The sequence below is a fragment of the Oncorhynchus gorbuscha genome, linkage group LG13 (assembly GCF_021184085.1).
Source record: "Oncorhynchus gorbuscha isolate QuinsamMale2020 ecotype Even-year linkage group LG13, OgorEven_v1.0, whole genome shotgun sequence".
Lineage (NCBI taxonomy): Eukaryota > Metazoa > Chordata > Actinopteri > Salmoniformes > Salmonidae > Oncorhynchus > Oncorhynchus gorbuscha.
In genome coordinates this window covers 2,295,077-2,439,255 of record NC_060185.1, presented here as the reverse complement: position 1 = coordinate 2,439,255, position 144,179 = coordinate 2,295,077, and the positions used below count along the sequence as shown (strand labels likewise).

Genomic DNA, 144,179 nt, shown 5'->3' with positions numbered 1-144,179 from the left:
GTGCTGGCTAGCAGAGTAGAACACCTGTTTAGGAGAGGTGCTGGCTAGCGGAGTAGAACACCTGTTTAGGAGAGGTGCAGGCTAGCAGAGTAGAACACCTGTTTAGGAGAGGTGCTGGCTAGCAGAGTAGAACACCTGTTTAGGAGAGGTGCTGGCTAGCAGAGTAGAACACCTGTTTAGGAGAGGTGCTGGCTAGCGGAGTAGAACACCTGTTTAGGAGAGGTTCTGGCTAGCAGAGTAGAACACTTGTTTAGGTGAGGTGCTGGCTAGCAGAGTAGCCTGGTGGTTAGAGCAGGTATCCTAGTGGTTAGAGCAGGTAGCCTAGTGGTTAGAACAGGTAGCCTAGTGGTTAGAGCAGGTATCCTAGTGGTTAGAGCAGGTAGCCTAGTGGTTAGAGCAGGTATCCTAGTGGTTAGAGCAGGTAGCCTAGTGGTTAGAGCAGGTAGCAGGTATCCTAGTGGTTAGAGCAGGTATCCTAGTGGTTAGAGCAGGTAGCCTAGTGGTTAGAGCAGGCATCCTAGTGGTTAGAGCAGGTATCCTAGTGGTCCTTCTGTAGCTCAGTTGGTAGAGCATGGCGCTTGTAACGCCAGGGTAGTGGGTTCGATCCCCGGGACCACCCATATGTAGAATGTATGCACACATGACTGTAAGTCGCTTTGGATAAAAGCGTCTGCTAAATGGCATATATATGGTTAGATCAGGTAGCCTAGTGGTTAGAGCAGGTAGCCTAGTGGTTAGAGCAGGTAGCCTAGTGGTTAGAGCAGGTATCCTAGTGGTTAGAGCAGGTATCCTAGTGGTTAGAGCAGGTATCCTAGTGGTTAGAGCAGGTATCCTAGTGGTTAGAGCAGGTATCCTAGTGGTTAGAGCAGGTAGCCTAGTGGTTAGAGCAGGTATCCTAGTGGTTAGAGCAGGTATCCTAGTGGTTAGAGCAGGTATCCTAGTGGTTAGAGCAGGTAGCCTAGTGGTTAGAGCAGGTATCCTAGTGGTTAGAGCAGGTAGCCTAGTGGTTAGAGCAGGTAGCCTAGTGGTTAGAGCAGGTATCCTAGTGGTTAGAGCAGGTATCCTAGTGGTTAGAGCAGGTATCCTAGTGGTTAGAGCAGGTAGCCTAGTGGTTAGAGCAGGTATCCTAGTGGTTAGAGCAGGTATCCTAGTGGTTAGAGCAGGTAGCCTAGTGGTTAGAGGGAAAAAAGGTTCCAAAAGGGTTCCATGTAGAACCTTCAGTAGAAAGGGTTCTACAGGGAACCCTAAAGGGTTCTACTTGGAACCAAAAAAGTTATACCGGCAACCAAAAAGGGTTATTCAAAGGGTTCTTCTACAGGGAGAGCTGAATAACCCACTAAGGCTCTAGAGAGTTGTTTTTTTCTAAGAGTGTAAGACTCAGCCATAGTTATTTAAGACTGAACAGCCATAGTTATTTAAGACTGAACAGCCATAGTTATTTAAGACTGAACAGCCATAGTTATTTAAGAATGAACAGACATAGTTATTTAAGAATGAACAGCCATAGTTATTTAAGACTGAACAGACATAGTTATTTAAGACTGAACAGACATAGTTATTTAAGACTGAACAGCCATAGTTATTTAAGACTGAACAGCCATAGTTATTTAAGAATGAACAGCCATAGTTATGTCCGACTGTGTGAGTCTGTGTCCGACTGTGTGAGTCTGTGTCCGACTGTGAGTCTATGTCCGACTGTGAGTCTGTGTCCGACTGTGAGTCTGTGTCCGACTGTGAGTCTGTGTCCGACTGTGAGTCTCTGTCCGACTGTGTGAGTCTCTGTCCGACTGTGAGTCTGTGTCCGACTGTGTGAGTCTGTGTCCGACTGTGTGAGTCTGTGTCCGACTGTGAGTCTCTGTCCGACTGTGTGAGTCTGTGTCCGACTGTGTGAGCCTGTGTCCGACTGTGAGTCTGCGTCCGACTGTGTGAGTCTCTGTCCGACTGTGAGTCTGCGTCCGACTGTGAGTCTCTGTCCTACTGTGTGAGTCTGTGTCCGACTGTGAGTCTCTGTCCGACTGTGTGAGTCTGTGTCCGACTGTGTGAGCCTGTGTCCGACTGTGAGTCTGCGTCCGACTGTGTGAGTCTCTGTCCGACTGTGAGTCTGTGTCCGACTGTGAGTCTGTGTCCGACTGGGAGTTTCTGTCCGACTGTGTGAGTCTGTGTCCGACTGTGAGTCTGTGTCCGACTGTGTGAGTCTGTGTCCGACTGTGAGTCTCTGTCCGACTGTGTGAGTCTGTGTCCGACTGTGAGTCTGTGTCCGATTGTGAGTATCTGTCCGACTGTGTGAGTCTGTGTCCGACTGTGAGTCTGTGTCCGACTATGAGTCCCTGTCCGACTGTGTGAGTCTGTGTCCGACTGTGAGTCTGTGTCCGATTGTGAGTATCTGTCCGACTGTGTGAGTCTGTGTCCGACTGTGTGAGCCTGTGTCCGACTGTGAGTCTCTGTCCGACTGTGTGAGTCTGTGTCCGACTGCGATTCTGTGTCCGACTGTGAGTCTCTGTCCGACTGTGTGAGTCTGTGTCCGACTGTGTGAGTCTCTGTCCGACTGTGAGTCTGTGTCCGACTGTGAGTCTGTGTCCGACTGTGAGTCTGTGTCCGACTGTGAGTCTGTGTCCGACTGGGAATTTCTGTCCGACTGTGTGAGTCTGTGTCCGACTGTGAGTCTGTGTCCGACTGTGTGAGTCTGTGTCCGACTGTGAGTCTCTGTCCGACTGTGTGAGTCTGTTTCCGACTGTGAGTCTGTGTCCGATTGTGAGTATCTGTCCGACTGTGTGAGTCTGTGTCCGACTGTGAGTCTGTGTCCGACTGTGAGTCCCTGTCCGACTGTGTGAGTCTGTGTCCGACTGTGAGTCTCTGTCCGACTGTCTGAGTCTGTGTCCGACTGTGTGAGCCTGTGTCCGACTGTGAGTCTGTGTCCGACTGCGAGTCTGTGTCCGACTGCGAGTCTGCGTCCGACCGTGAGTCTGCGTCCGACTGTGAGTCTCTGTCCGACTGTGTGAGTCTGTGTCCGACTGTGAGTCTCTGTCCGACTGTGTGAGTCTGTGTCTGACTGTGTGAGCCTGTGTCCGACTGTGAGTCTCTGTCCGACTGTGTGAGTCTGTGTCCGACTGCGAGTCTGTGTCCGACTGTGAGTCTGCGTCCGACTGTGAGTCTCTGTCCGACTGTGTGAGTCTGTGTCCGACTGTGAGTCTCTGTCCGACTGTGTGAGTCTGTGTCCGACTGTGTGAGCCTGTGTCCGACTGTGAGTCTGCATCCGACTGTGTGAGTCTCTGTCCGACTGTGAGTGTCTCTGTCCGACTGTGAGTCTCTGTCCGACTGTGAGTCTGTGTCCGACTGTGAGTCTGTGTCCGACTGTGAGTCTGTGTCCGACTGTGAGTCTCTGTCCGACTGTGTGAGTCTGTGTCCGACTGCGAGTCTGTGTCCGACTGTGAGTCTGCGTCCGACTGTGAGTCTCTGTCCGACTGTGAGTCTCTGTCCGACTGTGAGTTTCTGTCCGACTGTGAGTCTCTGTCCGACTGTGAGTCTCTGTCCGACTGTGTGAGTCTGTGTCCGACTGTGTGAGCCTGTGTCCGACTGTGTGAGTCTCTGTCCGAGTGTGAGTCTCTGTCCGAGTTTGTGTGAGCGTGTACTGACCACTAGCGGGGCTCATGATGTTCTGCTGCTGGACTGGTACTGGGCTGGTGGGAGGGGCCTGGTTCATCTGTAGGAGGGCCTTACGAGGGTCCAGCCAGGTGGTCGACTGGTCCAGATGGCTGCACAGAGAGAAGAGAAGAGTTGAACGAAATGAGCATGTTTGATGATGAACTTGCCTTCGCAGAATTCTACTGTCAGTTTCATGGAATTAATGTGAGGAGTCACTTATGTCACTTATTTAACCAGGCAAGTCAGTTAAGAACATATTCTTATTTTCAATGACGGTCTGGGAACAGTGGGTTAACTGCCTGTTCAGGGGCAGAACGACAGATTTGTACCTTGTGAGCTCGGGGGTTTGAACTCGCAACCTTCCGGTTACTAGTCCAACGCTCTAACCACTAGGCTACACTGCCACCTCTACACTCTAACCACTAGGTTACCCTACCTCCTCTACACTCTAACCACTAGGCTACCCTGCCACCTCTACACTCTAACCACTAGGCTACACTGCCACCTCTACACTCTAACCACTAGGCTACCCTACCTCCTCTACACTCTAACCACTAGGCTACCCTGCCACCTCTACACTCTAACCACTAGGCTACCCTGCCACCTCTACACTCTAACCACTAGGCTACCCTGCCACCTCTACACTCTAACCACTAGGCTACCCTGCCACCTCTACACTCTAACCACTAGGCTACACTGCCACCTCTACACTCTAACCACTAGGCTACCCTACCTCCTCTACACTCTAACCACTAGGCTACCCTGCCACCTCTACACTCTAACCACTAGGCTACACTGCCACCTCTACACTCTAACCACTAGGCTACCCTGCCACCTCTACACTCTAACCACTAGGCGACCCTGCCACCTCTACACTCTAACCACTAGGCTACCCTACCTCCTCTACACTCTAACCACTAGGCTACACTGCCACCTCTACACTCTAACCACTAGGCTACCCTGCCGCCCCCGTGGCGTCACTTATGAGGAATCACTTATGAGGAATCACTTATGAGGAATGAGGAATCATTTATGAGGAATCATTTATGAGGAATCACTTATGAGGAATCATTTATGAGGAATCATTTATGAGGAATCACTTATGAGGAATAATTTATGAGGAATCATTTATGAGGAATCACTTATGAGGAATCATTTATGAGGAATCACTTATGAGGAATCATTTATGAGGAATAACTTATGAGGAATCACTTATGAGGAATCACTTATGAGGAATCATTTATGAGGAATCGTTTATGAGGAATCATTTATGAGGAATCACTTATGAGGAATCATTTATGAGGAATCACTTATGAGGAATCACTTATGAGGAATCATTTATGAGGAATCACTTATGAGGAATCACTTATGAGGAATCACTTATTAGGAATCATTTATGAGGAATCATTTATGAGGAATCACTTATGAGGAATCACTTATAAGGAATCATTTATGAGGAATCATTTATGAGGAATCATTTATGAGGAATCATTTATGAGGAGTCACTTATGAGGAATCATTTATGAGGAATCATTTATGAGGAATCACTTATGAGGAGTCACTTATGAGGAATCACTTATGAGGAATCACTTACAGTTCCAACAAATGTCTGGAAAGGTTCCAGTTGAAGCCGGGTTGGACCAGATAATGGAAGCCTATGAGGCTGTGGCAGACGCTCTCAAACCATGAACAGCTCTGTAGCCTAAATGATGGTCTGTATCAGTGGATGACCCATCCCACGTGGTGTTTATAGATACCTAGAGGTTACGACCCATCCCATGTGGTGTTTATAGATAGCTACAGGTTACGACCCATCCCATGTGGTGTTTATAGATAGCTACAGGTTACGACCCATCCCATGTGGTGTTTCTAGATAGCTAGAGGTTACGACCCATCCCATGTGGTGTTTATAGATAGCTAGAGGTTACGACCCATCCCATGTGGTGTTTATAGATAGCTACAGGTTACGACCCATCCCATGTGGTGTTTATAGATACCTAGAGGTTACGACCCATCCCATGTGGTGTTTATAGATAGCTACAGGTTACGACCCATCCCATGTGGTGTTTATAGATACCTAGAGGTTACGACCCATCCCACGTGGTGTTTATAGATACCTAGAGGTTACGACCCATCCCATGTGGTGTTTATAGATAGCTACAGGTTACGACCCATCCCATGTGGTGTTTATAGATACCTAGAGGTTACGACCCATCCCACGTGGTGTTTATAGATACCTAGAGGTTACGACCCATCCCGTGTGGTGTTTATAGATAGCTACAGGTTACGACCCATCCCACGTGGTGTTTATAGATACCTAGAGGTTACGACCCATCCCACGTGGTGTTTATAGATACCTAGAGGTTACGACCCATCCCACGTGGTGTTTATAGATAGTTAGAGGTTACGACCCATCCCACGTGGTGTTTATTATAGATACCATACGTGGTGTTTATAGATTAGAGGTTACGACCCATCCCACGTGGTGTTTATAGATACCTAGAGTTTACGACCCATCCCACGTGGTGTTTATAGATACCTAGAGGTTACGACCCATCCCACGTGGTGTTTATAGATACCTAGAGGTTACGACCCATCCCATGTGGTGTTTATAGATAGCTACAGGTTACGACCCATCCCATGTGGTGTTTATAGATACCTAGAGGTTACGACCCATCCCACGTGGTGTTTATAGATACCTAGAGGTTACGACCCATCCCGTGTGGTGTTTATAGATAGCTACAGGTTACGACCCATCCCACGTGGTGTTTATAGATACCTAGAGGTTACGACCCATCCCACGTGGTGTTTATAGATACCTAGAGGTTACGACCCATCCCACGTGGTGTTTATAGATAGTTAGAGGTTACGACCCATCCCACGTGGTGTTTATAGATAGTTAGAGGTTACGACCCATCCCACGTGGTGTTTATAGATACCTAGAGGTTACGACCCATCCCACGTGGTGTTTATAGATACCTAGAGTTTACGACCCATCCCACGTGGTGTTTATAGATACCTAGAGGTTACGACCCATCCCACGTGGTGTTTATAGATACCTAGAGGTTACGACCCATCCCACGTGGTGTTTATAGATAGTTAGAGGTTACGACCCATCCCACGTGGTGTTTATAGATACCTAGAGTTTACGACCCATCCCATGTGGTGTTTATAGATAGTTAGAGGTTACGACCCATCCCATGTGGTGTTTATAGATACCTAGAGGTTACGACCCATCCCACGTGGTGTTTATAGATAGCTAGAGGTTACGACCCATCCCACGTGGTGTTTATAGATACCTAGAGGTTACGACCCATCCCACGTGGTGTTTATAGATACTTATAGATACTTTTAGTTCCCTTTAGGGAGGGAACCCCACAAACTGAACTACTGTATAGAGTGTCCCTTTAGGGAGGGAACCCCACAGACTGAACTACTGTATAGAGTGTCCCTTTAGGGAGGGAACCCCACAGACTGAACTACTGTATAGAGTGTCCCTTTAGGGAGGGAACCCCACAAACTGAACTACTGTATAGAGTGTCCCTTTAGGGAGGGAACCCCACAGACTGAACTACTGTATAGAGTGTCCCTTTAGGGAGGGAACCCCACAAACTGAACTACTGTATAGAGTGTCCCTTTAGGGAGGGGGGAGGGAGGGAGGGAGGGGGAGGGAGGGAGGGAGGGAGGGAGGGAGGGAGGGAGGGAGGGAGGGAGGGAGGGGGAGGGAGGGAGGGAGGGAGGGAGGGATGGAGGGAGCTGATGATGGAGGGGCATATGATGGAGGGAAGGTCAGTCCTATGCCTCTGGATGGAGGGATAGAGGGAGGGGCTGATGATGGAGGGAAGGTCAGTCCTATGCCTCTGGATGGAGGGATAGAGGGAGGGGCTGATGATGGAGGGAAGGTCAGTCCTATGCCTCTGGATGGAGGGATAGAGGGAGGGGCTAATGATGGAGGGAATGTCAGTCCTATGCCTCTGGATGGAGGGATAGAGGGAGGGGCTAATGATGGAGGGAAGGTCAGTCCTATGCCTCTGGATGGAGGGATAGAGGGAGGGGCTAATGATGGAGGGAAGATCAGTCCTATGCCTCTGGATGGAGGGATAGAGGGAGGGGCTAATGATGGAGGGATAGAGGGAGGGGCTAATGATGGAGGGAAGGTCAGTCCTATGCCTCTTGATGGAGGGATAGAGGGAGGGGCTAATGATGGAGGGAAGGTCAGTCCTATGCCTCTGGATGGAGGGATAGAGGGAGGGGCTGATGATGGAGGGAGGAATGGAGGGATAGAGGGAGGGGCTGATGATGGAGGGAGGGATGGAGGGATAGAGGGAGGGGCTAATGATGGAGGGATAGAGGGAGGGGCTGATGATGGAGGGAAGGTCAGTCCTATGCCTCTTGATGGAGGGATAGAGGGAGGGGCTAATGATGGAGGGAGGAATGGAGGGATAGAGGGAGGGGCTAATGATGGAGGGAAGGTCAGTCCTATGCCTCTTGATGGAGGGATAGAGGGAGGGGCTAATGATGGAGGGAATGTCAGTCCTATGCCTCTGGATGGAGGGATAGAGGGAGGGGCTGATGATGGAGGGAGGAATGGAGGGATAGAGGGAGGGGCTGATGATGGAGGGAGGGATGGAGGGATAGAGGGAGGGGCTAATGATGGAGGGATAGAGGGAGGGGCTGATGATGGAGGGAGGGATGGAGGGATAGAGGGAGGGGCTAATGATGGAGGGATAGAGGGAGGGGCTAATGATGGAGGGAAGGTCAGTCCTATGCCTCTTGATGGAGGGATAGAGGGAGGGGCTAATGATGGAGGGAGGAATGGAGGGATAGAGGGAGGGGCTAATGATGGAGGGAATGTCAGTCCTATGCCTCTGGATGGAGGGATAGAGGGAGGGGCTGATGATGGAGGGAGGAATGGAGGGATAGAGGGAGGGGCTGATGATGGAGGGAGGGATGGAGGGATAGAGGGAGGGGCTGATGATGGAGGGAGGGAGAGGGAGGGGCTGATGATGGAGGGAGGAATGGAGGGATAGATGGAGGGACTGATGATGGATGGAGGGAGAGGGAGGGGCTGATGATGGAGGGAGAGGGAGGGGCTGATGATGGAGGGAGAGGGAGGGGCTAATGATGGAGGGAGAGGGAGGGGCTAATGATGGAGGAAGGTCAGTCCTATGCTTCGGCGCAGGGGGTTTGTGTTCGTGGAAGCGGCCTGGACATCACAGTGTCAGCATTTAAATCCCAAACGGCACCCTATCCCCTTCATAGTGCACTACTTTTGACCAGGGCCCATAGCGTAGTCGTGCACTATGTAGGGAATAGGGTGCCATTTGGGATGTAAATAGCCTCTTCAGGCCCTTTAACAATCTGGCGCCACATTTACAAAGCCTTCACCTTCTGGACAAAAGCTCAGTCTGAGCTACGACCCAATACCCTGCTGTCTGTCTGTCTGTCTGTCTGTCTGTCTGTCTGTCTGTCTGTCTGTCTGTCTGTCTGTCTGTCTGTCTGTCTGTCTGTCTGTCTGTCTGTCTGTCTGTCTGTCTGTCTGTCTGTCTGTCTGTCTGTCTGTCTGTCTGTCTGTCTGTCTGTCTGTCTGTCTGTCTGTCTGTCTGTCTGTCTGTCTGTCTGTCTGTCTGTCTGTCTGTCTGTCTCTCTCTCTCTCTCTCTCTCTCTCTCTCTCTCTCTCTCTCTCTCTCTCTCTCTCTCTCTCTCTCTCTCTCTCTCTCTCTCTCATTCTCTCTCTCTCATTCTCTCTCTCTCATTCTCTCATTCTCTCATTCTCTTTCTTTCTCTCTTTCTTTCTCTCTTTCTTTCTCTCTCTCTTTCTTTCTCTCTCTCTTTCTCTTTCTTTCTCTCTCTCTTTCTCTAAAATAAACTCCTTTCTTTATGCTAATGAGCCCTCCATGGAGACTGGGATTTGCAAGGCTCTAACATACTACATGTATATCACAACAGTGATGTCATTGTAATCACAACAGTGATGTCATAATCACAACAGTGATGTCATTGTAATCACAACAGGGATGCCATAATCACAACAGTGATGTCATTGTAATCACAACAGGGATGTCATAATCACAACAGTGATGTCATTGTAATCACAACAGTGATGTCATAATCACAACAGTGATGTCATTGTAATCACAACAGTGATGTCATAATCACAACAGTGATGTCATTATTCCAATCCACATAGCAGAGAAACAACCAACTGAAAAACTCAACCACTAAATGTAAAAACAAATGTTAAAGAATCCTCTCATTATCCTGCATTCAAGTTGTGGTTCATCATTCTGTGCTGTGTATAAAATGATGACATGCTATTCCTATCCCCATTGATTAGGTGTTCATTTGATCCCAAGTTGCCAACCTGCTCTCAGCCTGTCTGTCTGTCTGTCTACTCTGCTCTGTTCTCTATCCCAGCAGCCAGTCCGAGAGAGAGAGAGAGAGGAGAGAGACAGAGACAGAGAGAGGGGAGAGAGAGAGAGAGAGAGAGAGAGAGAGAGAGAGAGAGAGAGAGAGAGAGAGAGAGAGAGAGAGAGAGAGAGAGAGAGAGAGAGGGAGAGAGAGAGAGCAGAGACCTTTCTATCCTGACTCAACACTTCTCCCCACCACACAAAGCCTCCTCTTGTTTATGTTTTACTGATCAAAGGAGTTGCCAAATCCCCCCACCCACCCCCAGCCTTCACACACACACACACACACACACACACACACACACACACACACACACACACACACACACACACACACACACACACACACACACACACACACACACACACACACACACACACACACACACACACACACACACACACACACACACACACACACAAAGCGAGCAGAGCAGAGCAGAAAAGCTCCAGCCCAGCTCAGATGAGAGTGGGCCCCTTGAGAAGGGTCACAGGGAGGGGGGAGAGATGACTATTAACAGCAACAAAAAGAGAGAGAGAGGAAGAGGGGGGGGAGAGAAGAAGAGAAGAAAGAGGGGGAAGAAGAAGAGGGGAGGGAGAGAAGAAGAGGGGGGAAGAAGGAGGAGGAGAGAAGAAGAGGGGGGGAGAGGAAGAGGGGGAGGGAGGGGTGGGAGAGGGAGAGGGGAAGAGATGACTATTAACAGCAACAAAAAGAGAGAGAGAGGAAGAGGGGGAGGGAGAGAAGAAGAGGGGGGAAGAAGAGAGGGAGGGAGAGAAGAAGAGGGGGAGGGAGAGAAGAAGAGGGGGAGGGAGAGGGGTGGGAGAGGGAGAGGGGAAGAGATGACTATTAACAGCAACAAAAAAAGAGAGAGAGAGAGAGAGAGAGGGGGGAGGGAGAGAAGAAGAGGGGGGAAGAAGAGAGGGAGGGAGAGAAGAAGAGGGGGAGGGAGAGAAGAAGAGGGGGAGGGAGAGGGGGTGGGAGAGGGAGAGGGGAAGAGATGACTATTAACAGCAACAAAAAGAGAGAGAGAGAGAGAGGGGGGGAGGGAGAGAAGAAGAGGGGGAGGGAGAGGGGGTGGGAGAGGGAGGGAGAGAAGAAGAGGGGGAGGGAGAGGGGGTGGGAGAGGGAGGGAGAGAAGAAGAGGGGGAGGGAGAGTGGGTGGGAGAGGGAGGGAGAGAAGGATAGGGGGAGGGAGAGTCCTGTGTAGCTCAGTTGGTAGAGCATGGCGCTTGTAACGCCAGGGTAGTGGGTTCGATCCCCGGGACCACCCATACGTAGAATGTATGCACACATGACTGTAAGTCGCTTTGGATAAAAGCGTCTGCTAAATGGCATATATTATTATTATTATTATAGAAGAAGAGGGGAAGGGAGAGGGGGTGGGAGAGGGAGGGAGAGAAGGAGAGGGGGAGGGAGGTAAGAAGAGGGGGAGGGAGAGGGGGTGGGAGAGGGAGGGGGAGAGAGAGGGAGGGGGGAGAGAGAGAGAAGAAGAGAGGGGAGGGAGAGGGGGTGGGAGAGAAGAAGAGGGGGAGGGAGAGAAGAAGAGAGAGAGGAAGAGGGGGAGGGAGAGAAGAAGAAGAGGGGAGGGGGTGGGAGAGAAGAAGAGGGGGAGGGAGAGGGGGAGGGGAGAGAGGGAGGGAGAGAAGAAGAGGGGGAGGGAGAGAAGAAGAGGGGGAGGGAGAGGGGGTAGGAGAGGGAGAGAGAGAAGGAGAGAAGGGGAGGGAGAGGGGGAGAGAGAGGGAGGGAGAGAAGAAGAGGGGGAGGGAGAGGGAGAGGGAGGGAGAGAAGGAGAGGGGGAGGGGCAGAGAGAGGGAGGGAGAGAAGAAGAGGGGGAGGGAGAGAAGAAGAGGGGGAGGGAGAGGGGTGGGGGAGAGGGAGAGAGAGAAGGAGAGGGGGAGGGAGAGGGGGAGAGAGAGGGAGGGAGAGAAGAAGAGGGGGAGGGAGAGGGAGGGAGAGGGAGGGAGAGAAGGGAGAGGGGAGGGGGTGGGAGAGGGAGGGAGAGAAGAAGAGGAGGAGGGAGAGAAGAAGAGGGGGAGGGGGGAGAGGGGAGGGGAGAGAGAGAAGGAGAGGGGGAGGGAGAGGGGGGGTGGGAGAGGGAGGGAGAGAAGAGGGGGAGGGAGAGGGGGTGGGAGAGGGAGGGAGAGAGGGGAGGGAGAGAAGGAGAGGGGGAGGGAGAGGGAGGGAGGGAGGGAGAGAAGGAGAGGGGGAGGGAGAGAAGAAGAGGGGGAGGGAGAGAAGAAGAGGGGGAGGGAGAGAAAAAGAGGGGGAGGGAGAGGGGGTGGGAGAGGGAGGGAGAGAAGGAGAGGGAGAGAAGGAGAGGGGGAGGGGGTGGGAGAGGGAGAGAGAGAAGGAGAGGGGAGGGAGAGAAGAAGAGGGGGTGGGAGAGAAGAAGAGGGTGAGGGAGAGAAGAAGAGTGGGAGGGAGAGAAGAAGAGGGGAGGGAGAGAAGAAGAGGGGGAGGGAGAGAAGAAGAGGGGGAGGGAGAGAAGAAGAGGGGGAGGGAGAGGGGGTGGGAGAGGGAGGGAGAGAAGGAGAGGGAGAGAAGGAGAGGGGGAGAGAGAGGAGAGAGAGGGGGGGGGAGAGAAGAAGAGGGGTGGGAGAGAAGAAGAGGGGGAGGGAGAGAGACAGAAAAAAACAACAATGGCGGCAATCCCTCAGATATATACATATATATACATCCCCCTATACATATCTACCTCCATCACTCCAGTATCCCTGTCTCCTATACATATCTACCTCCATCACTCCAGTATCCCTGTCCCCTTCCCCCTATACATATCTACCTCCATCACTCCAGTATCCCTGTCCCCTTCCCCCTATACACATCTACCTCCATCACTCCAGTATCCCTGTCCCATTCCCCCTATACATATCTACCTCCATCACTCCAGTATCCCCCGTCCCCTTCCCCCTATACATATCTACCTCCATCACTCCAGTATCCCTGTCCCCTTCCCCCTATACATATCTACCTCCATCACTCCAGTATCCCTGTCCCCTTACCCCTATACATATCTACCTCCATCACTCCAGTATCCCTGTCCCCTTCCCCCTATACATATCTACCTCCATCACTCCAGTATCCCTGTCTCCTATACATATCTACCTCCATCACTCCAGTATCCCTGTCCCCTTCCCCCTATACATATCTACCTCCATCACTCCAGTATCCCTGTCCCCTTCCCCCTATACATATCTACCTCCATCACTCCAGTATCCCTGTCTCCTTCCCCCTATACATATCTACCTCCATCACTCCAGTATCCCTGTCCCCTTCCCCCTATACATATCTACCTCCATCACTCCAGTATCCCTGTCCCCTTACCCCTATACATATCTACCTCCATCACTCCAGTATCCCTGTCTCCTATACATATCTACCTCCATCACTCCAGTATCCCTGTCCCCTTCCCCCTATACATATCTACGTCCATCACTCCAGTATCCCTGTCCCCTTCCCCCTATACATATCTACCTCCATCACTCCAGTATCCCTGTCTCCTTCCCCCTATACATATCTACCTCCATCACTCCAGTATCCCTGTCCCCTTACCCCTATACATATCTACCTCCATCACTCCAGTATCCCTGTCCCCTTCCCCCTATACATATCTACCTCCATCACTCCAGTATCCCTGTCCCCTTACCCTCTATACATATCTACCTCCATCACTCCAGTATCCCTGTCCCCTTACCCCTATACATATCTACCTCCATCACTCCAGTATCCCTGTCCCCTTACCCCTATACATATCTACCTCCATCACTCCAGTATCCCTGTCCCCTTCCCCCTATACATATCTACCTCCATCACTCCAGTATCCCTGTCTCCTATACATATCTACCTCCATCACTCCAGTATCCCTGTCCCCTTCCCCCTATACATATCTACCTCCATCACTCCAGTATCCCTGTCCCCTTCCCCCTATACATATCTACCTCCATCACTCCAGTATCCCTGTCTCCTTCCCCCTATACATATCTACCTCCATCACTCCAGTATCCCTGTCCCCTTCCCCCTATACATATCTACCTCCATCACTCCAGTATCCCTGTCCCCTTCCCCCTATACATATCTACGTCCATCACTCCAGTATCCCTGTCCCCTTCCCCCTATACATATCTACCTCCATCACTCCAGTATCCCTGTCCCCTTACCCCTATACATATCTACCTCCATCACTCCAGTATCCCTGTCTCCTATACATATCTACCTCCATCACTCCAGTATCCCTGTCCCCTTACCCCTATACATATCTACCTCCATCACTCCAGTATCCCTGTCCCCTTACCCCTATACATATCTACCTCCATCACTCCAGTATCCCTGTCCCCTTACCCTCTATACATATCTACCTCCATCACTCCAGTATCCCTGTCCCCTTACCCCCTATACATATCTACCTCCATCACTCCAGTATCCCTGTCCCCTTACCCTCTATACATATCTACCTCCATCACTCCAGTATCCCTGTCCCCTTACCCCTATACATATCTACCTCCATCACTCCAGTATCCCTGTCCCCTTACCCCCTATACATATCTACCTCCATCACTCCAGTATCCCTGTCCCCTTACCCCCTATACATATCAACCTCCATCAATGACTTACCAAAGCCTATTCATTTATCAGACCTGGTCAATGACTTACCAAAGCCTATTCATTTATCAGACCTGGTCAATGACTTACCAAGGCCTATTCATTTATCAGATGAACCCTATAAAATCACTTCTTCTTGTTTTTCCAGGTTTCCATTTCACATTTTTGTTTTTATAGAAAAACAAGACCACTTTTGAGGTCTGGGAAAATGTAAGTTTAGATTGTTGGGTGTCGTTACCCTTTAATTACACTGTTCACCAATCAGAGACTGTTGTCTGGTTAGCTCGGTTTCTGTTCACCAATCAGAGACCGTTGTCTGGTTAGCTCGGTTTCTGTTCACCAATCAGAGACTGTTGTCTGGTTAGCTCGGTTTCTGTTCACCAATCAGAGACTGTTGTCTGGTTAGCTCGGTTTCTGTTCACCAATCAGAGACTGTTGTCTGGTTAGCTCGGTTTCTGTTCACCAATCAGAGACTGTTGTCTGGTTAGCTCTGTTTCTGTTCACCAATCAGAGACTGTTGTCTGGTTAGCTCTGTTTCTGTTCACCAATCAGAGACTGTTGTCTGGTTAGCTCGGTTTCTGTTCACCAATCAGAGACTGTTGTCTGGTTAGCTCGGTTTCTGTTCACCAATCAGAGACTGTTGTCTGGTTAGCTCTTTCTGTTCACCAATCAGAGACTGTTGTCTGGTTAGCTCGGTTTCTGTTCACCAATCAGAGACTGTTGTCTGGTTAGCTCGGTTTCTGTTCACCAATCAGAGACTGTTGTCTGGTTAGCTCGGTTTCTGTTCACCAATCAGAGACCGTTGTCTGGTTAGCTCGGTTTCTGTTCACCAATCAGAGACCGTTGTCTGGTTAGCTCGGTTTCTGTTCACCAATCAGAGACTGTTGTCTGGTTAGCTCTGTTTCTGTTCACCAATCAGAGACCGTTGTCTGGTTAGCTCTGTTTCTGTTCACCAATCAGAGACTGTTGTCTGGTTAGCTCGGTTTCTGTTCACCAATCAGAGACCGTTGTCTGGTTAGCTCTGTTTCTGTTCACCAATCAGAGACTGTTGTCTGGTTAGCTCGGTTTCTGTTCACCAATCAGAGACTGTTGTCTGGTTAGCTCGGTTTCTGTTCACCAATCAGAGACTGTTGTCTGGTTAGCTCGGTTTCTGTTCACCAATCAGAGACTGTTGTCTGGTTAGCTCGGTTTCTGTTCACCAATCAGAGACTGTTGTCTGGTTAGCTCTGTTTCTGTTCACCAATCAGAGACTGTTGTCTGGTTAGCTCGGTTTCTGTTCACCAATCAGAGACTGTTGTCTGGTTAGCTCTGTTTCTGTTCACCAATCAGAGACCGTTGTCTGGTTAGCTCGGTTTCTGTTCACCAATCAGAGACCGTTGTCTGGTTAGCTCGGTTTCTGTTCACCAATCAGAGACTGTTGTCTGGTTAGCTCTGTTTCTGTTCACCAATCAGAGACCGTTGTCTGGTTAGCTCGGTTTCTGTTCACCAATCAGAGACTGTTGTCTGGTTAGCTCGGTTTCTGTTCACCAATCAGAGACCGTTGTCTGGTTAGCTCGGTTTCTGTTCACCAATCAGAGACTGTTGTCTGGTTAGCTCTTTCTGTTCACCAATCAGAGACCGTTGTCTGGTTAGCTCTTTCTGTTCACCAATCAGAGACCATTGTCTGGTTAGCTCTTTCTGTTCACCAATCAGAGACCGTTGTCTGGTTAGCTCGGTTTCTGTTCACCAGCAGCTGAGAACCCAATGCTTAGTGGACTAGACCTCACCAGCAGCTAAGAACCCAATGCTTAGTGGACTAGACCTGACCAGCAGCTGAGAACCCAATGCTTAGTGGACTAGACCTGACCAGCAGCTGAGAACCCAATGCTTAGTGGACTAGACCTCACCAGCAGCTAAGAACCCAATGCTTAGTGGACTAGACCTCACCAGCAGCTAAGAACCCAATGCTTAGTGGACTAGACCTGACCAGCAGCTGAGAACCCAATGCTTAGTGGACTAGACCTCACCAGCAGCTGAGAACCCAATGCTTAGTGGACTAGACCTGACCAGCAGCTAAGAACCCAATGCTTAGTGGACTAGACCTCACCAACAGCTGAGAACCCAATGCTTAGTGGACTAGACCTCACCAGCAGCTGAGAACCCAATGCTTAGTGGACTAGACCTGACCAGCAGCTGAGAACCCAATGCTTAGTGGACTAGACCTGACCAGCAGCTAAGAACCCAATGCTTAGTGGACTAGACCTCACCAGCAGCTGAGAACCCAATGCTTAGTGGACTAGACCTCACCAGCAGCTGAGAACCCAATGCTTAGTGGACTAGACCTCACCAGCAGCTGAGAACCCAATGCTTAGTGGACTAGACCTCACCAGCAGCTGAGAACCCAATGCTTAGTGGACTAGACCTGACCAGCAGCTAAGAACCCAATGCTTAGTGGACTAGACCTCACCAGCAGCTAAGAACCCAATACCCAATGCTTAGTGGACTAGACCTCACCAGCAGCTGAGAACCCAATGCTTAGTGGACTAGACCTGACCAGCAGCTAAGAACCCAATGCTTAGTGGACTAGACCTCACCAGCAGCTAAGAACCCAATACCCAATGCTTAGCGGACTAGACCTCACCAGCAGCTGAGAACCCAATGCTTAGTGGACTAGACCTCACCAGCAGCTGAGAACCCAATTCTTAGTGGACTAGACCTCACCAGCAGCTGAGAATCCAATGCTTAGTGGACTAGACCTCACCAGCAGCTAAGAACCCAATGCTTAGTGGACTAGACCTCACCAGCAGCTAAGAACCCAATGCTTAGTGGACTAGACCTCACCAGCAGCTGAGAACCCAATGCTTAGTGGACTAGACCTCACCAGCAGCTGAGAACCCAATGCTTAGTGGACTAGACCTCACCAGCAGCTAAGAACCCAATGCTTAGTGGACTAGACCTCACCAGCAGCTGAGAACCCAATGCTTAGTGGACTAGACCTCACCAGCAGCTGAGAATCCAATGCTTAGTGGACTAGACCTCACCAGCAGCTGAGAATCCAATGCTTAGTGGACTAGACCTCACCAGTATAACCTCGCTACTGTTATTATTATTAGTTAGCCAGACTAACCGGTGCCTGTATATAACCCCTCTACTGTATATTGCCTCTCTACTGTATATAACCTCTACTGTATATAACCTCTCTACTGTATATAATCTCTCTAATGTATATAACCTCTCTACTGTATATAACCTCTACTGTATATAACCTCTACTGTATATAGCCTCTCTACTGTATATAACCTCTCTACTGTATATAGCCTCTCTACTGTATATAATCTCTCTACTGTATATAACCTCTCTACTGTATATAGCCTCTCTCTGTATATAACCTCTCTACTGTATATAACCTCTCTACTGTATATAACCTCTCTACTGTATATAGCCTCTCTCCTGTATATAGCCTCTCTACTGTATATAACCTCTCTACTGTATATAACCTCTCTACTGTATATAGCCTCTACTGTATATAACCTCTCTACTGTATATAGCCTCTACTGTATATAACCTCTCTACTGTATATAACCTCTCTACTGTATATAGCCTCTCTACTGTATATAACCTCTACTGTATATAACCTCTACTGTATATAACTTCTACTGTATATAACCTCTCTAATGTATATAACCTCTCTACTGTATATAACCTCTCTAGTGTATATAACCTCTCTACTGTATATAACCTCTCTACTGTTATTATTATTAGTTAGCCAGACTAACCGGTGCCTGTATATAGCCTCTCTACTGTATATAACCTCTCTAATGTATATAGCCTCTCTACTGTATATAACCTCTCTACTGTATATAGCCTCTCTACTGTATATAGCCTCTCTACTGTATATAGCCTCTCTACTGTATATAGCCTCTCTACTGTATATAGCCTCTCTACTGTATATAGCCTCTCTACTGTATATAACCTCTCTACTGTATATAGCCTCTCTACTGTATATAGCCTCTCTACTGTATATAGCCTCTCTACTGTATATAGCCTCTCTACTGTATATAACCTCTCTACTGTATATAGCCCCTCTACTGTATATAGCCTCTCTACTGTATATAACCTCTCTACTGTATATAACCTCTACTGTATATAGCCTCTCTACTGTATATAACCTCTACTGTATATAGCCTCTCTACTGTATATAACCTCTCTACTGTATATAGCCTCTCTACTGTATATAGCCTCTCTACTGTATATAACCTCTCTACTGTATATAGCCGCTCTGCTGTATATAGCCGCTCTGCTGTATATAACCTCTACTGTATATAACCTCTCTACTGTATATAACCTCTCTACTGTATATAGCCTCTCTACTGTATATAACCTCTCTACTGTATATAACCTCTCTACTGTAAATAACCTCTGTTATTTTCACTGTTGGGTTTTCATTCTGTATGTAACTAATGTTCACCTAATACCTATTTTTTAATTAAAAATTGCACTATTGCTTCGGGCCTGCATTTCACTGTATCAGGTTTCACGTGACAAACTTTGATTTGAAGTAGTCAATAGTAATGGTAAAAATGCATGTGTAGACATCAATGAAAAAAGTGACAAAAAAAATGAGTGGACAAATATTTAATAATGACCCCACCCCTCCCAAAAAGTGACGAAAAAATAATTTTAAAAAGTTACCAAAAATGTAAAAAGTGAGTATTGTTGTAAAACAGAGTATTGTTGTAAAACAGAGTATTGTTGTCATATGTAAAGCAGAGTATTGTTGTCATGTGTAAAACTGTAAACATATGTAAAACAGAGTATTGTTGTCATGTGTAAATTGTTGTCATATGTAAAGAGTATTGTTGTCATATGTAAAGCAGAGTATTGTTGTTATATGTAAAAACAGAGTATTGTTGTCATATGTAAAGCAGAGTATTGTTGTCATATGTAAAGCAGAGTATTGTTGTCATATGTAAAGCAGAGTATTGTTGTCATATGTAAAGCAGAGTATTGTTGTCATATGTAAAGCAGAGTATTGTTGTCATATGTAAAGCAGAGTATTGTTGTCATATGTAAAGCAGAGTATTGTTGTCATATGTAAAGCAGAGTATTGTTGTCATATGTAAAACAGAGTATTGTTGTCATATGTAAAGCAGAGTATTGTTGTCATATGTAAAGCAGAGTATTGTTGTCATATGTAAAGCAGAGTATTGTTGTCATATGTAAAACAGAGTATTGTTGTCATATGTAAAACAGAGTATTGTTGTCATATGTAAAGCAGAGTATTGTTGTCATATGTAAAGCAGAGTATTGTTGTCATATGTAAAACAGAGTATTGTTGTCATATGTAAAGCAGAGTATTGTTGTCATATGTAAAACAGAGTATTGTTGTCATATGTAAAACAGTACATCCAAAATAGGTTCCCCATCCAGAGTTAAGAACTGATGTCAGAGATGGGAGACAGATCAGTCAGAGAATGTTTTTGGAATGAGTTGCTTCGTTAGTGAGCCTGCCTGCTGATATGAGCCCCTCCACCCCAACAAAGAGAAACTTAAAGTCACAGTAGGGTCACATGGATTGGGCCAGTAATCTCTCTTGATGATGTCCTGCTGATGTAGAGTCCAGTCAGGCATACCGGGAAAGGAAGAGGTGGTCAGTCTGATTAGATCTGACCTCCGAAAGAAAGAAAGAAAGAAAGAAAGAAAGAAAGAAAGAAAGAAAGAAAAAAAAAAAGAAAGAAAGAGAGAGAAAGAAAGGAGAATAAGGCCTATACCAGCTAATTATCAAAATCCAGAAAAGAGCTGTTAAATTCTACAACCACCTAAAAGGAAGAAATTCCCAAACCTTCCATAACAAAACCATCACCTACAGAGAGATGAACCTGGAGAAGAGTCCGCTAAGCAAGCTGGTCCTGGGGCTCTGTTCACAAACACAAACAGACCCCACAGAGCCTCAGGACAGCAACACAATTAGACCCAACCAAATCTTGAGAAAACAAAAAGATAATTACTTGACACATTGGAAAGAACTAACAACAAAACAGAGCAAACTAGAATGCTATTTGGCCCTAAACAGAGAGTACACAATGGCAGAATACCTGACCACTGTGACTGACCCAACATTTAAGGAAGGCTTTGATTATGTACAGGCTCAGTGAGGATTGCCTTGCTATTGAGAAAGGCTGCCAAAGGCAGACCTGGCTCTCAGGAGAAGACAGGCTATGTGGAAACTGAGCTGCACTTCCTAACCTCCTAATTGTATGACCATATTAGAGACACAGAGTTTTTCTCTCAGATTACACAGACCCACAAAAGAGTTTGAAAACAAACCCAAATTTGATAAACTCCCATATCTACTGGGTGAAATTCTACAATGTTCCATCACAGCAGCAAGATGTGTGACCTGTTGCCACAAGAAAAGGGCAACCAGTGAAGAACATTGTAAATACAACCCATATTTATGTTTATTTATTTTAATTTTATTTTCTCTTGTGTACTTTAATTATTTGCACATCATTACAACACTGTATATATAATATACATAATATGACATTTGTAATGTCTTTATTCTTTTGGAATGTATGCAGTTAATTTTTTATTGTTTATTTCACTTTTGTTTATTATCTATTTCACTTACTTTGACAACGTTAACATGTTTCCCATGAAAATAAAGACCTTCAACTGAGAGAGAGAGTTTTGATTCACCGCTGCCAGGCTTGGCTAGTCTACTGAAACAGGGACCGATCCCAGGCTTGGCTAGTCTACTGAAACAGGGACCGGTCCCAGGCTTGGCTAGTCTACTGAAACAGGGACCGGTCCCAGGCTTGGCTAGTCTACTGAAACAGGGACCAGTCCCAGGCTTGGCTAGTCTACTGAAACAGGGACCAGTCCCAGGCTTGGCTAGTCTACTGAAACAGGGACCAGTCCCAGGCTTGGCTAGTCTACTGAAACAGGGACCGGTCCCAGGCTTGGCTAGTCTTCTGAAACAGGGACCAGTCCCAGGCTTGGCTAGTCTACTGAAACAGGGACCAGTCCCAGGCTTGGCTAGTCTACTGAAACAGGGACCGGTCCCAGGCTTGGCTAGTCTACTGAAACAGGGACCGGTCCCAGGCTTGGCTAGTCTACTGAAACAGGGACCGGTCCCAGGCTTGGCTAGTCTACTGAAACAGGGACCGGTCCCAGGCTTGGCTAGTCTACTGAAACAGGGACCGGTCCCAGGCTTGGCTAGTCTACTGAAACAGGGACCGGTCCCAGGCTTGGCTAGTCTACTGAAACAGGGACCGGTCCCAGGCTTGGCTAGTCTACTGAAACAGGGACCGGTCCCAGGCTTGGCTAGTCTACTGAAACAGGGACCGGTCCCAGGCTTGGCTAGTCTACTGAAACAGGGACCGGTCTCAGGCTTGGCTAGTCTACTGAAACAGGGACCAGTCCCAGGCTTGGCTAGTCTACTGAAACAGGGACCGGTCCCAGGCTTGGCTTGTCTACTGAAACAGGGACCAGTCCCAGGCTTGGCTAGTCTACTGAAACAGGGACCAGTCCCAGGCTTGGCTAGTCTACTGAAACAGGCTTGACTAGCAGGCAGGCAGAGAAGAAGGCAGGCAGAGAGGAAGGAAGGAAGGAAGGAAGGCAGGCAGGCAGAGGCAGGAAGGAAGGCAGGCAGAGAGGAAGGAAGGAAGGAAGGCAGGCAGAGAGGAAGGAAGGAAGGAAGGAAGGCAGGCAGAGAGGCAGGTAGGCAGAGAGTTAGGCAGGCAGAGAGGCAGGCAGGCAGAGAGGTAGGCAGGCAGAGAGGTAGGCAGGCAGAGAGGTAGGTAGGCAGGCAGAGAGGTAGGCAGGCAGGCAGAGAGGTAGGCAGGCAGAGAGGTAGGCAGGCAGAGAGGTAGGCAGGTAGAGAGGTAGGCAGGTAGAGAGGCAGGCAGGCAGAGAGGAAGGAAGGCAGAGAGGAAGGCAGGCAGAGAGGCAGGCAGGCAGAGAGGTAGGCAGGCAGAGAGGCAGGCAGGCAGAGAGGTAGGCAGGCAGAGAGGTAGGCAGGCAGAGAGGTAGGCAGGCAGAGAGGTAGGCAGGCAGAGAGGTAGGCAGGCAGGCAGAGAGGTAGGCAGGCAGAGGCAGGCAGGCAGAGAGGTAGGCGTTACCTACATCAGGATTTTTGTAAACATAGCTCTGGCTTTCCCACAGTCCCATTTGTGTACAGAAGCTCTGTGTTTGTGTGTCTGTGTGTGTCTGTGTGTGTGTGTCTGTCTGTGGAGTGGTCAATAAACCTAAAGTATGACAAACACAAACCTGCTCCAAATGAGGCCTCATTCACACAGAGCCAAGGCACACATTTCAACCTGCACAGTTTAATACATTTCAAAATCACTCAAATAGAAAAGTTCATTAATCATTTGAATAATAAGTCAATTCATTATTGCTAAATGCTTTATAAATAGCTAACCTGTGTGTATGTTTGTGTGTTGTAACAAATGGACAAACTAAGTTGTATTGTATGCAGGACCAGACCCAGGCATAAGCAACATGAATGGTCGCTTAGGGTCCCCTGGTCCACTAGGGGGCCCCCATCCACTAGGGGAACCGGTCCCAGTGAACTTACTATTGTGAGTATACTAGAATACACCAGTAGTTTCTCTTGTCATATCAGTCACTCAAATAGCGGCCTACCGAGTGGCGCAGCGGTCTGAGGCACTGCATCTCAGTGCTAGAGGAGTCACTACAGACCCTGGTTCAGCGGTCTGAGGCACTGCATCTCAGTGCCAGGAGCGTCACTACAGACCCTGGTTCAGCGGTCTGAGGCACTGCATCTCAGTGCTAGAGGAGTCACTACAGACCCTGGTTCAGCGGTCTGAGGCACTGCATCTCAGTGCTAGAGGAGTCACTACAGACCCTGGTTCAGCGGTCTGAGGCACTGCATCTCAGTGCCAGGAGCGTCACTACAGACCCTGGTTCAGCGGTCTGAGGCACTGCATCTCAGTGCCAGGAGCGTCACTACAGACCCTGGTTCAGCGGTCTGAGGCACTGCATCTCAGTGCCAGGAGCGTCACTACAGACCCTGGTTCCATTACAGGCTGTATCACAACCGGCCAGCTATCTAAACTAATAATGGGGGAGCACCGGCCAGCTATCTAAACTAATAATGGGGGAGCACCGGCCAGCTAACTAATCTAAACTAATAATGGGGGAGCACCGGCCAGCTATCTAAACTAATAATGGGGAGCACCGGCCAGCTATCTAAACTAATAATGGGGACATGCTATCTAAACTAATAAGGGCCCTGACTTCCATGGGGGGGAATGGGGTGCACCAGTCCCTCCTGCAGCAAAGCACCCCCACAACATGATGCTGCCACCCCCACAACATGATGCTGCCACCCCCACAACATGATGCTGCCACCCCTACAACATGATGCTGCCACCCCCACAACATGATGCCACCCCTACAACATGATGCCACCCCTACAACATGATGCTGCCACCCCCACAACATGATGCTGCCCCCTACAACATGACGCTGCCACCCCCACAACATGATGCTGCCCCCCCGTGCTTCACGGTTGGGATGGTGTTCTTTGGCTTGCAAGCCTCCCCTTTTTCCCTCCAAACATAACGATGGTCATTATGGTCAAACAGTTCTATTATTGTTTCATCAGACCAGAGGACATTTCTCCAAAAATACGATCTTTGTCCCCATGTGCAGTTGCAAACCGTAGTCTGGCTTTTTTATGGCGGTTTTGAAGCAGTGGATTCTTCCTTGCAGAGCGGTCTTTCAGGTTATGTTGATAAAGGACTCGTTTTACTGTGGATATAGATACTTTTGTACCTGTTTCCTCCAGCATCTTGACAAGGTCATATGCTGTTGTTCTGGGATTGATTTGCACTTTTCACACCAAAGTACGTTCATCTCTAGGAGACAGAACGCATCTCCTTCCTGAGCAGTATGACGGCTGCGTGGTCCCATGGTGTTTATACTTGCGTACTATTGTTTGTACAGATGAATGTGGTACCTTCAGTCATTTGGAAATTGCTCCCAAGGATCAACCAGACTTGTGGAGGTCTACTATTGTTTTCTGAGGTCTTGGCTGATTTATTTTTATTGTCCCATGACGTCAAGCAAAGAGGAACTGAGTTTGAAGGTAGGCCTTGAAATACATCCACAGGTACACCTCCAATTGACTCAAATGATGTCAGTTAACCTATCAGAAACTTCTAAAGCCATGATATCATATTCTGGAATTTTCCAAGCTGTTTAAAGGCAGAGTCAACTTAGTGTATGTAAACGTCTGACCCACTGGAATTGTGATACAGAGAATTATAAGTTGAGGTCGACCCATTATGGTTTTTCACCGGCGATATCAATACCGATTATTGGAGGACCAAAAAAAAAGCTGATACCGATTAATCGACCGATTCTTGAATATATATATATATATATATATATATGTAATAATAAAAATATTTATCTATTTGTAATAATGACAATTACAACAATACTGAATGAACACTTATTATAACTTAATATAATACAAAACTAAAAATCGACTGAGTTTCAAATAAATAATGAAACATGTTCAATTTGGTTTAAATAATGCCATAACAGTGTTGGAGAAGAAAGTAAAAGTGCAATATTGATGATTATGATTCTTATCTATTTTGTGCAGGTCATTGTCCTGTTGGAAGGTGAACCTTCACCCCAGTCTGAGGTCCAGACCGCTCTGGAACAGGTTTTCATCAAGGATTTCTCTGTACTTTGCTCTGTTCATCTTTCCCTCAATCCAGACTAGTCTCCCAGTCCCTGTCGCTGAACAACATCCCCGCAGCTTGATGCTGCCACCTCCATGCTTCACTAGTCTCCCAGTCCCTGTCGCTGAACAACATCCCCGCAGCTTGATGCTGCCACCTCCATGCTTCACTAGTCTCCCAGTCCCTGCCGCTGAACAACATCCCCGCAGCTTGATGCTGCCACCTCCATGCTTCACTAGTCTCCCAGTCCCTGCCGCTGAACAACATCCCCGCAGCTTGATGCTGCCACCTCCATGCTTCACTAGTCTCCCACGCTGAACAACATCCCCGCAGCTTGATGCTGCCACCTCCATGCTTCACTAGTCTCCCAGTCCCTGCCGCTGAACAACATCCCCGCAGCTTGATGCTGCCACCTCCATGCTTCACCGCACAGATTAGGGTGACTAAAGGCCAAAGAAATCAATGTGTGCAATCAATGACGTATGCTCTCAATGGGATTTGATAGGAGTGAAGCCAAATCCAAGATGGCTTCCATTGACACTTGTTTTATTTTTTGGTGTGCCAGGACCATTCACAGTTGAGCTCGTGCAGTTTAGCTCAACTCTGATTGGCTAATTTTTTAAAAACGTGATTTTGTTTTTTTGTCAAGGGAGGCCAGACGCTCGCTGGCTTCTCTTGCTTTGAACTGCTACGGGTGGCAACAATGTCCTACTAGTGTGGGCCAGACAGTATCAGATAGACGGTCTACAGACAGAGAGACAGAGGAACCCTGTTTATCTCTCTCTGATCATTTCTCCCGTGAGATACATTTCAGCCTCTTGCGAAATGAAGGAAAATTATGAAACTAAATATTTGTTATTTTTGTACATTTTTTGGCGAAGCCTGGCTTCCCTTAGCATCCATCAATACATGCCACTGAATGTTTTAGACTATGAAACCCAACTTTAGCTATAACGATTCAGCACATTCTCTTGGTAAAAATTATTTTATAACATAAGGAAGTGAAATTTAAATCCACAAAGCACGTTTTCACCCACTGTGAGCAGTGTGGGAGGACACCCTACATATAGACTAGCAGTTGAGCCAGGAGAAGAGGTGAATGAGGCAGGAGAAGAGGTGAATGAGGCAGGAGAAGAGGTGAATGAGGCAGGAGAAGAGGTGAATGAGGCAGGAGAAGAGGTGAATGAGGCAGGAGAAGAGGTGAATGAGGCAGGTCATATATAGGAGAAGAGGTGAATGAGGCAGGAGAAGAGGTGAATGAGGCAGGAGAAGAGGTGAATGAGGCAGGAGAAGAGGTGAATGAGGCAGGAGAAGAGGTGGATGAGGCAGGAGAAGAGGTGTGGATGAGGCAGGAGAAGAGGAATGAATGAGGCAGGAGAAGAGGTGGTGAGGTGGATGAGGCAGGAGAAGAGGTGGAGGAGAAGAGGTGGATGAGGCAGGAGAAGAGGTGAAGGTGAATGAATGAGGCAGGAGAAGAGGTGAATGAGGCAGGTGGATGAGGCAGGAGGAGGTGAATGAGGCAGGAGAAGAGGTGGATGAGGCAGGAGAAGAGGTGAATGAGGCAGGAGAAGAGGTGAATGAGGCAAGAGAAGAGGTGGATGAGGCAGGAGAAGAGGTGGATGAGGCAGGTCATATAAGCTTATATTAGTCAGAAGCCATAGTCTACACTCTACACCAGACCAGCATGTATTGTTAGATTTAAAAAATGTAAAATGGACTATGTGTCTCCAATCAGAAGGCAGTTGTTTGACCCCTGGGTGGGGTCACAGAATAGCTGCACCCTCCAGGCCTTACACTCCTTTAAACCCAGTGTGTCCCAAATGGCACCCTATTCCCTATGTAGTGCCCCTATGGGGGGGTCACAAGTAGTGCAGTATGTAGGGAATAGGGTGCCATTTGGGAGGTGACCCAGGGCTTCCCATAGTTTTCCCATGGAGAGTAGATCCCTGTAGGCTGTGTTTACTAAGTCAGAGGAAGCATTGATTAGCCCTTCTATTCCAGTAGAGCAGCTCATTTAGATTCCTTCATCTGCCCCTGGTGTGGCCTGCTAGCCAGCCCTGCCCCCCTTCTCCACCCTAGTCCTGAAAGCCCTGACCCCGATCCCACCTCCACCCTGCCCCCCATCCCACCACCACAACTACTACTACCACCACCACCACCAAACAAGGTGACGCCACCTCCCCTTGCCCTCCCCCCTGCCGTTGTAAATCAAAGACCACTGCTGGAAGAAAGAACAGGAAAGGTCAACACACCATGTTGACATTTTCCCAATGGCTCCTTCTCTCCCCTCTCCCTCTCTCCCTCTCTCCTTCTCTCCCTCTCTCCTTCTCTCCCTCTCTCCTTCTCTCCCTCTCTCCTTCTCTCCCTCTCTCCTTCTCTCCCTCTCTCCCTCTCTCATTCTCTCATTCTCTCCCTCTCTCATTCTCTCCCTCTCTCATTCTCTCCTTCTCTCCCCTCTCCTTCTCTCCCCTCTCCCTCTCTCCCCTCTCCCTCTCTCCTTCTCTCCCCTCTCCCTCTCTCCTTCTCTCCCTCTCTCATTCTCTCCTTCTCTCCCCTCTCCTTCTCTCCCCTCTCCCTCTCTCCTTCTCTCCCCTCTCCCCCTCTCCCCTCTCCTTCTCTCCCCTCTCCCTCTCTCCCCTCTCCCTCTATCCCTCTCCTTCTCTCCCCTCTCCCTCTATCCCTCTCCTTCTCCCCCTCTCCCTCTATCCCTCTCCTTCTCCCCCTCTCCCTCTATCCCTCTCCTTCTCTCCCCTCTCCCTCTATCCCTCTCCTTCTCTCCCCTCTTCCTCTATCCCTCTCCTTCTCTCCCCTCTCCCTCTATCCCTCTCCTTCTCTCCCCTCTCCCTCTATCCCTCTCGTCCTCTCCCCTCTCCCTCTATCCCTCTCCTTCTCTCCCCTCTCCCTCTATCCCTCTCCTTCTCTCCCCTCTCCCTCTATCCCTCTCCTTCTCTCCCACTCTCCTTCTCTCCCCTTCTCCCTCTCCTTCTCTCCCCTCTCCCTCTCCTTCTCTCCCACCTCCCTCTAACCCTCTCCATCTCTCCCCCTCTCCCTCTATCCCTCTCCTCTCTCCCTCTCCCTCTATCCCTCTCCTTCTCTCCCCTCTCCCTCTATCCCTCTCGTCCTCTCCCCTCTCCCTCTATCCCTCTCCTTCTCTCCCCTCTCCCTCTATCCCTCTCCTTCTCTCCCCTCTCCCTCTATCCCTCTCCTTCTCTCCCACTCTCCTTCTCTCCCCTTCTCCCTCTCCTTCTCTCCCCTCTCCCTCTCCTTCTCTCCCACCTCCCTCTAACCCTCTCCATCTCTCCCCTCTCCCTCTATCCCTCTCCTCTCTCCCCTCTCCCTCTATCCCTCTCCTTCTCTCCCCTCTCCCTCTATCCCTCTCCTTCTCTCCCCCCTCCCTCTATCCCTCTCCTCTCTCCCCTCTCCCTCTATCCCTCTCCTTCTCTCCCCTCTCCCTCTATCCCTCTCCTTCTCTCCCACTCTCCTTCTCTCCCCTTCTCCCTCTCCTTCTCTCCCCTCTCCCTCTATCCCTCTCCTTCTCTCCCATCTCCCTCTATCCCTCTCCTTCTCTCCCTCTCCCTCTCCCTCTATCCCTCTCCCTCTCTCCCCTCTCCCTCTATCCCTCGTTCCCTCTCCTTCAGTCCCTCTCCTTCTCTCCCCTCTCCCTCTATCCCTCTTTCCCTCTCCTTCTCTCCCTCTCCCTCTCCTTCTCTCCCCTCTCCCTCTATCCCTCTCCTTCTCTCCCATCTCCCTCTATCCCTCTCCTTCTCTCCCCTCTCCCTCTCCTCTCTCCCTCTATCCCTCTCCTTCTCTCCCCTCTCCCTCTATCCCTCGTTCCCTCTCCTTCAGTCCCTCTCCTTCTCTCCCCTCTCCCTCTATCCCTCTCCTTCTCTCCCCTCTCCCCCTATCCCTCTCCTCTCTCCCCTCTCCCTCTATCCCTCTCCTTCTCTCCCCTCTCCCTCTATCCTCTCCTTCTCTCCCACTCTCCTTCTCTCCCCTTCTCCCTCTCCTTCTCTCCCCTCTCCCTCTATCCCTCTCCTTCTCTCCCATCTCCCTCTATCCCTCTCCTTCTCTCCCCTCTCCCTCTCCTCTCTCCCTCTATCCCTCTCCTTCTCTCCCTCTATCCCTCGTTCCCTCTCCTTCAGTCCCTCTCCTTCTCTCCCCTCTCCCTCTATCCCTCTTTCCCTCTCCTTCTCTCCCTCTCCCTCTCCTTCTCTCCCCTCTCCCTCTATCCCTCTCCTTCTCTCCCTCTATCCCTCGTTCCCTCTCCTTCAGTCCCTCTCCTTCTCCCTCTCCCTCTATCCCTCTTTCCCTCTCCTTCTCTCCCTCTCCCTCTCCTTCTCTCCCTCTCCCTCTATCCCTCTCCTTCTCTCCCATCTCCCTCTATCCCTCTCCTTCTCTCCCCTCTCCCTCTCCTCTCTCCTTCTCTCCCCTCTCCCTCTATCCCTCGTTCCCTCTCCTTCAGTCCCTCTCCTTCTCTCACCTCTCCCTCTATCCCTCTTTCCCTCTCCTTCTCTCCCTCTCCCTCTCCTTCTCTCCCCCTCTCCCTCTCCTTCTTTCCCTCCCCCTGCTTTCCCTCCCCCTGCTTTCCCTCTCTCCCTCTTTCCCTCCCCCTCTTTCCCTCTCCTTCTCTCCCCCTCTCCTTCTCTTCCTCTTTCCTTCTCTCCCTCTCTCCCTCTCCTTCTCTCCCCTCCTTCTCTCCCCCTCCTTTACTACCCCCTCCCTCTAGACCTCACAGTGAAATGCTGAATACAACAGGTGTAGTAGACCTCACAGTGAAATGCTGAATACAACAGGTGTAGTAGACCTTACAGTGAAATGCTGAATACAACAGGTGTAGTAGACCTCACAGTGAAATGCTGAATACAACAGGTGTAGTAGACCTCACAGTGAAATGCTGAATACAACAGGTGTAGTAGACCTTACAGTGAAATGCTGAATACAACAGGTGTAGTAGACCTTACAGTGAAATGCTGAATACAACAGGTGTAGGTAGACCTTACAGTGAAATGCTGAATACAACAGGTGTAGTAGACCTGACAGTGAAATGCTGAATACAACAGGTGTAGGTAGACCTTACAGTGAAATGCTGAATACAACAGGTGTAGTAGACCTTACAGCGAAATGCTGAATACAACAGGTATAGTAGACCTTACAGTGAAATGCTGAATACAACAGGTGTAGGTAGACCTTACAGTGAAATGCTGAATACAACAGGTGTAGGTAGACCTTACAGTGAAATGCTGAATACAACAGGTGTAGTAGACCTTACAGTGAAATGCTGAATACAACAGGTGTAGGTAGACCTTACAGTGAAATGCTGAATACAACAGGTGTAGTAGACCTTACAGTGAAATGCTGAATACAACAGGTGTAGGTAGACCTTACAGTGAAATGCTGAATACAACAGGTGTAGGTAGACCTTACAGTGAAATGCTGAATACAACAGGTGTAGTAGACCTTACAGTGAAATGCTGAATACAACAGGTGTAGGTAGACCTTACAGTGAAATGCTGAATACAACAGGTGTAGGTAGACCTTACAGTGAAATGCTGAATACAACAGGTGTAGTAGACCTTACAGTGAAATGCTGAATACAACAGGTGTAGTAGACCTTACAGCTTCAAATCAAATCAAATTTTATTTGTCACATACACATGGTTAGCAGATGTTAATGCGAGTGTAGCGAAATGCTTGTGCTTCTAGTTCCGACAATGCAGTGATAACCAACAAGTAATCTAGCTAACAATTCCAAAACTACTGTCTTATACACAGTGTAAGGGGATAAGGAACATGTACATAAGGATATATGAATGAGTGATGGTACAGAGCAGCATACAGTAGATGGTATCGAGTACAGTATATACATATGAGATGAGTGTGTAGACAAAGTAAACAAAGTGGCATAGTTAAAGTGGCTAGTGATACATGTGTTACATAAGGATGCAGTCGATGATGTAGAGTACAGTATATACATATGCATATGAGATGAATAATGTAGGGTAAGTAACATTATATAAGGTAGCATTGTTTAAAGTGGCTAGTGATATATTTATATCATTTCCCATCAATTCCCATTATTAAAATGGCTGGAGTTGGGACAGTGTCAATGACAGTGTGTTGGCAGCAGCCACTCAATGTTAGTGGTGGCTGTTTAACAGTCTGATGGCCTTGAGATAGAAGCTGTTTTTCAGTCTCTCGGTCCCAGCTTTGACCTTAGTCAAAGTGGTCAGGTATTCTGCCTCTGTGTATTCTCTGTGTATGCTGTATGTCTGCTGTTAATGATAATGCAGAGGATTTTCCCCAAGGTTGCTGTTAATATCCCACGGTAGTTATTGGTAGTTATTGGTAGTTATTGGTAGTTATTGGTAGTTATTGGTAGTTATTGGTAGTTATTGGTAGTTATTGGTAGTTATTGGTAGTTATTGGTAGTTATTGGGGACAAATTTGTTTCCACTTTTGTGGAGATCAGACCTTGGTTAAAAATATTGGGGGAAGATGCCAGAGCTGAGGATGATGTTAAAGAGTTTTAGTTTAGCCAATTGGAATTTGTTGTCTGTATATTTGATCATTTCATTGAGGATACCATCAACACCACAGGCCTCTTTGGGTTGGAGGGTTTGTATTTTGTCCTGCAGTTCATTCAATGTAATTGGAGTGCACTACTTTGGACCAGAGCACCCTATTCCCTATATAGTGCACTACTTTGGACCAGAGCACCCTATTCCTTATATAGTGCACTACTTTGGACCAGAGCACCCTATTCCCTATATAGTGCACTACTTTGGACCAGAGCACCCTATTCCTTATATAGTGCACTACTTTGGACCAGAGCACCCTGCACTGCACTACTTTGGACCAGAGCACCCTATTCCTTATATAGTGCACTACTTTGGACCAGAGCACCCTATTCCTATAGTGCACTACTTTTATATAGTGCACTACTTTGGACCAGAGCACCCTATTCCTTATATAGTGCACTACTTTGGACCAGAGCACCCTATTCCTATTCCTATTCCTTATATAGTGCACTACTTTGGACTTTGGACCAGAGCACTATTCCTATTCCTTATATAGTGCACTACTTTGGACCAGAGCACCCTATTCCCTATATAGTGCACTACTTTGGACCAGAGCACCCTATTCCTTATATAGTGCACTACTTTGGACCAGAGCACCCTATTGGTGCACTACTTTGGACCAGAGCACCCTATTCCTTATATAGTGCACTACTTTGGACCAGAGCACCCTATTCCTTATATAGTGCACTACTTTGGACCAGAGCACCCTATTCCTTATATAGTGCACTACTTTGGACCAGAGCACCCTATTCCTTATATAGTGCACTACTTTGGACCAGAGCACTATTCCTTATATAGTGCACTATTGGACCAGAGCACCCTATTCCTTATATAGTGCACTACTTTGGACCAGAGCACCCTATTCCTTATATAGTGCACTACTTTGGACCAGAGCTATTCCTTATATATTCCTATTTATATAGTGCACTACTTTGGACCAGAGCACCCTACTTATATAGTGCACTACTTTGGACCAGAGCACCCTATTCCTTATATGCACTACTTTGGACCAGAGCACCCTACTGCACTACTTTGGACCAGAGCACCCTATTCCTTATATAGTGCACTACTTTGGACCAGAGCACCCTATTCCTATAGTGCACTACTTTGGACCAGAGCACCCTATTGCTTATATACTACTTTGGACCAGAGCACCCTATTCCTTATATAGTGCACTACTTTGGACCAGAGCACCCTATTCCTTATATAGCACTACTTTGGACCAGAGCACTACTTTGGACCAGAGCACCCTATTCCTTATATAGTGCACTACTTTGGACCAGAGCACCCTATTCCTTATATAGTTGGACCAGAGCACCCTATTCCTTATATAGTGCACTACTTTGGACCAGAGCACCCTATTCCCTATATAGTGCACTACTTTGGACCAGAGCACCCTATTCCCTATATAGTGCACTACTTTGGACCAGAGCACCCTATTCCTTATATAGTGCACTACTTTGGACCAGAGCACCCTATTCCTTATATAGTGCACTACTTTGGACCAGAGCACCCTAGTTACCCTATTCCTTATATAGTGCACTACTTTGGACCAGAGCACCCTATTCCTTATATAGTGCACTACTTTGGACCAGAGCACCCTATTCCTTATATAGTGCACTACTTTACCAGAGCACCCTATTCCTTATATAGTGCACTACTTTGGACCAGAGCACCCTATTCCTTATATAGTGCACTACTTTGGACCAGAGCACCCTATTCCTTATATAGTGCACTACTTTGGACCAGAGCACCCTATTCCTTATATAGTGCACTAGTGCACTACTTTGACCAGAGCACCCCTAGAGCTTTGGACAGAGCCTATTCCTTATATAGTGCACTACTTTGTGCACTACTTTGGACCAGAGCACCCTATTCCTTATATAGTGCACTACTTTGGACCAGAGCACCCTATTCCCCTACTTTCCTATATATAGTGCACTACTTTGGACCAGAGCACCCTATTCCCTATATAGTGCACTACTTTGGACCAGAGCACCCTATTCCTTATATAGTGCACTACTTTGGACCAGAGCACCCTATTCCCTATATAGTGCACTACTTTGGACCAGAGCACCCTATTCCTTATATAGTGCACTACTTTGGACCAGAGACCAGACTTTGGACCCCTATTCCTTATATAGTGCACTACTTTGGACCAGAGCACCCTATTCCTTATATAGTGCACTACTTTGGACCAGAGCACCCTATTCCTTATATAGCACTACTTTGCACTACTTTGGACCAGAGCACCCTATTCCTTATATAGTGCACTACTTTGGACCAGAGCACCCTATTCCTTATATAGTGCACTACTTTGGACCAGAGCACCTATTCCTATTCTACTTTATATAGTGCACTACTTTGGACCAGAGCACCCTATTCCTTATATAGTGCACTACTTTGGACCAGAGCACCCTATTCCTTATATAGTGCACTACTTTGGACCAGAGCACCCTATTCCTTATATAGTGCACTACTTTGGACCAGAGCACCCTATTCCTTATATAGTGCACTACTTTGGACCAGAGCACCCTATTCCTTATATAGTGCACTACTTTGGACCAGAGCACCCTATTCCTTATATAGTGCACTACTTTGGACCAGAGCACCCTATTCCACTACTTTGGACCAGAGCACCCTATTCCTTATATAGTGCACTACTTTGGACCAGAGCACCCTATTCCTTATATAGTGCACTACTTTGGACCAGAGCACCCTATTCCTTATATAGTGCACTACTTTGGACCAGAGCACCCTATTCCTTATATAGTGCACTACTGTGGACCAGAGCACCCTATTCCCTATATAGTGCACTACTTTGGACATAGAGCTGCTCCAGTCTTCGCCCAGTCCTCTCTCTTTCTCCCTCCCTCTTCTTTCTGAGCTCCACATGGCAGAGTCCATTCAACTCCATCGACACAAAGCTGACTGCCACGGCAGCCATCACAGTAGTGTCATCATGGCTGAAGGAAATTACAAGGGAAACTGGCTTCCAAACCAGAGCGTCATCATGGCTGAAGGAAATTACAAGGGAAACTGGCTTCCAAACCAGAGCGTCATCATGGCTGAAGGAAATTACAAGGGAAACTGGCTTCCAAACCAGAGCGTCATCATGGCTGAAGGAAATTACAAGGGAAACTGGCTTCCAAACCAGAGCGTCATCATGGCTGAAGGAAACTACAAGGGAAACTGGCTTCCAAACCAGAGCGTCATCATGGCTGAAGGAAATTACAAGGGAAACTGGCTTCCAAACCAGAGCGTCATCATGGCTGAAGGAAATTACAAGGGAAACTGGCTTCCAAACCAGAGCGTCATCATGCAGCAACCACAGCTTTATGAGTCACTGGAGTTACCTCCCAAATGGCACCCTATTCCATATATAGCCCATCGGGCTCTGGTCAAAAGTAGTGCACTATATAGGGACTAGGGCTCTGGTCAAAAGTAGTGCACTATATAGGGTGTAATTTGGGACCTTCACACTGGGGGACCTTCACACTGGGGGACCTTCACACTGGGGGACCTTCACACTGGGGACCTTCACACTGGGGGACCTTCACACTGGGGACCTTCACACTGGGGGACCTTCACACTGGGGGACCTTCACACTGGGGGACCGTCACACTGGGGGACCTTCACACTGGGGGACCTTCACACTGGGGGACCTTCACACTGGGGGACCTTCACACTGGGGGACCTTCACACTGGGGACCTTCACACTGGGGACCTTCACACTGGGGACCTTCACACTGGGGACCTTCACACTGGGGACCTTCACACTGGGGGACCTTCACACTGGGGGACCTTCACACTGGGGACCTTCACACTGGGGGACCTTCACACTGGGGACCTTCACACTGGGGACCTTCACACTTGCATAACTGGCTCTACTTGGGGCCCTGCAGGCCTGCTAAAAGGAGATCCAGAATGAGTCAATGTGATGACTACTAAACTGTTTTAAACACCATATCCTAAAAGACCGCGGTCTTGAAATGTCAACTTTCTCTCTTTTTGACTCTGTTATTACATCTCTCTCCCTCTTCTCTTCTTGCCACCAGGGGTTGGTCAGACAACCCCTGTTTATAAATAGGAGTGTTTTTTTCAGCAGCTCTGCTGAGGAGGTCTCTTTTCATTTCAGATCGAGTGTCTCTCAACTTTGATGTGCGGCCGATACAGAATGCTTTCAGGGTGCCTAGCTCCGTAACACGGTCACAAACACGCCTAGCATGGAACGCTGTACTCCAAAAGTGTCATGGCGACAACCTCAGTCTCTGTTATGTCATAACATTGTGTAACATATCACTGAGACAAAAGATGTAATTACTGAAAAAATACATGTAAGAGAAGAATATCAACATACTCTGAAGATGTCAACTGAGTGAATTACCAGAGTTTTGCAGGTTCTCTCTATTTTCAGAAAAGAGAAAAGCCAAACGTGACTATGAGGGACAAAGAGGAAGTTATCAAGACGCTCCTACTGAGATTATGGAAGTAGTTGACCAACCACAGCAGCTTCCTGTGAGAGAGTTGACCGCAAATATAGCTGGGGTTAACTAACACAAAAAGCCACAACATCACCATGCAGTCTCCCCAGTGGTGTAAAGCCACAACATCACCATTCAGTCTCCCCAGTGGTGTAAAGCCACAACATCACCATTCAGTCTCCCCAGTGGTGTAAAGCTACAACATCACCATTCAGTCTCCCCAGTGGTGTAAAGCCACAACATCACCATTCAGTCTCCCCAGTGGTGTAAAGCTACAACATCACCATTCAGTCTCCCCAGTGGTGTAAAGCCACAACATCACCATTCAGACTCCCCAGTGGTGTAAAGCTACAACATCACCATTCAGTCTCCCCAGTGGTATAAAGCTACAACATCACCATTCAGTCTCCCCAGTGGTGTAAAGCTACAACATCACCATTCAGTCTCCCCAGTGGTGTAAAGCTACAACATCACCATTCAGTCTCCCCAGTGGTATAAAGCTACAACATCACCATTCAGTCTCCCCAGTGGTATAAAGCTACAACATCACCATTCAGTCTCCCCAGTGGTGTAAAGCTACAACATCACCATTCAGTCTCCCCAGTGGTATAAAGCTACAACATCACCATTCAGTCTCCCCAGTGGTATAAAGCTACAACATCACCATTCAGTCTCCCCAGTGGTATAAAGCTACAACATCACCATTCAGTCTCCCCAGTGGTATAAAGCTACAACATCACCATTCAGTCTCCCCAGTGGTGTAAAGCCACAACATCACTATTCAGTCTCCCCAGTGGTGTAAAGCTACAACATCACAATTCAGTCTCCCAGTGGTGTAAAGCCACAACATCACTATTCAGTCTCCCCAGTGATGTAAAGCTACAACATCACTATTCAGTCTCCCCAGTGGTGTAAAGCCACAACATCACCATTCAGTCTCCCCAGTGGTATAAAGCCACAACAACACTATTCAGTCTCCCAGTGGTGTAAAGCCACAACATCACCATTCAGTCTCCCCAGTGGTATAAAGCCACAACATCACTATTCAGTCTCCCAGTGGTGTAAAGCCACAACATCACCATTCAGTCTCCCCAGTGGTGTAAAGCCACAACATCACCATGCAGTCTCCCCAGTGGTGTAAAGCCACAACATCACCATTCAGTCTCCCCAGTGGTATAAAGCCACAACAACACTATTCAGTCTCCCCAGTGGTGTAAAGCCACAACATCACCATTCAGTCTCCCCAGGGATGTTCTCTGTTTAGTGAGTCCTCCAGATCAGAGGCAGTAGGGATGACCAGGGATGTTCTCTGTTTAGTGAGTCCTCCAGATCAGAGGCAGTAGGGATGTTCTCTGTTTAGTGAGTCCTCCAGATCAGAGGCAGTAGGGATGTTCTCTGTTTAGTGAGTCCTCCAGATCAGAGGCAGTATGGATGACCAGGGATGTTCTCTGTTTAGTGAGTCCTCCAGATCAGAGGCAGTAGGGATGACCAGGGATGTTCTCTGTTTAGTGAGTCTGTCAGATCAGAGGCAGTAGGGATGACCAGGGATGTTCTCTGTTTAATGAGTCTTCCAGATCAGAGGCAGTAGAGATGACCAGGGATGTTCTCTGTTTAGTGAGTCCTCCAGATCAGAGGCAGTAGGGATGACCAGGGATGTTCTCTGTTTAGTGAGTCTGTCAGATCAGAGGCAGTGGGTCTCCCTGGGTCTCGACCCCGCCCTGTGCAACTGGGTACTGGACTTCCTGACGGACCGCCCCCAGGTGGTGAGGGTAGGTAACAACATCTCCACCCCGCTGATCCTCAACACTGGGGCCCCACAAGGGTGCGTTCTGAGCCCTCTCCTGTACTCCCTGTTCACCCACGACTGCGTGGCCACGCACGCCTCCAACTCAATCATCAAGTTTGCGGACGACGCTACATTGGTAGGCTTGATTACCAACAACGACGGGAGGAGGTGAGGGCCCTCGGAGTGTGGTGTCAGGAAAATAACCTCACACTCAACGACTACAAAACAAAGGAGATGATTGTGGACTTCAGGAAACAGCAGAGGGAGCACCCCCTTATCCACGTTGATGTGGAGAGTGTAGTAAGTTTTAAGTTCCTCTGCGTACACATCAAGGACAAACTGAATTGGTCCACCCACACAGACAGAGTGATGAAGAAGGCGCAGCAGCGCCTCTTCAACATCAGGAGGCTGAAGAAATTTGGCTTGTCACCAAAAGCACTCACAAACTTCTACAGATGCACAATCGAGAGCATCCTGTCGGGCTGTATCACCGCCTGGTACGGCAACTGCTCCGCCTACAACCGTAAGGCTCACCAGAGGGTAGTGAGGTCTGCACAACGCATCACCGGGGGCAAACTACCTGCCCTCCAGGACACCTACACCACCCAATGTCACAGGAAGGCCATAAAGATAATCAAGGACATCAAACACCCGAACCACTGCCTGTTCACCCCGCTATCATCCAGAAGGCGAGGTCAGTACAGGTGCATCAAAGCAGGGACTGAGAGACTGAAAAACAGCTTCTATCTCAAGGCCATCAGACTGTTAAACAGCCGTCACTAACATTGAGTGGCTGCTGCCATACATGTAAAAATGTTTCACTAGCCACTTTAAACAATGCCACTTAATATAATGTTTACATACCCTACATTACTCATCTCATATGTATATGTATATACTGTACTCTATACCATCTACTGCATCTTGCCATCTTTATGTAATAAATGTATCACGAGCCACTTTAAACAATGCCACTTAATATAATGTTTACATACCCTACATTACTCGTCTCATATGTATATACTGTACTCGATACCATCTACTGCATCTTGCTTATGCCGTTCTGTACCATCACTCATTCATATATCTTTATGTACATATTCTTTATCCCTTTACACTGGTTTGTATAAGGTAGTTGTTGTGGAATTGTTAGGTTAGATTACTCGTTGGTTATTACTGCATTGTCGGAACTAGAAGCACAAGCATGTCGCTACACTCGCATTAACATCTGCTAACCATGTGTATGTGACAAATAAAATTACTTTCCAGCTGTAACCTGATCCCCAGACATTATGTTCCAGCTGTAACCTGATCCCCAGACACTATGTTCCAGCTGTAACCTGATCCCCAGACACTATGTTCCAGCTGTAACCTGATCCCAGACACTATGTTCCTGATGTCACCTGATCCCCAGACACTATGTTCCAGCTGTAACCTGATCCCAGACACTATGTTCCTGATGTAACCTGATCCCCAGACAGTTCCAGCTGTAACCTGATCCCCAGACACTACGTTCCAGCTGTAACCTGATCCCCAGACACTATGTTCCTGATGTAACCTGATCCCCAGACACTATGTTCCAGCTGTAACCTGATCCCCAGACAGTTCCAGCTGTAACCTGATCTCCAGACACTATGTTCCAGCTGTAACCTGATCTCCAGACACTATGTTCCAGCTGTAACCTGATCCCCAGACACTATGTTCCAGCTGTAACCTGATCCCCAGACACTATGTTCCAGCTGTAACCTGATCCCCAGATACTATGTTCCAGCTGTAACCTGATCCCCAGACACTATGTTCCAGCTGTAAACTGATCCCCAGACACTACGTTCCAGCTGTAACCTGATCCCCAGACACTACGTTCCAGCTTTAACCTGATCCCCAGACACTACGTTCCAGCTGTAAACTGATCCCCACATTATGTTCCAGCTGTAACCTGATCCCCAGACACTATGTTCCAGCTGTAACCTGATCCCCAGACACTACGTTCCAGCTGTAACCTGATCCCCAGACACTACGTTTCAGCTGTAACCTGATCCCCACACACTACGTTCCAGCTGTAACCTGATCCCCAGACACTACGTTCCAGCTGTAACCTGATCCCCAGACACTACGTTCCAGCTGTAACCTGATCCCCAGACACTACGTTTCAGCTGTAACCTGATCCCCACACACTACGTTCCAGCTGTAACCTGATCTCCAGACACTATGTTCCAGCTGTAACCTGATCCCCAGACACTACATTCCAGCTGTAACCTGATCCCCAGACATTATGTTCCTGATGTAACCTGACCACCCCAGACAGTTCCAGCTGTAACCTGATCCCCAGACACTATGTTCCTGATGTAACCTGATCCCCAGACACTATGTTCCAGCTGTAACCTGATCCCCAGACATTATGTTCCTGATGTAACCTGACCACCCCAGACAGTTCCAGCTGTAACCTGATCCCCAGACAGTTCCAGCTGTAACCTGATCCCCAGACACTATGTTCCTGATGTAACCTGATCCCCAGACACTATGTTCCAGCTGTAACCTGATCTCCAGACACTATGTTCCAGCTGTAACCTGATCCCCAGACACTATGTTCCAGCTGTAACCTGATCCCCAGAGACTATGTTCCTGACGTTACCTGATCCCCAGACAGTATGTTCCAGCTGTAACCTGATCCCAGACACTATGTTCCAGCTGTAACCTGATCCCCAGAGACTATGTTCCTGATGTAACCTGATCCCCAGACACTACGTTCCAGCTGTAACCTGATCCCCAGACACTATGTTCCAGCTGTAACCTGATCCCCAGACAGTATGTTCCAGCTGTAACCTGATCCCCAGACAGTATGTTCCTGATGTAACCTGATCCCCAGACAGTTCCAGCTGTAACCTGATCTCCAGACACTATGTTCCAGCTGTAACCTGATCCCCAGACAGTATGTTCCAGCTGTAACCTGATCCCCAGACAGTATGTTCCTGATGTAACCTGATCCCCAGACAGTTCCAGCTGTAACCTGATCTCCAGACACTATGTTCCAGCTGTAACCTGATCCCCAGACACTATGTTCCAGCTGTAACCTGATCCCCAGAGACTATGTTCTTGATGTAACCTGATCCCCAGACACTATGTTCCAGCTGTAACCTGATCCCCAGACACTACCTTCCAGCTGTAACCTGATCCCCAGACACTATGTTCCAGCTGTAACCTGATCCCCAGACACATATGTTTCAAAAGTGCACTACCTTTGATCAGGGCCCATAGGGCTGTTATTGGATCTTAATAATAGCATTATTAAAAAGGCATAGAGAGTTAACATACGTAAGGTTCTGTTATTAAACTTACTTGAGGAAGTATCTTTGTCCAGAGGGGGTCTTGGCCATCTCCCAGCCCGGGGGCAGGGGCATGTCCTCTGGGATCTCATAAGACGACTGTCGGAGGTGCGATGGGGGAGCACCAGCAGGGACCATGCCCAACAGGGGAGACACTGCCCCTAGCTGTAGGGAGGCAGGGGACGAGTGGGCACGCACGTGGTGGGGGGCAATGGCACCGGCTGTACCTGCGTCTGTGCTGGTCTGGGCGGAGAGAGGAGGAAGAGAGAGGAGGAGAGAGAGAGAGGAGGAGTAGGAGAGTGGAGTCAGGGAAGAGGAGGAGTAGGAGAGGGGAGTCAGGGAAGAGGAGGAGTAGGAGAGGGGAGTCAGGGGAGAGGAGGAGTAGGAGAGTGGAGTCAGGGAAGAGGAGGAGTAGGAGAGGGGAGTCAGGGAAGAGGAGGAGTAGGAGAGGGGAGTCAGGTTAGAAGAGGAGGAGTAGGAGAGGGGAGTCAGGTAAGAGGAGGAGTAGGAGAGGGGAGTCAGGGAAGAGGAGGAGTAGGAGAGGGGAGTCAGGGAAGAAGATGAGGAGTAGGAGAGGGGAGTCAGGGAAGAAGATGAGGAGTAGGAGAGGGGAGTCAGGGAAGAAGAGGAGTAGGAGAGGGGAGTCAGGGAAGAAGAGGAGTAGGAGAGGAGAGTCAGGGAAAAGGAGGAGTAGGAGGTTGAGTCAGGGAAGAGGAGGAGTAGGAGGGGAGTCAGGGAAGAGGAGGAGTAGGAGAGGGGAGTCAGGGAAGAGGAGGAGTAGGAGAGGGGAGTCAGAGAAGAGGAGGAGTAGGAGAGGGGAGTCAGGGAAGAGGAGGAGTAGGAGAGGGGAGTCAAGGAAGAGGAGGAGTAGGAGAGGGAGTCAGGGAAGAGGAGGAGTAGGAGAGGGGAGTCAGGGAAGAGGAGGAGTAGGAGAGGGGAGTCAGGGAAGAGGAGGAGTAGGAGAGGGGAGTCAGGGAAGAGGAGGAGTAGGAGAGGGGAGTCAGGGAAGAGGAGGAGTAGGAGAGGGGAGTCAGGGAAGAGGAGAAGTAGGAGAGGGCAGTCAGGGAAGAGGAGGAGTAGGAGAGGGAAGTCAGTGAAGAGGAGGAGTAGGAGAGGGGAGTCAGGGAAGAGGAGGAGTAGGACAGGGGAGTCAGGGAAGAAGAGGAGTAGGAGAGGGGAGTCAGGGAAGAGGAGGAGTAGGAGAGGGGAGTCAGGAAGAGGAGGAGTAGGACAGGGGAGTCAGGGAAGAAGAGGAGTAGGAGAGGGGAGTCAGGGAAGAGGAGGAGTAGGAGAGGGGAGTCAGGAAGAGCAGGAGTAGGACAGGGGAGTCAGGGAAGAAGAGGAGTAGGAGAGTGAGTCAGGAAAGTGATTCACTAACTTGTGCATGAGTCACCCAGATTACTGATGGAAAGTTTTCATAAAAAACACCTAAATGTTGTTCAATCATGTTCCGCACTATTCAAAGTAATTCATATAATTAATTATAGTCAAGTTTTATAACGAGTTGAGTTTAATAAAGAAATACATTGGTTGTTGTTCCATGCAATAAGAACAAACTTTCTGTTCCTAAACTTGAATGAAGCAAACATTATGATAATAAGAAGGCCTCGTCTCACTGCTCGGTTTATAAAGCCTGGAGAAGACAAGAGGGCTGATGCAGCAGGGACAACAACTTTGGAAGTCCTGAAAGCGCATACTCCGACACGTCCATGCCAGTCAAACCGCGCATGCGCACGGTTGGCTCAACTCACTCATTAAAGATCAGAAACCGAAAGGGTTAAAAAGTGTAAATGGGCTACGAGTGATTCCACCACATGATTTCCTAAGCTTTTTACTAACATTAAAGGGCATGCATTGTTTAACTAAACAGACCTGTTACAAGCATAGGGCCTCACGCTGCAGTCCATTCCTCGATTTACAAACCTAACAACTTTATATCAATCTTAAAACGAATATTATGTTCATCTCGGTGTATTAATTAAATAATACTTTTCGGAAATACAATAAACTGCATTATATCAAGCCTACATAAGATATATCTGTACCTTAAACGTTTGGAATAACTTACATTAACTATAGTAATAGCACGTAGGTAGTACTAGTTAATACGCCTAACACAAAAAGTTATTCAACAACTCCTGAAAAAGTGAAGCTGCTTCAGTTGATTCGTCTTGATTTCGACAACAGAAGATGCCTTCTAATGTAATGAACGTGTTGGGACACAGTCGACTAGTAACATGCACAGCGGATTGTTCTGTTATAGTTGGTGAAGTGTCTGGGGGCTTTGTATCTGGGCTGTGTGTGAGGGTGGTCTCTCTCGTCTTACTTGTCTGGAGTGGGACTTTGGCTCTGGCGGTTTGAAGAAGGAATCTGGAAGCTTTCTCATCCTCATTGGGACGGAGGGGGGGACGATGGTATTTTTCGGGTTCATAACAGCGTTGAAAAGGGCCTCCAGGTCCGTCTCGGAGTCTCCACGGACGTGGATTATCTGGTGACCGGCCGGGGGGTTGTGCTGGCTCGGATCCATGTTTATTCCAACAAAAAATATCAACAAAAAAAAACTATTTACCCGAGAAAAAATATATGTTTAAAAAGACTCAACCCAAAGAGACAAAAAAAAATCACGTTTTTCGGAGAGCGAAACTCGAAACCTCGATCATCGAAAGTTAAATCAAAGTGAGTCCAAAAGTAAATTTGATGAAGTTCTGTTCTCCCAGCAGCAGGGTTAGCAGTCACCACCAAGTGTACACTTCTTTCTGATGTTTCGGGAGAACACACTGTAAAATATAACAACGCGCATATCTACTCAACTGGATCTGTAACTTTTACACACAAAAAAAAGAATCACAAAGAAAAAGTTGAACCTTTACCTTTTTACTAAAATCAAATTACTGCACAGATTTACCCTCGAACGTTTTTCAGATTTTTCCATAAAAAAACGAGTGACAGCGCACATTGCAAATCCCAGCCGTGTCAGTGTTGTAAAGTTGAGTCTGACTTGGGTCTAAACTCTGACTCATGTGATCTGAGCCTCAGACCGGGCGGAGCCTGGCCGCGTTATCTGGAACGACAAGTTCCTTTAAAGACACGGAGAGAACTTCCTCGACCGCAATATTACATTAAAACAGCTTCATATTTTAGACAAACTTCAAGTGCTTTGGTGTGGGAAAAGTTATTTTAATTATACTGAATAAAAATATACACGCAACCATGCAACAATTTCAAATATGTTATTGAGTTACAGTTCATCTAAAGGAAATCAGTCAATTGAAATAAATAAATTAGGACTTAATCTATCGATTTCACATGACTGGAAATACTGTTTGTCAAAAAAGTTTGTGGATCAGAAAACTCCTCCGTATCTGTTGTGACCACCTCATACAGTGACACATGTTTATTTTATTTTAAGTCACTTGAGAACAAATTCTTATTTACAATGACAACCTACCTCGGCCACGTCCTATGGGACTCCCAGTCACAGCCTGGATTTGAACCAGGGACTGTAGTGACACCTCTTACACTGAGATGCAGTGCCTTAGACCGCTGCACAACTCAGGAGCCTGATCTCTTTTGCATAGAGTTGATCAGACTGTTGATTGTGACCTGTGGAATGTTGTCCCACTCCTCTTCAATGGCTGTGAGAAGTTGCTGGATATTGGCGGGAACTGGAACACGCTGTCGTACATGTTGATCCAGAGCATCCCAAACATGCTCAACGGATGACATGTCTGAGTAAACAGGCCATGGATGAACTGGGACATTTTCAGCTTCCAGGTATTGTGTACAGATCCTTGGACATGGGGCCGTATATTATCATGCTGAAACATGAGGTGATGGTGGTGGATGAAAGGCAGGACAATGGGCCTCAGGATCTCATCACGTTACTCTCTGTGCATTCAAATTACCATCAACAAAATGTGACTGTGTTCGTTGTCCGTAGCTTATGCCTGCCTATACCATAACCCCACCGCCACTATGGGGCACTCTGTTCACAATGTTGACATGAGCAAACCGCTCGCCCACACGCCACCATACACATGGTCTGAGGTTGTGAGGCCGGTTGGGTGTACTAGCAAATTCTCTAAAGCACTGTTTACGGTAGAGAGCAACAGCGCTGGTGGACATTCCTAATAATAATAATAATAATAATAATATAATAATAATAATAATAATATAATAATAATAATAATATAATAATAATAATAATAAATAATATTCCTGCAGTCAGCATGCCAAATGCACGCTCCCTCAAAACTTGAGACGTCTGTGGCATTGTGTTGTGTGACAGAACAACAACGCATTAGATTGCACTCAACAGTATTTAGTCTGCCTTCACCTCAAAAGGCATTTATTCATCACCACTACAGGCATGATAAACTATATACTGGGGGGTTTATTACCATTTTCATTATATATATTTATTTATTTATTTTTGACTTCGTCCTGCATGTTGAAGCCTAAGATTTGCACTGCATCACAGCTCCAACCCTGTACATAGTAACCGCTGTACCCTGCCATCACAGCCTCAACCCTGTACATACTAAATGCTGTACCCTGCCATCACAGCCTCAACCCTGTACATACTAAATGCTGTACCCTGCCATCACAGCCTCAACCCTGTACATACTAAATTCTGTACCCTGCCATCACAGCCTCAACCCAGTACATACTAAATGCTGTACCCTGCCATCACAGCCTCAACCCTGTACATACTAAATTCTGTACCCTGCCATCACAGCCTCAACCCAGTACATACTAAATGCTGTACCCTGCCATCACAGCCTCAACCCTGTACATACTAAATGCTGTACCCTGCCATCACAGCCTCAACCCAGTACATACTAAATGCTGTACCCTGCCATCACAGCCTCAACCCAGTACATACTAAATGCTGTACCCTGCCATCACAGCCTCAACCCTGTACATACTAAATGCTGTACCCTGCCATCACAGCCTCAACCCTGTACATACTAAATGCTGTACCCTGCCATCACAGCCTCAACCCTGTACATACTAAATGCTGTACCCTGCCATCACAGCCTCAACCCTGTACATACTAAATGCTGTACCCTGCCATCACAGCCTCAACCCAGTACATACTAAATGCTGTACCCTGCCATCACAGCCTCAACCCTGTACATACTAAATGCTGTACCCTGCCATCACAGCCTCAACCCAGTACATACTAAATGCTGTACCCTGCCATCACAGCCTCAACCCTGTACATACTAAATGCTGTACCCTGCCATCACAGATCCAAAATGTAGGATGCTATTTATACACCATTTTCCAAGAAAAAACAACAACAATGGGACAATTGCTAATGAGCAGCTAATAACATTCACACATTAATTTAATCTCATCACCTCAAATAATCACAAACTGCACTTGAAGTTGTCCAGTCAGTCATTATAATTAACAAAACATCTCTCTCTCTGTCTCTCTCTCTCTGTCTCTCTCTCTCTGTCTCTCTATCTCTCTCTCTCTCTCTCTCTGTCTCTCTCTCTCTGTCTCTCGCTCTCTCTCCCCCCTCTCTCCCCCTCCTCTCTCTCTCTCTCTCTCTCTCTCTCTCTCTCTCTCTCTCTCTCTCTCTCTCTCTCTCTCTCTCTCTCTCTCTCTGTCTCTCTATCTCTCTCTCTCTCTCTCTCTCTGTCTCTCTATCTCTCTCTGTCTCGCTCTCTGTCTCTCTCGCTCTCTCTCTCTCTCTCTCTCTCTCTCTCTCTCTCTCTCTCTCTCTCTCTCTCTCTCGCTCTCTCTCTCTCTCTCTCTCTCAATTCAATTCAATTCGCTTTATTGGCATGATGTAACAATGTACATATTGCCAAAGCTTACAATATAAATAAAAATGAGAATCCAAATTGTCACCGGGACAACAGTAACCACAGTAACCAAGGGTCAAAATAACCATACATTCAACAATAACAATAAGTATACAGTAGAGGACATGTGCAGGTTGGTTGGTCTGTCAGACACTGTCCCTCAACTTATGGCAGGCAGCAATGTAGTGCGCTGCCAACCCACAGCTCTCTGCCTCCTCCCCCAACAGGACGGCAGCTACATTGATGCTAAAAAAAAGTAGTCCCATGCAGTTCCCATAATTGTTATGCAAATGAGCCTCCATACTTCATTGAGAAATAATTTTGTCAAGACCCAGTCTCTTTGGACACAGAGCCTGTTTTCCTAAACCCCTGTTATGTCTCTGCAGGCACTGTAAAGAACTGTTGAATGGGAGAGAGCAGTTACTAAGTCTGTCTCCCTGTTATGTCTCTGCAGGCACTGTAAAGAACTGTTGAATGGGAGAGAGCAGTTACTAAGTCTGTCTCCCTGTTATGTCTCTGCAGGCACTGTAAAGAACTGTTGAATGGGAGAGAGCAGTTACTAAGTCTGTCTCCCTGTTATGTCTCTGCAGGCACTGTAAAGAACTGTTGAATGGGAGAGAGCAGTTACTAAGTCTGTCTCCCTGTTATGTCTCTGCAGGCACTGTAAAGAACTGTTGAATGGGAGAGAGCAGTTACTAAGTCTGTCTCCCTGTTATGTCTCTGCAGGCACTGTAAAGAACTGTTGAATGGGAGAGAGCAGTTACTAAGTCTGTCTCCCTGTTATGTCTCTGCAGGCACTAAAGAACTGTTGAATGGGAGAGAGCAGCTAAGTCTGTCTCCCTGTTATGTCTCTGCAGGCACTGTAAAGAACTGTTGAATGGGAGAGAGCAGTTACTAAGTCTGTCTCCCTGTTATGTCTCTGCAGGCACTGTAAAGAACTGTTGAATGGGAGAGAGCAGTTACTAAGTCTGTCTCCCTGTTATGTCTCTGCAGGCACTGTAAAGAACTGTTGAATGGGAGAGAGCAGTTACTATGTCTGTCTCCCTGTTATGTCTCTGCAGGCACTGTAAAGAACTGTTGAATGGGAGAGAGCAGTTACTAAGTCTGTCTCCCTGTTATGTCTCTGCAGGCACTGTAAAGAACTGTTGAATGGGAGAGAGCAGTTACTAAGTCTGTCTCCCTGTTATGTCTCTGCAGGCACTGTAAAGAACTGTTGAATGGGAGAGAGCAGTTACTAAGTCTGTCTCCCTGTTATGTCTCTGCAGGCACTGTAAAGAACTGTTGAATGGGAGAGAGCAGTTACTAAGTCTGTCTCCCTGTTATGTCTCTGCAGGCACTGTAAAGAACTGTTGAATGGGAGAGAGCAGTTACTAAGTCTGTCTCCCTGTTATGTCTCTGCAGGCACTGTAAAGAACTGTTGAATGGGAGAGAGCAGTTACTAAGTCTGTCTCTGCTCTGTATTAATTTATTGCCACAGACAGTTCATAGTTGCAGAACATTGGGTTCATCTTTTTCAGTAGGTAGGAAACAAGCTATGATACCACCTTTAGATATGTATACAAATACATTTTTGTCTAGTTATTATTTTGTTTGTTTGTTACTACCATTTTGTTCCTTGATTCTTCAGAAGTTTTGACGGACTGTCAAAAGCAGATGTATTTTCTGATGAAATAGAGAGCTATAGTAGTAGTAGATATACCACCCTGACTCTTTAAAAATAGACTGTTGCCTCTTCATATACATAGACTGTTGATGACTCTTTAAAATTAGACTGTTGATGACTCATAGACTGTTGATGACTCATAGACTGTTGATGACTCATAGACTGTTGATGACTCATAGACTGTTGATGACTCTTTAAAATTAGACTGTTGATGCCTCATAGACTGTTGATGACTCATAGACTGTTGATGGCTCTTTAAAATTAGACTGTTGATGCCTCATAGACTGTTGATGACTCTTTAAATATAGACCGTTGATGACTCATAGACTGTTGATGACTCTTTAAATATAGACTGTTGATGACTCATAGACTGTTGATGACTCATAGACTGTTGATGACTCTTTAAATATAGACTGTTGATGACTCATAGACTGTTGATGACTCATTGACTGTTGATGACTCATAGACTGTTGATGACTCTTTAAATATAGACTGTTGATGACTATAGACTGTTGATGACTCATAGACCGTTGATGACTCTTTAAGTCGCTTTGGATAAGAGCGTCTGCTAAATGATTTAAATATAAAATGTAAATGTAAATATAGACTGTTGATGACTCATAGACTGTTGATGACTCTTTAAATATAGACTGTTGATGACTCAAAGACTGTTGATGACTCTTTATATATATAGACTGTTGATTACTCTTCATATATATAGACTGTTGATGACTCATAGACTGTTGATGACTCTTTAAATATAGACTGTTGATGACTCATAGACTGTTGATGACTCTTTAAATATAGACTGTTGATGACTCATAGACTGTTGATGACTCTTTAAAAATAGACTGTTGATGACTCTTTAAAATTAGACTGTTGATGACTCTTTAAAAATAGACTGTTGATGACTCTTTATATATAGACTGTTGATGACTCTTTAAATATAGACTGTTGATGACTCAGACTGTTGATGACTCATAGACTGTTGATGACTCTTTAAATATAGACTGTTGATGACTCATAGACTGTTGATTACTCTTTATATATATAGACTGTTGATTACTCTTCATATATATATAGACTGTTGATTACTCTTCATATATATAGACTGTTGATTCCTCTTCATATATATAGACTGTTGATTACTCTTCATATATATATATAGACTGTTGATGACTCTTCATATATATAGACTGTTGATGACTCTTCATATATATATATAGACTGTTGATGACTCTTCATATATATAGACTGTTGATGACTCTTCATATATATATATAGACTGTTGATGACTCTTCATATATATAGACTGTTGATGACTCTTCATATATATAGACTGTTGATGACTCTTCATATATATAGACTGTTGATGACTCTTCATATACATCAAATCAAATCAAATCAAATCAAATTTTATTTGTCACATACACATGGTTAGCAGATGTTAATGCGAGTGTAGCGAAATGCTTGTGCTTTTGTATATATATATATAGACTGTTGATGACTCTTCATATATATAGACTGTTGATGACTCTTCATATATATAGACTGTTGATTACTCTTCATATATATATAGTCTGTTGATTACTCTTCATATATATATATAGTCTGTTGATTACTCTTCATATATATATATAGACTGTTGATGACTCTTCATATATATATATAGACTGTTGATGACTCTTCATATATATAGACTGTTGATGACTCTTCATATATATAGACTGTTGATGACTCTTCATATATATAGACTGTTGATGACTCTTCATATAAATCAAATCAAATCAAATCAAATTTTATTTGTCACATACACATGGTTAGCAGATGTTAATGTGAGTGTAGCGAAATGCTTGTGCTTTTGTATATATATATATATATATAGACTGTTGATGACTCTTCATATATATAGACTGTTGATGACTCTTCATATATATAGACTGTTGATTACTCTTCATATATATATAGTCTGTTGATTACTCTTCATATATATATATAGTCTGTTGATTACTCTTCATATATATATATAGACTGTTGATGACTCTTCATATATATATATAGACTGTTGATGACTCTTCATATATATAGACTGTTGATTACTCTTCATATATATATAGACTGTTGATTACTCTTCATATATATATAGACTGTTGATGACTCTTCATATATATATATATATAGACTGTTGATTACTCTTCATATATATATATAGACTGTTGATTACACTTCATATATATAGACTGTTGATTACTCTTCATATATATATAGACTGTTGATGACTCTTCATATATATAGACTGTTGATGACTCTTCATATATATATAGACTGTTGATGACTCTTCATATATATATATATAGACTGTTGATGACTCTTCATATATATAGACTGTTGATGACTCTTCATATATATAGACTGTTGATGACTCTTCATATATATAGACTGTTGATTACTCTTCATATATATATATAGTCTGTTGATTACTCTTCATATATATATATATAGTCTGTTGATTACTCTTCATATATATATATAGACTGTTGATGACTCTTCATATATATAGACTGTTGATTACTCTTCATATATATATAGACTGTTGATTACTCTTCATATATATATATAGACTGTTGATGACTCTTCATATATATATAGACTGTTGATTACTCTTCATATATATATATAGACTGTTGATTACTCTTCATATATATAGACTGTTGATTACTCTTCATATATATATAGACTGTTGATTACTCTTCATATATATATAGACTGTTGATGACTCTTCATATATATATAGACTGTTGATTACTCTTCATATATATATAGACTGTTGATTACTCTTCATATATATAGACTGTTGATTACTCTTCATATATATATAGACTGTTGATTACTCTTCATATATATATAGACTGTTGATGACTCTTCATATATATAGACTGTTGATTACTCTTCATATATATATATATAGACTGTTGATTACTCTTCATATATATATATATAGACTGTTGATTACTCTTCTTGATTACTCTTCATATATATATAGACTGTTGATTACTCTTCATATATATATAGACTGTTGATTACTCTTCATATATACTAGACTGTTGATGACTCTTCATATATATAGACTGTTGATGACTCTTCATATATATATAGACTGTTGATTACTCTTCATATATATATAGACTGTTGATGACTCTTCATATATATATAGACTGTTGATGACTCTTGATATATATAGACTTCTTATATATATATATAGACTCTTCTATTAGACTGTTGATGACTCTTCATATATATAGACTGTTGATGACTCTTCATATATATATAGACTGTTGATGACTCTTCATATATATAGACTGTTGATGACTCTTCATATATATATAGACTGTTGATGACTCTTCATATATATATAGACTGTTGATGACTCTTGATGATATATATATGATGAGACTGTTGATGACTTCTTCTGTTGATGACTCTTCATATATATAGACTGTTGATGACTCTTCATATATATAGACTGTTGATGACTCTTCATATATATATAGACTGTTGATGACTCTTCATATATATATATAGACTGTTGATGACTCTTCATATATATAGACTGTTGATGACTCTTCATATATATAGACTGTTGACTCTTCATATATATAGACTGTTGATGACTCTTCATATATATAGACTGTTGATGACTCTTCATATATATAGACTGTTGATGACTCTTCATATATATTAGACTGTTGATACTCTTATATATAGACTGTTGAGACTCTTCATATATATATATAGACTGTTGATAGACTGTTGATGACTCTTCATATATATATATAGACTGTTTGATGACTCTTCATATATATAGACTGTTGATGACTCTTCATATATATATATAGACTGTTGATGACTCTTCATATATATAGACTGTTGATGACTCTTCTATATAGACTGTTGATGATATATAGACTGTTGATGACTCTTCATATATATAGACTGTTGATGACTCTTCATATATATATAGACTGTTGATGACTCTTCTTATATATATAGACTGTTGATGACTCTTCATATATATATATAGACTGTTGATGACTTCTTATATATAGACTGTTATATATATAGACTGTTGATGACTCTTCTATCTGTTGATGACTCTTATATATATAGACTGTTGATGACTCTTCATATATATATAGACTGTTGATGACTCTTCATATATATAGACTGTTGATGACTCTTCATATATATATAGACTGTTGATGACTTCTTCATATATATAGACTGTTGATGACTCTTAGACTGTTGATGACTCTTCATATATATATAGACTGTTGATGACTCTTCATATATATAGACTGTTGATTACTCTTCATATATATATAGATATGATATATATAGACTGTTGATGACTCTTCATATATATAGACTGTTGATGACTCTTCATATATATATATAGACTGTTGATTACTCTTCATATATATATAGACTGTTGATTACTCTTCATATATATATATAGACTGTTGATGACTCTTCATATATATAGACTGTTGATGACTCTTCATATATATAGACTGTTGATGACTCTTCATATATATAGACTGTTGATGACTCTTCATATATATAGACTGTTGATGACTCTTCATATATATAGACTGTTGATGACTCTTCATATATATAGACTGTTGATGACTCTTCATATATATAGACTGTTGATGACTCTTTAATAAATGCCATTATTTGTGCAGTATATCAACGATGATTGGACTTCCCCGACTACATCAGAATAAAACTACAAGCCCCATCAGTCAAGGCATTTACATTTTGTCGGTGGGAGCCTTGGTTTTCATATCATACTAATGCACTCAGACACACAGACACACTAGTGTAAAGATGGGTTCCCATGTTCCAGACTTCTATAACGAGTCCCAAATGGCACCCTATACCCTATAGAGTGCACTACAAAGTAGTGAACTAAATAGACAATAGTTTGTCATGTGGGACACACGTCAAGACTTCTCCTCAGTTGTCCTGCAGCCTCAGCCTGACTGGCTGGAAGGAGATGGACCACCCACCTACCAGTATGGGGGCCCTTTGGTCAACACCGTGTACTGCATCAAAAAATAGCACCATATTCCCTATAGAGTGCACTACTTTAGACCAGAGAGTCTTCACCTCTCGTTGTCTAAAATTGTCTGCTCTGTCTGCTCTAAATCCATCTGGACCGGTGTGACTTATCTCAACTGTCTCTGTTCTATATCCATCTGGACTGGTGTGACTTATCTCAACTGTCTCTGTTCTATATCCATCTGGACCGTGTGTGTCTCTGTTCTAAATCCATCTGACTTATCTCAACTGTCATCTGTTCTAAACTCCATCTGGTTCTAAATCCATCTGGTGTGACTTATCTCAACTGTCTCTGTTCTAAATCCATCTGGACCGATGTGACTTAACTCAACTGTCTCTGTTCTAAATCCATCTGGACCGATGTGACTGGACCGGTGTGACTTATCTCAACTGTCTCTGTTCTAAATCCATCTGGACCGATGTGACTTATCTCAACTGTCTCTGTTCTAAATCCATCTGGACCGGTGTGACTTATCTCAACTGTCTCTGTTCTAAATCCATCTGACTTAATCTCAACTGTCTCTGTTCTAAATCCATCTGGACCGGTGTGACTTATCTCAACTGTCTCTGTTCTAAATCCATCTGGACCGGTGTGACTTATCTCAACTGTCTCTGTTCTAAATCCATCTGGACCGATGTGACTTATCTCAACTGTCTCTGTTCTATATCCATCTGGACCTGTGTGACTTATCTCAACTGTCTCTGTTCTAAATCCATCTGGACCGGTGTGACTTATCTCAACTGTCTCTGTTCTAAATCCATCTGGACCGATGTGACTTATCTCAACTGTCTCTGTTCTAAATCCATCTGGACCGATGTGACTTATCTCAACTGTCTCTGTTCTAAATCCATCTGGACCTGTTCTACTGTCTCTGTTCTAAATCCATCTGGACCGATGTGACTTAACTCAACTGGACCGGTGTGACTTATCTCAACTGTCTCTGTTCTAAATCCATCTGGATCTCAACTGTCTCTGTTCTATATCCATCTGTGACTTATCTCAACTGTCTCTGTTCTAAATCCATCTGGACCGGTGTGACTTATCTCAACTGTCTCTGTTCTATATCCATCTGGACCGGTGTGACTTATCTCAACTGTCTCTGTTCTAAATCCATCTGGACCGGTGTGACTTATCTCAACTGTCTCTGTTCTAAATCCATCTGGACCGGTGTGACTTATCTCAACTGTCTCTGTTCTAAATCCATCTGGACCGGTGTGACTTATCTCAACTGTCTCTGTTCTAAATCCATCTGGACCGGTGTGACTTAACTCAACTGTCTCTGTTCTAAATCCATCTGGACCGATGTGACTTAACTCAACTGTCTCTGTTCTAAATCCATCTGGACCGATGTGACTTATCTCAACTGTCTCTGTTCTAAATCCATCTGGACCGATGTGACTTAACTCAACTGTCTCTGTTCTAATCCATCTGACGGTGTGACTTATCTCAACTGTCTCTGTTCTAAATCCATCTGGACCTGTATGACTTATCTCAACTGTCTCTGTTCTAAATCCATCTGGACCGGTGTGTATTGGAGATGTGTTTTATTTTATATCCATCTGGATGTAATGAATTATTTTCAAAATGTAAAATTACAGAATATTATAATGGTTAAATAAAAGTGAATTTTATTGAAGGCTGTACAAATGTTAGAGAAGTTATTGTGTTGTATTACATTATGTACTATACCTCTTCTCAAGGGGCAGTTTTCCATGGGAGAGTTTGTGTGCCCCCTACAGTACTTTAAGTAGGTCACGTAAACAATGAACACACACACACACACACACACACACACACACACACACACACACACACACACACACACACACACACACACACACACACACACACACACACACACACACACACACACACACACACACACACACACACACACACACACACACACACACACGTAAACAATGAACACACACATGTAAACAATGAACACACACATGTAAACAATGAACACACACACACATTTAATATTAAATTGCTCTCCTCTTCTGCTGTTTTATCAAAAGCAAGATTAGGGTTAGGTTTAGAGTTAACTTAATCCTAACCTAAAAAAATGTCTCAGTTGGTAGAGCATGGTGCTGCCAACACCAGGGTTGTGGGTTCGATTCCCACAGGGGACCAGTATGAAAATGTATGCACTCAGTAAATTCCCCTGGATAAAAGCCTCCACAAATACATAAAGCTATAAAAATGTTTGTGTTATTATTTGTTTATTTTTTTTGTGGGCACTGAAGTCACCACATGATAGGCTGTGACATAACAGTATACAAAGCATGTGAGATTTAACTTGACAAAGGAAGAACACAACACACAAGCTCTGACTTGCATCCCTCTACAAGGCTCACATTACGTGTTATATTTTAGCATGACCTTTCTTGTCTGTTTGGTTTCTGGGAGTCAATTCAACAAGAACGGTTGGTGAAGTACCTGTTACGTCACGGTTTCCACAGCTCCACCAACCAGAATCAGAAATGGGTTTTGTTACAGTAAGCCATGGGTTTTATTACAGTAAACCATGGGGTTTGTTACAGTAAGCCATGGGGTTTTGTTACAGTAAGCCATGGGGTTTTGTTACAGTAAGCCATGGGGTTTTGTTACAGTAAGCCATGGGTTTTGTCACAGTAAGCCATGGGGTTTTGTTACAGTAAGCCATGGGGTTTTGTTACAGTAAGCCATGGGGTTTTGTTACAGTAAGCCATGGGGTTTTGTTACAGTAAGCCATGGGTTTTGTTACAGTAAGCCATGGGGTTTTGTTACAGTAAGCCATGGGTTTTGTTACAGTAAGCCATGGGTTTTGTTACAGTAATCCATGGGGTTTTGTTACAGTAAGCCATGGGGTTTTGTTACAGTAAACCATGGGTTTTGTTACAGTAAGCCATGGGGTTTTGTTACAGTAAGCCATGGGGTTTTGTTACAGTAAGCCATGGGGTTTTGTTACAGTAAGCCATGGGGTTTTGTTACAGTAAGCCATGGGTTTTGTTACAGTAAGCCATGGGGTTTTGTTACAGTAAGCCATGGGTTTTGTTACAGTAAGCCATGGGTTTTGTTACAGTAAGCCATGGGTTTTGTTACAGTAAGCCATGGGTTTTGTTACAGTAAGCAATGGGGTTTTGTTACAGTAAGCCATGGGTTTTGTTACAGTAAGCCATGGGTTTTGTTACAGTAAGCAATGGGGTTTTGTTACAGTAAGCCATGGGTTTTGTTACAGTAAGCCATGGGGTTTTGTTACAGTAAGCCATGGGGTTTTGTTACAGTAAGCCATTTTTTTTAACAGTAAGCCATGGGGTTTTGTTACAGAAGTCATGTTTTTTACAGTAAGCCATGTTTTTTACAGTAAGCCATGTTTTTTTTACAGTAAACCATGTTTTTTTAACAGTAAGCCATGTTTTTCTTTACAGTAAGCCATGGTTTTTTTTAACAGTAAGCCATGTTTTTCTTTACAGTAAGCCATGATTTTTTTTACAGTAAGCCATGGGTTTTTTTTTACAGCAAGCCATGGGTTTTCACAGTAATCTGTGTGTGTTTTTTTAAAAGTGCTATCCTCTGGGATCCAATCTTGTTGTATAATTTTTTTACCCAAATAAATGCAATTAAAATGAACTTTCTTATCAACTTATGATATTGAGATCCCATTGGTTATGTGCAGTAACATGGGTTTTTAACTACTACAACATTGGCGAGCAAGATGGTGTTGACAGAGTGTCGCCATGGGTTTAGTGTTAAGAAACTATGCAGTACGTTATGTATTATTTCTTACATTGTTAAGCCAGATTATTTAAGTGTTATTACAAACAGCCGGGAAGAACTATTGGATATAAGCAAGACGTCAATTTACCAGCACTATGACCAGGGTTACGACTTTCCCATGGGATTTAGTTACAGAACCACCCAAGGGATTCGAACTGATTCCAGTAGGCCAACCCAAAACAACATCGCCGCAGAAGAAGTAGACGGAGCGGCCTTCTGGTTTACATTTAACATTTAAGTCATTTAGCAGACGTTTTTATCCAGTAAACCATACAAATTGGTGCATTTTATGACATCCAGTGGGACAGTCACTTAACAATAGTAAGCCATCTAAAACTTAGGGGGTGGGGTGAGAGGAAGCCATGTTATCCTAGGTATTCAGTAAGAGGTGGGGTTTTTCTCCGGAAGTAAGCCATGACTCCGCTGTCCAGCAAGCCATGGGAGTTTTTCCACCATTGGGGGCTGTGTGTGAACAGTTTTGACTGGGCTGCTATCCGGGAGCTGGGGATCCAATCTTCAGTGGTAGGGAGGCGAGCAGGCCATAAATGCAATTAAAATGAACTTTGGGTGTAGGGCCTGATCAGAGCCTGGATGATATTGAGGTCCCATTGGCACTTAGTGCAGTAACAGCACCATGGTCTTGTAGCGGATGGTGCTTCAACTGGAAGCCAGTTAAGAAACGGAGGAGCGGGGTGACGTGAGAGAATTTGGGAATTGTTAACACCAGATTATCTTAAGTGTTAGGGGTTTAAACAGGCCGGGAGCCCAGAACTATTGGATATGAGTAATCCAGACGGGAGATGACAAGTGCCTGGACCAGGACCTGCGACGCTTCCTGTGTGAGGCAGGGTCGAACCACCGGATGTTGTAGAGCATGAACCACAGGAACGGGCCAACGCCTTGATGTTAGTTGAGAACGACAGGGTGTTGTCCAGGATCACGCCAAGGTTCTTGGCGCTCTGGGAGGATGAGAGGCGCGCACACCACCCACCGCTTCCCGAGTTTATTACTCACTAATGTCCAGTCTCTAGATAACAATGTAGCCGAAATTAGGGCCATGACGGCCCTCCAGGAACTTCACTGGAAACCATATATCCTGAGGCTGCATTGATTGTAGATGGGGATTTTAACAAAGCAAAATTGTGAACAAGGCTACCTACAATGCCTTGCAAATGTATTCACCCCCCTTGGCATTTTTCCTATTTCGTGGTATTACAACCTTGAATTTAAATTGATTTTCATTTGAATTTCATGTCATGGACATACGTAAAATAGTTAAATTGGTGAAGTAAAATGGAAAAAATATTTGTTTCAAAAAATTATAAAAATGAAAAACAGAAATTTGGTGGGTGTATGTATTCACCCCCTTTACTATGAAGCCCCTATTCACCCCCTTTACTATGAAGCCCCTAACTAAGATCATATGTTTTACCCCCTTTACTATGAAGCCCCTAACTAAGATCATATGTTTTCACCCCCTTTACTATGAAGCCCCTAACTAAGATCATATGTATTCCCCCCCTTTACTATGAAGCCCCTAACTAAGATCATATGTTTTACCCCCTTTACTATGAAGCCCCTAACTAAGATCATATGTATTCACCCCTTTACTATGAAGCCCCTATTCACCCCCTTTACTATGAAGCCCCTATTCACCCCCTTTACTATGAAGCCCCTAACTAAGATCATATGTTTTACCCCTTTACTATGAAGCCCCTAACTAAGATCATATGTATTCACCCCTTTACTATGAAGCCCCTATTCACCCCCTTTACTATGAAGCCCCTATTCACCCCCTTTACTATGAAGCCCCTAACTAAGATCATATGTTTTCACCCCTTTACTATGAAGCCCCTAACTAAGATCATATGTTTTCACCCCCTTTACTATGAAGCCCCTAACTAAGATCATATGTTTTCACCCCCTTTACTATGAAGCCCCTATTCATCCCCTTTACTATGAAGCCCCTAACTAAGATCATATGTTTTCACCCCCTTTACTATGAAGCCCCTAACTAAGATCTTTACTATGAAGCCCCTAACTAAGATCATGTTTTCACCCCTTTACTATGAAGCCCCTAACTAAGATCATATGTTTTCACCCCCTTTACTATGAAGCCCCTAACTAAGATCATATGTTTTCACCCCCTTTACTATGAAGCCCCTAACTAAGATCATATGTTTTCAGCCCCTTTACTATGAAGCCCCTAACTAAGATCATATGTTTTCAGCCCCTTTACTATGAAGCCCCTAGATAAGATCAGGTGCAACCAATTACCTCCAGAAGTCACATAGTTAGTTACAGTTGAAGTCAGAAGTTTACATACACTAATGTTGTTTTTTAACCACTTCACAAATTTCTTGTTAACAAAATATGTTAACAAGTGAGTTTTCCAACAATTGTTTACAGACAGATTATTTCACTTATAATTCACTGTATCACAATTCCAGTGGGTCAGAAGTTTACATACACTAAGTTGACTGTGCCTTTAAACAGCTTGGAAAATTCCAGAAAATTATGTCATGGCTTTTGAATCTTCTGATAGGCTAATTGACATCATTTGAGTCCATTGGAGGTGTACCTGTGGATGTATTTCAAGGCCTACCTTCAAACTCAGTGCCTCTTGCTTGACATCATGGGAAAATCAAAAGAAATCAGCCAAGACCTCAGAAAAAAATGGTAGACCTCCACAAGTCTGGTTGATCCTTGGGAGCAATTTCCAAATGACTGAAAGTATCACATTTATCTGTACAAACATTAGTACGCAAGTATAAACACCTTGGCACCACACAGCCGTCATACCGCTCAGGAAGGAGACGCGTTCTGTCTCCTATAGATGAACGCACTTTGGTGCGAAAAGTGCAAATCAATCCCAGAACAACAGCAAAGGACCTTGTGAAGATGCTGGAGGAAACAGGTACAAAAGTATATATATCCACAGTAAAACAAGTCCTATATCAACCTAACCTGAAAGGCCTCTCAGCAAGGAAGAAGCCACTGCTCCAAAACCGCCATAAAAAAGCCAGAGTACGGTTTGCAACTGCACATGGGGACAAAGATCGTACTTTTTGGAGAAATGTCCTCTGGTCTAATGAAACAAAAATAGAACTGTTTGGCCATAATGACCATCATTATGTTTGGAGGGAAAAGGGGGATGCTTGCAAGCCGAAGAACACCATCCCAACCGTGAAGCACAGGGGTGGCAGCATCATGTTGTGGGGGTGCTTTGCTGCAGGAGGGACTGGTACACTTCACAACATACATGGAATCATGAGGCAGGAAAATGATGTGGATATATTGAAGCAACATCTCAAGACATCAGTTAAAGCTTGTCGCAAATGGATCTTCCAAATGCACAACATATTGTGGCAAAGAAGGCGGTCGAGTGATAAATGGCAGATATGTGAGAGCAGAACTAATAAACGGCCCTGCCCGATCACTAAAATGGCCACCCTGATCAGAACTACAGATCACAAAATGGCCACCCTGATCAGAACTACAGATCACAAAATGGCCGACCGCCAAATCCACAAGTCCCAGAAGCAAGGGGAACCCTCAGAAGGTGGAGCCGACCCACAGATAAAGGGTCAATAAAAACCAGGGAGAGAGAGGGAGAGTGCTGGAAGGAGCTATGAACAATAGAGAAAGAGACTATAGAGATGGGCTGGAAGGAGCTATGAACAATAGAGAAAGAGACTATAGAGATGGGCTGGAAGGAGCTATGAACAATAGAGAAAGAGACTATAGAGATGGGCTGGAAGGAGCTATGAACAATAGAGAAAGAGACTATAGAGATGGGCTGGAAGGAGCTATGAACAATAGAGAAAGAGACTATAGAGATGGGCTGGAAGGAGCTATGAACAATAGAGAAAGAGACTATAGAGATTGGCTGGAAGGAGCTATGAACAATAGAGAAAGAGACTATAGAGATTGGCTGGAAGGAGCTATGAACAATAGAGAAAGAGACTATAGAGATTGGCTGGAAGGAGCTATGAACAATAGAGAAAGAGACTATAGAGATTGGCTGGAAGGAGCTATGAACAATAGAGAAAGAGACTATAGAGATTGGCTGGAAGGAGCTATGAACAATAGAGAAAGAGACTATAGAGATTGGCTGGAAGGAGCTATGAACAATAGAGAAAGAGACTATAGAGATTGGCTGGAAGGAGCTATGAACAATAGAGAAAGAGACTATAGAGATTGGCTGGAAGGAGCTATGAACAATAGAGAAAGAGACTATAGAGATGGCTGGAAGGAGCTATGAACAATAGAGAAAGAGACTATAGAGATTGGCTGGAAGGATCTATGAACAATAGAGAAAGAGACTATAGAGATGGCTGGAAGGATCTATGAACAATAGAGAAAGAGACTATAGAGATTGGCTGGAAGGATCTATGAACAATAGAGAAAGAGACTATAGAGATTGGCTGGAAGGATCTATGAACAATAGAGAAAGAGACTATAGAGATGGGCTGGAAGGAGCTATGAACAATAGAGAAAGAGACTATAGAGATGGCTGGAAGGAGACTATAGAGATGGGCTGGAAGGAGCTATGAACAATAGAGAAAGAGACTATAGAGATGGGCTGGAAGGAGCTATGAACAATAGAGAAAGAGACTATAGAGAGAGATTGGACTATAGAGATGGGCTGGAAGGAGCTATGAACAATAGAGAAAGAGACTATAGAGATGGGCTGGAAGGAGCTATGAACAATAGAGAAAGAGACTATAGAGATTGGCTGGAAGGAGCTATGAACTAGAGAAAGAGACTATAGAGATTGGCTGGAAGGAGCTATGAACAATAGAGAAAGAGACTATAGAGATTGGCTGGAAGGATCTATGAACAATAGAGAAAGAGACTATAGAGATTGGCTGGAAGGATCTATGAACAATAGAGAAAGAGACTATAGAGATTGGCTGGAAGGATCTATGAACTGAGACTATAGAGATCTATGAACAATAGAGAAAGAGACTATAGAGATGGGCTGGAAGGATCTATGAACAATAGAGAAAGAGACTATAGAGATTGGCTGGAAGGATCTATGAACAATAGAGAAAGAGACTATAGAGATGGGCTGCTATGAACTAGAGAAAGAGACTATAGAGATTGGCTGGAAGGAGCTATGAACAATAGAGAAAGAGACTATAGAGATGGGCTGGAAGGAGCTATGAACAATAGAGAAAGAGACTATAGAGATGGGCTGGAAGGAGCTATGAACAATAGAGAAAGAGACTATAGAGATTGGCTGCTATGAACTGGATAGAGATCTATGAACAATAGAGAAAGAGACTATAGAGATTGGCTGGAAGGATCTATGAACAATAGAGAAAGAGACTATAGAGATTGGAACTAGAGAAAGAGACTAAGAGATGGGCTGGAAGGAGCTATGAACAATAGAGAAAGAGACTATAGAGATGGGCTGGAAGGAGCTATGAACAATAGAGAAAGAGACTATAGAGATGGGCTGGAAGGAGCTATGAACAATAGAGAAAGAGACTATAGAGATTGGCTGGAAGGAGCTATGAACAATAGAGAAAGAGACTATAGAGATTGGCTGGAAGGAGCTATGAACAATAGAGAAAGAGACTATAGAGATTGGCTGGAAGGAGCTATGAACAATAGAGAAAGAGACTATAGAGATTGGCTGGAAGGAGCTATGAACAATAGAGAAAGAGACTATAGAGATTGGCTGGATTTACCGTGTATGAGCTGGATTGTTTGGACTTACCTGTTGGCGTTTGGACCTGGACCTACCGAGAACCCGATTCGTGTACCGAACCCTGCTATCCTTGACCTCGCCTACGGCCTGGGTGGACCAGGACGGAGAAACAAACACACAGGTACTGTCCTGTTCGAAAGAACTCTCATTCCTGGGTGATTTGGAGACAGTTTCCCACTTAATTTGTGACAAACGCTCATAACCTTGAAGAAGTTATGTCACAATATACACAACATATACACCTGCTCGGCTATGAAAAGTAATCTGACATTTATTCTGCCATCTGACCTGTCCATCTTTAACCATTGTCAATATTATTTGACCCTGCTGGTCAACTGTGTGCAATCTAAGTGTCATATGATCTGTCACATGATCTCAGTAGATATACACCTGTTCTGAAAGGCCCCGGAGTCTGCAACACCACTAAGCAAGGGACACCACCAAGCAAGCAAGCGGCACCAAGGAGCTCTTCAAACAGGTCAGGGACAAAGTTGTGGAGAAGTACAGATCAGGGTTGGGTTATAAAACAATATCAGAAACTTTGAACACTCCACGAAGCACCATTAAATCCATTATTAAAAAATGGAAAGAATATGGCACCACAACAAACCTGCCAAGAGAGGGCCGCCCACCAAAACTCACGGACCAGGCAAGGAGGGCATTAACCAGAGAGGCATCAAAGCGACCAAAGATAACCCTGAAGGAGCTGCAAAGCTCCACAGCGGAGATTGGAGTATCTGTCCATAGGACCACTGTAAGCCGTACACTCCAAATCAAATCAAATCAAATGTATTTATATAGCCCTTCGTACATCAGCTGATATCTCAAAGTGCTGTACAGAAACCCAGCCTAAAACCCCAAACAGCAAGCAATGCAGGTGTAGAAGCACGGTGGCTAGGAAAAACTCCCTAGAAAGGCCAAAACCTAGGAAGAAACCTAGAGAGGAACCAGGCTATGTGGGGTGGCCAGTCCTCTTCTGGCTGTGCCCGGGTGGAGATTATAACAGAACATGGCCAAGATGTTCAAATGTTCATAAATGACCAGCATGGTCAAATAATAACAAGGCAGAACAGTTGAAACTGGAGCAGCAGCACAGTCAGGTGGACTGGGACAGCAAGGAGTCATCATGTCAGGTCGTCCTGGGGCACGGTCCTTGGGCTCAGGTCCTCCGAGAGAGAGAAAGAAAGAGAGAATTAGAGAGAGCATATGTGGGGTGGCCAGTCCTCCCCTGGCTGCGCCAGGCGGAGATCATAACAGAACATGGCCAAGATGTTCAAACGTTCATAAATGACCAGCATGGTCAAACAATAGTAAGGCAGAACAGTTGAAACTGGAGCAGCAGCATGGCCAGGTGGAGGTGGATTGTCATCATGTCAGGTAGTCCTGGGGACAGCAAGGAGTCATCATGTCAGGTAGACCTGGGGCATGGTCCCAGGGCTCAGGTCCTCCGAGAGAGAGAAAGAAAGAAGGAGAGAATTAGAGAATGCACACTTAGATTCACACAGGACACCGAATAGGACAGGAGAAGTACTCCAGATATAACAAACTGACCCTAGCCCCCTGACACAAACTACTGCAGCATAAATACTGGAGGCTGAGACAGGAGGTGTCAGGAGAAACTCCACAGAGTTTAAAGAGCTTTATGGAAGAGTGGCCAGAAAAAAAGCCATTGTTTAAAGAAAAAATAAGCAAACGCGTTTGGTGTTCACCAAAAGGCATGTGGGAGATTCCCCAAACATATGGAAGAAGATCCTCTGGTTAGATGAGACTAAAATTTAGCTTTTGGGCCATCAAGGAAAACGTTATGTCTGGCACAAACCCAACATCTCTCATCACCCCGAAAATATCATCCCCACAGTGAAACATGGTGGTGACAGCATCATGCTGTGGGGATGTTTTTCATCAGCAGGGACTGGGAAAGTGGTCAGAATTTGAAGGAATGATGGATGGCGCTAAATACAGGGAAATTCTTGAGGGACACCTGTTTCAATCTTCAAGAGATTTAAGACTGAGACCGAGGTTCACCTTCCAGCAGGACAATGATCCTAAGCATACTGCTAAAGCAACACTGAAGTGGTTTACATTTATGGAAACATTTATGTCTTGGAATGGCCTAGTCAAAGCCCAGGGGTTGAATAGTTATGCGTGCTCAAGTTTTCCATTTTCTTTGTCTTGTTTCTTGTTTGTGTTCACCCCACAAAATATTTAGCATCTTCAAAGTGGTAGGCATGTTGTGTAAATCAAATTATACAACCCCCCCAAAAATCCATTTTAATTCCAGGTTGTACGGCAACAAGATAGGGAAAATACCAAGGGGGTGAATACTTTCGCAAGCCACTGTAAATACTATCAGCATATTGATTGTATGACCCAGGCTGGCAATATACTGGATCACTGCTATTCTAACTGGACCGTTGCTATTCTAACTGGACCGTTGCTATTCTAACTTCCGCGATGCATACACGGCCCTCCCCCGCCCTCCGTTCGGCAAAACTTACCACAACTATAGGCAGAAATTCAAACAGGATGTACCCGTAACAAGGACCATTCAACGCAGGTCTGACCAATCGGAATCCACGCTTCAAGATAGTTTTATCACACTGGGACATGTTCCAGGTAGCCTCGAATTATATAGATTTATACGCTGATTCGGTGAGTGAGTTTGTAAGGAAGTGCATTGGAAATGAAAGTACCCTCTGTGACTATTAAAACCTACCTTAACCAGAAACCAAGGATAGATGGCGGCTTTCGCACAAAACTGAAAGTGCGAACCACTGCATATTACCATGGAAAGATGACCGGGAATATGGCCAAATATAAACAGTGTAGTTATTCCCTCCGCAAGGCAATCAAACAATCAAGCAATCAAACAAGCGAAATGTCAGTATAGAGACAAAGTGGAGTCGCAATTCAACTGTTCAGACATGAGACGTATGTGGCAGGGTCTACAGACAATCACGGACACCGACGTCTTGTTTCCAGACAAACTAAACACCTTCTTTGCCCGCTTTGAGGATAAGAGTGCCACCGAAGTGGCCCGCCACCACTTCTCCATGGTCGATGTGAGAAAGATATTTAAACGTGTTAACCCTCACAAGGCTGCCGGCCCAGAGAACATCCCTAGACGCATCCTCAGAGCATGCACAGACCAGCTGGCTGGTGTGTTTACGAACTTCTTCAATCTCTCCCTATTCCAGTCTCCTGTCCCCACATGCTTCAAGATGGCCACCATTGTTCCTGTACCCAAGAAGGCAAAGGTAACTGAACCCGAATGACTATCACCCCGTAACACTCACTTCTGTCATCATAAATGATTATGGCATTCACATTGGTAGCCGAGAAGTGCTTTGAAAGGCTGGTTATGGCTCATATCAACAGCATCCTCCCGGACACCCTAGCCCCACTGCAATTCGCATACCGTCCCAACAGATCCTGATCCTTGGTGTCCAAATCCCCAATGAACTATCATGGTCCAAACATACCAAGACAGTTGTGAAGAGGGCACGACAAAACCTTTTCCCTTCAGGAGACTGAAAAGATTTGTCATGGGTCCTCAGATCCTCAAAAGGTTCTACAGCTGCACCATCGAGAGCATCCTGCCTGGTTGCATCACTGCCTGAACTGCTCGGCATCTGGCCGTAAGGCGCTACAGAGGGTAGTGCTTCCTGTCATCCAGGACCTATAATAATAAGCGGTGTCAGAGGAAAGCACAGAAAATTGTCAGAGACTCTAGTCACCCAAGATAAAAACTGTTTTCTCTTATAGACCGTTTTCTCTGCTACCGCTAACGGTAATGGAGCGCCATGTCTAGGACCAAAAGGCTCTTCAACAGCTTCAACCCCCATTAGACTGCTGAACAATTCATAAAAATCGCCACCTGACAATTTACATTGACCCCCCTCTTGTACAATGTTGCTACCAGCTGTTTGTTTGTTACCATAGTTACTTCGCTCCCACCTACATGTACAGATTACCTCAACTAGCCTGTGCCCTTTCCACACTGACTCTGTACCAGTACCACCTGTATATAGCCTCCACATTGACTCTGTACTGGGTAGTCTCCACCCCTGTACCAGTACCACCTGTATATAGCCTCCACATTGACTCTGTACCCCCTGGTGACTCCTGGTACCCTCTGTATATAGTCTCCACACTGACTCTGTACCGGTACCACCTGTATATAGCCTCCACACTGACTCTGTACAGGTACCCCCTGTATATAGCCTCCACATTGACTCTGTACTGGTACCCCCTGTATATAGCCTCCACATTGACTCTGTACTGGTACCCCCTGTATATAGCCTCCACATTGACTCTGTACTGGTACCCTCTGTATATAGTCTCCACACTGACTCTGTACCGGTACCACCTGTATATAGCCTCCACACTGACTCGTACCCCCTGTATATAGCCTCCACATTGACTCTGTACTGGTACCCCCTGTATATAGCCTCCACATTGACTCTGTACTGGGTATATAGTCTCCACCCCTGTATACCATAGCCTCCCACACTCTGACTGGTACCCCCTGTATATGCCTCCACATTGACTCTGTACCGGTACCCCCTGTATATAGCCTCCACATTGACTCTGTATCCCCCTGTATATACCCCACACACTGACTCTGACTCTGTATATAGCCTCCAGTACCACCTGTATATAGCCTCCACATTGACTCTGTATCGGTACCCCCTGTATATAGCCTCCACACTGACTCAGTACCGATGCCCCCTGTATATAGCCTCCACACTGACTCAGTACCCCCTATATATAGCCTCCACACTGACTCTGTACCGTAACACCCTGTATATAGCCTCCACATTGACTCTGTACCGGTACCCTCTGTATATAGCCTCCACATTGACTCTGTACCAGTACCCCCTGTATATAGCCTCCACATTGACTCTGTACTGGTACCCCCTGTATATAGTCTCCACATTGACTCTGTACTGGTACCCCCTGTATATAGTCTCCACATAGACTCTGTACCGGTACCCCCTGTATATAGCCTCCACATTGACTCTGTACCGGTACCCCCCCCCTGTGATGGCTGTTAAGCAGCCATCACTAACACAGAGAGGATGCTGCCTACATTGACATACAGACCTGAAATCATTGGCCACTTTAATAAGTATGTTTTAATTTCTTGCATTACTCAGCTCATATGTGTATACTATACTATACTCATCGCTCATCCATATGTACATATTCTTATTCCATCCCTTCAGATTTGTGTGTATTAGGAAGTTGTTGTGCAATAGCTAGATTACTTGTTGATATTGCTGCACTGTCGAAACTAGAAGCACAAGCATTTCGCTACACACGCAATAACATCTGCTAACCATATGTATGTGACCAATAAAATTTGACTTGATTTGATTTTGTTACTTGATAATTAATAATGGCAATAGCCAACGTGTTGCATTCAAGCCTCAAAGTCCTAACCTGATCCCAGATCTGTTCGTACTTTCTTGCCAACGCCGATGGCCATTGTCACAGAAAACAGAAACAGATCTGGGACCAATCAAACACATTTATTTATAAAGTCCCTTTTACATCAGCAGAAGACCACAAACAGCAAGCAGATGTAGAAGCATGTTGGCTTGAAAAAACTCCCTCGAAAGGCAGGAACCTAGAGAGGAACCAGGCTATGAGGGGTGGCCAGTCCTCTTCTGGCTGTGCCGGGTGGAGATTATAAACCTAGAGAGGAACCAGGCTATGAGGAGTGGCCAGTCCTCTTCTGGCTGTGCCTGGGTGGAGATTATAAACCTAGAGAGGAACCAGGCTATGGGAGGTGGCCAGTCCTCTTCTGGCTGTGCCTGGTGGAGATTATAAGAGTTCATGGCCATTAAGGCCAAATTGTTCAAAAGAAACCCAATAAATATATTAAAAGAAAAAAATATGTATTCTGTGATATACTTACATTTGTTAAATATATAATACTTAAAATAATCTTAATCAGTCCTCTCTGAGAAGATGTTAAGGGAGAAACACTTGTAGAAGGCCAGGCTACAAAGTTCTAGAAACCTGTTTGGTGGGTGTGCTGCCCAAACCATTTCGTCACATCTGAAATAGAAAAATTCTTGCCTGATATGTACTGCTTGTGTCTCCGCCTCAGACAAGTCACAGCAAGCTGACTGGAGACAGAGGTAGAAGTGTTCACAGCAAGCAGACTGAAGACAGAGGTAGAAGTGTTCACAGCAAGCTGACTGGAGACAGAGGTAGAAGTGTTCACAGCAAGCTGACTGGAGACAGAGGTAGAAGTGTTCACAGCAAGCTGACTGGAGACAGAGGTAGAAGTGTTCACAGCAAGCTGACTGGAGACAGAGGTAGAAGTGTTCACAGCAAGCAGACTGAAGACAGAGGTAGAAGTGTTCACAGCAAGCAGACTGGAGACAGAGGTAGAAGTGTTCACAGCAAGCTGACTGAAGACAGAGGTAGAAGTGTTCTGGAGACAGCAAGCAGACTGGAGACAGAGGGAGAAGTGTTCACAGCAAGCTGACTGGAGACAGAGGTAGAAGTGTTCAGCAAGCTGACTGGAGACTGACTGGAGACAGAGGTAGAAGTGTTCACAGCAAGCTGACTGGAGACAGAGGTAGAAGTGTTCACAGCAAGCTGACTGGAGACAGAGGTAGAAGTGTTCACAGCAAGCTGACTGGAGACAGAGGTAGAAGTGTTCACAGCAAGCTGACTGGAGACAGAGGTAGAAGTGTTCACAGCAAGCTGACTGGAGACAGAGGTAGAAGTGTTCACAGCAAGCTGACTGGAGACAGAGGTAGAAGTGTTCACAGCAAGCTGACTGGAGACAGAGGTAGAAGTGTTCACAGCAAGCTGACTGGAGACAGAGGTAGAAGTGTTCACAGCAAGCTGACTGGAGACTGGAGTTCACAGCAAGGTAGAAGTGTTCACAGCAAGCTGACTGGAGACAGAGGTAGAAGTGTTCACAGCAACTGACTGGAGACAGAGGTAGAAGTGTTCACAGCAAGCTGACTGGAGACAGAGGTAGAAGTGTTCACAGCAAGATGACTGGACACAGAGGTAGAAATGTTCACAGCAACTGGACTGGAGACACTTAAATCACTGATTGCTGTTCACCTTAATACAGAATGTTTTTTAATGCTTGACTGAAATGAGACAGAGGTTACAAGTTAAAATGTGTTTAAATATTATTCATAAAACAGTAATAAACCATTGTTTGAAACTGTTGAAACATTTTACAGTAGGAGTAATAGTTTAGAAAACAGAATTGTCATTTTATAGTAAAAGAGCTGAGTGTTTTCTAATGACCATAACAATAAAAATAGGACTGTTTCTGTACCTACCCTTGTTGACCTTGTTGACCTTGTTGGGCCAGTGGACTGAGTCTGCTGAGACACACTGAATCTTCAACTGGCCCCCAACAACAATCAACACACACACCTGTGATCAACTGGCCCCCAACAACAATCACACTGGCCCCAACAACAATCAACACAAACCTGTGATCAACAACAACAATCAACACACACACACCTGTGATCAACTGGCCCCCAACACAATCAACACACACACCTGTGATCAACTGGCCCCCAACAACAATCAACACACAACCTGTGATCAACTGGCCCCCAACAACAATCAACACACACACCTGTGATCAACTGGCCCCCAACAACAATCAACACACACACCTGTGATCAACTGGCCCCAACAACAATCAACACACAACCTGTGATCAACTGGCCCCCAACAACAATCAACACACACACCTGTGATTGGCCCCCAACAACAATCAACACAACACCTGTGATCAACTGGCCCCCAACAACAATCAACACACACACCTGTGATTGGCCCACAACAACAATCAACACACACACCTGTGATCAACTGGCCCCCAACAACAATCAACACACACACCTGTGATCAACTGGCCCCCAACAACAATCAACACACACACCTGTGATCAACTGGCCCCCAACAACAATCAACACACACACCTGTGTTTTTCAACTGGCCCCCAACAACAATCAACACATACACTGTGATCAACTGGCCCCCAACAACAATCAAAACACACCTGTGATCAACTGGCCCCCAACAACAATACACACCTGTGATTCAACTGGCCCCCAACAACAATCAACACACACACCTTGATCAACTGGAAACTGTGATCAACTGGCCCCCAACAACAATCAACACACACACCTGTGATCAACTGGCCCCCAACAACAGTCAACACACACACCTGTGTCAACTGGCCCCCAACAACAATCAACAACACACTGTGATCAACTGGCCCCCAACAACAATCAACACACACACCTGTGATCAACTGGCCCCCAACAACAAAACACACCTGTGATCAACTGGCCCCAACAATCAACAACACACCTGTGATCAACTGGCCCCCAACAACAATCAACACACACCTGTGATCAACTGGCCCCCAACAACAATCAACACACACACCTGTGATCAACTGGCCCCCAACAACAATCAACACACACACCTGTGATCAACTGGCCCCCAACAACAATCAACACACACACTGTGATCAACCCAACACACAACAACAATCAACACACACACCTGTGATCAACTGGCCCCCAACAACAATCAACAACAACACACACACCTGTGATCAACTGGCCCCCAACAACAATCAACACACACACCTGTGATCAACTGGCCCCCCCAACAACAATCAACACACAACACACACACCTGTGATCAACTGGCCCCCAACAACAACCAACACACACACCTGTGATCAACTGGCCCCCAACAACAATCAACACACACACCTGTGATCAACTGGCCCCCAACAACAATCAACCACCACCTGTGATCAACTGGCCCCCAACAACAATCAACACACACACCTGTGATCAACTGGCCCCCAACAACAATCAACACACACACCTGTGATCAACTGCCCCCAACAACAATCAACACACACACCTGTGCCCCCAACAACAATCAACACACACACCTGTGATCAACTGGCCCCCAACAATCAACTGGCCCCAACAACAACACACACACCTGTGATCAACTGGCCCCCAACACCTGTGATCAAATCAACACACACACCTGTGATCAACTGGCCCCCAACAACAATCAACACACACACCTGTGATCAACTGGCCCCCAACAACAATCAACACACACACCTGTGATCAACTGGCCCCCAACAACAACCAACACACACACCTGTGATCAACTGGCCCCCAACAACCCAAACACACACCTGTGATCAACTGGCCCCAACAACAACAACACACACACCTGTGATCAACTGGCCCCCCCAACAACAATCAACAACACACACCTGTGATCAACTGGCCCCAACAACAATCAACACACACACCTGTGATCAACTGGCCCCCAACAACAATCAACACACACACCTGTGATCAACTGGCCCCCAACAACAATCAACACACACACCTGTGATCAACTGGCCCCCAACAACAATCAACACACACACCTGTGATCAACTGGCCCCCAACAACAATCAACACACACACCTGTGATCAAGTTGAATGGAATTGAAAAGACTGTCGACGTTGCATCACACAAACGGGTTTCACATCTTATGAACATCCTTTAGACAAGAGGTAACTTGTGACCCCCCCCTAGAGGACGATCCTCAACAAACGGCGCCTTCGTCACCTTTCAGAAACGGAACAAAACTAAACGTGAGGACAGAATGACTTTATTTTGCTTTATCATTATCAAGATTAGTTTACACACTGACACACATTCGTATACAATCCTATTGGTATCATTGTGTACAATACAATGATACCAATACGATACACAATAAATTGTGTACAATCATTGTGTACAAATATATACACACACACCCCACAATTCTTCGGGAAAATAAATATATGTATTTAATACAAAAATAATCTCTATCAATTAAAGGTCAAAACCAAATAGCAAAGCCTGACTGTATATAAGACTGAAACTATAATGTGTAAATAAGTCAATATAAGTACTGTAATTTGATAATGGACTTATTCACAGTCCTGGGTTGTGAAGTCTTCATCCCAGCAGAGAGAGTTAGTGGTGGTGATGAAACTCGGGGAGGGTTATTATAAAGATATTTTTTGTCAAACAGCAGTGTATAAGGTTGGAGTGAAGCACAAGCTGACAGAGTGACATTCAGGCGGCCATATTGGACCGTTGTGTCAGAATCTCCTCTGGGTTCTCGGGCGGTTGTCGGTGGAGACCGTGCGGTGTTTACGGTGGGCAGCACCCGTCCCTTCCTCTGTCTGAGAGGAGACAGGAAACGGTCATGTTTAACAACACTCAAAGTCAACGATCATCTACAAATGAAAGTGTTGGTACAAACATTTATTCTTTCAGAACCACTGAGATACTCACAAAGGGCGCTTCGCCACGCGGGAAAGCTTTGTCTGCAGGGCTGCCTCCAGCTGAGGCCTGCACATCTGCAATGTATCACAAAATCATGTTAGAGAGCGAGTAGGGGGTGGAGACGAGACCACTGGAAAACTCTGGGCTCTAGTTAGGGTCCCTAGACACGGGCAGTAACAGGCTGATCAAAGTTGGGGTCGTTGCAGGGTTGTACTCACACTGCAGCCGACGATTGAGTCGATTCAGGGACAGCAGCACTTTCTGCTCCTCCAGGGAGATGTTGGTGATGATGGAGACCTGGCCCTGCTCTTGGGCTTGGTGCCCCTGGTGCCCCCGGGCTTGGTGCCCCTGGTGCCCCCGGGCCTGGTGCCCCTGGCTGTGGCTGGGAGTGATCGATTGGCCCTGGTGCTGGCTGTGACCTCCACCTGGCTCTAGCCTCTGGGATGGCATCGTTTCCTTGGCAAACACTATATCACTGTCTGCCAGCAGGCCTTCACTGTGGGCCTCCACTTCTGCATACTCTGAACCAAAAAGCACAGTCAATCCAGTCAGCACAGACCACACAGTCACAACTGTCAAAACAGTCAACACACACAGTATAGTCAACACAGACAACACAGACAGTAAAGTCAATACAGACAACACCGTCAGTATAGTCAACACAGACAACACAGTCAGTATAGTCAATACAGACAACACCATCAGTATAGTCAACACCGTCAGTATAGTCAACACCGTCAGTATAGTCAACACAGACAACACAGTCAGTATAGTCAACACAGACAACACCATCAATATAGTCAACACCATCAGTATAGTCAACACCGTCAGTATAGTCAACACCGTCAGTATAGTCAACACCATCAGTATAGTCAACACAGTCAACACCGTCAGTATAGTCAATACAGACAACACAGTCAGTATAGTCAACACCGTCAGTATAGTCAACACCGTCAGTATAGTCAACACCATCAGTATAGTCAACACCGTCAGTATAGTCAACACCGTCAGTATAGTCAACACAGACAACACCATCAGTATAGTCAACACAGACAACACCGTCAGTATAGTCAACACAGACAACACCGTCAGTATAGTCAAAACCGTCAGTATAGTCAATACAGACAACACCGTCAGTATAGTTAACACAGACAACACAGTCAATACAGACAACACCGTCAGTATAGTCAACACCGTCAGTATAGTCAACACCGTCAGTATAGTCAATACAGACAACACAGTCAGTATAGTCAACACAGACAACACCTTCAGTATAGTCAACACCATCAGTATAGTCAACACAGACAACACCATCAGTATAGTCAACACAGACAACACAGTCAGTATAGTCAACACAGACAACACAGTCAATACAGACAACACCATCAGTATAGTCAACACCGTCAGTATAGTCAATACAGACAACACCGTCAGTATAGTCAACACAGACAACACAGTCAATACAGACAACACCATCAGTATAGTCAACACAGACAACACAGTCAACACAGACAACACCGTCAGTATAGTCAACACAGACAACACCATCAGTATAGTCAACACCGTCAGTATAGTCAACACAGACAACACAGTCAGTATAGTCAACACCGTCAGTATAGTCAATACAGACAACACCGTCAGTATAGTTAACACAGACAACACAGTCAATACAGACAACACCGTCAGTATAGTCAACACCGTCAGTATAGTCAACACAGACAACACCATCAGTATAGTCAACACAGACAACACCATCAGTATAGTCAATACAGACAACACCATCAGTATAGTCAACACCGTCAGTATAGTCAACACAGACAACACCGTCAGTATAGTCAATACAGACAACACAGACAGTATAGTCAACACCGTCAGTATAGTCAACACAGACAACACCGTCAGTATAGTCAACACAGACAACACCATCAGTATAGTCAACACAGACAACACCGTCAGTATAGTCAACACAGACAACACTGTCAGTATAGTCAACACAGACAGCACCGTCAGTATAGTCAACACAGACAACACCGTCAGTATAGTCAATACAGACAACACCGTCAGTATAGTCAATACAGACAACACAGTCAATACAGACAACACCATCAGTATAGTCAACACCGTCAGTATAGTCAACACCGTCAGTATAGTCAACACAGACAACACAGTCAACACAGACAACACCGTCAGTATAGTCAACACCATCAGTATAGTCAACACAGACAACACCGTCAGTATAGTCAATACAGACAACACAGTCAATACAGACAACACCGTCAGTATAGTCAACACCGTCAGTATAGTTAACACAGACAACACCGTCAGTATAGTCAATACAGACAACACCGTCAGTATAGGCAACACCGTCAGTATAGTCAACACAGACAACACAGTCAGTATAGTCAACACAGACAACACAGTCAGTATAGTCAATACAGACAACACAGTCAGTATAGTCAATTCAGACAACACAGACAACACCGTCAGTATAGTCAACACAGACAACACAGTCAGTAAAGTCAATACAGACAACACAGTCAGTATAGTCAATACAGACAACACAGTCAGTATAGTCAATTCAGACAACACAGACAACACCGTCAGTATAGTCAACACAGACAACACCGTCAGTATAGTCAACACAGACAACACCGTCAGTATAATCAACACAGACAACACCGTCAGTATAGTCAACACCGTCAGTATAGTCAACACAGACAACACAGTCAGTATAGTCAACACAGACAACACAGTCAGTATAGTCAATACAGACAACACAGTCAGTATAGTCAATACAGACAACACAGTCAGTATAGTCAATACAGACAACACAGTCAGTATAGTCAATACAGACAACACAGTCAGTATAGTCAACACAGACAACACCGTCAGTATAGTTAACACAGTCAGTATAGTCAACACAGACAACACCGTCAGTATAGTCAACACAGACAACACCGTCAGTATAGTTAACACAGTCAGTATAGTCAACACAGACAACACCGTCAGTATAGTCAACACAGACATTGTATTGTGTATAGGCCAGTGACAAACACATCTACATTTAAGCCATTTTCAATTCAGGCTGTAACACATCAGAATGTGGGAAAAGTCAAGGGGTGAGACTACTTTGTGGAGTTGCTGTAGATCATAGAATTTCCTCAGCTATCAGTGCTGTGTTACTTGTCATGTTTTGTGCTTTCTGAGGACCCCAGGAAGAGTAGCTGCTGCTAACAGGGATCCCAATAACACATAAACACAGTGAACATGGACAATACAGTCAGCACAGTCAACATGGACAATACAGTCAACATGGACAACATGGACAATACAGTCAACATGGACAACATGGACAGTACAGTCAGCACAGTCAACATGGACAGTACAGTCAACATAGACAATACAGTCAGCACAGTCAACATAGACAATACAGTCAACATGGACAACATGGACAATACAGTCAACATGGACAACATGGACAGTACAGTCAGCACAGTCAACATGGACAGTACAGTCAACACAGTCAACATAGACAATACAGTCAACACAGTCAACATAGACAATACAGTCAACACAGTCAACATAGACAATACAGTCAGCACAGTCAACATAGACAATACAGTCAGCACAGTCAACATAGACAATACAATCAGCACAGTCAACATAGACAATACAGTCAACACAGTCAACATAGACAATACAGTCAACACAGTCAACATAGACAATACAGTCAACACAGTCAACATAGACAACACAGTAAACATAGACAATACAGTCAGCACAGTCAACATGGACAGTACAGTCAACACAGTCAACATAGACAATACAGTCAACACAGTCAACATAGACAATACAGTCAACACAGTCAACATAGACAATACAGTCAACACAGTCAACATAGACAATACAGTCAACACAGTCAACATAGACAATACAGTCAACACAGTCAACATAGACAATACAGTCAACACAGTCAACATAGACAATACAGTCAACACAGTCAACATAGACAACACAGTCAACATAGACAATACAGTCAACATAGACAATACAGTCAACACAGTCAACATAGACAATACAGTCAACACAGTCAACATAGACAATACAGTCAACATAGACAATACAGTCAACACAGTCAACATAGACAATACAGTCAACACAGTCAACATAGACAATACAGTCAACATAGACAATACAGTCAACACAGTCAACATAGACAATACAGTCAACATAGACAACACAGTCAACATAGACAATACAGTCAACATAGACAATACAGTCAACATGGACAATACAGTCAGCACAGTCAACATAGACAATACAGTCAACATGGACAATACAGTCAGCACAGTCAACATGGACAATACAGTCAACATGCACAATACAGTCAACATAGACAATACAGTCAACATAGACAATACAGTCAACATAGACAATACAGTGAACATGGACAGTACAGTCAACATAGTCAACATAGACAATACAGTCAGCACAGTCAACATGGACAGTACAGTCAACATAGACAATACAGTCAGCTGGGTGGAAACAGCTGGTTGATGAGAGGTCAGCAGTCCTGTGGGTGGAAACAGCTGGTTGATGAGAGGTCAGCAGTCCTGTGGTTGGAAACAGCTGGTTGATGAGAGGTCAGCAGTCCTGTGGGTGGAAACAGCTGGTTGATGAGAGGTCAGCAGTCCTGTGGGTGGAAACAGCTGGTTGATGAGAGGTCAGCAGTCCTGTGGGTGGAAACAGCTGGTTGATGAGAGGTCAGCAGTCCTGTGGGTGGAAACAGCTGGTTGATGAGAGGTCAGCAGTCCTGTGGTTGGAAACAGCTGGTTGATGAGAGGTCAGCAGTCCTGTGGGTGGAAACAGCTGGTTGATGAGAGGTCAGCAGTCCTGTGGGTGGAAACAGCTGGTTGATGAGAGGTCAGCAGTCCTGTGGGTGGAAACAGCTGGTTGATGAGAGGTCAGCAGTCCTGTGGGTGGAAACAGCTGGTTGATGAGAGGTCAGCAGTCCTGTGGGTGGAAACAGTTGGTTGATGAGAGGTCAGCAGTCCTGTGGGTGGAAACAGCTGGTTGATGAGAGGTCAGCAGTCCTGTGGGTGGAAACAGCTGGTTGATGAGAGGTCAGCAGTCCTGTGGGTGGAAACAGCTGGTTGATGAGAGGTCAGCAGTCCTGTGGGTGGAAACAGCTGGTTGATGAGAGGTCAGCAGTCCTGTGGGTGGAAACAGCTGGTTGATGAGAGGTCAGCAGTCCTGTGGGTGGAAACAGCTGGTTGATGAGAGGTCAGCAGTCCTGTGGGTGGAAACAGCTGGTTGATGAGAGGTCAGCAGTCCTGTGGGTGGAAACAGCTGGTTGATGAGAGGTCAGCAGTCCTGTGGGTGGAAACAGCTGGTTGAAGAGAGGTCAGCAGTCCTGTGGGTGGAAACAGCTGGTTGATGAGAGGTCAGCAGTCCTGTGGGTGGAAACAGCTGGTTGATGAGAGGTCAGCAGTCCTGTGGGTGGAAACAGCTGGTTGATGAGAGGTCAGCAGTCCTGTGGGTGGAAACAGTTGGTTGATGAGAGGTCAGCAGTCCTGTGGGTGGAAACAGCTGGTTGATGAGAGGTCAGCAGTCCTGTGGGTGGAAACAGCTGGTTGATGAGAGGTCAGCAGTCCTGTGGTTGGAAACAGCTGGTTGATGAGAGGTCAGCAGTCCTGTGGTTGGAAACAGCTGGTTGATGAGAGGTCAGCAGTCCTGTGGGTGGAAACAGCTGGTTGATGAGAGGTCAGCAGTCCTGTGGGTGGAAACAGCTGGTTGATGAGAGGTCAGCAGTCCTGTGGGTGGAAACAGCTGGTTGATGAGAGGTCAGCAGTCCTGTGGGTGGAAACAGCTGGTTGATGAGAGGTCAGCAGTCCTGTGGGTGGAAACAGTTGGTTGATGAGAGGTCAGCAGTCCTGTGGGTGGAAACAGCTGGTTGATGAGAGGTCAGCAGTCCTGTGGGTGGAAACAGCTGGTTGATGAGAGGTCAGCAGTCCTGTGGGTGGAAACAGCTGGTTGATGAGAGGTCAGCAGTCCTGTGGGTGGAAACAGCTGGTTGATGAGAGGTCAGCAGTCCTGTGGGTGGAAACAGCTGGTTGATGAGAGGTCAGCAGTCCTGTGGGTGGAAACAGCTGGTTGATGAGAGGTCAGCAGTCCTGTGGGTGGAAACAGCTGGTTGATGAGAGGTCAGCAGTCCTGTGGGTGGAAACAGCTGGTTGATGAGAGGTCAGCAGTCCTGTGGGTGGAAACAGTTGGTTGATGAGAGGTCAGCAGTCCTGTGGGTGGAAGCAGCTGGTTGATGAGAGGTCAGCAGTCCTGTGGGTGGAAACAGCTGGTTGATGAGAGGTCAGCAGTCCTGTGGTTGGAAACAGCTGGTTGATGAGAGGTCAGCAGTCCTGTGGTTGGAAACAGCTGGTTGATGAGAGGTCAGCAGTCCTGTGGGTGGAAACAGCTGGTTGATGAGAGGTCAGCAGTCCTGTGGGTGGAAACAGCTGGTTGATGAGAGGTCAGCAGTCCTGTGGGTGGAAACAGCTGGTTGATGAGAGGTCAGCAGTCCTGTGGGTGGAAACAGCTGGTTGATGAGAGGTCAGCAGTCCTGTGGGTGGAAACAGAAACTGGTTGATGAGAGGTCAGCAGTCCTGTGGGTGGAAACAGCTGGTTGATGAGAGGTCAGCAGTCCTGTGGGTGGAAACAGCTGGTTGATGAGAGGTCAGCAGTCCTGTGGGTGGAAACAGCTGGTTGATGAGAGGTCAGCAGTCCTGTGGGTGGAAACAGCTGGTTGATGAGAGGTCAGCAGTCCTGTGGGTGGAAACAGCTGGTTGATGAGAGGTCAGCAGTCCTGTGGGTGGAAACAGCTGGTTGATGAGAGGTCAGCAGTCCTGTGGGTGGAAACAGCTGGTTGATGAGAGGTCAGCAGTCCTGTGGGTGGAAACAGCTGGTTGATGAGAGGTCAGCAGTCCTGTGGGTGGAAACAGCTGGTTGATGAGAGGTCAGCAGTCCTGTGGGTGGAAACAGCTGGTTGATGAGAGGTCAGCAGTCCTGTGGGTGGAAACAGCTGGTTGATGAGAGGTCAGCAGTCCTGTGGGTGGAAACAGCTGGTTGATGAGAGGTCAGCAGTCCTGTGGGTGGAAACAGCTGGTTGATGAGAGGTCAGCAGTCCTGTGGGTGGAAACAGCTGGTTGATGAGAGGTCAGCAGTCCTGTGGGTGGAAACAGCTGGTTGATGAGAGGTCAGCAGTCCTGTGGGTGGAAACAGCTGGTTGATGAGAGGTCAGCAGTCCTGTGGGTGGAAACAGCTGGTTGATGAGAGGTCAGCAGTCCTGTGGGTGGAAACAGCTGGTTGATGAGAGGTCAGCAGTCCTGTGGGTGGAAACAGCTGGTTGATGAGAGGTCAGCAGTCCTGTGGGTGGAAACAGCTGGTTGATGAGAGGTCAGCAGTCCTGTGGGTGGAAACAGCTGGTTGATGAGAGGTCAGCAGTCCTGTGGGTGGAAACAGCTGGTGGAAACAGCTGGTTGATGAGAGGTCAGCAGTCCTGTGGGTGGAAACAGCTGGTTGATGAGAGGTCAGCAGTCCTGTGGGTGGAAACAGCTGGTTGATGAGAGGTCAGCAGTCCTGTGGGTGGAAACAGTTGGTTGATGAGAGGTCAGCAGTCCTGTGGGTGGATACAGTTGGTTGATGAGAGGTCAGCAGTCCTGTGGGTGGAAGCAGCTGGTTGATGAGAGGTCAGCAGTCCTGTGGGTGGAAACAGCTGGTTGATGAGAGGTCAGCAGTCCTGTGGTTGGAAACAGCTGGTTGATGAGAGGTCAGCAGTCCTGTGGTTGGAAACAGCTGGTTGATGAGAGGTCAGCAGTCCTGTGGGTGGAAACAGCTGGTTGATGAGAGGTCAGCAGTCCTGTGGGTGGAAACAGCTGGTTGATGAGAGGTCAGCAGTCCTGTGGGTGGAAACAGCTGGTTGATGAGAGGTCAGCAGTCCTGTGGGTGGAAACAGCTGGTTGATGAGAGGTCAGCAGTCCTGTGGGTGGAAACAGTTGGTTGATGAGAGGTCAGCAGTCCTGTGGGTGGAAACAGTTGGTTGATGAGAGGTCAGCAGTCCTGTGGGTGGAAACAGTTGGTTGATGAGAGGTCAGCAGTCCTGTGGGTGGATACAGTTGGTTGATGAGAGGTCAGCAGTCCTGTGGGTGGAAACAGCTGGTTGATGAGAGGTCAGCAGTCCTGTGGGTGGAAACAGCTGGTTGATGAGAGGTCAGCAGTCCTGTGGTTGGAAACAGCTGGTTGATGAGAGGTCAGCAGTCCTGTGGTTGGAAACAGCTGGTTGATGAGAGGTCAGCAGTCCTGTGGGTGGAAACAGCTGGTTGATGAGAGGTCAGCAGTCCTGTGGGTGGAAACAGCTGGTTGATGAGAGGTCAGCAGTCCTGTGGGTGGAAACAGCTGGTTGATGAGAGGTCAGCAGTCCTGTGGGTGGAAACAGCTGGTTGATGAGAGGTCAGCAGTCCTGTGGGTGGAAACAGTTGGTTGATGAGAGGTCAGCAGTCCTGTGGGTGGAAACAGTTGTTGATTGAGTCCTGTGGGTGCAGCTGGTTGATGAGAGGTCAGCAGTCCTGTGGGTGGAAACAGCTGGTTGATGAGAGGTCAGCAGTCCTGTGGTTGGAAACAGCTGGTTGATGAGAGGTCAGCAGTCCTGTGGTTGGAAACAGCTGGTTGATGAGAGGTCAGCAGTCCTGTGGGTGGAAACAGCTGGTTGATGAGAGGTCAGCAGTCCTGTGGGTGGAAACAGCTGGTTGATGAGAGGTCAGCAGTCCTGTGGGTGGAAACAGCTGGTTGATGAGAGGTCAGCAGTCCTGTGGGTGGAAACAGCTGGTTGATGAGAGGTCAGCAGTCCTGTGGGTGGAAACAGTTGGTTGATGAGAGGTCAGCAGTCCTGTGGGTGGAAACAGTTGGTTGATGAGAGGTCAGCAGTCCTGTGGGTGGAAACAGCTGGTTGATGAGAGGTCAGCAGTCCTGTGGGTGGAAACAGCTGGTTGATGAGAGGTCAGCAGTCCTGTGGGTGGAAACAGCTGGTTGATGAGAGGTCAGAAACAGTCCTGTGGGTGGAAACAGCTGGTTGATGAGAGGTCGGCAGTCCTGTGGGTGGAAACAGCTGGTTGATGAGAGGTCGGCAGTCCTGTGGGTGGAAACAGCTGGTTGATGAGAGGTCGGCAGTCCTGTGGGTGGAAACAGCTGGTTGATGAGAGGTCGGCAGTCCTGTGGGTGGAAACAGCTGGTTGATGAGAGGTCGGCAGTCCTGTGGGTGGAAACAGCTGGTTGATGAGAGGTCGGCAGTCCTGTGGGTGGAAACAGCTGGTTGATGAGAGGTCGGCAGTCCTGTGGGTGGAAACAGCTGGTTGATGAGAGCAGGTGGAAACAGCTGGTTGATGAGAGGTCGGCAGTCCTGTGGGTGGAAACAGCTGGTTGATGAGAGGTCGGCAGTCCTGTGGGTGGAAACAGCTGGTTGATGAGAGGTCGGCAGTCCTGTGGGTGGAAACAGCTGGTTGATGAGAGGTCAGCAGTCCTGTGGGTGGAAACAGCTGGTTGATGAGAGGTCAGCAGTCCTGTGGGTGGAAACAGCTGGTTGATGAGAGGTCAGCAGTCCTGTGGGTGGAAACAGCTGGTTGATGAGAGGTCAGCAGTCCTGTGGGTGGAAACAGCTGGTTGATGAGAGGTCAGCAGTCCTGTGGGTGGAAACAGCTGGTTGATGAGAGGTCAGCAGTCCTGTGGGTGGAAACAGCTGGTTGATGAGAGGTCAGCAGTCCTGTGGGTGGAAACAGCTGGTTGATGAGAGGTCAGCAGTCCTGTGGGTGGAAACAGCTGGTTGATGAGAGGTCAGCAGTCCTGTGGGTGGAAACAGCTGGTTGATGAGAGGTCAGCAGTCCTGTGGGTGGAAACAGCTGGTTGATGAGAGGTCAGCAGTCCTGTGGGTGGAAACAGCTGGTTGATGAGAGGTCAGCAGTCCTGTGGGTGGAAACAGCTGGTTGATGAGAGGTCAGCAGTCCTGTGGGTGGAAACAGCTGGTTGATGAGAGGTCAGCAGTCCTGTGGGTGGAAACAGCTGGTTGATGAGAGGTCAGCAGTCCTGTGGGTGGAAACAGCTGGTTGATGAGAGGTCAGCAGTCCTGTGGGTGGAAACAGCTGGTTGATGAGAGGTCAGCAGTCCTGTGGGTGGAAACAGCTGGTTGATGAGAGGTCAGCAGTCCTGTGGGTGGAAACAGCTGGTTGATGAGAGGTCAGCAGTCCTGTGGGTGGAAACAGCTGGTTGATGAGAGGTCAGCAGTCCTGTGGGTGGAAACAGCTGGTTGATGAGAGGTCAGCAGTCCTGTGGGTGGAAACAGCTGGTTGATGAGAGGTCAGCAGTCCTGGTTGATGCAGTCCTGTGGGTGGAAACAGCTGGTTGATGAGAGGTCAGCAGTCCTGTGGGTGGAAACAGCTGGTTGATGAGAGGTCAGCAGTCCTGTGGGTGGAAACAGCTGGTTGATGAGAGGTCAGCAGTCCTGTGGGTGGAAACAGCTGGTTGATGAGAGGTCAGCAGTCCTGTGGGTGGAAACAGCTGGTTGATGAGAGGTCAGCAGTCCTGTGGGTGGAAACAGCTGGTTGATGAGAGGTCAGCAGTCCTGTGGGTGGAAACAGCTGGTGATGAAACAGCTGGTTGATGAGAGGTCAGCAGTCCTGTGGGTGGAAACAGCTGGTTGATGAGAGGTCAGCAGTCCTGTGGGTGGAAACAGCTGGTTGATGAGAGGTCAGCAGTCCTGTGGGTGGAAACAGCTGGTTGATGAGAGGTCAGCAGTCCTGTGGGTGGAAACAGCTGGTTGATGAGAGGTCAGCAGTCCTGTGGGTGGAAACAGCTGGTTGATGAGAACAGTCCTGTGGGTGGAAACTGGTTGATGAGAGGTCGGCAGTCCTGTGGGTGGAAACAGCTGGTTGATGAGAGGTCGGCAGTCCTGTGGGTGGAAACAGCTGGTTGATGAGAGGTCGGCAGTCCTGTGGGTGGAAACAGCTGGTTGATGAGAGGTCGGCAGTCCTGTGGGTGGAAACAGCTGGTTGATGAGAGGTCGGCAGTCCTGTGGGTGGAAACAGCTGGTTGATGAGCAGTCCTGTGGGTGGAAACAGCTGGTTGATGAGAGGCAGTCCTGTGGGTGGAAACAGCTGGTTGATGAGAGGTCGGCAGTCCTGTGGGTGGAAACAGCTGGTTGATGAGAGGTCGGCAGTCCTGTGGGTGGAAACAGCTGGTTGATGAGAGGTCGGCAGTCCTGTGGGTCCTGTGGGTGGAAACAGCTGGTTGATGAGAGGTCAGCAGTCCTGTGGGTGGAAACAGCTGGTTGATGAGAGGTCAGCAGTCCTGTGGGTGGAAACAGCTGGTTGATGAGAGGTCAGCAGTCCTGTGGGTGGAAACAGCTGGTTGATGAGAGGTCAGCAGTCCTGTGGGTGGAAACAGCTGGTTGATGAGAGGTCAGCAGTCCTGTGGGTGGAAACAGCTGGTTGATGAGAGGTCAGCAGTCCTGTGGGTGGAAACAGCTGGTTGATGAGAGGTCAGCAGTCCTGTTGGTGGAAACAGCTGGTTGATGAGAGGTCAGCAGTCCTGTGGGTGGAAACAGCTGGTTGATGAGAGGTCAGCAGTCCTGTGGGTGGAAACAGCTGGTTGATGAGAGGTCGAAGGAGAATGGTGCGAGCTAACAGGCGGTCATCAAACAGACATAATAGCACAGTACAACATTAATGTGCAGAGCGGCATCTCGTCGGGTCCTTGTCATAGGTGGTCCATTTGTCAGGCTCTGACCTTAGAGATCCTTTTTATTCTCTATTTTGGTTAGGTCAGGGTGTGACTAGGGTGTGTAGTATAGTTTTTTTATTTCTATGTTGGCCTGGTATGGTTCCCAATCAGAGGCAGCTGTCTATCGTTGTCTCTGATTGGGGATCATATTTAGGCAGCCTTTTCCCACTGGGTGTTTGTGGGATCTTGTTTTTGTGTAGTTGCCTGTGAGCACTTCATGACTTCACGTTTGGTTTGTTTCTGGGTTTGTGAGTTTCATTTATTAAAACATGTGGAACTCTACGCACTCTGCGCCTTCGTCCATTTATTCTAACAACGACCGTGGACACCATTGCAGCGGACGACCACACCGGGTTCCTATCAGCTACAAACAAGAAGAACCGGCTCCAGTGGACACGCCGCCTGAGTCCATGAACCCGTCCTGCTCGCTGTCAACGGTACCGCTGATGGCAGTGGGGTGTCCAACTGAGTGATGTTATCGTATCAGCTTGGGCCAACATCCCTGTGAAACGTTTTCCACAGGTAGAATCCATGCTCCAAAGAATTCAGGCTGTTCTGGAGGCAAAGGGGTTACGAACCGGTACTATATGGGTGTACCTAATAAACTGTCTGGTGGGTGTACATTACAGTCAACACAGTCAGTATTGACGTTAGTCTGGACTCAAGCAGCACATTTAGCGCTGATGTTAATGTCACAACAAATACTCCAGGTGGCCAGCAAAAATCCAGAGATATAGCGCCTTACGTATAGATACACACTACTTATACAGACATTAGCACAGATACTCCCATACCTTCATGTTGATGTGTCAGGTCATGTTTGCTGTGTAATGGTGTTATCAGCACCATGGCCTGTGGAAAACAAAACACATACAGACGCGAAGAAAACGTGTATTTACAAGGTCATGCAGCAGATTCTTGTCTTCGTCATGAAGTCATTGTGTTCTACTCTATTACATACAAGAAAACACATCATAATGACACATTTACTACTCTGTGCAAGTGTTTATTTTTATTTTCTTTAAACTACTGTATACACTTAACTAATTAATTAACTGCCCGTGTTGTAACAGATAAACATGACTATACAGTAGAACGCATACTACACTAGAGGAAGGGAAGCCTGAACCTGAGACTGGGAGGGTAGAGGAAGGGAAGCCTGTACCTGAGACTGGGAGGGTAGAGGAAGGGAAGCCTGGACCTGAGACTGGGAGGGTAGAGGAAGGGAAGCCTGTACCTGAGACTGGGAGGGTAGAGGAAGGGAAGCCTGGACCTGGGAGGGTAGAGGAAGGGAAGCCTGTACCTGAGACTGGGAGGGTAGAGGGAAGCCTGTACCTGAGACTGGGAGGGTAGAGGAAGGGAAGCCTGGACCTGAGACTGGGAGGGTAGAGGAAGGGAAGCCTGTACCTGAGACTGGGAGGGTAGAGGAAGGGAAGCCTGGACCTGGGAGGGTAGAGGAAGGGAAGCCTGTACCTGAGACTGGGAGGGTAGAGGAAGGGAAGCCTGGACCTGGGAGGGTAGAGGAAGGGAAGCCTGTACCTGGGACTGGGAGGGTAGAGGAAGGGAAGCCTGAACCTGGGAATGGGAGGGTAGAGGAAGGGAAGCCTGTACCTGGGACTGGGAGGGTAGAGGAAGGGAAGCCTGTACCTGAGACTGGGAGGGTAGAGGAAGGGAAGCCTGTACCTGAGACTGGGAGGGTAGAGGAAGGGAAGCCTGTACCTGAGACTGGGAGGGTAGAGGAAGGGAAGCCTGTACCTGAGACTGGGAGGGTAGAGGAAGCCTGTACCTGAGACTGGGAGGGTAGAGGAAGGGAAGCCTGTACCTGAGACTGGGAGGGTAGAGGAAGGGAAGCCTGTACCTGAGACTGGGAGGGTAGAGGAAGGGAAGCCTGTACCTGGGACTGGGAGGGTAGAGGAAGGGAAGCCTGTACCTGAGACTGGGAGGGTAGAGGAAGGGAAGCCTGTACCTGAGACTGGGAGGGTAGAGGAAGGGAAGCCTGTACCTGAGACTGGGAGGGTAGAGGAAGGGAAGCCTGTACCTGGGACTGGGAGGGTAGAGGAAGGGAAGCCTGTACCTGAGACTGGGAGGGTAGAGGAAGGGAAGCCTGTACCTGAGACTGGGAGGGTAGAGGAAGCCTTCTGTTCCCTGAGCCAGTTGTTCCTCTCCTCCTGGCCCCACTACCACGACTCTCCTGGGGTTGTCTCCTCACCACGCTCCTGACTGATCACAATAACATAAAATAATGCTAAATAAATGTGCATTTATTACCAATGAGGTAATCAAATGTTCCATAATTATGTTTTTTTTAAAGGAAATTGCATAGTCAGAGAAACAAATCAAATGGATGAAATCCTTAATAGAATTTGAGTTATCATTGTCAAATGTGTACGATGTTGGGTAACTACTAGGAGGTCGACCGATTAATCGGAATGACCGATTAATTAGGGCCGATTTCAAGTTTTCATAACAATCGGTAATCTGCATTTTGGGACACCGATCGTGGCCGATTACATTGCACTCCACGAGGAGACTGCGTGGTAGGCTGACTACCTGTTATGTGAGTGCAGTAAGGAGCCAAGGTAAGGTGCTAGCTAGAATTAAACGTATCTTATAAAAAACAATCACTCTCCACATAATCACTAGTTAACTACACATGGTTGATGATATTACTAGTTTATCTAGCTTGTCCTGCGTTGCATATGAATCTATGCGGTGCCTGTTAATTTATCATTGAATCACAGCCTACTTCTCCAAACGGGTGATTTAACAAGCGCAATCGTGAAAAAAGCACTGTCGTTGCACCAATGTGTACCTAACCATAAACATCAACGCCTTTCTTAAAATCAATACACAGAAGTTTCTATTTTTAAACCTGCATATTTAGTTAAAAAGAAATTCATGTTAGCAGGCAATACTCTTGCGTTCGTTGCATGCAGAGTCAGGGTATATGCAACAGTTTGGGCCACCTGGCTCGTTGCGAACTAATTTGCCAGAACTTTACGTAATTATGAGATAACATTGAATTATGAGATAACCTTGAAGGTTGTACAATGTAACAGCAATATTTAGACTTATGGATACCACCCGTTAGATAAAATACGGAACGGTTCCGTATTTCACTGAAAGAATAAACGTTTTGTTTTCGAAATGATAGTTTCCGGATTTGAGCATATTAATGACCAAAGGCTTGTATTTCTGTGTGTTATTATATTATAATTAAGTCTATGATTTGATAGAGCAGTCTGACTGAGCGCTGGTAGGCAGCAGCAGGCTCGTAAGTGTTCATTCAAACAGCAGTTTCCTGCGTTTGCCAGCAGCTCATCGCTGTGCTTCAAGCATTGAGCTGTTTATGACTTCAAGCCTATCAACTCCCGAGATTAGGCTGGCAATCCTAAAGTACCTATTAGAACATCCAATAGTCAAAGGTTAATGAAATACAAATGGTATAGAGAGAAATAGTCCTATAAGAACTACAACCTAAAACTTCTTACCTGGGAATATTGAAAACTCATGTTAAAAGGAACCACCAGCTTTCATATGTTCTCATGGTCTGAGCAAGGAACTTAAACGTTAGCTTTCTTACATAGCACATATTGCACTTTTACTTTCTTCTGCAACACTTTGTTTTTGCATTATTTAAACCAAATTGAACATGTTTCATTATTTATTTGAGACTAACTTGATTTTATTGATGTATTATACTACGTTTAAATAAGTGTTCATTCAGTATTGTAATTGTCATTATATATATACATATAAAAAATTTAAATTACAATATATAAAATTAAAATTGGCCGATTAATCGGTATCAGCTTTTTTGGTCCTCCAATAATCGATATTGGTTTCGGCGTTGAAAAATCAGTCGGTCGACCTCTAGTAACTACAGGTTAAGTAATTCCTATTTCTTCTGAATCAGAGGGAAGATCTTTGGGGGCGGCAGATACCCTCGAGATTAGAGCATTGGGCCAGACACTAAAAGGTTGTTGGTTTGAATCCCGGAGCCAACAAGGTGAAGGTTCTTTCGCTGTGCCCTTGAGAAAGGCACTTATCCCCAATTGCTCCTGGGGCGCTGGACAATGGTGACCCTGGCCATAACCCCACTCCCTGCGGGTGTCTCAGGGGGAGTTGGGATATGGTGACCCTGGCCATAACCCCACTCCCTGCGGGTGTCTCAGGGGGAGTTATTCAAGAAACACATTTTCATTACCCCCTTTGACGAAAGTGTGTAACAGCACATATATAAGCTACACCCACTACATGTAGTATTATAACAGAAGGTTCATGTTTATTAAAAAGATATGCTGCAGCAAAAAGTTTTTCCCTTTCATCGAACGGTGTGTTGCACAGATTCCAAGAACACAGGATGAGATGTTACTATCCTTTGTGCAAGCACTTCCAAGAGTTTGTGAACAGTGAGCCTGGTGAAATTTGGGGAGCGCATCGTCAGTAGTGTACCTTTGGTTCCTAGGGTGTTTCGACCTTTCACACTATACACCCTCCCCAAAGGCGGCCAGCGACAGGGTGATCAATCCTACGCTTGCGTTCCATTCCCAATTGGTCATAGGAGTTGCCTTGTTGATGATAGCCAACATCCCATGGGACTATGCATGGCAGGGGCATCCTCCTCCCTGAGTCAAGCATTGTTGACCGCATACCTCCTGGCCCTCTCACTTCGGGGCCCAGCTGGGGTCTTTCCTCTTCATCCAGAGCCACTGACTGCTGCCTTCTGCCGCCTCCGATACAGCTTTGATTGCCGAACGCTGGCTCTGGCCCTTAATTCCAAGGTCTCTAAGCAGTCTGGTTGTAGATGTTGCCACAAAACCTCTGCAGCCCACCTCCACTGGTCGGACTTCTGTGTTCCAGCCATGATGCCGTGCTTCGGCAGCTAGATCGGCATAGCGCAGATGCTTTCACTCATAAGCCTCATCTACTGAGTCCTCCCAGGGTACTGTGAGCTCAATGATGAAGACCTTCTTGAGCGAACGGGACCAGAGCACCATGTCAGGTCTTAGGGTGGTGGTTGCGATCTCCGGAGGAAACACAAGTTGCCGGCCAATGTCAGCAAGCATTTTCCAGTCGTGGGCCAAGTGCAGCTGGTCTTGCTCTAATGGTGTCGAGCCGCGCTTCGGTGGTTTAGCCCCTTCGCGAACAAAGTTTGTCCGTAAGGGGTGTGATGCTGCTGGGGGTGGTAGGGAGTTGGTGGCAGCTCGCTTGTCCTCCAGGGCGAACGCAAGGTTTTTAAGGACTTGGTTGTGACGCCAAGTGTAGCGTCCTTGGGCGAGGCTTGTTTTACAGCCTGTGAGAATGTGCCTGAGGTTGGCTGGCATGGAACAGAGGGCACAGTCCGGATCTTCACCATACCATTGGTGAAGATTAACTGGTGTTGGAAGGACGTCATATGTTTCTCTGATGGAAAAGCTCAACCGCCTCGCTTCCATGGCCCACAGATCCTTCCAGCTGATCTTCCTCTTCTCTACACTGCTTTACACACACAAGTTTACTTCAAAATGGCGCTCTTTGACAGACAGATAATATTACGAGGTTTTGAGGCTGCATGCCAGATGGTACCCTATTCCCTACACCAGGGGCACCTCCAGTCCTCAGGGGACTGATTGGTGTCACGCCAGATGGTACCCTACTCCCTACACCAGGGGCACCTCCAGTCCTCAGGGGACTGATTGGTGTCACGCCAGATGGTACCCTATTCCCTACATCAGGGGCACCTCCAGTCCTCAGGGGACTGATTGGTGTCACGCCATTAAGCATTTTTGTATTTTTTTTTTCAATCTAAACAAAATACCCCATAATGAAGAAGCAAAAAAAGGTTTGTATAAATGTTTTGGGGAAAAAAACAAGAGAAAATGAATTAAATATCACATTTACATAAGTATTCAGACCATTTACTCAGTACTTTGTTGAAGCACCTTTGGTAGCAATTACAGCCTTGTGTTTTCTTGGGTATGATGCTACAAGCTTGGCACACCTGTATTTGGGGAGTTTCTCCTATTCTTCTCTGCAGATCCTCTCAAGTTATTTTCAGGTCTCTCCAGAGATGTTCAATCGGGTCGAAGTCTAGGCTCTGGCTGGGCCACTGAAGGACATCTGTCTCAGCCTCCAGTATTTATGCTGCAGTAGTTTGTGTCGGGGGGCTAGGGTCAGTTTGTTATATCTGGAGTACTTCTCCTGTCCTATTCGGTGTCCTGTGTGAATCTAAGTGTGCGTTCTCTAATTCTCTCCTTCTTTCTTTCTCTCTCTCGGAGGACCTGAGCCCTAGGACCATGCCCCAGGACTACCTGACATGATGACTCCTTGCTGTCCCCAGTCCACCTGGCCATGCTGCTGCTCCAGTTTCAACTGACCTGAGCCCTAGGACCATGCCCCAGGACTACCTGACATGATGACTCCTTGCTGTCCCCAGTCCACCTGGCCATGTTGCTGCTCCAGTTTCAACTGTTCTGCCTTACTATTATTCGACCATGCTGGTCATTTATGAACATTTGAACATCTTGGCCATGTTCTGTTATAATCTCCACCCGGCACAGCCAGAAGAGGACGGGCCACCCCACATATGCTCTCTCTAATTCTATCGTTCTTTCTCTCTCTCGGAGGACCTGAGCCCTAGGACCGTGCCCCAGGACTACCTGACATGATGACTCCTTGCTGTCCCCGGTCCACCTGACTGTGCTGCTGCTCCAGTTTCAACTGTTCTGCCTTGTTATTATTCGACCATGCTGGTCATTTATGAACATTTGAACATCTTGGCCATGTTCTGTTATAATCTCCACCTGGCACAGCCAGAAGAGGACTGGCCACCCCACATAGCCTGGTTCCTCTCTAGGTTTCTTCCTAGGTTTTGGCCTTTCTAGGGAGTTTTTCCTAGCCACCGTGCTTCTACACCTGCATTTCTTGCTGTTTGGGGTTTTAGGCTGGGTTTCTGTACAGCACTTTGAGATATCAGCTGATGTACGAAGGGCTATATCAATAAATTTGATTTGATTTGATCAGATACTTGTCCCGAAGACGCTCCAGCATCGTCCTTACTGTGTGCTTAGGGTCATTGTCCTTTTGGAAGTTCAACCTTGGCCCCAGTCGGAGATCCAGTGCGCTCTGGAGCAGGTTTTCATCAAGAATCTCTCTGTACTTGGCTCCGTTCATCTTTCCCTCGATCCTGACTAGTCTCCCAGTCCCTGACACTGAAAAACGTCCCCACAGCATAATGCTGCCACCACCATGCTTCACTGTAGGGATGGTGCCAGGTTTCCTCCAGATGTGACGCTTGGCATTCAGGCCAAAGAGTTCAATCTTGGTTTCATCAGACCAGAGAATCTTGTTTCTCATGGTCTGAGAGTCTTAAGGTGCCTTTTGGCAAATGCCAAGAGGGCTGTCATGTGTCTTTTTACTGAAGAGTGGCTTCCATCTGGCCACTCTACCATAAAGGCCCGATTTCTGGAGTGCTGCAGAGATGGTTGTCATGTTGAATATGGCAGCTCCTCACACCTCTCTGATTCAGAGGGCTTGGGTTAAATGTGGAAGACCCATTTGAGTTCAATTCATTCAGTTGTACAACTGACCCCCCCAATCAAGTTGTAGAAACATCAAGGATGATCAATGGAAACAGGATGAACCTGAGCTTAATTTCAAGTCTCATAGCGAAGGGTCTGAATAAGGTATTTCATTTTTTTTTTTTTTTTTATACATTTGCAAAAATGTCTAAAAACCTGGTTTTACTTTGTCATGATGGTGTATTGTGATGTCATTAAGGTGTATTGTGATGTCATTATGGTGTATTGTGATGTCATTATGGGGTATTGTTGATGAGGAAAAACATTAATTTAATCCATTTCAGAATAAATCTGTAACGTAGTGCACAAAATAGGGAATAGGGTGCAATTTGGGACGCAACCTAGGCCAAATCTTCTTTGACCTTTCTTACCATTGGTTGGGGAGAGGAAGAAGTCTCCCATCGTGGTGATGGCTTTAACTCCGTTGATCAGGCTGTCCCCGTTGATAGTAACGCGAGACAGGTTGGCACGTGCTTGAGGCAGGACAGTTATAGGGTCACCTAAAGAGACAAAACAGCAAGTCAGAGGTTCCTAGTTTCCCTCCCTGCTCCAGATTCAGTTATGAAAAACCTGAAGTTTCTCTCCAAACTATCCCAAAAACAAAAACATGACCCAAACATAAGGACATTTTCACCATTATATATTTCACCGGTGTAGTGATCCCATATGTGGTGGTGAGTGGTACGGGGGGGGGGGCAATGAAAACACAGTGTATCGATACAACTGAAGAAGAAGCTTTCCCAAGAAATGTTTTCATACCTAAAGAATCTCAAACAAAGTTACAAACTGGCAGCCACACAAAGAGAGTACTGTCCCGTCAAAAGGGTTTCAGTTGGACTAGCCAACAGCACAAGGTGCAGTGAGTTCAGTGGGGAGGCTTTAGGTCACTGGGTCCTCAGTACTTTCCATGTAAAAAAAAAAAAAAGAAGAGCAGTTTAAAATATATTTCCAAAAGCAGGTGGATGACATCAGTCATAAATTACATACAATAAAAATAACTAACTACTATGCATGGAACGATTCAACATTACATATCGGCCCCCGGTTCATAATGGATGAACTGAACTAACTACTATGCATGGAAAGATTCAACATTACATATCGGCCCCCGGTTAAAATGGATGAACTGCGAATGCATCAGAGCCTAAACCCGATACAAATGAAGCATGCATTGGTCAGAAAACTAATTCAGGAATCAATGGTTCACTGTTGTTTTTAACTCACTTTGTTATACCTCATCTGAATTGAACACTTCTTTAAAAATGCTGCAGAAATTAGCTTTAAAGCAGTATCCAGATGCATCAGATGTAGCCATCACAATATAGAAGCCATATCTACCAACGTTCCAAAGGCTGGGCCTAATATAGTGTATAAGAGGTCAGGCTGGGCCTAATATAGTGTATAAGAGGTCAGGCTGGGCCTAATATAGTGTATAAGAGGTCAGGCTGGGCCTAATATAGTGTATAAGAGGTCAGGCTGGTTCTAATATAGTGTATAAGAGGTCAGGCTGGGCCTAATATAGTGTATAAGAGGTCAGGCTGGGCCTAATATAGTGTATAAGAGGTCAGGCTGGGCCTAATATAGTGTATAAGAGGTCAGGCTGGGCCTAATATAGTGTATAAGAGGTCATACAATACTTTTTGTAGTAATTCCTATGTTGTTGATGTAAAGAATATCTGTTGGTCTGTTGTGTGTAATGAGGAGCAACCAGACGCTGCTGGTCTGTGGTGTGTAATGAGGAGCAACCAGACGCTGCTGGTCTGTAGTGTGTAATGAGGAGCAACCAGATGCTGATGGTCTGTGGTGTGTAATGAGGAGCAACCAGACGCTGCTGGTCTGTGGTGTGTAATGAGGAGCAACCAGACGCTGCTGGTCTGTGGTGTGTAATGAGGAGCAACCAGACGCTGCTGGTCTGTGGTGTGTAATGAGGAGCAACCAGACGCTGCTGTTCTGTGGTGTGTAATGAGGAGCAACCAGACGCTGCTGGTCTGTGGTGTGTAATGAGGAGCAACCAGACGCTGCTGGTCTGTGGTGTATAATGAGGAGCAACCAGACGCTGCTGTTCTGTGGTGTGTAATGAGGAGGAACCAGACGCTGCTGTTCTGTGGTGTGTAATGAGGAGCAACCAGACGCTGCTGGTCTGTGGTGTGTAATGAGGAGCAACCAGATGCTGCTGGTCTGTGGTGTGTAATGAGGAGCAACCAGATGCTGCACTTGACACATTTATGAAATTGCTTATTCCAGTTACTGGCTGCAGAACCAATTAGCAAAAGTACTGCAAATTGAAAAATCATGTGATTAAACTGAATAAAAAGAAGAAACTATGCTATGAAACAAAGCTAAATTACATAAAGAATGTAAAAAGCTTTGGCGCACCTTAAATTACATTTTGGGAAAAAAGGCAAACTCTGCTCCATCATTCATTGAATCAAAAGGCTCATTCATCACAAAACCAACTGATATTGCCAATTACTTATGATTTTTTTCATTGCACAGATTAGCAAATTTAGGCATGACATGCCAGCAACAAACACTGACACTACACATCCAAGTATAACTGATTAAATTCTGAAAGAGAAGCATTGTAATTTTTAATTCAGAAAAGTGAGTGTGGAAGAGGTGAAACATTATTGTTGTCTATCAACAATGACAAACAACCAGGATCTGACAACATGGTCGGAAAATAACTAAGGAGAATAGCGGACGATATTGCCACATCTTCAATCTAAGCCTGCTAGAAAGTGTGTCCCCTCAGGTCTGGAGGGAAGCTAAAGTCATTCCGCTACCTAAGAATAGTAAAGCCCCCTTTACTGGCTCAAATAGCCGACCAATCAGCCTGTTACCAACTCTTAGTATACTGTTGGAGAATTTATTTTTGCTGACCAGATACAATTTTACAGTAAACAACTTGACAGACTTTCAGCTTATAGAGAAGGACATTCAACAAGTACAGCACTTACATAAATGACTGATGATTGGCTGAGAGAAATTGATGATAAAAAAGATTGTGGGGGCAGTTTTGTCAGACTTCAGTACGGCTTTTGACATTATCGATTATAGTCTGCTGCTGGAAAAACTTGTGTTATGGCTTTACGCCCCCTGCTATAATGTGGATAAAGAGTTACCTGTCTAACAGAACACAGAGAGTGTTCTTTAATGGAAGCCTCTCAAACATAATCCAGGTAGAAATCAGGAATTCCCCAGGGCAGCTGTCTAGGCCCCTTACTTTTTTCAACCTTACTAACTACATGCCACAGGCTTTGAGTATGCGGATGACTCAACACTGTACACGACAGCTACTACAGCGGCTGTAATGACTGCAACACTTTTAAGAAAGAGCTGCAGTTAGTTTCAGAATGGGAGGCAAGGAATAAGTTAGTCGTAAATATTTCTAACTAAAACATTTACATTTACATTTAAGTCATTTAGCAGACGCTCTTATCCAGAGCGACTTACAAATTGCTGCATAAAAGCCCTGTATTTGGGACAAATTATTCACTAAACCCCAAACCTCAACTAAATCTTGTAATGAATGATGTGGAAATTGAGCAAGTTGAGGTGACTAAACTGCTTGGAGTAACTCTGGATGGTAAACTGACATGGTCAAAACATATTGATGCAGTAGTAGCTAAGATGGGGAGAAGTCTGTCTATAATAAAGCGATGCTCTACCTTCTTAACAACACTATCAACAAGGCAGGTCCTACAGGCCCTAGTTTTGTCACACCTGGACTACTGTTCAGTGGTGTGGTCAGGTGCCACAAAGAGGAAAATTGCAATTGCCTCAGAACAGGGAAGCACGGCTGGTCCTTCGATGAACACAGAGACCTAATATTAATAATATGCATGTCAATCTCTCCTGGCTCAAAGTGAAGGAGAGATTGACTTTATCACTACTTATATTTATGAGAGCTATTGACATGTTGAATGCACCGAGCTGTCTGTCTAAACTACTGGCACACAGCTCAGACACCCATGCATACCCCATAAGACATGCCACCAGGGGTCTCTTCACAGTCCCCAAGTCCAGAATGGGAGGTGCACAGTACTGCATAGAGCCATGACTTCATGGAACTCTATTCCACATCAAGTAATTTTTGCTAACAGTAACATTTGATTTTAAAAAACAGATACAAAAATAGACATTATGCTACTGCGGGGAATGTGAAGCAACACAAACACAGGCCCAGACACATGCATACATATGATAACATACGCACCATACTCACGCGTACACATGGATTTTCGTGTTGTAGATATGTGGTAGCAGAATAGGGGCCTGAATTTGTTGTAATGTTTTTAAATTGTATTACTGCCTTAATTTAGCTGGACCCCAAGAAGAGTAGCTGCTGTCTTGGTAGGAACTAATGGGGATCCATAATAAACCCCAGGAAGAGTAGCTGCTGCCTTGGCTGGAACTTGGCTGTATGGTTCCTGTATCGTACCAGACGCGTATCGAATTGTTCATGAAAGGAAAGATGCACATCCCTACTAACTATGCCGTAAAACATGAAATCTCAAACTACACAACAAGCTAAATGTGATAAAGTTAATCTAATTTGACTGATATGCACATTAATGTCTGTGAAGGAACAATTAATGTTTGTGCTTTTCTAATAACCAATTCCACTGGGTTCACGCAAGTGACTGATTTATCATGCCTGGGAGGAATCCTCACAATCAGTAGAAGCAATTTGGCAGTATGCCCAGAACATTGTTTTGAGAACCGAAAGGGGTGTCTCAGTAACAAGGTCTCAGCTTGGAGAGAAGAAGCCTTGTGAGGTATTGGTCTGTCACATGCATGAACCAAATGTTAATGATGAATTAATTATGAATAATGATTAAGCTAAATCATGTAAATATAACTTGTCTGTGTAAGCAGTATATGAGAGAACTAACGGGACTGCCTCGGCAGAGATCCCGACCGACATGTACTATTATATTTATTTTTTATTTTACCTTTATTTAACTAGGCAAGTCCGTTAAGAACAAATTCTTATTTTCAATGACAGCCTAGAAACAACAGTGGGTTAACTGCCTCTTCAGGGGCAGAACGACAGATTTGTACCTTGTCAGCTCGGGGGTTTGAACTTGCAACCTTCCGGTTACTAGTCCAACACTCTAGTAACCAGTTACTAGTCCAACGCTTACTAGTCCAACTCTCTAACCACTTGCAACCTTCCGGCTTGCAACCTTCCGGTTACTTCCGGGTACTAGTCCAACGCTCTAACCACTTGCAACCTTCCGGTTACTTCCGGTTACTAGTCCAACGCTCTAACCACTAGGCTACCTTCCGGTTACTTCCGGTTACTAGTCCAACGCTCTAACCACTAGGCTACCTTCCGGTTACTAGTCCAACGCTCTAACCACTAGGCTACCTTCCGGTTACTAGTCCAACGCTCTAATCACTAGGCTACCTTCCGGTTACTAGTCCAACGCTCTAACCACTAGGCTACCTTCCGGTTACTAGTCCAACGCTCTAACCACTAGGCTACCTTCCGGTTACTAGTCCAACGCTCTAACCACTAGGCTACCTTCCGGTTACTAGTCCAATGCTCTAACCACTAGGCTACCTTCCGGTTACTAGTCCAACGCTCTAACCACTAGGCTACCTTCCGGTTACTTCCGGTTACTAGTCCAACGCTCTAACCGGTTCCTTCCGGTTACTAGTCCAATGCTCTAACCACTAGGCTACCTTCCGGTTACTAGTCCAACGCTCTAACCACTAGGCTACCTTCCGGTTACTTCCGGTTACTAGTCCAACGCTCTAACCACTAGGCTACCTTCCGGTTACTAGTCCAATGCTCTAACCACTAGGCTACCTTCCGGTTACTAGTCCAACGCTCTAACCACTAGGTTACCTTCCGGTTACTAGTCCAACGCTCTAACCACTAGGCTACCTTCCGGTTACTAGTCCAACGTTCTAACCACTAGACTACCTTCCGGTTACTTCCGGTTACTAGTCCAACGCTCTAACCACTAGGCTACCTTCCGGTTACTAGTCCAACGCTCTAACCACTAGGCTACCTTCCGGTTACTAGTCCAACGCTCTAACCACTAGGCTACCTTCCGGTTACTTCCGGTTACTAGTCCAACGCTCTAACCACTAGGCTACCTTCCGGTTACTAGTCCAACGTTCTAACCACTAGACTACCTTCCGGTTACTTCCGGTTACTAGTCCAACGCTCTAACCACTAGGCTACCTTCCGGTTACTAGTCCAATGCTCTAACCACTAGGCTACCTTCCGGTTACTAGTCCAACGCTCTAACCACTAGGCTACCTTCCGGTTACTTCCGGTTACTAGTCCAACGCTCTAATAACTAGGTTACCTTCCGGTTACTAGTCCAATGCTCTAACCACTAGGCTACCTTCCGGTTACTTCGGGTTACTAGTCCAACGCTCTAACCACTAGGCTACCTTCCGGTTACTAGTCCAACGCTCTAACCACTAGGCTACCTTCCGGTTACTTCCGGTTTCTAGTCCAACGCTCTAACCACTAGGCTACCTTCCGGTTACTTCCGGTTACTAGTCCAACGCTCTAACCACTAGGCTACCTTCCGGTTACTAGTCCAACGCTCTAACCACTAGGCTACCTTCCGGTTACTAGTCCAACGCTCTAACCACTAGGCTACCTTCCGGTTACTAGTCCAACGCTCTAACCACTAGGCTACCTTCCGGTTACTTCCGGTTACTAGTCCAACGCTCTAATCACTAGGTTACCTTCCGGTTACTAGTCCAACGCTCTAACCACTAGGCTACCTTCCGGTTACTAGTCCAATGCTCTAACCACTAGGCTACCTTCCGGTTACTAGTCCAACGCTCTAACCACTAGGCTACCTTCCGGTTACTAGTCCAACGCTCTAACCACTAGGCTACCTTCCGGTTACTAGTCCGGTTACTAGTCCGCTCTAACCACTAGGCTACCTTCCGGTTACTTCCGGTTACTAGTCCAACGCTCTAACCACTAGGCTACCTTCCGGTTACTAGTCCAACGCTCTAACCACTAGGCTACCTTCCGGTTACTTCCAGTTACTAGTCCAACGCTCTAACCACTAGGCTACCTTCCGGTTACTAGTCCAACGCTCTAACCACTAGGCTACCTTCCGGTTACTCCGGTTACTAGTCCAACGCTCTAACCACTAGGCTACCTTCCGGTTACTTCCGGTTACTAGTCCAACGCTCTAACCACTAGGCTACCTTCCGGTTACTTCGGTTACTAGTCCAACGCTCTAACCACTAGGCTACCTTCCGGTTACTAGTCCAACGCTCTAACCACTAGGCTACCTTCCGGTTACTTCCGGTTTCTAGTCCAACGCTCTAACCACTAGGCTACCTTCCGGTTACTTCCGGTTACTAGTCCAACGCTCTAACCACTAGGCTACCTTCCGGTTACTAGTCCAACGCTCTAACCACTAGGCTACCTTCCGGTTACTTCCGGTTACTAGTCCAACTCCTAACCACTAGGCTACCTTCCGGTTACTAGTCCAACGCTCTAACCACTAGGCTACCTTCCGGTTACTAGTTACCAACGCTCTAACCACTAGGCTACCTTCCGGTTACTTCCGGTTACTAGTCCAACGCTCTAACCACTAGGCTACCTTCCGGTTACTTCCGGTTACTAGTCCAACGCTCTAACCACTAGGCTACCTTCCGGTTACTAGTCCAACGCTCTAACCACTAGGCTACCTTCCGGTTACTAGTCCAATGCTCTAACCACTAGGCTACCTTCCGGTTACTAGTCCAACGCTCTAACCACTAGGCTACCTTCCGGTTACTCCGGTTACTAGTCCAACGCTCTAACCACTAGGCTACCTTCCGGTTACTAGTCCAACGCTCTAACCACTAGGCTACCTTCCGGTTACTAGTCCAACGCTCTAACCACTAGGCTACCTTCCGGTTACTTCCGGTTACTAGTCCAACGCTCTAATCACTAGGTTACCTTCCGGTTACTAGTCCAACGCTCTAACCACTAGGCTACCTTCCGGTTACTTCCAGTTACTAGTCCAACGCTCTAACCACTAGGCTACCTTCCGGTTACTAGTCCAACGCTCTAACCACTAGGCTACCTTCCGGTTACTTCCGGTTACTAGTCCAACGCTCTAACCACTAGGCTACCTTCCGGTTACTAGTCCAACGCTCTAACCACTAGGCTACCTTCCGGTTACTAGTCCAACGCTCTAACCACTAGGCTACCTTCCGGTTACTTCTGGTTACTAGTCCAACGCTCTAACCACTAGGCTACCTTCCGGTTACTAGTCCAACGCTCTAACCACTAGGCTACCTTCCGGTTACTTCAGGTTACTAGTCCAACGCTCTAACCACTAGGCTACCTTCCGGTTACTAGTCCAACGCTCTAACCACTAGGTTACCTTCCGGTTACTAGTCCAACGCTCTAACCACTAGGCAACCTTCCGGTTACTTCCGGTTACTAGTCCAACGCTCTAACCACTAGGCTACCTTCCGGTTACTAGTCCAACGCTCTAACCACTAGGCTACCTTCCGGTTACTAGTCCAATGCTCTAACCACTAGGCTACCTTCCGGTTGTTACTAGTCCAACACTCTAACCACTAGGCTACCTTCCGGTTACTAGTCCAACGCTCTAACCACTAGGCTACCTTCCGGTTACTAGTCCAACGCTCTAACCACTAGGCTACCTTCCGGTTACTAGTCCAACGCTCTAACCACTAGGCTACCTTCCGGTTACTTAACCACGGTTACTAGTCCAACGCTCTAACCACTAGGCTACCTTCCGGTTACTAGTCCAACGCTCTAACCACTAGGCTACCTTCCGGTTACTAGTTACTAGTCCAACGCTCTAACCACTAGGCTACCTTCCGGTTACTAGTCCAACGCTCTAACCACTAGGTTACCTTCCGGTTACTAGTCCAACGCTCTAACCACTAGGCTACCTTCCGGTTACTTCCGGTTACTAGTCCAACGCTCTAACCACTAGGCTACCTTCCGGTTACTAGTCCAACGCTCTAACCACTAGGCTACCTTCCGGTTACTAGTCCAACGCTCTAACCACTAGGCTACCTTCCGGTTACTTCCGGTTACTAGTCCAACGCTCTAACCACTAGGCTACCTTCCGGTTACTAGTCCAACGCTCTAACCACTAGGCTACCTTCCGGTTACTTCCAGTTACTAGTCCAACGCTCTAACCACTAGGCTACCTTCCGGTTACTAGTCCAACGCTCTAACCACTAGGCTACCTTCCGGTTACTAGTCCAACGCTCTAACCACTAGGTTACCTTCCGGTTACTAGTCCAACGCTCTAACCACTAGGCTACCTTCCGGTTACTTCCGGTTACTAGTCCAACGCTCTAACCACTAGGCTACCTTCCGGTTACTAGTCCAACGCTCTAACCACTAGGCTACCTTCCGGTTACTAGTCCAACGCTCTAACCACTAGGCTACCTTCCGGTTACTAGTCCAATGCTCTAACCACTAGGCTACCTTCCGGTTACTAGTCCAACACTCTAACCACTAGACTACCTTCCGGTTACCTTCCGGTTACTAGTCCAACGCTCTAACCACTAGGCTACCTTCCGGTTACTAGTCCAACGCTCTAACCACTAGGCTACCTTCCGGTTACTAGTCCAACGCTCTAACCACTAGGCTACCTTCCGGTTACTTCCGGTTACTAGTCCAACGCTCTAACCACTAGGCTACCTTCCGGTTACTAGTCCAACGCTCTAACCACTAGGCTACCTTCCGGTTACTTCCGGTTACTAGTCCAACGCTCTAACCACTAGGCTACCTTCCGGTTACTAGTCCAACGCTCTAACCACTAGGCTACCTTCCGGTTACTAGTCCAACGCTCTAACCACTAGGCTACCTTCCGGTTACTAGTCCAACGCTCTAACCACTAGGCTACCTTCCGGTTACTAGTCCAACGCTCTAACCACTAGGCTACCTTCCGGTTACGGTTACTAGTCCAACGCTCTAACCACTAGGCTACCTTCCGGTTACTAGTCCAACGCTCTAACCACTAGGCTACCTTCCGGTTACTTCCGGTTACTAGTCCAACGCTCTAACCACTAGGCTACCTTCCGGTTACTAGTCCAACGTTCTAACCACTAGACTACCTTCCGGTTACTTGTCCAACGCTCTAACCACTAGGCTATCTTCCGGTTACTAGTCCAACGTTCTAACCACTAGACTACCTTCCGGTTACTTCCGGTTACTAGTCCAACGCTCTAACCACTAGGCTACCTTCCGGTTACTAGTCCAACGCTCTAACCACTAGGCTACCTTCCGGTTACTAGTCCAACGCTCTAACCACTAGGCTACCTTCCGGTTACTAGTCCAATGCTCTAACCACTAGGCTACCTTCCGGTTACTAGTCCAACGCTCTAACCACTAGGCTACCTTCTGGTTACTAGTCCAACGCTCTAACCACTAGGCTACCTTCCGGTTACTAGTCCAACGCTCTAACCACTAGGCTACCTTCCGGTTACTAGTCCAACGCTCTAACCACTAGGCTACCTTCCGGTTACTTCCGGTTACTAGTCCAACGCTCTAACCACTAGGCTACCTTCCGGTTACTAGTCCAACGCTCTAACCACTAGGCTACCTTCCGGTTACTAGTCCAACGCTCTAACCACTAGGCTACCTTCCGGTTACTTCCGGTTACTAGTCCAACGCTCTAACCACTAGGCTACCTTCCGGTTACTAGTCCAACGTTCTAACCACTAGACTACCTTCCGGTTACTTGTCCAACGCTCTAACCACTAGGCTACCTTCCGGTTACTAGTCCAACGTTCTAACCACTAGACTACCTTCCGGTTACTTCCGGTTACTAGTCCAACGCTCTAACCACTAGGCTACCTTCCGGTTACTAGTCCAACGCTCTAACCACTAGGCTACCTTCCGGTTACTAGTCCAACGCTCTAACCACTAGGCTACCTTCCGGTTACTAGTCCAACGCTCTAACCACTAGGCTACCTTCCTTCCGGTTACTAGTCCAACGCTCTAACCACTAGGCTACCTTCCGGTTACTAGTCCAACGCTCTAACCACTAGGCTACCTTCCGGTTACTAGTCCAACGCTCTAACCACTAGGCTACCTTCCGGTTACTAGTCCAACGCTCTAACCACTAGGCTACGGTTACTTCCGGTTACTAGTCCAACGCTCTAATCACTAGGTTACCTTCCGGTTACTAGTCCAACGCTCTAACCACTAGGCTACGGTTACTTCCAGTTACTAGTCCAACGCTCTAACCACTAGGCTACCTTCCGGTTACTAGTCCAACGCTCTAACCACTAGGCTACCTTCCGGTTACTAGTCCAACGCTCTAACCACTAGGCTACCTTCCGGTTACTAGTCCAACGCTCTAACCACTAGGCTACCTTCCGGTTACTTCCGGTTACTAGTCCAACGCTCTAACCACTAGGCTACCTTCCGGTTACTAGTCCAATGCTCTAACCACTAGGCTACCTTCCGGTTACTAGTCCAACGCTCTAACCACTAGGCTACCTTCCCTTCCGGTTACTAGTCCAACGCTCTAACCACTAGGCTACCTTCCGGTTACTAGTCCAACGCTCTAACCACTAGGCTACCTTCCGGTTACTTCCGGTTACTAGTCCAACGCTCTAACCACTAGGCTACCTTCCGGTTACTAGTCCAACGCTCTAACCACTAGGCTACCTTCCGGTTACTAGTCCAACGCTCTAACCACTAGGCTACCTTCCGGTTACTAGTCCAACGCTCTAACCACTAGGCTACCTTCCGGTTACTAGTCCAACGCTCTAACCACTAGACTACCTTCCGGTTACCGGTTACTAGTCCAACGCTCTAACCACTAGGCTACCTTCCGGTTACTAGTCCAACGCTCTAACCACTAGGTTACCTTCCGGTTACTAGTCCAACGCTCTAACCACTAGGCTACCTTCCGGTTACTTCCGGTTACTAGTCCAACGCTCTAACCACTAGGTTACCTTCCGGTTACTAGTCCAATGCTCTAACCACTAGGCTACCTTCCGGTTCCTTCCGGTTACTAGTCCAATGCTCTAACCACTAGGCTACCTTCCGGTTACTAGTCCAACGCTCTAACCACTAGGCTACCTTCCGGTTACTAGTCCAACGCTCTAACCACTAGGCTACCTTCCGGTTACTTCCGGTTTCTAGTCCAACGCTCTAACCACTAGGCTACCTTCCGGTTACTTCCGGTTACTAGTCCAACGCTCTAACCACTAGGCTACCTTCCGGTTACTAGTCCAACGCTCTAACCACTAGGCTACCTTCCGGTTACTAGTCCAACGCTCTAACCACTAGGCTACCTTCCGGTTACTTCCGGTTACTAGTCCAACGCTCTAATCACTAGGTTACCTTCCGGTTACTAGTCCAACGCTCTAACCACTAGGCTACCTTCCGGTTACTAGTCCAATGCTCTAACCACTAGGCTACCTTCCGGTTACTAGTCCAACGCTCTAACCACTAGGCTACCTTCCGGTTACTAGTCCAACGCTCTAACCACTAGGCTACCTTCCGGTTACTAGTCCAACGCTCTAACCACTAGGCTACCTTCCGGTTACTTCCGGTTACTAGTCCAACGCTCTAATCACTAGGTTACCTTCCGGTTACTAGTCCAACGCTCTAACCACTAGGCTACCTTCCGGTTACTTCCAGTTACTAGTCCAACGCTCTAACCACTAGGCTACCTTCCGGTTACTAGTCCAACGCTCTAACCACTAGGCTACCTTCCGGTTACTTCCGGTTACTAGTCCAACGCTCTAACCACTAGGCTACCTTCCGGTTACTTCCGGTTACTAGTCCAACGCTCTAACCACTAGGCTACCTTCCGGTTACTTCGGGTTACTAGTCCAACGCTCTAACCACTAGGCTACCTTCCGGTTACTAGTCCAACGCTCTAACCACTAGGCTACCTTCCGGTTACTTCCGGTTTCTAGTCCAACGCTCTAACCAATAGGCTACCTTCCGGTTACTTCCGGTTACTAGTCCAACGCTCTAACCACTAGGCTACCTTCCGGTTACTAGTCCAACGCTCTAACCACTAGGCTACCTTCCGGTTACTTCCGGTTACTAGTCCAACTTCCTAACCACTAGGCTACCTTCCGGTTACTAGTCCAACGCTCTAACCACTAGGCTACCTTCCGGTTACTTCCGGTTACTAGTCCAACGCTCTAACCACTAGGCTACCTTCCGGTTACTAGTCCAACGCTCTAACCACTAGGCTACCTTCCGGTTACTAGTCCAACGCTCTAACCACTAGGCTACCTTCCGGTTACTAGTCCAATGCTCTAACCACTAGGCTACCTTCCGGTTACTAGTCCAACGCTCTAACCACTAGGCTACCTTCCGGTTACTAGTCCAACGCTCTAACCACTAGGCTACCTTCCGGTTACTAGTCCAACGCTCTAACCACTAGGCTACCTTCCGGTTACTAGTCCAACGCTCTAACCACTAGGCTACCTTCCGGTTACTTCCGGTTACTAGTCCAACGCTCTAATCACTAGGTTACCTTCCGGTTACTAGTCCAACGCTCTAACCACTAGGCTACCTTCCGGTTACTTCCAGTTACTAGTCCAACGCTCTAACCACTAGGCTACCTTCCGGTTACTAGTCCAACGCTCTAACCACTAGGCTACCTTCCGGTTACTTCCGGTTACTAGTCCAACGCTCTAACCACTAGGCTACCTTCCGGTTACTTCCGGTTACTAGTCCAACGCTCTAACCACTAGGCTACCTTCCGGTTACTAGTCCAACGCTCTAACCACTAGGCTACCTTCCGGTTACTTCCGGTTACTAGTCCAACGCTCTAACCACTAGGCTACCTTCCGGTTACTAGTCCAACGCTCTAACCACTAGGCTACCTTCCGGTTACTTCCGGTTACTAGTCCAACGCTCTAACCACTAGGCTACCTTCCGGTTACTAGTCCAACGCTCTAACCACTAGGCTACCTTCCGGTTACTTCCGGTTACTAGTCCAACGCTCTAACCACTAGGCTACCTTCCGGTTACTAGTCCAATGCTCTAACCACTAGGCTACCTTCCGGTTACTAGTCCAACGCTCTAACCACTAGGTTACCTTCCGGTTACTAGTCCAACGCTCTAACCACTAGGCTACCTTCCGGTTACTAGTCCAACGTTCTAACCACTAGACTACCTTCCGGTTACTTCCGGTTACTAGTCCAACGCTCTAACCACTAGGCTACCTTCCGGTTACTAGTCCAACGCTCTAACCACTAGGCTACCTTCCGGTTACTAGTCCAACGCTCTAACCACTAGGCTACCTTCCGGTTACTTCCGGTTACTAGTCCAACGCTCTAACCACTAGGCTACCTTCCGGTTACTAGTCCAACGTTCTAACCACTAGACTACCTTCCGGTTACTTCCGGTTACTAGTCCAACGCTCTAACCACTAGGCTACCTTCCGGTTACTAGTCCAACGCTCTAACCACTAGGCTACCTTCCGGTTACTAGTCCAACGCTCTAACCACTAGGCTACCTTCCGGTTACTTCCGGTTACTAGTCCAACGCTCTAATCACTAGGTTACCTTCCGGTTACTAGTCCAATGCTCTAACCACTAGGCTACCTTCCGGTTACTTCGGGTTACTAGTCCAACGCTCTAACCACTAGGCTACCTTCCGGTTACTAGTCCAACGCTCTAACCACTAGGCTACCTTCCGGTTACTTCCGGTTTCTAGTCCAACGCTCTAACCACTAGGCTACCTTCCGGTTACTTCCGGTTACTAGTCCAACGCTCTAACCACTAGGCTACCTTCCGGTTACTAGTCCAACGCTCTAACCACTAGGCTACCTTCCGGTTACTAGTCCAACGCTCTAACCACTAGGCTACCTTCCGGTTACTTCCGGTTACTAGTCCAACGCTCTAATCACTAGGTTACCTTCCGGTTACTAGTCCAACGCTCTAACCACTAGGCTACCTTCCGGTTACTAGTCCAATGCTCTAACCACTAGGCTACCTTCCGGTTACTAGTCCAACGCTCTAACCACTAGGCTACCTTCCGGTTACTAGTCCAACGCTCTAACCACTAGGCTACCTTCCGGTTACTAGTCCAACGCTCTAACCACTAGGCTACCTTCCGGTTAGTTCCGGTTACTAGTCCAACGCTCTAATCACTAGGTTACCTTCCGGTTACTAGTCCAACGCTCTAACCACTAGGCTACCTTCCGGTTACTTCCAGTTACTAGTCCAACGCTCTAACCACTAGGCTACCTTCCGGTTACTAGTCCAACGCTCTAACCACTAGGCTACCTTCCGGTTACTTCCGGTTACTAGTCCAACGCTCTAACCACTAGGCTACCTTCCGGTTACTTCCGGTTACTAGTCCAACGCTCTAACCACTAGGCTACCTTCCGGTTACTTCGGGTTACTAGTCCAACGCTCTAACCACTAGGCTACCTTCCGGTTACTAGTCCAACGCTCTAACCACTAGGCTACCTTCCGGTTACTTCCGGTTTCTAGTCCAACGCTCTAACCAATAGGCTACCTTCCGGTTACTTCCGGTTACTAGTCCAACGCTCTAACCACTAGGCTACCTTCCGGTTACTAGTCCAACGCTCTAACCACTAGGCTACCTTCCGGTTACTTCCGGTTACTAGTCCAACTTCCTAACCACTAGGCTACCTTCCGGTTACTAGTCCAACGCTCTAACCACTAGGCTACCTTCCGGTTACTTCCGGTTACTAGTCCAACGCTCTAACCACTAGGCTACCTTCCGGTTACTAGTCCAACGCTCTAACCACTAGGCTACCTTCCGGTTACTAGTCCAACGCTCTAACCACTAGGCTACCTTCCGGTTACTAGTCCAATGCTCTAACCACTAGGCTACCTTCCGGTTACTAGTCCAACGCTCTAACCACTAGGCTACCTTCCGGTTACTAGTCCAACGCTCTAACCACTAGGCTACCTTCCGGTTACTAGTCCAACGCTCTAACCACTAGGCTACCTTCCGGTTACTAGTCCAACGCTCTAACCACTAGGCTACCTTCCGGTTACTTCCGGTTACTAGTCCAACGCTCTAATCACTAGGTTACCTTCCGGTTACTAGTCCAACGCTCTAACCACTAGGCTACCTTCCGGTTACTTCCAGTTACTAGTCCAACGCTCTAACCACTAGGCTACCTTCCGGTTACTAGTCCAACGCTCTAACCACTAGGCTACCTTCCGGTTACTTCCGGTTACTAGTCCAACGCTCTAACCACTAGGCTACCTTCCGGTTACTTCCGGTTACTAGTCCAACGCTCTAACCACTAGGCTACCTTCCGGTTACTAGTCCAACGCTCTAACCACTAGGCTACCTTCCGGTTACTTCCGGTTACTAGTCCAACGCTCTAACCACTAGGCTACCTTCCGGTTACTAGTCCAACGCTCTAACCACTAGGCTACCTTCCGGTTACTTCAGGTTACTAGTCCAACGCTCTAACCACTAGGCTACCTTCCGGTTACTAGTCCAACGCTCTAACCACTAGGTTACCTTCCGGTTACTAGTCCAACGCTCTAACCACTTGCAACCTTCCGGTTACTTCCGGTTACTAGTCCAACGCTCTAACCACTAGGCTACCTTCCGGTTACTAGTCCAACGCTCTAACCACTAGGCTACCTTCCGGTTACTAGTCCAATGCTCTAACCACTAGGCTACCTTCCGGTTGCTAGTCCAACACTCTAACCACTAGGCTACCTTCCGGTTACTAGTCCAACGCTCTAACCACTAGGCTACCTTCCGGTTACTAGTCCAACGCTCTAATCACTAGGCTACCTTCCGGTTACTAGTCCAACGCTCTAACCACTAGGCTACCTTCCGGTTACTAGTCCAACGCTCTAACCACTAGGCTACCTTCCGGTAACTAGTCCAACGCTCTAACCACAAGGCTACCTTCCGGGTACTTCCGGTTACTAGTCCAACGCTCTAACCACTAGGCTACCTTCCGGTTCCTTCCGGTTACTAGTCCAATGCTCTAACCACTAGGCTACCTTCCGGTTACTAGTCCAACGTTCTAACCACTAGACTACCTTCCGGTTACTTCCGGTTACTAGTCCAACGCTCTAACCACTAGGCTACCTTCCGGTTACTAGTCCAACGCTCTAACCACTAGGCTACCTTCCGGTTACTAGTCCAACGCTCTAACCACTAGGCTACCTTCCGGTTACTTCCGGTTACTAGTCCAACGCTCTAACCACTAGGCTACCTTCCGGTTACTAGTCCAACGTTCTAACCACTAGACTACCTTCCGGTTACTTGTCCAACGCTCTAACCACTAGGCTATCTTCCGGTTACTAGTCCAACGCTCTAACCACTAGGCTACCTTCCGGTTACTAGTCCAATGCTCTAACCACTAGGCTACCTTCCGGTTACTAGTCCAACGCTCTAACCACTAGGTTACCTTCCGGTTACTAGTCTAACGCTCTAACCACTAGGCTACCTTGCCGGTTACTAGTCCAACGTTCTAACCACTAGACTACCTTCCGGTTACTTCCGGTTACTAGTCCAACGCTCTAACCACTAGGCTACCTTCCGGTTACTAGTCCAACGCTCTAACCACTAGGCTACCTTCCGGTTACTAGTCCAACGCTCTAACCACTAGGCTACCTTCCGGTTACTAGTCCAATGCTCTAACCACTAGGCTACCTTCCGGTTACTAGTCCAACGCTCTAACCACTAGGCTACCTTCCGGTTACTAGTCCAACGCTCTAACCACTAGGCTACCTTCCGGTTACTAGTCCAACGCTCTAACCACTAGGCTACCTTCCGGTTACTAGTCCAACGCTCTAACCACTAGGCTACCTGCCCCGGACTACCTGACATGGTTACTAGTCCCCAGTCCATCTAATCACTCCAGTTTACCTTCTGCCTTATTATTATTTGACCATGCTGGTCATTTATGCTCTAACCACTTGGTCATGTTCTGTTTACTTACCAGTTACAGCCAGAGGACTGGCCTAACCACTAGGCTACCTTCTAGGTTACTTCCTAGGTTTTGGCCTTTCTAGGGAACCACTAGGCTACCTTCATTGTTTGCTGTTTGGGGTTTTTACTAGTCTGTACAGCTTTAACCACTAGGCTACCTTCCGGTTACTATCCGGTTACTAGTCCAATGCTCTAATTTAGGCTACCTTCCAGTTACTAGTCCAACGCTCTAACCACTAGGCTACCTTCCGGTTACTAGTCCAACGCTCTAACCACTAGGCTACCTTCCGGTTACTTCAGGTTACTAGTCCAACGCTCTAACCACTAGGCTACCTTCCGGTTACTAGTCCAACGCTCTAACCACTAGGTTACCTTCCGGTTACTAGTCCAACGCTCTAACCACTTGCAACCTTCCGGTTACTTCCGGTTACTAGTCCAACGCTCTAACCACTAGGCTACCTTCCGGTTACTTCCGGTTACTAGTCCAACGCTCTAACCACTAGGCTACCTTCCGGTTACTAGTCCAATGCTCTAACCACTAGGCTACCTTCCGGTTGCTAGTCCAACACTCTAACCACTAGGCTACCTTCCGGTTACTAGTCCAACGCTCTAACCACTAGGCTACCTTCCGGTTACTAGTCCAACGCTCTAATCACTAGGCTACCTTCCGGTTACTAGTCCAACGCTCTAACCACTAGGCTACCTTCCGGTTACTAGTCCAACGCTCTAACCACTAGGCTACCTTCCGGTAACTAGTCCAACGCTCTAACCACAAGGCTACCTTCCGGGTACTTCCGGTTACTAGTCCAACGCTCTAACCACTAGGCTACCTTCCGGTTCCTTCCGGTTACTAGTCCAATGCTCTAACCACTAGGCTACCTTCCGGTTACTAGTCCAACGCTCTAACCACTAGGTTACCTTCCGGTTACTAGTCCAACGCTCTAACCACTAGGCTACCTTCCGGTTACTAGTCCAACGTTCTAACCACTAGACTACCTTCCGGTTACTTCAGGTTACTAGTCCAACGCTCTAACCACTAGGCTACCTTCCGGTTACTAGTCCAACGCTCTAACCACTAGGCTACCTTCCGGTTACTAGTCCAACGCTCTAACCACTAGGCTACCTTCCGGTTACTTCCGGTTACTAGTCCAACGCTCTAACCACTAGGCTACCTTCCGGTTACTAGTCCAACGTTCTAACCACTAGACTACCTTCCGGTTACTTCCGGTTACTAGTCCAACGCTCTAACCACTAGGCTATCTTCCGGTTACTAGTCCAACGCTCTAACCACTAGGCTACCTTCCGGTTACTAGTCCAATGCTCTAACCACTAGGCTACCTTCCGGTTACTAGTCCAACGCTCTAACCACTAGGCTACCTTCCGGTTACTAGTCCAACGCTCTAACCACTAGGCTACCTTCCGGTTACTAGTCCAACGCTCTAACCACTAGGCTACCTTCCGGTTACTTCCGGTTACTAGTCCAACGCTCTAACCACTAGGCTACCTTCCGGTTACTAGTCCAACGTTCTAACCACTAGACTACCTTCCGGTTACTTCCGGTTACTAGTCCAACGCTCTAACCACTAGGCTATCTTCCGGTTACTAGTCCAACGCTCTAACCACTAGGCTACCTTCCGGTTACTAGTCCAATGCTCTAACCACTAGGCTACCTTCCGGTTACTAGTCCAACGCTCTAACCACTAGGTTACCTTCCGGTTACTAGTCCAACGCTCTAACCACTAGGCTACCTTCCGGTTACTAGTCCAACGTTCTAACCACTAGACTACCTTCCGGTTACTTCCGGTTACTAGTCCAACGCTCTAACCACTAGGCTACCTTCCGGTTACTAGTCCAACGCTCTAACCACTAGGCTACCTTCCGGTTACTTCCGGTTACTAGTCCAACGCTCTAATCACTAGGTTACCTTCCGGTTACTAGTCCAACGCTCTAACCACTAGGCTACCTTCCGGTTACTAGTCCAATGCTCTAACCACTAGGCTACCTTCCGGTTACTAGTCCAACGCTCTAACCACTAGGCTACCTTCCGGTTACTAGTCCAACGCTCTAACCACTAGGCTACCTTCCGGTTACTAGTCCAACGCTCTAACCACTAGGCTACCTTCCGGTTACTTCCGGTTACTAGTCCAACGCTCTAATCACTAGGTTACCTTCCGGTTACTAGTCCAACGCTCTAACCACTAGGCTACCTTCCGGTTACTTCCAGTTACTAGTCCAACGCTCTAACCACTAGGCTACCTTCCGGTTACTAGTCCAACGCTCTAACCACTAGGCTACCTTCCGGTTACTTCCGGTTACTAGTCCAACGCTCTAACCACTAGGCTACCTTCCGGTTACTTCCGGTTACTAGTCCAACGCTCTAACCACTAGGCTACCTTCCGGTTACTTCGGGTTACTAGTCCAACGCTCTAACCACTAGGCTACCTTCCGGTTACTAGTCCAACGCTCTAACCACTAGGCTACCTTCCGGTTACTTCCGGTTTCTAGTCCAACGCTCTAACCACTAGGCTACCTTCCGGTTACTTCCGGTTACTAGTCCAACGCTCTAACCACTAGGCTACCTTCCGGTTACTAGTCCAACGCTCTAACCACTAGGCTACCTTCCGGTTACTTCCGGTTACTAGTCCAACTTCCTAACCACTAGACTACCTTCCGGTTACTAGTCCAACGCTCTAACCACTAGGCTACCTTCCGGTTACTTCAGGTTACTAGTCCAACGCTCTAACCACTAGGCTACCTTCCGGTTACTAGTCCAACGCTCTAACCACTAGGTTACCTTCCGGTTACTAGTCCAACGCTCTAACCACTTGCAACCTTCCGGTTACTTCCGGTTACTAGTCCAACGCTCTAACCACTAGGCTACCTTCCGGTTACTTCCGGTTACTAGTCCAACGCTCTAACCACTAGGCTACCTTCCGGTTACTTGTCCAATGCTCTAACCACTAGGCTACCTTCCGGTTGCTAGTCCAACACTCTAACCACTAGGCTACCTTCCGGTTACTAGTCCAACGCTCTAACCACTAGGCTACCTTCCGGTTACTAGTCCAACGCTCTAACCACTAGACTACCTTCCGGTTACTTCCGGTTACTAGTCCAACGCTCTAACCACTAGGCTACCTTCCGGTTACTTCCGGTTACTAGTCCAACGCTCTAACCACTAGGCTACCTTCCGGTTACTAGTCCAACGCTCTAACCACTAGGCTACCTTCCGGTTACTAGTCCAACGCTCTAACCACTAGGCTACCTTCCGGTTACTAGTCCAACGCTCTAACCACTAGGCTACCTTCCGGTTACTAGTCCAACGCTCTAACCACTAGGCTACCTTCCGGTTACTAGTCCAACGCTCTAACCACTAGGCTACCTTCCGGTTACTTCCGGTTACTAGTCCAACGCTCTAATCACTAGGTTACCTTCCGGTTACTAGTCCAACGCTCTAACCACTAGGCTACCTTCCGGTTACTTCCAGTTACTAGTCCAACGCTCTAACCACTAGGCTACCTTCCGGTTACTAGTCCAACGCTCTAACCACTAGGCTACCTTCCGGTTACTTCCGGTTACTAGTCCAACGCTCTAACCACTAGGCTACCTTCCGGTTACTTCCGGTTACTAGTCCAATGCTCTAACCACTAGGCTACCTTCCGGTTACTAGTCCAACGCTCTAACCACTAGGCTACCTTCCGGTTACTTCCTGTTACTAGTCCAACGCTCTAACCACTAGGCTACCTTCCGGTTACTAGTCCAACGCTCTAACCACTAGGCTACCTTCCGGTTACTTCAGGTTACTAGTCCAACGCTCTAACCACTAGGCTACCTTCCGGTTACTAGTCCAACGCTCTAACCACTAGGCTACCTTCCGGTTACTAGTCCAATGCTCTAACCACTAGGCTACCTTCCGGTTGCTAGTCCAACACTCTAACCACTAGGCTACCTTCCGGTTACTAGTCCAACGCTCTAACCACTAGGCTACCTTCCGGTTACTAGTCCAACGCTCTAATCACTAGGCTACCTTCCGGTTACTAGTCCAACGCTCTAACCACTAGGCTACCTTCCGGTTACTAGTCCAACGCTCTAACCACTAGGCTACCTTCCGGTAACTAGTCCAACGCTCTAACCACAAGGCTACCTTCCGGGTACTTCCGGTTACTAGTCCAACGCTCTAACCACTAGGCTACCTTCCGGTTCCTTCCGGTTACTAGTCCAATGCTCTAACCACTAGGCTACCTTCCGGTTACTAGTCCAACACTCGAACCACTAGGTTACCTTCCGGTTACTAGTCCAACGCTCTAACCACTAGGCTACCTTCCGGTTACTAGTCCAACGTTCTAACCACTAGACTACCTTCCGGTTACTTCCGGTTACTAGTCCAACGCTCTAACCACTAGGCTACCTTCCGGTTACTAGTCCAACGCTCTAACCACTAGGCTACCTTCCGGTTACTAGTCCAACGCTCTAACCACTAGGCTACCTTCCGGTTACTTCCAGTTACTAGTCCAACGCTCTAACCACTAGACTACCTTCCGGTTACTTCCGGTTACTAGTCCAACGCTCTAACCACTAGGCTATCTTCCGGTTACTAGTCCAACGCTCTAACCACTAGGCTACCTTCCGGTTACTAGTCCAATGCTCTAACCACTAGGCTACCTTCCGGTTACTAGTCCAACGCTCTAACCACTAGGCTACCTTCCGGTTACTAGTCCAACGCTCTAACCACTAGGCTACCTTCCGGTTACTAGTCCAACGCTCTAACCACTAGGCTACCTTCCGGTTACTAGTCCAACGCTCTAACCACTAGGCTACCTTCCGGTTACTTCCGGTTACTAGTCCAACGCTCTAACCACTAGGCTATCTTCCGGTTACTAGTCCAACGCTCTAACCACTAGGCTACCTTCCGGTTACTTCCGGTTACTAGTCCAACGCTCTAACCACTAGGCTACATTCCGGTTACTAGTCCAACGCTCTAACCACTAGGTTACCTTCCGGTTACTAGTCCAACGCTCTAACCACTAGGCTACCTTCCGGTTACTTCCGGTTACTAGTTCAACGCTCTAACCACTAGGCTACCTTCCGGTTACTAGTCCAACGCTCTAACCACTAGGCTACCTTCCGGTTACTAGTCCAACGCTCTAACCACTAGGCTACCTTCCGGTTACTAGTCCAATGCTCTAACCACTAGGCAACCTTCCGGTTACTTCCGGTTACTAGTCCAACGCTCTAACCACTAGGCTACCTTCCGGTTACTTCCGGTTACTAGTCCAACGCTCTAACCACTAGGCTACCTTCCGGTTACTAGTCCAACGCTCTAACCACTAGGCTACCTTCCGGTTACTTCAGGTTACTAGTCCAACGCTCTAACCACTAGGCTACCTTCCGGTTACAAGTCCACCGCTCTAACCACTAGGTTACCTTCCGGTTACTAGTCCAACGCTCTAACCACTTGCAACCTTCCGGTTACTTCCGGTTACTAGTCCAACGCTCTAACCACTAGGCTACCTTCCGGTTACTTCCGGTTACTAGTCCAACGCTCTAACCACTAGGCTACCTTCCGGTTACTAGTCCAATGCTCTAACCACTAGGCTACCTTCCGGTTGCTAGTCCAACACTCTAACCACTAGGCTACCTTCCGGTTACTAGTCCAACGCTCTAACCACTAGGCTACCTTCCGGTTACTAGTCCAACGCTCTAAGCACTAGGCTACCTTCCGGTTACTAGTCCAAAGCTCTAACCACTAGGCTACCTTCCGGTTACTTCCGGTTACTAGTCCAACGCTCTAACCACTAGGCTATCTTCCGGTTACTAGTCCAACGCTCTAACCACTAGGTTACCTTCCGGTTACTAGTCCAACGCTCTAACCACTAGGCTACCTTCTGGTTACTTCCGGTTACTAGTCCAACGCTCTAACCACTAGGCTACCTTCCGGTTACTAGTCCAATGCTCTAACCACTAGGCTACCTTCCGGTTACTAGTCCAACGCTCTAACCACTAGGCTACCTTCCGGTTACTAGTCCAACGCTCTAACCACTAGGCTACCTTCCGGTTACTAGTCCAACGCTCTAACCACTAGGCTACCTTCCGGTTACTAGTCCAACGCTCTAACCACTAGGCTACCTTCCGGTTACTAGTCCAACGCTCTAACCACTAGGCTACCTTCCGGTTACTAGTCCAATGCTCTAACCACTAGGCTACCTTCCGGTTACTAGTCCAACGCTCTAACCACTAGGCTACCTTCCGGTTACTTCCGGTTACTAGTCCAACGCTCTAACCACTAGGCTATCTTCCGGTTACTAGTCCAACGCTCTAACCACTAGGCTACATTCCGGTTACTAGTCCAACGCTCTAACCACTAGGTTACCTTCCAGTTACTAGTCCAACGCTCTAACCACTAGGCTACCTTCCGGTTACTAGTCCAACGCTCTAACCACTAGGCTACCTTCCGTTTACTAGTCCAACGCTCTAACCACTTGCAACCTTCCGGTTACTTCCGGTTACTAGTCCAACGCTCTAACCACTAGGCTACCTTCCGGCTACTTCCGGTTACTAGTCCAACGCTCTAACCACTAGGCTACCTTCCGGTTATTAGTCCAACACTCTAACCACTAGGCTACCTTCCGGTTACTAGTCCAATGCTCTAACCACTAGGCTACCTTCTGGTTACTAGTCCAACGCTCTAACCACTAGGCTACCTTCCGGTTACTAGTCCAACGCTCTAACCACTAGGTTACCTTCCGGTTACTTCCGGTTACTAGTCCAACACTCTAACCACTAGGCTACCTTCCGGTTACTAGTCCAATGCTCTAACCACTAGGCTACCTTCCGGTTACTAGTCCAATGTTCTAACCACTAGGCTACCTTCCGGTTACTAGTCCAACGCTCTAACCACTAGGCTACCTTCCGGTTACTAGTCCAACGCTCTAACCACTAGGTTACCTTCCGGTTACTTCTGGTTACTAGTCCAACGCTCTAACCACTAGGCTACCTTCCGGTTACTAGTCCAACACTCTAACCACTAGGCTACCTTCCGGTTACTTCTGGTTACTAGTCCAACGCTCTAACCACTAGGCTACCTTCCGGTTACTAGTCCAATGCTCTAACCACTAGGCTATCTTCCGGTTACTAGTCCAACGCTCTAACCACTTGCAACCTTCTGGTTACTTCCGGTTACTAGTCCAACGCTCTAACCACTAGGCTACCTTCCGGTTACTTCCGGTTACTAGTCCACCGCTCTAACCACTAGGCTACCTTCCGGTTACTAGTCCAACGCTCTAACCACTAGGCTACCTGCCGGTTACTAGTCCAACGCTCTAACCACTAGGCTACCTTCCGGTTACTTCCAGTTACTAGTCCAACGCTCTAACCACTAGGCTACCTTCCGGTTACTAGTCCAACGCTCTAACCACTAGGCTACCTTCCGGTTACTAGTCCAACGCTCTAACCACTAGGCTACCTTCCGGTTACTTCCGGTTACTAGTCCAACGCTCAAACTACTAGGCTACCTTCCGGTTACTAGTCCAACGCTCTAACCACTAGGCTACCTTCCGGTTACTAGTCCAACGCTCTAACCACTAGGCTACCTTCCGGTTACTAGTCCAACACTCTAACCACTAGGCTACCTTCCGGTTACTAGTCCAACGCTAACCACTAGGCTACCTTCCGGTTACTTCCGGTTACTAGTCCAACGCTCTAACCACTAGGCTACCTTCCGGTTACTAGTCCAACGCTCTAACCACTAGGCTACCTTCCGGTTACTAGTCCAACGCTCTAACCACTAGACTACCTTCCGGTTACTTCCGGTTACTAGTCTAACGCTCTAACCACTAGGCTACCTTCCGGTTACTTCCGGTTGCTAGTCCAACGCTCTAACCACTAGGCTACCTTCCGGTTACTAGTCCAACGCTCTAACCACTAGGCTACCTTCCGGTTACTAGTCCAACGCTCTAACCACTAGGCTACCTTCCGGTTACTAGTCCAACGCTCTAACCACTAGGCTACCTTCCGGTTACTTCCGGTTACTAGTCCAACGCTCTAACCACTAGGCTACCCTGCCGCCCCGGAGCGTTACGTTTTTTTGAACCTCTCCAGCTTGCTGATAATAAAGAATGATTCATTTAATATTGACTTCAGGTGTCCCTGGTGGTCATTTCCAACACACGTCCTTCTCAACTGGTGACAACAACACATGTATTAGAGACGTGAGGACCGGACAGTCTGATCAATCTACAGTACAGTACATTACCCTCCTTGGTGGCTAAGGCACTACGGACTCCATGCCAGAGCTGGGAGATCTCCTCGTCTGTGGGAGTACGGTCCAGACAGAGGCCATTCTCATGGTACAGAAGCCCCCATCTGGCAGCCTCTCCCTGGGCGTCCTGCTGGCCTGACATGGGGGTGGCCTTGGATGGGTTGGAAATAACGCTGCTATCTGCCCTAATGACATGTGTACGGGTCTGGGACGGGGCGAGGCTGTCCAGGGTGTTATTATTACACAAAGCCTCATCTACAGGAATCCCTGCTTTAGTAGCAGCAGAGTTAGACTGATCCATGTTGTAAGGAGTCTTGGTGGTGTCATTAGAGTGATCCATGTTGTAAGGAGTCTTGCTGGTGTAGGATACTACAGCATCCGTCTCTCTTGTGTGTGTTTTTGGTTCCATGGTTTCAGTGCGGGGCGGGGGACGAGGCACCATGACCTTGCCGTGGGTCACCCAGGCCACGTGGCTGCTGGCCTCCGTAGCAGATTGGGGTCTGATGACCGTGCCTTTTCTGGAGCGGGACGAAACAGGATCCATCCCTGCCCTGGCAGATCTCACTCTCCTGGGGACTCTGGGGCACACGGTTCTCCCCCAGCTCCCCCGCTGGACCTTGACCTCCCTGGCTTCTACTCTTGTCTCCCTGGCCTCCTGGCCTCTCTCCTGGATCCCCTGGTGCCCCTGCAGCCTGTTCTCCTGGACCCTGACATCTGCCCAGGCCTGCTTGGTAAAGTGATAGCCGGTGGAGGCCAGAGGGGTGTTGGTGGCCACCGTCTGGCCCTGACCCTGTTGGTGGTCTGATGATGCTGAGTGTTTATGTGGAGGTAGTGGATACTCAGAAACACACTTGTTGTTTGTTATAGGACTCCGTTCCATCTCCTCCTCTTCCTCCAGATTTACCTCGTCAAACCAGCGTATCTTCTTTTTGATCATCTTGTCTGCATCCTTGCCTTTCCTTCGGGTCAGTTCCACACTATCTCTGATGGACATGGTGAATTGTTTGGTGAATATTAAATGCCTGGCGTTATACATACCAGAACAAGCGTTTCCTCCCGACACGCCGTATTTTGATTGTTTTTTAAGAATTCCCTTTATGCATCGGACTTCAGTGCCTTTATGATCTGTGGCTGTGCTGACAACAGCTACAGGTGGAGGAGATGGAGGTGTATCTGGGAGGTGTGTTGGTGTTATTTCCACCTGCAGGCTCTTTTGGCCTTTAGGGAAGTCAGACCTGATATTACAATGACCCAATGTCTGACTGAGAGGGTCTGTGTTCTTAGACCTCTCGGCTTTGGGCTCAGAGTTGGGCCTTGCTTTGGGCTCAGAGTTGAGCCTTGCTTTGGGCTCAGAGTTGGGCCTTGCTTTGGGCTCAGAGTTGGTCCTTGCTTTGGGCTCAGAGTTGGGCCTTGCTTTGGGCTCAGAGTTGGGCCTTGCTTTGGGCTCAGAGTTGGGCCTTGCTTTGGGCTCAGAGTCGGTCCTTGCTTTGGGCTCAGAGTTGGCCCCTGCTTTGGGCTCAGAGTTGGTCCCTTTGTTGAGGTTGTTCATGGCATTTTCTACACTGGGTTTGCTCCCGTGTGACTGGTGTTGTGTGCTTTTTGTTGGCTGAATGTTGGCCGTGTCCTCTCTGACCCCTGAGCTACTTTTAGTGTTATAACTGAGGATATGATCAGGGTTTGAGGAGGGGGCTTCACACAGAAGGTCTTTGTGGCTGCAAGTTTTCCCAGGCAGAAGGACCTGTGTCGCCGACGGTTGTTTGGAATACTTGTCCTCCGGGTCTCTCACCTGCTGCCTAAATTCTAACTTTCCCTCTGGGATCAGACAAGAGGTGAACTCTAGCAGCGTTCTGTCTGGGGTAGAAGCCTTGGAGAACGCTACGACCCCCGAGACTCTGTGGTCCCCCCTCAGATGACTTTCCCTCTCCTGAGAGTGTTGGTCACCGTTATCTGAACGTATTGAGGATGTATCTATAATCCCACTCAGAGTTAGCAGGCTGTGGTGACTGACACTGAGGAGTGGGGGCTGGGTTATAGTGTTACTCTGTGATGATAATTGGTCTGTACAACTCTGCCACCCAGTGGCCTGAGAGAGCTGGTGCAGTCTGCTGTTACAATCTTCGACAGACTCCTCTGTCTGCCTTGGTCTGGGTGGCTGAGGGCTAGCATCAACTTTGCCCTGTTGGATTAGGAGGTTACCACTTAGGAAACTCTTTGTTGGTGGACAAAAGGACAAGTCAGAGGATGGACCATTGGGGTGTCTCTGGTGATCTAACCAAGAGCTGTGGACTCTCTCTACTGTGTTGTTGTGGTTTAAGCCGTCCTCCATTTCCAAGCTATCCAGACTGGACAGGCTCTCTGACTGAGTCACATTATGATGCTGGAATACAGAATAGATAGTTTTGTTGGTTGATTCATTGATATTTGGATAAAACAATTCATACAGATAAAAAAACATTTTTTTTAAGTACCAAGAACCCCAGAGGATTACCCATGAAAGCATAAACACACTTATTTTCAATGAGTTCCTCTGAGATGTATTAAATCAACAACAGAAGAGATGTATTATTCAACAAGTGATGAATGTCATGACGGTATGATAGATATCCTTAATAATGTGCATAGCTACACTATATATACACAAAAGTATGTGGACGCCCCTTCAAACCAGTGGCTATTTCAGCTGACAGGTGTAATAAAATCGAGCACACAGCCATGCAATCTAGGATGCTACCTTTCCAACAAGTCAGTTCGTCTAATGTCTGCCCTGCTAGAGCTGCCCCGGTCAACTGTAAGTGCTGCTATTGTGAAGTGGAAATGTCTAGGAGCAACAACGGCTCAGCCGGAAAGTGGTAGACCACACAAGCTCAAAGTGTGGGACCGCTGAGTGCTGAAGCGCGTGAAAATCGTCTGTCCCCGAGTTCCTAACTGACTCTGGAAGAAACGTCAGCACAACAACTGTTCGTCGGGAGCTTCATGAAATGGGTTTTCATGGCCGAACAGCCGCACACAAGCCTAAGATCACCATGCGCAATGCCAAAGTGTCGGCTGGAGTAAAGCTCGCCGCCATTGGACTCTGGAGCAGTAGAAACTCGTTCTCTGGAGTGATGAATCACACTTCACCATCCGGCAGTCCGACGGACGAATCTGGATTTGGCGGAAGCCAGGAGAACGTTACCTGTCCGAATGCATAGTGCCAACTGTAAAGTTTGGTGGAGGAGGAATAATCGTCTGGGGCTGTTTTTTATGGTTGGGGCTAGGCCCCTTAGTTCCAGTGAAGGGACATCGTAAAGCTACAGCTTCCAACTTTGTGGCAACAGTTTGGAGACAGTTTGGAGAAGGCCCTTTCCTGTTTCAGCATGACAATGCCCCCGGGCACAAAGCGAGGTCCATACAGAAATGGTTTGCAGAGATTGGTGTGGAAGAACTGGACTGGCCTGCACAGAGCCCTGACCTCAACCCCATCGAAGACCTTTGAACATTGATGAATTGGAATGCCGACTGCGAGCCAGGCCTAATCGCCCAACATCACTGCCCGACCTCACTAATGCTCTTGTGGTTGAATGGAAACAAGTCTCCGCAGCAATGTTCCAACATCTAGTGGAAAGCCTTCCCAGAAGAGTGGAGGCTGTTATAGCAGCAATGTTCCAACATCTAGTGGAAAGCCTTCCCAGAAGAGTGGAGGCTGTTATAGCAGCAATGTTCCAACATCTAGTGGAAAGCCTTCCCAGAAGAGTGGAGGCTGTTATAGCAGCAATGTTCCACCATCTAGTGGAAAGCCTTCCCAGAAGAGTGGAGGCTGTTATAGCAGCAATGTTCCAACATCTAGTGGAGAGCCTTCCCAGAAGAGTGGAGGCTGTTATAGCAGCAATGTTCCAACATCTAGTGGAAAGCCTTCCCAGAAGAGTGGAGGCTGTTATAGCAGCAATGTTCCAACATCTAGTGGAGAGCCTTCCCAGAAGAGTGGAGGCTGTTATAGCAGCAATGTTCCAACATCTAGTGGAAAGCCTTCCCAGAAGAGTGGAGGCTGTTATAGCAGCAAAGTTCCAACATCTAGTGGAAAGCCTTCCCAGAAGAGTGGAGGCTGTTATAGCAGCAATGTTCCAACATCTAGTGGAAAGCCTTCCCAGAAGAGTGGATATTTGGAAGGAGATGTTCGATGACCAGGTGTCCACATACTTTTGGTCATTTAGTGTATGTCAAGTATCTAGTGCCCCTGGGCCCATGCACAGACATAGGCAACATTCCTGTGTGTGCGCAGAGGGGCCTCTGTCTGTTGATGCAGGTCCAGGCAGTAGTAGCTACAGGCTAACATTACACTACAGGGACCTTTTAACTTTCACCTCCACAGCAACACATCCACAGAGAAGAGACGTAACGGTTAGCTTTTCCAGAGTTTAATTCAACAAGGATTTTCTAATTGAAACAACTCACCGATATAGGATATAAATGTAATAGCGATATGAACTGTAAAGCTTCAGAAGACATATGGGTAGTTTGCATGATTTAATAGAGATAGTTGACTCACAATGCCTACCTGTGGACTGCTACAGGTCTCCTTGTCCCACAGCTGTGTGTCCTGCAGCTCATTGAGGAACACCATGTCCCGCTCCCTGTCCCTCAGCTGTGTCCCCTGCAGTTCGTCCCTGTCCCTCGGCTGTGTCCCTTGCAGTTCGTCCCTGTCCCTCAGCTGTGTCCCCTGCAGTTCGTCCCTGTCCCTCAGCTGTGTCCCCTGCAGTTCGTCCCTGTCCCTCGGCTGTGTCTCCTGCAGTTCGTCCCTGTCCCTCAGCTGTGTCCCCTGCAGTTCGTCCCTGTCCCTCAGCTGTGTCCCCTGCAGTTCGTCCCTGTCCCTCAGCTGTGTCCCCTGCAGTTCGTCCCTGTCCCTCAGCTGTGTCCCCTGCAGTTCGTCCCTGTCCCTCGGCTGTGTCCCTTGGAGTTCATCCCTGTCCCTCGGCTGTGTCTCCTGCAGTTCGTCCCTGTCCCTCAGCTGTGTGTCCTGCAGCTCGTCCCTCTCCTTGTCCCTCTCCCTCGGCTGTGTGTCCTGCAGATCGTCCCTGTCCCTCAGCTGTGTCTCCTGGAGCTGGCTGAGGAACAGTATTCTGTTCTTGAAGCTGCTGAAGGTTCTGTCCTGCATCAGTTTGCTGTAGGCCTCCAGGGCAGACAGGGTCCCCTGGTGGAGAGACGGGCTGTGTGTCGGGGGAGGCTTAGGGGATGAAGTGCAGCTCCTGTGTTTAAACCAGAGAAACATGCTGATGGTGATATGTGGTCGGTATAATAATGTTCATTATAAATACCAGGAAACTATAGGGTTGCTAACCTGATCCCAGATCAGTTTGTACTCTTGCCAGATCCATTGCTGCCAATGTCAAGCCAAACATGACAATGAGTGACAAAGAGTCTGTGGTATGATAGCACAAACAGACTGGGACTCAGGCTAGAAAATTACATGAATGAAAACCCTGGAGAAATACGCAGATGACGACACTCAGTTGGTGTAATAACGTTAATGAATTATAAATGTTTATAAAGTCATTATAATAGTTTACGTGTTCATAGGGTAATGGTTATACGTATATATATATATATATATATATATATATATATATATATATATATATATATATATATATATATATATATATATATATATATATATATATATATATATATATATATATATATATATATATGTGTTGGAATATTCACTTCTTACTAGTACACATAGTACTTGTAAACAGTTTAGCTATTATAGCAGACCTTCTGACCTGTCGGGGGAGGGAGATTGTCTGGTATAGGAACTCAAGGTCAAGGTGCCTTGTATGTGATTAAGTGCCTCCTCGATATTAAGGGTGGTCTTCCTGAAAGCTGCAATACAACCGAGAGAAAAGTCTGTTAATGTAACTTGTTGGTATAATTACAGTGCCATCAAAAAGTATTCAGACACCTTGACTTTTTCCACATTTTGGTATGTTACTTATTCTAAAATGGATTTTTTTTAATATAAAAAAAATAAATCCTCAGCAATCTACACACACTACTCCACAATGTCAAAGCAGAAACAGGGTTGTAGAAATGTTTGTAAATATTACATTTACATAAGTATTCAGACCCTTTACATAAGTATTCACACCCTTTACATAAGTATTCACACCATTTACATAAGTATTCACACCATTTCATAAGTACACCATTTACATAAGTATTCACACCATTTACATAAGTATTCACACCATTTACATAAGTATTCACACCATTTACATAAGTATTCACACCATTTACATAAGTATTCACACCATTTACTCAGTACTTTGTTGAAACACCTTTGGCAGAGATTACAGACTCGAGTCTTCTTGGGTATGATGCTACAAGCTTGCCACACCTGTATTTGGGGAGTTTCTCCTATTCTTCTCTGCAGATCCTCTCAAGTTGTTTTCAGGTCTCTCCAGAGATGTTAGATCGGGTTCAAGTCCGGGCTCTTGCTGGGCCACTCAAGGATATTAAGAAACGTGTCCCGAAGCCACTCCTGCATTGTCTTGTCTATGTACTTAGAGTCGTTGTCCTGTTGTAAGGTGAACCTTTGCCCCAGTTTGAGGTCATGGGTGCTCTGGAGTAGGTTTTCATGAAGGATCTCTCTGTACATTGCTCTGTTCATCTTTCCTCGATCCTGACTAGTCTCCCAGTCCCTGCCTCTGAAAACCACTCCCACAGCATGATGCTGCCACCACCATGCTTCACTGTAGGGATGGTGCCAGGTTTCCTACAGATGTGACGTTTGCCATTCAGACCAAAGACTTCAATCTTGGTTTCATCAAACCAGAGAATCTTGTTTCTCATGGTCTGAGAGTCCTTTAGGTGCCTTTTGGCAAACCAAGCGGGCTGTCATGTGCCTTTTACTGAGGAGTGGCTTCTGTGGGACACTACCATGAAGGCCTGATTGGTGGAGTGCTGCAGAGATATTTGACCTTCTGGAAGGTTCTCCCTTCTCCACAGAGGAACTCTGGAGCTCTGTCAGAGTGACCATCAGGTTCTTGGTCACCTCTCTGACCAAGGTTCTTTTCCCCCAATTGCTCAGTTTGGCCCGGTGACCAGCTCTAGGAAGATTCTTGGTGGTTCCAATCTTCTTCCAATTAAGAATGATGGAGGCCACTGTGTTCTTGGGGACCTTCAATGCTGCAGAATGATGGAGGCCACTGTGTTCTTGGGGACCTTCAATGCTGCAGAATGATGGAGGCCACTGGGTTCTTGGGGACCTTCAATGCTGCAGAATGATGGAGGCCACTGTGTTCTTGGGGACCTTCAATGCTGCAGAATGATGGAGGCCACTGTGTTCTTGGGGACCTTCAATGCTGCAGAATGATGGAGGCCACTGTGTTCTTGGGGACCTTCAATGCTGCAGAATGATGGAGGCCATTGTGTTCTTGGGGACCTTCAATGCTGCAGAATGATGGAGGCCACTGTGTTCTTGGGGACCTTCAATGCTGCAGAATGATGGAGGCCACTGTGTTCTTGGGGACCTTCAATGCTGCAGGCATTTTGGTACCCTTCCCCAGATCTGTGTCCCCCGACACAATCCTGTCTCTGAGCTCTGGGGACTATTCCTTCGATCGCATGGTTTGGTTGTTGCTCTGACATGCACTGCCAACTGTGGGACTTTCTATAGACAGGTGTTTGCCTTTCCAAATGTCAAATCAACTGAATTGACCACAGGTGGACTCCAATCAACTGAATTGACCACAGGTGGACTCCAATCAACTGAATTGACCACAGGTGGACTCCAATCAACTGAATTGACCACAGGTGGACTCCAATCAACTGAATTGACCACAGATGGACTCCAATCAACTGAATTGACCACAGGTGGACTCCAATCAACTGAATTGACCACAGGTGGACTCCAATCAATTTAATTGACCACAGGTGGACTCCAATCAAGTTGTAGAAACATGGATGATGATCAATGGAAACAGGATGCGCCTGAGATCAATTTCGAGTCTCATAGCAAAGGGTCTGAATACTAATACTAAGGTACTTATTTTAAAATTATTTTTAAAAAATGAGCAAACATTTCTAAAAACCTGTTTTCGCATCATCATTATGTGGTATTGATGAGGTAAAAAAATATATTTATATCATTTTTTAAATAAGGCTGCAACTTAACGAAATGTGTAAAAAGTCAAGGGGTCTGAATACTTCCCTAACGCCTTGCAGTGTGTGACTCATTCCATTCAGGTATTTTCTCAAGAACGCATTTCAGTTACAAACCACAAAGAGTAAAGTAGAGGCTAGTAAATGTGTTTTTCTGTGTGAAATACAGCTTTGGGCTGTGCGACTGACATTGTCTGCGTCTCTGTGAGGGGGGCAGATGCGCCCTCTGGTAGCGTTCGGTAGCATCCTGGACTCTCTGTTTACGTTGCTGTAGGATGCTCTCCTCAGCCTCTGTTCCTGGACGTCCCACAGCTTCCTCCTCTCCTCCAGAACCCTGCATGGAGAACACAGAGAACACATTACAGACTGGTCCCAGACCTGTTTAACCAACTCCTCTCCTCCAGAACCCTGCAAGGAGAACACAGAGAATACATTACAGACTGGTCCCAGACCTGTTTAACAACTCCTCTCCTCCAGAACCCTGCATGGAGAACACAGAGAACACATTACAGACTGATCCCAGACCTGTTTAACCAACTCCTCTCCTCCAGAACCCTGCATGGAGAACACAGAGAACACATTACAGACTGGTCCCAGACCTGTTTAACCAACTCCTCTCCTCCAGAACCCTGCATGGAGAACACAGAGAACACATTACAGACTGATCCCAGACCTGTTTAACCAACTCCTCTCCTCCAGAACCCTGCAAGGAGAACACAGAGAATACATTACAGACTGGTCCCAGACCTGTTTAACCAACTCCTCTCCTCCAGAACCCTGCAAGGAGAACACAGAGAATACATTACAGACTGGTCCCAGACCTGTTTAACAACTCCTCTCCTCCAGAACCCTGCATGGAGAACACAGAGAACACATTACAGACTGATCCCAGACCTGTTTAACCAACTCCTCTCCTCCAGAACCCTGCATGGAGAACACAGAGAACACATTACAGACTGGTCCCAGACCTGTTTAACCAACTCCTCTCCTCCAGAACCCTGCATGGAGAACACAGAGAACACATTACAGACTGATCCCAGACCTGTTTAACCAACTCCTCTCCTCCAGAACCCTGCAAGGAGAACACAGAGAATACATTACAGACTGGTCCCAGACCTGTTTAACCAACTCCTCTCCTCCAGAACCCTGCATGGAAAACACAGAGAACACATTACAGACTGATCCCAGACCTGTTTAACCAACTCCTCTCCTCCAGAACCCTGCATGGAGAACACAGAGAACACATTACAGACTGATCCCAGACCTGTTTAACCAACTCCTCTCCTCCAGAACCCTGCATGGAGAACACAGAGAACACATTACAGACTGGTCCCAGACCTGTTTAACCAACTCCTCTCCTCCAGAACCCTGCATGGAGAACACAGAGAACACATTACAGACTGATCCCAGACCTGTTTAACCAACTCCTCTCCTCCAGAACCCTGCAAGGAGAACACAGAGAATACATTACAGACTGGTCCCAGACCTGTTTAACCAACTCCTCTCCTCCAGAACCCTGCATGGAAAACACAGAGAACACATTACAGACTGATCCCAGACCTGTTTAACCAACTCCTCTCCTCCAGAACCCTGCATGGAGAACACAGAGAACACATTACAGACTGGTCCCAGACTTGTTTAACCAACTCCTCTCCTCCAGAACCCTGCATGGAGAACACAGAGAACACATTACAGACTGGTCCCAGACCTGTTTAACCAACTCCTCTCCTCCAGAACCCTGCAAGGAGAACACAGAGAACACATTACAGACTGGTCCCAGACCTGTTTAACCAACTCCTCTCCTCCAGAACCCTGCATGGAGAACACAGAGAACACATTACAGACTGATCCCAGACCTGTTTTAACAAACTCTTCTCTTATTATCATAGTCACAACGAGAATATATAGACTGGTCCCAGATTGTACCTTAGCCAACTCCTCTGACTAGCATTTTCACATAGGTTTTAACCTGGTCCCAGTTCCATCAAGATTGATTGATCTTTTGTTTAAGCCCACAGGAAACTGAGTCCATTCCTTGAGGTGCATCACAGCAGTCATTAAATAGTTGAAGGAAACACTCCTGTGACAACGGGTTGGTTTAGAGAGGGAAAATTACATGTTTATTTTTTATTTTACCTTTATTTAACTAGGCAAGTCAGTTAAGAACAAATTCTGACGGCCTAGGAACAGTGGGTTAACTGCCTGTTCAGGGGCAGAACGACAGATTAGGACCTAGCAACCTTTCGGTTACTAGTCCAACACTCTAACCACTAGGCTACCCTGCCTCCTCTACACTCTAACCACTAGGCTACCCTGCCGCCTCTACACTCTAACCACTAGGCTACCCTGCTGCCTCTACACTCTAACCACTAGGCTACCCTGCCACCTCTACACTCTAACCACTAGGCTACCCTGCCTCCTCTACACTCTAACCACTAGGCTACCCTGCCGCCTCTACACTCTAACCACTAGGCTACCCTGCCGCCTCTACACTCTAACCACTAGGCTACCCTGCCGCCTCTACACTCTAACCACTAGGCTACCCTACCACCTCTACACTCTAACCACTAGGCTACCCTGCCGCCTCTACACTCTAACCACTAGGCTACCCTACCTCCTCTACACTCTAACCACTAGACTACTCTGCCGCCCTATCAGGCTTTTATGAACAAAAACTCACAATATTACAGAATATGTGCCATTTAACAGACACTTTTATCTAAAGCGACTGACAGTCATGTGTGGGTGGCCCGAGCGAGAATCTAACCCATAACCTTTGGGCGATGCAAGCGCCCTGCTCTACCGACTGAGCCACACCAGCACACCTTGGTAAATGGCTTCAAAAACAATATGATGATTTCTCCCAGGAAGACTTCTCTTGGCTGGCCTGAAAATGCTCCTTCCATAGAAATAAACAATTAAAGAGGTTGGCTACTGTTCATTAATCTCTCTCTCACACACACACACACACACACACACACACACACACACACACACACACACACACACACACACACACACACACACACACACACACACACACACACAACCACACAACCACACAACCACACACACACACACACACACACACACACACACACACACACACACACACACACACACACACACACACACACACACACACACACACACACACACACACACACACCTCATTCGGTAGTGTTGTCCTTAGAAACCCTAACGCTGACTTAATCATACTTCTGTCCTGTCAGCGGGTCTCTGGAGCTCTCCACATTTATTCTACAATAAATCACCCCTCCAGTAGTCTAGTCAGGCCTGACAGGGTCACCCCTCCAGTAGTCTAGTCAAACTAGCCCTGACCTGACAGGGTCACCCCTCCAGTAGTCTAGTCAAACTAGCCCTGACCTGACAGGGTCACCCTCCAGTAGTCTAGTCAGACTAGCCCTGGCCTGACAGGGTCACCCCTCCAGTAGTCTAGCCCTGGCCTGACAGGGTCACCCCTCCAGTAGTCTAGTCAGACCTGACAGGGTCACCCTCCAGTAGTCTAGTCAGACCTGACAGGGTCACCCCTCCAGTAGTCTAGTCAGACCTGACAGGGTCACCCCTCCAGTAGTCTAGCCCTGGCCTGACAGGGTCACCCCTCCAGTAGTCTAGCCCTGGCCTGACAGGGTCACCCCTCCAGTAGTCTAGTCAGACCTGACAGGGTCACCCCTCCAGTAGTCTAGTCAGACCTGACAGGGTCACCCTCCAGTAGTCTAGCCCTGGCCTGACAGGGTCACCCCTCCAGTAGTCTAGCCCTGGCCTGACAGGGTCACCCCTCCAGTAGTCTAGCCCTGGCCTGACAGGGTCACCCCTCCAGTAGTCTAGCCCTGGCCTGACAGGGTCACCCCTCCAGTAGTCTAGCCCTGGCCTGACAGGGTCACCCCTCCAGTAGTCTAGTCAGACCTGACAGGGTCACCCCTCCAGTAGTCTAGCCCTGGCCTGACAGGGTCATCCCTACAGTAGTCTAGTCAGACCTGACAGGGTCACCCTCCAGTAGTCTAGTCAGACCTGACAGGGTCACCCTCCAGTAGTCTATCCCTGGCCTGACAGGGTCACCCCTCCAGTAGTCTAGTCAGGCCTGACAGGGTCACCCCTCCAGTAGTCTAGCCCTGGCCTGACAGGGTCACCCCTCCAGTAGTCTAGCCCTGGCCTGACAGGGTCACCCCTCCAGTAGTCTAGTCAGACCTGACAGGGTCACCCCTCCAGTAGTCTATTCAAGCCTGACAGGGTCACCCCTCCAGTAGTCTATTCAGACTAGCCCTGGCCTGCAGTTGGCTCATTACCCGGAGGTCTAATTCAAGATAACAGGATAAAATCCTGCTGATGTAACAATAGAACTTTAATCCGTCTCCTCGCCCGACCCGGGTTCCAACCAGGGACCCTCTACACACATCAACAACAGTCATCCTCGAAGCATCGTTACCCAACGCTCCACAAAGCCACGGCCCTTGCAGAGCAAGGGGAACCACTACTTCAGGTCTCAGGAGCAAGGGGAACCACTACTTCAGGTCTCAGAGCAAGGGGAACCACTACTTCAGGTCTCAGAGCAAGGGGAACCACTACTTCAGGTCTCAGAGCAAGGGGAACCACTACTTCAGGTCTCAGAGCAAGGGCAACCACTACTTCAGGTCTCAGAGCGAGGGAAACCACTACTTCAGGTCTCAGAGCAAGGGGAACCACTACTTCAGATCTCAGAGCAAGGGGAACCACTACTTCAGGTCTCAGAGCGAGGGACGTCACCCGATTGAAACGCACCACCGCTAACTAGCTAGCCATTTCACATCGGTTACACTGACAGCTTTACAGTCACAGTGGATATGTCCTCCTCTAGATAGCTTTACAGTCACAGTGGAGGTGTCCTCCTCTAGATAGCTTTACAGTCACAGTGGAGGTGTCCTCCTCTAGATAGCTTTACAGTCACAGTGGAGGTGTCCTCCTCTAGATAGCTTTACAGTCACAGTGGAGGTGTCCTCCTCTAGATAGCTTTACAGTCACAGTGGAGGTGTCCTCCTCTAGATAGTCACAGTGGATGTGTCCTCCTCTAGATAGCTTTACAGTCACAGTGGAGGTGTCCTCCTCTAGATAGCTTTACAGTCACAGTGGATGTGTCCTCCTCTAGATAGCTTTACAGTCACAGTGGAGGTGTCCTCCTCTAGATAGCTTTACAGTCACAGTGGAGGTGTCCTCCTCTAGATAGCTTTACAGTCACAGTGGAGGTGTCCTCCTCTAGATAGCTTTACAGTCACAGTGGATGTGTCCTCCTCTAGATAGTTTTACAATATATATCGTTCTGCCCCGAACAAGGCAGTTAACCCACTGTTCCCCGGTAGGCCGTCATTGTAAATAAGAATTTACCGAGCTAAATAAAAGGTTAAATAATACAAAAGTAGTGCACTAAACAGGGCAGAAATATGGGTTGTACTTGGACGGAGGGATTCGCTAGTAGCAGCAGGGTGCTAATGACGTGGTCCAGACTACAGGTCTGGTAGCCTAGTGGTTAGAGTGTAGAGGAGGCAGGGTAGTCTAGTGGTTAGAGTGTAGAGGTGGCAGGGTAGCCTAGTGGTTAGAGTGTAGAGGTGGCAGGGTCGCCTAGTGGTTAGAGTGTAGAGGTGGTAGGGTAGCCTAGTGGTTAGAGTGTAGAGGTGGCAGGGTAGCCTAGTGGTTAGAGTGTAGAGGTGGCAGGGTAGCCTAGTGGTTAGAGTGTAGAGGCGGCAGGGTAGCCTAGTGGTTAGAGTGTAGAGGAGGTAGGGTAGCCTAGTGGTTAGAGTGTAGAGGAGGCTGGTAGCCTAGTGGTTAGAGTGTAGAGGAGGTAGGGTAGTGGTTAGAGTGTAGAGGAGGTAGGGTAGTGGTTAGTGTAGAGGAGGTAGGGTAGTGGTTAGTGTAGAGGAGGTAGGGTAGTGGTTAGAGTGTAGAGGAGGTAGGGTAGTGGTTAGTGTAGAGGAGGTAGGGTAGTGGTTAGTGTAGAGGAGGTAGGGTAGTGGTTAGAGTGTAGAGGAGGTAGGGTAGTGGTTAGTGTAGAGGAGGTAGGGTAGTGGTTAGAGTGTAGAGGAGGTAGGGTAGTGGTTAGTGTAGAGGAGGTAGGGTAGTGGTTAGAGTGTAGAGGAGGTAGGGTAGTGGTTAGAGTGTAGAGGAGGTAGGGTAGTGGTTAGTGTAGAGGAGGTAGGGTAGTGGTTAGTGTAGAGGAGGTAGGGTAGTGGTTAGTGTAGAGGAGGTAGGGTAGTGGTTAGAGTGTAGAGGAGGTAGGGTAGTGGTTAGAGTGTAGAGGAGGTAGGGTAGTGGTTAGAGTGTAGAGGAGGTAGGGTAGTGGTTAGTGTAGAGGAGGTAGGGTAGTGGTTAGTGTAGAGGAGGTAGGGTAGTGGTTAGAGTGTAGAGGAGGTAGGGTAGTGGTTAGTGTAGAGGAGGTAGGGTAGTGGTTAGAGTGTAGAGGAGGTAGGGTAGTGGTTAGTGTAGAGGAGGTAGGGTAGTGGTTAGTGTAGAGGAGGTAGGGTAGTGGTTAGAGTGTAGAGGAGGTAGGGTAGTGGTTAGTGTAGAGGAGGTAGGGTAGTGGTTAGAGTGTAGAGGAGGTAGGGTAGTGGTTAGAGTGTAGAGGAGGTAGGGTAGTGGTTAGAGTGTAGAGGAGGTAGGGTAGTGGTTAGAGTGTAGAGGAGGTAGGGTAGTGGTTAGTGTAGAGGAGGTAGGGTAGTGGTTAGTGTAGAGGAGGTAGGGTAGTGGTTAGTGTAGAGGAGGTAGGGTAGTGGTTAGTGTAGAGGAGGTAGGGTAGTGGTTAGTGTAGAGGAGGTAGGGTAGTGGTTAGTGTAGAGGAGGTAGGGTAGTGGTTAGAGTGTAGAGGAGGTAGGGTAGTGGTTAGAGTGTAGAGGAGGTAGGGTAGTGGTTAGAGTGTAGAGGAGGTAGGGTAGTGGTTAGAGTGTAGAGGAGGTAGGGTAGTGGTTAGAGTGTAGAGGAGGTAGGGTAGTGGTTAGAGTGTAGAGGAGGTAGGGTAGTGGTTAGAGTGTAGAGGAGGTAGGGTAGTGGTTAGAGTGTAGAGGAGGTAGGGTAGTGGTTAGAGTGTAGAGGAGGTAGGGTAGTGGTTAGAGTGTAGAGGAGGTAGGTAGCAGCAGGGTGCTGATGATGTGGTCCAGACCACAGGACACTTTAGAACATGTTCATACAACTCATTTTTAGTTAGGCTATGATCTGATCTGGGACCAGGCTGTGCTTTCAGACACGGCCTACGGTTGTTAGGTAGTAACCTGCCACATCACAATGAAACAGATCTGGGACCAGGCTTTAAGCAGAAGAACGTAGGTAAAGAAACTTACTTCCTTCGTCGGTTGGTTTCCAGGGAGAAGCAGCGAGCTCGGGCCCTGCATGACTTCTGTTCCTCCACCAGGACATGCCGGTCATCTTCAAACACCCCATCAGCTCCTATCCTGCTGGTTTTGGCATCAGGCCTGGTTAAGGTGTTTATGCCGATTGTGTCATTAGTAGGTACACTTCATACAATAGAACAAAGATATACATGCTCACTTTCATATGTAAAAAATAAACGACCCTACTTTTTGGCAGGCAACAACTGCAGCACCTACTGCAACTCTTGTGTTATTAAGCGTAGCTTCAGCCTAAACTCAATGTTTTATGTTGGCCTAGTTGCAGAATATACATGTCAAAGTACAATGTTTATAGTCAGAACCATGTGAATGAATTCCAACCCAATTAGGCCTATTTAGAGTACAAATAAAAACAGCAACACAGTATCAATCTACTGAATGAAAGAATGAATGCCATTTAATTTTTCATGTCAAACTGCTAGTTGGCAAAACACCCATCCCTAATGGGATTAATTGACACATAAACAGCCAGCCAGCCAGCCAGCCAGCCAGCCAGCCAGCCAGCCAGCCAGCCAGCCAGCCAGCCAGAATGCTGTCTGTCTGTCTGTCTGTCTGTCTGTCTGTCTGTCTGTCTGTCTGTCTGTCTGTCTGTCTGTCTGTCTGTCTGTCTGACTGCCTGCCTGCCTGCCTGCCAGTCTATCTGTCTGCCCGTCTGCCTGCCAGTCTATCTGTCTGCCTGCCAGTCTATCTGTCTGCCTGCCTGTCTGCCAGTCTGTCTGCCACTCTGTTCCATAAATATAAACATTAGGACCTAAACTAGCCATCTATAGCTGGATAATTCTCTATAGGTAATAGACACACTACTACCTAAGGTTATGTTTCCCACTGAGCCAACAGTAGCCAGGCTATATTAGCAATGCCAATGTAGTGCAAGGATACGAGTAGAAGAAGTTGTCCTTCAGAGCTTTCATTCTAGGAAACAGCTGACGGGCTCGACGGGGTTACCAATACCACCCACAGTCTTCATTCGACCCAGTTCAGGATTAGACCCGGGACAAAAACAAAACTAAACCCAGACAGCAATGCTAGATAGAAAACGGGCAGTGACCCAGCCAACGAAACGTTAAACACTCACTGCTTTCCCGTTCATTTCGTCGCATGTAATATCACATTGGCAAACATTGCCACACACCAGGGGGGAAAAAGGATCCAAAGCTAAACTTTATTAATAAAAATAAAAACAAGTTAGCGTTTTCTATCTGAATTAATTTCTACAGTTGTCTGTGTACAACAGACACACGCCATGTTGGCAACCCGAGGACGCGCTTCCTTGACAACGGAGAATAATAAAATAAAAGGTTGTAGTTTCTGCGCAGTACCGGAAGTGGCCAGCAGGTGGCCCCCCTCTTCAACACCTTTCAGATGTGGTCAGGCTACCTGCTGCACATTTACTGTGCAGCCTCCAGGAGTCCAGTCTGAACCTGATATTCCAATGGACATGATACACGATATGTTTGAACCCATATAATGGTTGATTCAACCTAGCCTGTGGACCTAATCAACTAAACGGCACCTAAAGTTTTTATGTGCATAATAATAGTCAAATGCATATTGCTATTGAAAGAAGTTTGCTAATACTAAAGGTGTTTTTTTTTTTTACAGCCATCATTCCATCAGCTAGAATGGAGCTGGCGTTTATAGCAGCCATTTAATGGGCTCCTGATCAGTTATTCTACTTTGTGTGTGTTTTTTTTTGTTGCTCTGATCTTAAAGCTGCAATATGTCACTTTATGGGTGACCTGACCAAATTCACATAGACATGTGAGATGTAGATCTGTCATTCTCATTGAAAGCCAGTCTAAGAAGCTGTAGATCTGTTCTATGTGTTATAGATATGTCATTCTCATTGAAAGCCAGTCTAAGAAGCTGTAGATCTGTTCTATGTGTTATAGATATGTCATTCTCATTGAAAGCCAGTCTAAGAAGCTGTAGATCTGTTCTATGTGTTGTAGATCTGTCATTCTCATTGAAAGCCAGTCTAAGAAGCTGTAGATCTGTTCTATGTGTTATAGATCTGTCATTCTCATTGAAAGCCAGTCTAAGAAGCTGTAGATCTGTTCTATGTGTTATAGATATGTCATTCTCATTGAAAGCCAGTCTAAGAAGCTGTAGATCTGTTCTATGTGTTATAGATCTGTCATTCTCATTGAAAGCCAGTCTAAGAAGCTGTAGATCTGTTCTATGTGTTATAGATATGTCATTCTCATTGAAAGCCAGTCTAAGAAGCTGTAGATCTGTTCTATGTGTGCTATTTTTATGCCTCTCATTCTTAAATTTGAGTTTTTTGTGTCTTTTACTTTAGGTTTTGTAAACCAGTTTCAAACAACTTTAAGGGGGTAAATACTATATTTTGGGTTATTGAAAATATATTTCACAGCGGTTTAGATGGTACAATGATTCTCTACACTATTTTCAGTTTTGTCACAAACTATAGTGTAGTGGTATGTAATAGTACATAATGTGTCTTCATTATTTCCTATGACTGAAAATAGCTTCTGGACATTAAAGATCAGAGATCACTAACCTACATATTTGATGAATAATTATTATTCAATGACTCTTGGCCTTACAGGTCATACTGCTCACCCGGGACGAGGACCTAATCCCAGACACTGATGAGACTACGATACAGAGGTCGACGTGGGGGCCCCCTGATGAAACTACGAGACAGAGGTCGACGTGGGGGCCCCCTGATGAAACTACGATACAGAGGTCGACGTGGGGGCCCCCTGATGAGACTACGATACAGAGGTCGACGTGGGGGCCCCCTGATGAAACTACGAGACAGAGGTCGACGTGGGGGCCCCTGATGAAACTACGATACAGAGGTCGACGTGGGGGCCCCCTGATGAGACTACGATACAGAGGTCGACGTGGGGGCCCCCTGATGAAACTACGAGACAGAGGTCGACGTGGGGGCCCCCTGATGAAACTACGATACAGAGGTCGACGTGGGGGCCCCCTGATGAGACTACGATACAGAGGTCGACGTGGGGGCCCCCTGATGAAACTACGATACAGAGGTCGACGTGGGGGCCCCCTGATGAAACTACGATACAGAGGTCGACGCGGGGGCCCCCTGATGAGTCTACGATACAGAGGTCGACGTGGGGTCCCCCTGATGAAACTGTGCTTGAGTGAGTGAGTGGGTGAGTGAGTGAGTGAGTGAGTGAGTGAGTGAGTGAGTGAGTGAGTGAGTGTGTGTGTGTGTGTGTTTGTGGGTGGGGGGAGGGGGGTGTAGGTCAGACCAGGGGTGGAAGGGGGAGAGAGGGGTAGATGTGTTTGTGGGTGGGGGGAGGGGGTGTAGGTCAGACCAGGGGTGGAAGGGGAGAGAGGGGTAGATGTGTTTGTGGGGGAGGCCGGAGAGAGAGCATTTATGCATCCCACATCTGTTGCTATGGGGTAATGATGTTATGGGATGTATTGGATGTATCCTACAACTGTTGCTATGGGGTAATGATGTTAGGGACAGTATAGAATGTATTCTACATCTGTTGCTATGGGGTAATGATGTTAGGGACAGTATAGAATGTATTCTACATCTGTTGCTATGGGGTAATGACGTTAGGGACAGTATAGAATGTATTCTACATCTGTTGCTATGGGGAAATTATGTTAGGGACAGTATAGAATGTATCCTACATCTGTTGCTATGGGGTAATGATGTTAGGGACAGTATAGAATGTATTCTACATCTGTTGCTATGGGGAAATTATGTTAGGGACAGTATAGAATGTATCCTACATCTGTTGCTATGGAGTAATGATGTTAGGTACATGATGAATCACAATAATTGTTTGCCAAAATAATAATTGCTTGACAACAATGTGGATGTCACCTTGCCAGTCCTGGTTATACAATCCTACAACTCCTCCTCCACAATCCTTTTGAGGAAGGGCCTAGTTTATTACGCATTATTCGTCAATTGTGGAAATTAATAAAATAAAAATTTAATTTAATTTTTTCATGTATACAGTACCAGTCAAAAATTTGGACACAATCTACTCATTGAAAGGTTTTTCTTTATTTTGACTATCTTCTACATTGTAGATGTCACGCTGGACTAGGTGGGTGAAGGAATCAGACGCAGAGAGTTCCACTGGGGAAAAGTATTCTTTACTTCGGCACACAAAATGATAAGCCCAGTGATGCAGGGCGCGGACAACAACGTGACAACCCAAGAAACACAGGGTGCCAAGTTCAGAAAATAAATCCACCTCTACCTAAAATGCACACACGTAACATAAAGACAAACCCGCACAAAACAAGGGTGGGTCCATCTACTAAATATAGGGAAGCTCATTAAGCCAAACAGCAGGAACACAGGGGAAGCTAATAAGACAAAACCAACAGACAAACGAAAAAGGGATCGGTGGCAGCTGGTAGGACGGTGATGACGACCGCCGAGCACCGCCCCAACAGGCAGGGGAGCCACCTTCAGTGGCAGCTAGTAGGACGGTGATGACGACCGCCGAGCACCACCCCAACAGGCAGGGGTGCCACCTTCAGTGGCAGCTAGTAGGACGGTGATGACGACCGCCGAGCACCGCCCCAACAGGCAGGGGTGCCACCTTCAGTGGCAGCTAGTAGGACGGTGACGACGACCGCCGAGCACCGCCCCAACAGGCAGGGGAGCCAACTTCAGTGGCGGCTGGTAGGACGGTGATGACGACCGCCGAGCACCTCCCCAACAGGCAGGGGAGCCAACTTCAGTGGCAGCTAGTAGACCGGAGACAACGACCGCCGAGCACCGCCCCAACAGGCAGGGGAGCCAACTTCGATGGAAGTCGTGACAGTAGAATAATAGTGAAGACATCAAAACTCTGAAATAACACATAGTGAATCATGTCAACTCAGCAACAAAAGAAACGTCCCTTTTTCGTGACCCTGTCTTTCAAAGATAATTTGTAAATATCCAAATAACATCAGAGATTTTTATTGAAAAGGGTTTAAACACTGTTTTCAATGCTTGTTCAATGAACCATAAACAATTAATGAACATGCACCTGTGGAACGGTCATTAAGACACTAACAACTTACAGACGATAGGCAATTAAGGTCGCAGTTATGAAAACGTAGGACACTAAAGAGGCCTTTCTACTGACTCTGAAAAACACCAAAGAAAGATGCCCAGGGTCTCTGCTCATCTGCGTAAATGTGCCTTAGGCATGCTGCAAGGAGGCATGAGGACTGCAGATGTGTCTAGGGCAATAAATTACAATGTTCGTACTGTGAGACGTCTAAGACAGCGCTACAGGGAGACAGGGACGGACAGCTGATCGTCCTCGTAGTGGCAGACCACATGTAACAACACAGGATCGGTACATCCGAACATCACACCTGCGGGACAGATACAGGATGGCAACAACAACTACCCCAGTTACACCTGGAACGGACAGGTACAGGATGGCAACAACAACTACCCCAGTTACACCTGGAACGGACAGGTGCAGGATGGCAACAACAACTGCCCAAGTTACACCAGGAACACACAATCCCTCCATCAGTGCTCAGACTGTCCGTAATAGGCTGGACTGAGTGCTTGTAGGCCTGTTGTAACGCAGGTCCTCACCAGACATCACCGGCAACAACGAACAGCCCGGATCTCAATCCCATTGAGCACGCCTGAGACCTGTTGGATTGGAGGGTGAGGGCTAGGGCCATTTCCCCCCAGAAATGTCCGGGAACTTGCAGGTGTCTTGGTGGAAGAGTGGGTAACATATCACAGCAAGAACTGTCAAATCTGGTGCAGTCCACGAGGAGGAGATGCACTGCATTACTTAACGCAGCTGGTGGCCACACCAGATACTAACTGTTACATTTGGTTTGCCCCCTTTGTTCAGGAATACATTATTCCATTTCTGTTAGTCACATCTCTGTGGAACTTGTTCAGGTTTTGTCTCATTTGTTGAATATTGTTATGTTCATAAAATACATTTTAGATTTTAGATTTTTCAAGTAGCCACCCTTTGCCTTGATGACAGCTTTGCACACTCTTGGCATTCTCTCAACCAGCTTCACCTGGAATGCTTTTCCAACAGTCTTGAAGGAGTTCCCACATATGCTGAGCACTTGTTGGCTGCTTTTCCTTCACTCTGCAGTCCAACTCATCCCAAACCATCTCAATTGGCTTGAGGTCAGTTGATTGTAGAGGCCAGGTCATCTGATGCAGCACTCCATCACTCTCCATCTTGGTCAAATAGCTCTTAAACAACCTAGAGGTGTGTTGGGTCATTATCTTGTTGAAAAACAAATTATAGTGCCACTAAGCTCAAACCAGATGGGATGGCGTATCACTGCAGAATGTTGTGCTAGCCATGCTGGTTAAGTGTGTCTTGAATTCTAAATAAATCACAGACAATGTCACCAGCAAAGCACCCTCATACCACCACACCTCCTCTATGCTTCACAGTGGGAACCACACACCTCCTCCTCCATGCTTCACGGTGGGAACCACACACCTCCTCCTCCATGCTTCACGGTGGGAACCACACACCTCCTCCTCCATGCTTCACGGTGGGAACCACACACCTCCTCATCCATGCTTCATGGTGGGAACCACACACCTCCTCCTCCATGCTTCACGGTGGGAACCACACACCTCCTCCTCCATGCTTCACGGTGGGAACCACACATCTACTCTGCGCATCACAGACACAGCGATTGAAACAAAAAAATCTACATTTTGGACTTATCAGACCAAAGGACATATTTCCACAGGTCTAATGTCCATTGCTCGGGTTTCTTGGCCCAAGCAAGTCTCTTCTTATTATTGGTGTCCTCTAGTAGTGGTTTCTTTGCATCAATTCGACCATGAAGGCCTGATTCACACAGTCTCTTCTGAACAGTTGATGTTGAGGTGTGTCTGTTACTGTGATGAATTTATTTGGGCTGCAATTTCTGAGGCTGGTAACTCTAACGAACGTATCCTCTGCAGCAGAGGTAACTCTGGGTCTTCCTTTCCTGTGGCGGTCCTCATGAGAGACAGGTAACTCTAATGAACTTATCCTCTGCAGCAGAGGTACCTCTGGGTCTTCCTTTCCTGTGGCGGTCCTCATGATAGCCAGTTAAATCATAGTGTTTGATGGTTTTTGCGACTGCACTTGAAGAAACTTTCAAAGTTCTTGAAATGTTCCTGATTGACTGACCTTCATGTTTTAAAGTGATGCTGGACTGTCGTTTCTCTTTGCTTATTTGAGCTGTTCTTGCCATAATATGGACTTGGTCTTTTACCAAATAGGGCTATCTTCTGTATACCAACCCTACCTTGTCACAACATAACTGATTGTCTCAAACGCATTAAGAAGGATAACATTTCCACAAATTCACTTTTAACAAGGCACATTCCAGTTGACTACCTCATGAATCTGGTTGAGAGAATCCCAAGATTGTGCAAAATATATTTTAATTTTTTTAACACTAGAAGGCCTTCAACCCCAAGTCGCCTCTTCACTGTTGACGTTGAGACTGGTGTTTTGCGTGTACTATTTAATGAAACTGCCAGTTGAGGACTTGTGAGGCGTCTGTTTCTCAAACTAGACACTCTAATGTACTTTCTGCTATAACAGCCTCCACTCTTCTGGGAAAGCTTTCCACTAGATGTTGGAACATTGCTGCTATAACAGCCTCCACTCTTCTGGGGAGGCTTTCCGCTAGATGTTGGAACATTGCTGCGAGGAATTGCTTCCATTCAGCCACAAGAGCATTAGTGAGCTTGGGTACTGTTGTTGGGCAATTAGGCCTGGCTCACAGTCGGATTCCAATTCATACCAAAGGTGTTCGATGGGGTTGTATCAACATGTTTTGTTGATCCAGAGTTACCCCAAGCAGCTTAGTCACCTCAACTTGCTAAATGTCCACATTATGAATTACTAGATTTAGTTTAGGGTTTATTGAATGATTTTTCCCAAAGACAATGCTTTTAGTTTGAGTTATTCCTCCTCCACCAAACTTTACAGTAGGCACTATGCATTCGGTCAGGTAGCGTTCTCCTTGCATCCGCCAAACCCAGATTCATCCGTCGGACTGCGAGATGGTGAAGTGTGATTCATCACTCCAGAGAACGCATTGATTATGGTGGTCTGCTCGGTCAACCCATTTCACGAAGCTCCCGAAGAATAGTTATTGTGCTGATGTTGCTTCCAGTTTGGAACCCAGAGACAGATGATTTTTACATGCTCCAGCACTCGGAGGTCCCATTCTGTCAGTTTGTGTGGCCTACCACTTCACAGCTGAGCCGTTGTTTCTCCTTGACGTTTTCCACTTCACAATAACAGGACTTTCAGTTCTAGCAATGCAGAAATTTGACGAACTGACTTGTTGGAAAGGTGAAAGTCACTGAGCTCTTCAGTAAGGCCATTCTACTGCCAATGTTTGTCTATAGAGATTGCACGGCTGTGTGCTCGATTGTATACACCTGTCAGCAATCGGTGTGGCTGAAATAGCCGAATCCACTCATTTAAAGGGTGTCCAGATACTTTTGTATATATAGTGTATGTGTTCACGAGATTCTCACCTACATCTTTCCATAGAGGCCAAACAGTTCTGACGTTACAGACGATTTTGTGAGAAGACCGATTTTCTGGTGGTCTGACAAACATCTCTCTAGCTCGTTCACCTTTCACCGCAGATGCGGAAGTGGATCGGTTGGCGGATGTGGTGGAATGAGATGCATCCAATGCAAAACATATATCTCCTGATTAAATGGTCCGAGGTCAGTTTTATAACAGACATTACCTGTTAAATCTCTTGTTCACAATAACTTTTGCATTGCTTGTCATAGATACATAAAAACAAGTGATAATTGTTCCAAAAAGGTCTGGTCTACTTGTACAACCTTTGATTTGCATTGGTCCTTCTGTAGCTCAGTTGGTAGAGCATGGCGCTTGTAAAGCCAGGGTAGTGGGTTCAATCCCCGGGACCACCCATACGTAGAATGTATGCACACATGACTGTAAGTCGCTTTGGATAAAAACGTCTGCTAAATGCCATATATTATTATTTATTAAAAAGTCAAGTGTTGATTTGTTAGAAATATTCTAATCATATAACAATGCTTTTTAATCTCTTGTCAGAACCTAGCAGTTGCGAGGGACCAGGTTGCCAGGTGCCTTATCACAACGTGGG

General features: G+C 46.8%; 2 protein-coding genes across 4 annotated transcripts in view; both read right to left on the bottom strand.

Moving 5' to 3' along the window:
* yap1 (Yes1 associated transcriptional regulator) overlaps positions 1-44,537 on the bottom strand; it is an 82,352-nt gene extending 37,815 nt beyond the window's left edge. For both annotated transcript variants that reach the window (XM_046293596.1, XM_046293595.1), the window contains exons 1-3: positions 43,856-44,537; positions 41,543-41,772; positions 3,634-3,752 (exon numbers count right to left, since the gene is read on the bottom strand). In XM_046293596.1, the coding sequence (XP_046149552.1) occupies positions 3,634-3,752; positions 41,543-41,772; positions 43,856-44,056 (550 nt within the window). In that variant the 5' untranslated portion in view covers positions 44,057-44,537. The remainder of the gene's footprint in view (positions 1-3,633; positions 3,753-41,542; positions 41,773-43,855) is intronic.
* A 28,501-nt stretch (positions 44,538-73,038) lies between these two features.
* On the bottom strand, positions 73,039-136,313 carry LOC123993882 (centrosomal protein of 126 kDa-like). Of its 2 annotated transcripts, none has more exons than XM_046296346.1 (12): positions 135,933-136,313; positions 134,985-135,098; positions 127,852-127,996; positions 125,283-125,382; positions 124,046-124,742; positions 119,515-121,897; positions 93,742-93,870; positions 87,919-88,028; positions 86,603-86,660; positions 74,210-74,512; positions 74,001-74,065; positions 73,039-73,888 (listed from the first exon to the last, which is right to left on the bottom strand). In XM_046296346.1, the coding sequence occupies exons 2-12, from the start codon at positions 135,033-135,035 to the stop codon at positions 73,805-73,807; spliced, it is 4,125 nt and encodes a 1,374-aa protein (XP_046152302.1). In that variant the 5' UTR covers positions 135,036-135,098; positions 135,933-136,313; the 3' UTR covers positions 73,039-73,804. The 2 variants fall into 2 exon arrangements, with proteins under 2 accessions (XP_046152302.1, XP_046152303.1); XM_046296347.1 differs by having other exon boundaries at positions 124,055-124,742.
* Between the last annotated feature and the right edge of the window lie 7,866 nt (positions 136,314-144,179).

Coding starts and splice junctions, on each gene's coding strand:
- LOC123993882 (XM_046296346.1), bottom strand. CDS start 135,035: ATGCAGGGCCCGAGCTCGCTGCTTCTCCCTGGAAACCAACCGACGAAG. Junction 124,743..125,282: donor CAATCTCCCTCCCCCGACAG/GTCAGAAGGTCT, acceptor GTTTAAACACAG/GAGCTGCACTTCATCCCCTA. Junction 93,871..119,514: donor TGCCTTAGCCACCAAGGAGG/GTAATGTACTGT, acceptor TTGTCTCTTTAG/GTGACCCTATAACTGTCCTG.